Source organism: Gavia stellata, chromosome 15, assembly GCF_030936135.1.
Source record: "Gavia stellata isolate bGavSte3 chromosome 15, bGavSte3.hap2, whole genome shotgun sequence".
NCBI lineage: Eukaryota > Metazoa > Chordata > Aves > Gaviiformes > Gaviidae > Gavia > Gavia stellata.
The window spans coordinates 19,645,483-19,762,407 of NC_082608.1; the positions used below are offsets into that span (position 1 = coordinate 19,645,483).

The 116,925-nt window shown below is 42.4% G+C and overlaps 3 protein-coding genes across 3 annotated transcripts; 2 read left to right on the forward strand and 1 right to left on the reverse strand.

The window, feature by feature from the left end:
• Positions 1-2,039: 2,039 nt before the first annotated feature.
• Positions 2,040-17,547, forward strand: WFDC1 (WAP four-disulfide core domain 1). The gene is made up of 7 exons (XM_009812543.2): positions 2,040-2,598; positions 8,989-9,184; positions 9,778-9,861; positions 11,564-11,704; positions 12,918-12,959; positions 13,813-13,887; positions 14,831-17,547. The coding sequence occupies exons 1-6, from the start codon at positions 2,452-2,454 to the stop codon at positions 13,869-13,871; spliced, it is 669 nt and encodes a 222-aa protein (XP_009810845.2). The 5' UTR covers positions 2,040-2,451; the 3' UTR covers positions 13,872-13,887; positions 14,831-17,547.
• A 5,287-nt stretch (positions 17,548-22,834) lies between these two features.
• On the forward strand, positions 22,835-49,684 carry ATP2C2 (ATPase secretory pathway Ca2+ transporting 2). Its single transcript, XM_059824707.1, has 27 exons — positions 22,835-22,933; positions 28,703-28,813; positions 30,201-30,317; positions 32,136-32,225; positions 32,308-32,343; positions 32,436-32,497; positions 33,681-33,789; positions 33,870-34,019; positions 34,115-34,183; positions 35,025-35,100; positions 35,346-35,412; positions 36,667-36,791; positions 38,782-38,879; positions 39,610-39,711; positions 40,544-40,633; positions 42,087-42,188; positions 42,768-42,924; positions 44,322-44,492; positions 45,098-45,195; positions 45,275-45,325; positions 45,807-45,973; positions 46,629-46,697; positions 46,780-46,896; positions 47,581-47,728; positions 48,331-48,426; positions 48,750-48,891; positions 49,572-49,684. The coding sequence occupies exons 1-27, from the start codon at positions 22,835-22,837 to the stop codon at positions 49,682-49,684; spliced, it is 2,832 nt and encodes a 943-aa protein (XP_059680690.1).
• Positions 49,685-51,395: 1,711 nt separating this feature from the next.
• On the reverse strand, positions 51,396-64,029 carry MEAK7 (MTOR associated protein, eak-7 homolog). The gene is made up of 9 exons (XM_059824849.1): positions 64,014-64,029; positions 63,509-63,606; positions 62,122-62,298; positions 59,176-59,406; positions 58,277-58,421; positions 57,178-57,618; positions 55,753-55,871; positions 54,375-54,554; positions 51,396-53,326 (listed from the first exon to the last, which is right to left on the reverse strand). Exons 3-9 carry the CDS (start codon positions 62,287-62,289, stop codon positions 53,198-53,200), a joined length of 1,413 nt encoding a protein of 470 aa, XP_059680832.1. The 5' UTR covers positions 62,290-62,298; positions 63,509-63,606; positions 64,014-64,029; the 3' UTR covers positions 51,396-53,197.
• Positions 64,030-116,925: the final 52,896 nt, after the last annotated feature.

Genomic DNA, 116,925 nt, shown 5'->3' on the forward strand with positions numbered 1-116,925 from the left:
TCAAAGCTGTATATCTGCCAAAAGAAAAGCCAGTAAATGGTGTCTGAAGTAGCTATTAATCTTTAGAATTAGTTGTTCCAAGTCCAGATTGCAAGTGTATGAAACAAAAAACAAAAATAAAATTAAATTAGGGAGATTTATCGTGAACAGTTGTTGTTTCATGCTGGTTTGGGTTTCAGCAAGAGCACAGGCAAGTGAAATATCAGCACAAAGACATAAATTAAGTAGGAATACTCTAAGAAAGAATCTTGTTTATTCTGTGCAACCAGCCATGTCATTTGTTGCCTTACAACACAGGAGTCAGGACATTGGTGGGAGCTCCTCGTTGTGCCTGAAAGGTGCTTTATCAAGGTGCAGATATTAATATTGCAACAAACGGGAGATTTGTTTTTAAAAGGAATTGGAGGCATCCTGTTGTGTCAGACAAAGTTCTCTGAGCAATAAAAAATAAAGCCACAAGTTGAAGTCTTATGGTAGTGATATATTCCTCTCTGGCTGTACTGAAGAAGTCTGAGTGTGCCTTTCACTAACTCCAGCACAGCTGCTGATTTCAGATGACATCTGGGTGAGATTTGGGTGGAGATGACAGCAACCTGTAGGTGCTGAGCTCTGCCTTCATCTGACTTCAGCCATCAGGGAGTCACTTCGCGTAGCCGTAGACTGAGCTGTGGACGTGAGTTATCCACAGTTGTCCTTATTAAGTGCAGACGAGAAAAGACAGCCTGAGGGAGATGACCCGTTTAGAGGAAAACTGGGATAAATACTGTTTTAAATGGGTGACTACAGCTCTGGGAGAGAGGAGAACCGGCGGGATGGTGCAAGGCAGGTGACAGGGGCCTGGAGCCATGCTTTCTGCGGAGGCAGTCTTCTCAGCAGCCTGCTGGAGGGTAATGAAGCCTCTGTGCCATGAAAGGCTCTCTAGCCCAAATGTGCGTTCCCTGTCCCTATCCGTGCCTGAAACAACTGTGCCGTGGGGTCCCTCCAAATCCTGTCAGCCCCCCAAAATCCTGCTCACGCCTTAGGGAGCGACTGTCATGTTATTGCAGGAGCAACCTATGGATCAAGCAGTAATGAAGACTATACAAACAGAGAGCAATATATGTTCATCGCAACTCCGTAGAGATCCCCTCTAAGACACTTGCCATCAGAGCTCCTTTGGGAGTCCACAGACTCCATGCAGAGGCATGGTACCTTGCTCTGCCCATCCCAGGAGGACCTCCTTATATTGCTGCAGCTGTGTGGGAGGTGACCCTCCCCAGTATAACTCTTCATTCTCTTTCCCCACCCTTATTTCTCTACTTTCCTTCCATAACAGTAGTTCCTTCATTCCAGGTGGAGGCTGGACAAGCTGCTGGAGGAGAAATTAACGGAGGGTTATAAAATAAACAGCCCCCACATTTGGCTTAGGAAGCCCTGAACGTTACTGAAGGCTGTGAAAGTATATGCATGCATATATATACGTATGTATATATGTATCTATAGGCATGTATATGTAACAGTTGCCCTGTTCTCATACTTTTTCTTTGGCACCTGCCTCTGCCTCTGTCCCAGGCAGGATGCTGGGATGCTTTCAGCCTGATTTCGTAAGTCCATTCTTGTCCTTCAGGCACTTGGGTGCCTGAATGTCCATGCAGGTGGCTAATACCCCATGTCCAGTCTCTCCATCTCTCCCATTGTCAGGCACAGCCTGACTCACATCCCCTTCCTTGCTTTCCATTTGGTCATGTCATTTCTAAACCACCTTCCTTCCCTATTCCCCACCCACGCATAAGGATTTATTTTTCCCCAATGGCCACATCTTCCTCTTCTTCGAAATCATTTGCGGAAAGCTAACGTCAGCTTGGTTTAATTAAAGCCCCTGCATGTTTATCATGTCTTTAAATCTTTTCCTTCAAGCAATCTTCATATGAACTTATCACTTTGTCAAAACACGATCCAAAACCACAGCTCAGGGCACAGTAGGAAGCACACAAAGGGAGAGCCGAGTAGCTTGGAAAGTTTGGGTGAGCTGTTCGCTAGAAGCTGCCGAGCCCACCCCTCCAAGACCTTTATTTCCCCCTGCGGCAGCTGTCATCTGATCCCGCGCTTTGGCTTTGAATGGGGCTCTCTGAGGATGCCAGATGTTGGGAACAAAGGTCTAAAAATAATCTTTCCAAATAATCTTCCCATCTATCATTCAAGGAGAGCATGTGCTTTGTGTGAACATGTGAGCCGAGAACCTGATCTAACTTCGAGTAAAGAAGTTCAACAGCAGCTCCTGGCTTCTGCTTGTGGGCTCCTTTTTTTTTTTTTTTCCCCTTTCCCTTCCCAGAAGCTGCGCAGCGAAAAGCGGCTCTCACCAGCGATCAGCCCTCGCTCTCCCTCCCTCCCCGTCTCCCTCCCTTCTCGCCAAGACTCTGAATCGTCTGGATCCCGAAAGCCAGTCTGCTTATTTGATCTCTCCTTGGGAAAATGGATTCCAGGGTGCTGTCAGAGATGCATTTCTGTAAAAAGATCTTGACTACAGCCTTGTGTGTCTTAGTTTTGCTGCCAGATTTGGGCTGTGCAAGGAATCTCTGGAAGCGTGCTCTACATCTGAAAATGACGGAGAAATATGATGTGAGTAAACTGCGGTGGGGTGATTTTGGGGGAGCTGGGTATGCTCACCGTGAAAGGGGAGTTTTCTTTACGTGCGTGCATCACTTTAGAATAAAAAGTATTTGAATCCGCAGGCTGTCTCTTTATAAAAGGGTTACATTAAGTTTCCCGGGCTGTACTAAACTTTTGCCACCTAGCTGTCGCAATGGGAAACTTGTAAAGCACGCTTGGAACAGTGAGAAGACATTGGTACGGCAGCCGTCGCTGCTTTTCCTAGAAACTTCAGAGGGCAGCGAGGGAAGGGTGAACGGGGAGAAGGGGAATGCAAAACCTACGTGTCTGGGGATAGATGTCGTGGAAAGAAGATAATGTGATTTATTGCTTAGAGCAGGGAGGAGGGTTCCCTGCCCAGTTCCTCCACTGCCTTTTGGGGTAACTTTGGGTAAATGTCTCCAACTCCTAGCGATAACATGTACTAGAGGGATGGTGGCATTGCCTAGGGTTTTGTAAATCATTGGGCACAGAGACCTTCAGATCCACAGTGTCCGAGTAACGTGCCGATCACCTTAACGGGCGTAAGGAGCTGATCAGAGAAATCCATTCTCATGGCTGTGCCTTGCCTGGCGTGTTGACTGGGAGCAGAGCTCCCCTCTGCTACCCACACCTTGGCAGCCGCTCAGCGGCACCGTCTGTCCCTGCCCGCTTTTGGCAGACTTGCATGGGGTACTGAGCACAACCCCCGTTCCCAAATCTGCAGTGGTACTTAGAACGGTAGTGCTGGAATTGAAACTGAAGTAGCAACACGTTACTTACTGTGAGTGGAGAAAACGATGGTGCTGGGTCTTGTTCTGGTGCGTCTGGGCCAAAAGACTGTTAGAAATGGCCGTGGAAGAAATTGAAAAAAAAAAAAGGAAAATCATTTGATAGCTTGACCTTCAGGACCTGCTGTTTAGAAAGAAAAAAAAATTGAATTTGAAATTTTGACTTCCTCCATTAAAGTCCCCTTAGAAGCCAGCACTGACCCAAGCAGTCTGTTTGCTCATGCTCAGGTTTCATTGCGTCTTCCAGCTGTTGCATGTCCACAAACAGCTCCTTGGTGTCGCATGGGGATTCCTCCACCCATTTTCTGCAGCCACAGATAAAAGCTTTTAATTTAAAAAGGATACATTTTTGCCCATGACATCTAGAGTGATGTTTGGGGACACCTACATTTGGTTTGTGCGATTGCTGACTCAGAAGTGTGACAGACATCTTTTGCCCATGCTCAATGAACTGAAATACGGTGCTCTTGTCTCCTTGAAATCTTGCAGGAAACATTGCGCTAATATTTGAAAGGCACCCCAGTATTTTACAACAAGAAATTTTCTTCATTGTAGCCTCCCTTGGGACAGGGTATCATCTGGTTTGTGCTTTATTTGGAAAATGGTGACGTGAAGAGCTGTGTTTCCTGCAAAATCACTCACTGGAAAGTGTATTTATGGGTATGTTCTTCTGTCATATTTCAATGGGAAGCTCAAATTCAGTAGGAGCTGTGAAGTAAATGGCCCAGAGAGATAGGACAGAAGTAGAACAGGAATTTAACTGTTGATCTTCAGTTAATGTGCTCTGTGGAGTCACAGAGCCTGCTCCCTGAGGATATATCCTCTTCTTTCAATCTGCAGTTCTTCAAAGGACTGTTTTTTCTGGCAGCCATGAATCCAGGTGCTACTGATCTGGCAAGCTCAGCTAGAATTGCTCGTATTGACAGAAACATCTCATCTAGGGAAAACAGAAAATGCTTTTCTTTTTCCTTCTCCTCAAAGCCTTGTAAGGAGGAAGGCGTCCGCTCTCCATCCTCTTATCCACCAAATGTCTGTTTTGGCAGCCCCTCTTGTTTCTCAGAGAGATGCTTTCTTTTCTGCCAAATGCTGTATGTTCCCTACAGTTTGACAATCAGAGGCTGCGGGTGGAAGAGCTGATTTGTGAGTCACTTGGATAGAGGGGTAACAGATGGAGGTGCTCGTGGCAACATGCAGCCGCACAGGAGATGGGCCATAGACTGTGGGACCCCCAGAAGGACACAGGCAAGGGCTGTAGGAGGAGAAGGCGGTGAGGGTTAGGGAGTTGACTGAGAGGTACGTTGTCTGAGTCCAAAAAGTCCGAGTCTACAGTAAGAGGAATGAACCCACCAAACTGCTGGCGCAGAATGACGCAGTGAGGAGCTGGCTTTGGGTCTGGCCAGGGGTTTTCCATTAAGGTGTCTGAGGAAGGGTGTTGGTTGGCAAGGAGGGGTCAAGTGGGATCGGAGAAGGGAGAAAGAGGACAGGGAATGCAGTGAGAATTAAAAACGGACCGTCACAGTGGGATGGAGGAGCTGGGCTTCCAGCTTTTAGCAAATCCATGTATTTTACAGCCGGAGGGACACTTGTCAGGGGTAGTGATCTGCAGCTGGTGGTCTGCAGCCCCCGCACAGTCTGTGGAGTGTTCCCAAGGGGCAGAGAGCGGGAGCTACCTGGGAGTGGGCTTCAATTCATTATCAAGACACCCACATTGGAGAAACCTGGGGCAGTCTTGATTTTATTCCAGTGTGAACTGCATCAAGCATTTTAGAAAAAAAATCTTGCCGCCTTTTAAAGATTTCCAGAAATGAAGAATTTCTCGCAGCTGCTGTAATGTTCTTCCAACAAATTATTTACCCTCCAGCTAGCTGTCAGAAATCAACACTGAGATACCCTCTTTGTCTACCAGATTAGCACACCTCCCATGAGACTTCTGTCCCGCATATGCCTCAGAGTAACATATGAGCAGAACAGCCCTCAGCTTCCCCTCTGAAACCTGCGTGCACACATCTAAGTCTTGCATTGTATTGCCCGCTTTCCAGTCCTCTAATCGCTATCGTGCATCTTCTCTGAGCCCACCCTCATTTTGCAACAGTCTTCCAGTGCTGCAGACACCAGAACCAAAACCAGAGTCAATAGCAGGAGGATATTATTCCTATTGTTTTGGTGAGATTATTTAACCCTCCTTCAGCCTGTTATTTGTAACTTTGATCACCGATGTTCTGTGTTTTTCCAGGTCTTCGATAGAAATATCGGAGGGCTCTAAATTCCTCCTGACTCTATGTAGTTTCAGAGAAAAGGTGGTTTATGGGCAGTGTTTGGAAATACCTGCCAGGGGCAGAACTGGTGACTGGAGGCTGGGAATAAACCTCACACATGATCTCGGGGGTGGCCATGCAGAATATGAATTAGCAGAGACGTGTGCTTTGACACAAGCCCAGGGTCCAGTTTCAGGCACAAATAATGGAACAGGTCTGGGATTTTTTGGAGGCAGACTGCATCCCACAGTTACTATGGAAAATATGGGTTGAGAGTGAGTGATTGCATTCAGGTTTTTCCTAGTTATCTTTACTGACCTCCAGGGTTCCTCAGCTGAACTCTGAACTTTTCCCCTTACTTTGGTTCTGGAGATCTCTAAGGCAGATATTGTCATTAAAATGATTTTATAAGTCTCCATGGGAAACAGCAATTTGCCTCCTGCATTGAAAAATATTCTTAAAGGAAGAAAATTTGACTGTTGTCACAATCTGTAAAAATAATAAATCTGAGCTACGCTCAGAGCCAAACTGTGAATCCTGGGAGAGCTTTTAAAAAAACCCTGTAACCCATACCTGGAGACATCGTTAACCAAGCTATTTTGGGAATGAGGGAATCCTGTTTTCCCACTGGGATGGTTTATGCATACATAAACCAATGGCAATGTGTTTTATTAGATAAAATGCACAAAAAGTATTTTTTGACTATGAGGATTTGAAAGAAAGGGGTTCAGAGCAATAGGTGAACCAAGAAAATGTGCAGGGAGGCCATGAGGTACAAAGTTATTTGGCTAAAATGTTATATTGTTCCCAAATGGAAATCTCGTTCATTGAGCCAACTGTTCATTGCAATTTTGACTTCTTGGTTTCTGAATCATCTGTTAAGCAACTGCAGTAATTGTTGGGGGTTTTTTGTTTTTTTTTTCCATGTGTCCATTATTTGCCAGTATTATTTTAGTCACATTTCAGTCTGCAGCTGACATTTCAAATAATAGAATAGTAAACAGTGACTTTCCAGGATGAATGCTCCCTCCAACAAGGAGACCTGTTAAATGTTTGGAACTGCATAGATTTGCTCTCTTATATCCCAAAATTATACATGGTGCAAGCATTTTCTCTATTTAAAATCCAACGACAGCAAAAAAAGTTGAACTTGCAATATCTTCAGTTCAAAAGCACCTTATTTCAAAGCTGGAGTGTTTCCAGCTTTTGAGGAATGGGATGATGTGATAGCTTACACCTTGTTTTACACTTCAACATTGAAAACATCATGAAAATTAGGAAATATTTTTATTCAAACCCATTTTGTAGTTCAAACAGCCTATCAATTCATGGGAAAAGAACCTCCCGGAAGGCTTTTTGAGCAGTTTCTTGTTCACTGAATGGAAACAACTAAGGAAAAAGCAGAAGAAAATTGTTTATTGATACTGGGAACTGGGCAGGAGGCTGTCATTTGTGGAAATATTAGGAATTCTCTGTCTCTTGCACACAGACACATACACACACATATTATTTAAGCAGTTACAGATATAACCAGGATATGGATTTTCTTTAATGTACACCTTGTAACAGAAATTTAAACTTTTAATCATCCTGACTTTTCTCTATACTTCTACATCAGCTGGCACTCAATCGCTGTGCAACCAGGCGGCAGAGAAACTTCGCTGCGCTCCATTTCCCCCTAGCTATGGCTCAAAGAACGGAGTCAGCTTTGGTGTAAGAACCACCACCTTATCAATACGAGTCTACACTATGTACAATACGCACATAAAATTTCTCACATCAGTACCACAATGTGCATCATTATTTCTTTCGGTGTCCCTTGGGATTGCCTTCAGTCTCTACATTACAAATTACCCCAAGGGAGTGAAGATGATATTGTTTTCACCGTTACTGATAATCGATTGCTGCTCAGTCACACGTAGCAGCAGAGGCCGTGCGGGCCAGTGGTCAGTCCCCAGGGCAATGGCTCTCCTGGGGCCTCTCCTGGGACATTCTTTTGGGCAGTACGTGTGGGGACATGCTGTTTCGCAAAGGCACACGTGCCCCACAGAAGCCATTGGGAGGTTTCAATAATGAGGATGTAGCAGCGTGTAGATAAAGAGGGATATTACTCTCACCTCAAATTTCTCCATAGCCTGATGGTGAAATTTTCTAGAGACCCCCTCGGGGACAGTTGCACCATGTTGTTTCTTGGAATAACAAGCCCAGTTGTTTGTCACTGATTTCATAACACAACAGTGATTGGGCCAAGTATATATGGGACTCTTAAAGTCAACAGCCCGCTAGCAAGTGCATGGCAGCGCTCACTTCATACCTCTGGCTAGATGCTGAGGTCTTTTAAAACTGCAAATTCAGAATCCATCTTTTGATTTGATTAGAGCTTATTAATGTTTGTTAATAAATCTGAGAACTGATTGCCCTTTCTGAGTACTTTATGGTGCTCTGGGGAGCTGAGCTCAAGCTCAGAGATGAGTAGTTTAGCCACAGGTGAGAAAGGAGTGGGCTTGGGTGATTCACCTCTTTGTCAGAGGGAGCTTGCTTCCTGCTAAAACACCGCCAGCATGAATAATATCTGAATGCTGCCTCTTATAAATGTTTCTGGTAAAACCCTGTGCCTGTTAATCCACTTTAAATCTCCCTTGTCCTTTTGGTGTGCAATGAGCAGCTGGGCTCCTTTCTGCTATCGTCAAACACAGCCTCATTTTCTTTGGGATTAAACTGACATCACCCACACAGATCTCACCCCGATCAGCTCATGTTTTAGAAATGGTCTCTAATTTAACAACTCAGGACCCCACAGTGGGTAAGCTTGAAAGTCTCCCCTGTAAGTTCTGGTCCAGAAGAAGGTGATGAAGGTAGAAGGAGCCTATTGAGGAGACAGGTGCTACCTGGGACATTAGTTCCAGGTCCCATTTGGGGATGTAACCTCAAAACAGTACAGTGTCATCATTTCCACTGCTTTACTATCCAAGTGTTTTGGTGTGCCCATCATGAGGATGCCTGGAGTCTTTCTCTCTGTTTCCCAGACATGTATAAAAGACTTCAAAGGATTTGGTTTTTTTTTACCTCCTCATTGTCATTATAATAACTTTAATTATAAAATGAGTTCCACACAATAATGTGGTGGCTTGGTATTTCCAAAGCAGTGTGCTAAGGTGATGATATAGCTCTCTCTTCAGTGTGCTGAAGACAGGGCTGGGGGAGCTGAACAGTTAGTTCTCCCCTCCAATGAATACTTGAAAACCACTTTGAAAATCCCTCTTCTGTTTCAGTTGATGGGATGTTTGGTATTCACCTTATGCCAAACCTTTATTTCCTTTTCTTTTCTTTGCAAGGATTATGAGTACCCTCTTCATTCTCACAGTTCCCACTACCAGAAGAATGACCGCTGCCCACCACCGCCCCAGACTTTGCCTGACCAAGCCTGCGAGGTGCCCAGCTGCCGGTCGGATTCAGAGTGTGAAAGACACAAGCGCTGCTGCTACAACGGGTGCATCTATGCCTGCCTGGAGTCCGTGCAGCCACCGCCAGGTAGGGTGGACCCTGGGACCAAACTGGTAGAGAGAAGCATGCAGAAACGATGGTAGTCATCCCCGTGTGCATCAGGTCTCGGATGAGAGGCATGGTTTGAGTGTGAGTTGAGGATAAAGCTTCAGTTCCACACTTCTGATTTCTGGGATGATTGCTGAATCGAAAAATTATCTAAGACCAGCTGGTGTTGCAAAATTTCCACCAGCACAAATGGTAGAAATCACGTGAGACCAGTTCTTTTCCTGGGATTATATATTCAGGAACAGAAGTAATCCCAATCTGAATTAGTGCTCACAGAAGCCAGGCAGCCATCTCACCTGATCCGTGCCATGGGAATGGAGGAGGGGAAACAACAGCTGCTTTGGCCTTTGTGACACCAGGTTCTTGTGGCCCTGGGTAACATCCATGGCTCCCTTGCAACTGGGACAACAAAAGCATGAATATAAGTAGCTTGCTGAAAACTCAAATCTGTCCTACAGGAGCCTGGCAGTCTCGTCACTGGCTGTTAGAGGAAATCTGTGACTTTTCCATAACTGTGTGCCCTATGGCTACTCCACCTTGACTCTGCTGTTTCTTGTTTCTGTCTTTTACAGTTTTAGACTGGTTGGTCCAGCCCAAACCCCGCTGGCTGGGAGGGAATGGGTGGCTTTTGGATGGCCCAGAGGAAGTCTTACAAGGTACAGTACGTTTCACTGTCTTCTCTGCAGTATCGGTAATTATACAAAGACACTAGAAAATGTATTCATCATACACAGGGCTTGCCAGGGATGTTGAGATGCTGGGGCTGCAGGTATTTTTCCGGAGTTTCCGTAGGAATAATGCTGTGTGGCGCTGGGGGCTAGTTTCTGGTGCAGTAAATCAGTTGCTTTTTATGGATATGGCTTATCCAGCAGGGCACTAGGAATACTGCAGGGAACTGGATTTGTATCCATTCTTGAAATAAGTAGAAATATATCTTTTTTTTTTAGAAAAAGGCTTTGTCAGCATACACATATTTTCTGCCAGCTTCCTGATAGATTGTGGGCGGCCTTGGATTATGAGATCCTTTAATGCAGAGTGGCCTCATCACACGGATGCCTTGGGCTGGGGCTGTGGCTCTCAGGTCTGAAGGCTGCTTTCAACAAGAGCCCTGGCAAACTGCTGAAGAGTTGTGTCAGGCTGACATGGAGCTGGGAGCATCTAAGCTTGGGGGCTGCTAATAAGGTTGGGCTTCGCAGGTTAATTCCATAGGGAAAGGTCTTTTAATTAATTTTTTCCAATATCTCAAATTGAAACAAGGAGGGAGTGGGGAAGTGGGAAGAGAAGTTTTCTTCTACAAGACATTCCCAGATGTATATATGCCTGAAGTTCTTAATTTCTTCATGGACATGCTATTCCAGCTATAGTCAGACACAGGTAGTGCAAATAAACTGCCCTCTTTGGTCTTACACAGATGGCATCAGACTCGCCGAACCTTGACTGTCATCTATTATGGAAACTCCTAGTTCTTCAAGAGAAAATTCTGCCTCCAGCTCATTGGAGTTGCACTGCTAGAAATAAGATAAAATAGGTTCCTCCTCATCCATCCTTGTCATGCTTATATTATTTGTTCTTATCTTAACACCTTCATCTCAGCTTGAGGGAGTAATTAGTGAAATAAGAACCATCAGTCATGGCATGGGAATTATAGCAGAGGTCCTCGAAATTAAAATCTTGGCAAATGAACGGGTGGAGTGTTCCTGCATAGTCTGTACATTTAATGGACACAAACACTGCCTGTGAGCCCTGCTGTACTTTCTTATTCTGCTCTGCACTTGCTGGATATCCAGCATCAAGGCAGCTAAAGCCTCTGTTTGTAACAGGGGGTGGTACTGCCTTACTCCATAGTGAGTCACAGCTGAGGTTTAAATTCACCAGTAAGTTATGGGTGTGGAGCAAAGAACAAAGCAGCAAACTGCCAGCTTCCTGGTCATGTTTCCCCGGTTCCTCCCCCAGCCCGAAACACTGGCTGGAACAGACTTACGGCTGCTTGGAGGGGATAGCGGCGTGGAGGGACCACCCATCAGTGTGAGCATGGTGGGCAGTGGTGCTGTCTTCACCGCCCTCCAGCCCTGGCACAGGCCCTGCACAAGCGGCTGCGGGGAGGGTGTCGTTACAGGTAATCGGGCTGACCCGCACTCCCATATCGGGCCAGACACGTCAGTTTTCGTGTAAGGTGTGAACTGGATCACCTGCTCTGTCAGGCTTCTTTGGAGGTGTCAGCTCCTTGGTACCCTTGCATGGGAAGTGGTCTGAGATCCTGTCTTGCAGGAGATACAGAAGAAGGTGGCCACGTTGTCATATTTTGGTTATTTGTGGGTATTAAAGCCTTGATTTATGACCTGCAGGCTTCTTTTACAGCTGAGGCTTGCAGTACCACTGAGGATGGAGACGAGCCTCTGCACTGCCCCACAGGCTATGAATGCCATATCATCAACCCGGGTAATACGGCGGAAGGAATCCCTAACAGGGGCCAGTGCATCAAGCTCCGTGGAAATCCAGGTCAGTAGACTGGAAATCTCCCTTCCTTTCTTGTTCTGTTATGCAAACACCAGTAAGGGACGGTGCGCTCTCACTGGCTTTGAAAGAGATCCGGTGGTATATCTGCTCTCGTGGGCTTCCTGGGTTTTCTGGGCAGCCCAAGGCCCCAAGGCAGCGTGTGACTGCTGGGCTGGGAGAGAGTCCCCACTCCGCAGCAGCCTCAGGTCTCTAATGCCCTTGATGCTGGCTGAGCTGTGTGAGATGATACCCAAAGCAGGGGACACACTTGTTTGCTCTGTATGCCAGTGTCCTCTGGGATTGTGTAAGCAGAGCATGTAGTGACCTGCATGTGCCATTATTACACAGCACAAACAATAGAAATATTTATATATTACTACACACTTAAGTAAGAAATGAGTTTCAAATTCCAGTTTTGACTTCTGACTTTGCTTTCTGCATCCAAAACATTGTTCCCTTTATTCTGTTGACACATTTGCCCAATAAAGGAACTTCCACAGGCCAAGCTATTTTGCAGGAAAGCTCATAACATGTCTAGGTATGTGTAATTACATTGACTAGTAGGATATGTATGTCTACACTGGGCTACAAATCATCTCAGTGTAGAGACATGAGACACCGGTTTTGCCATTTGGTCACTGTAAAAGCCAGGAGAAGCATCAAACCAGACCTCTGAACTGCTTCCGTGACTAAGATTTTTTTCCAGGGCTTTTTGATCATCTCGTTTAGTCTTTTATAACTTTTTCTTTGATAACATCCATAGTAACTAATGTACAGCTGTATGGCTCTTAGACACGAGGTATTTCTAAAAACTTAAGTAATTATATAAATGGTAAACAGAAAAACCTAGCTGGAACTTGAATTATGTAAAACACTAATAGATGGTCTGAAATTTTACCCAAATTTTCTTTCATTCGAGAAAGTCTGTGATTCCTTAACTCATAGCTACTGAAAAGACCATAACATGCTAGTGGCCAGCAGTTAACCACTCGCAGGAAAAGTGAGTTCTGTCCACATAGCTCAATAATCTAAACAGGTTTAGAAGAGGTTTATACCAGCCTGCACTACTTCAGCTACAGAGATCTTTTATTTTACTGTTTGTGAGGTTATTATTTCCATACCTATAATTTCTCTGTGCTGTACACAGAAGGCTGGAGTTTAACACAAAGATTGAAGGCTGACTGGATATGTTCTCATTACGTATCTTCTTTTTCAGATGGACGCAACCTGAGGCATAAGTATTACAAGGAATATTTTGGTAAGCCACTGGCATGAAGTCTTTGCTATTATTAAGCTTTAGAGTTATGGCATTGCTTACAAGGAATTTGCTGCTTATGAAATGAAGGTTTGTACCTAGCAAAAAGAGATTCTTTAACGTCAACTCTCCGTGCCTTGGTAAAAAGATCTTATTTTAAGATCTGCAGTGCCCTGACTGTGGGCTCTTGAGAATCAGTATTTCCAGCAGTGACACAATGTGTTAAATGGTGCAACCTTCTGCCAGTGGTTCCCACCCAAGGGGCGAGAAACACCCAATCCAATAACCTTTTGTTATTTTTATGTATATTTTTGGAGCTTTGCTCATGGCCCAGGACTCGTTGCAGATGAACACAGAGCTCTGTCAAAAGCAGGGTCTTTTGCCAACAGCTTGTATTGTGGTATGTGATAAGAGATAACTGGAGCCCAGTGAATCAGTCCTTTGTTGTTATCTGCAACCACAGGAGGTAACAGGACCCATGCACAAATTGATAGATATGTGTCTCAAAGAAAGCAGGAGGATCTTCCAGAAGATCTCTTTTCTCATGGCTTCAAAGCTTCTGGTTTCTGCTAACTCTTGGATCTAGAGGGGGACAGTCAGATCAGATTGGAAGTAATATTCAGATATAACTAGACAACATCTTTGATATGATAAGATTTACGAACAGCCAAATTCGGCCAGTTTAGCTGATAAGACTATGAAAGGATTTCCTCTCCTCTGTCCAGCGAGCTATCACAGCTCTCCCAGAGAACTGCTAAATAATGAGACCAGTAAAACTGTACTGCTTAGAGAATCTTGAGAAAACATTTGCCACAGACTAACTTAAAATCTATCTTTGCCAATATTTGCTTTACAGGGAGCAATTCCAACAACGTGGTCGGCTATGTGAAAAACCAGCAGAAGCATTTAGGCTAATCAAAAGTGTGCCTGGGTAAGTGTCCTGTGAATAAAGGGAAAGCTGGGTGAAAATAGTTGGTGCTTGGTATGCAATTATTTAAAGAAATGGTTGTTTGAAAGTGAAATTGCCTCTCTTACACCAGCATAAGGACAGCACCTTCAAACTATGTACAGGCGCGTACTTCAGGCTCCGTGAATTGAGCCGAAACATCTGTGCCGACAAACAGATGGTGCTGTAAAAGTGTCCCGAGAACCTGTGGCATTGGAGATTGAGGTCTGCAAACTGTCCATGGAGAAGTCAATGTTTTCCCCAACTTTCACTCTACCCCCTCCTACTTTTTATTCTAATTTCACAAGATGTACCTGATTTCTTTGAAGAGCCTTTGCCTTGTGGGTGTTTAGAGGATGAAGTGATTCGCAGGATGAAAAATAAATGCTGCAAAACTTTGTGATCCTTAAGACTTTAAACTTTCTGTTTAGGGGCTTCTTCTAATGCAGGTATAACTGCTCCTGCAAGACAAATTAAAAAGCTCTTTATTCTGGACTGATTGCAGTAAGGGTCAGTCTTACAAATACTTAGGCATATGGGTGATTTTGTGGGGTAACTTTATGGGTGTGAACAGTTGCACCGAACAGTGTGACCCACTCATGTGAGTAAATGTATTTGTATCTGACCAGGGCGAAGCCAACCGAAAAAGCTCCAGTCGTTTTATCAGGCTTTGAATTAGGCAAGAATGAAAATATTTATTATACCAAAGGTTCTGTCCCAAGATGGTTTTCTCAACACTTTCAGCTTCACTTTAAAACTAAGTTGAGCTTAACTGGCAGTTAGGAAAACAAAGCAGTTCAGTGTCTTTTATGTACCTACGTCAGGCTGACTGTTAAGATTACGCAGCTACATAGGACAAGTTCTGTGCAAACATCCCAGGAAGGATAAGTATTTTAATTCCTTTTTTTTCTGTTTGATTTTCACCCAGCTGGACCACTCTGTTAAGCAGCTGTCAAGGAATGCTTTACCCAACAGTTTTCTGCTTTGAAAGAATTCTGGTCCCAAATTTCCATGAGCACGTCTCCAGCTTTACCCTGATCCCTGCCCACCAGTGATGAAAAGACTTCGCTATTCGAGGAACAGGATGAGTCTAGATTTAAAATCTATCAGCAGGGGGAGAAATGTGATCCCCTGAAAGAAACCACACCGTCTATCAGCTGCCCTTCTACAATGAAATGTAAATACCTCTGAGCAGATCCCTATAAGCCACAGTGCCATTATCAGGCTGCTGGAACAGACCCTGCCCTTTACGTGCGTGTTGTGTGACCAGTTCAGATTGCACGACCATGAACGTAACTCGGTATTATAAAAATCAAGTGACGACAGAATTGTACCTAAATATCATATCTAAGTTGCATTAAAATAGGCAAGAATGTAAGACTAAAGGGGCTCTCTGGATCAAATCCAGTGCCTGCCTATCTCAAACAACTACTTTAAATAAGCCTTTTCATAAGTTTAAAGTTCAAAGAAACCTGCAAGTTTCTTCTCTCCCTATTTATACCGAGGGTTCACCAGGTTTGACACCCAGTCTACAAGCCTAAACCTGAAATCTTAAGAATTTGAGGAACTCTGAGCTAGGAGCAAAACAGGTTTTATAATTTTTTTTTTAAGTTACTTTCCTTTAGCTTCTCAGTCTGGTGAGCTGCAGATTGAGAGCTAATGATGGCATAGATTTCTTTCTACAATATTTAAGCAGACACACGTGCGTGCCAGGCTTTTTAAGCTGTTGTTTTCAGCCGGCACGGTTAATACTTACAAAACGTACATCTGTGTTTTCGTACCTGCAAAACCTCAGCAATAGGGCTGAAGTCTGGATTATTTGTTGCACACAGTAGAAAAGGAAAAGCAGGATAAATTTGTGTGATTAAAAGCATGTCTGGCAGATGGGCAACTGCTTTTTGGAAGTCTTGTACCTTTATGTTGAATTTCATAAATCCTTAAGGTCAAGTTATTTGTATTTGGGCCCTACAGCTTCTTTTGGCTGTTTGGCATTATAAAATGGAACACACATTTTCTGTGACTGTTTTCCTTTTCAGTGACAGTCCTGGAGGGACAGTTGCATTTCATTTTGACAAATCTACCAGAACTGCTAGGCAAAAGAAGCCATGTTTGCTCCCTTGTTTAGTACATGTCCCCATCTGTATGCATAAAATTAGCATTTTAATGCGCAGTGTAGTAGCAGTGTATATAAATACCCGATTCACAAATACAAGTGCCTGCTTCCACCCACAAACTATGGGATTTTTTTTCCACTCACCAAATGTTTTAAGCCAAACCTAAGACACCTATAAAACACTTGATACTTTGCATATGACATTTGCAGCTGGAGAGATAAAAGATGCCAAACTGCTCTTCTGTTTCCTATCGTAAGCAGGAACACTCCTCGATGCTTTACAGAGCAAAGGAACAGATTAAGGGCCCCACATTTTTCTAAATAGCTTCATTTGTTGGAGTCCATTCACTTCTTTGTGTCCAAGGTCTAGGTATTAAATGCAACACCATATTCGGACAGATCTATTTCTAGAATTTTGTCATATACAACTTCATACAAAGATATCCTAACTCCTGCTGAGGGACAGGAGTCCATCCGTATTTTATAGTTCCATTCTCAGTTTAGGCCAGAAACTTGCCGCTTTGCCACTGACTCTACTTGACAACTTAAAGCAACGCAGCTCATAGTGAGTCTTAATGCAGCCTTGCTCCTAGGTGCTGCTCAGTGAAATGGGTTGATTTTATTCAGCATTACTTTTTGCAGAAAAATCGAATTCTGATTAAAAGAGCAAAGCCCTTCAATGGCTACTGCTAAGTCCCAAAGAGTAAATGCCAAATTGTTCTATTTTAAAACAAAAAATTCAGTGCCTAAAAACATCAGAGGATCCATTTGAAAAACGTATCTTGAGTATTAACAAATTTGCAAGATTAAAACTTCAGATCTCAACCTAATCTTGCAAAGCATCCAAAAATATGCTTCATTTGAGTGGACACATTCACTTCAGTGGCTGCTTTTTTGTAGCTGCAAAAGCACATCCTGACCACCTTGCTGAATGGGATGGTAAAGTTATTTCTACTTGCAAAAGGAATTTTTAAAAAAGAAAATTGACAAATTAATAATTTGTTGATGAATTTCTGTTTACTGGGTGTTATCAAAGACATCACCCTTCCTTGTGGTGCTATAATGCTCGGGGTTTTTTCAAGTTATTAATTGTCAAACTCAGAAACAAAAGCCACAGAAGAGACTTGTCTGAATGCTGTGTTTTCAACACTGACATCCATCACACGCTGAAGAGAAAACACAGACCAAACGAGTTGTCCTCAGCTTATCTTCTCTCCAAAGACAAATGGCTTAACAACAGTCTGGTGAAGCACAGTAGGAAGTCACTAATGTAGGTTGGTTTTAATGTTCCTATGTACACTTTAAAGCATGTTTGGTGCTATAATAAACTCTACGTGTATCACCGTGTGCTAGCAATGCTCGTGGCCTTCCGCATCCTCAAGCGCTGCCAGCAGTGCCAGCAGAGCGGCTCTGCCTTGCAGCAGCGAGGATCTGCGGCAGTCCCAGGCAGCCCCTTCCCGGTTTGTGCCCGTGGTGCTTAGACATGTACCGGCTCTGCCACTTTGGTGCTCAATAAAAAAGTGACCAGTATATTTTTCAACTCTGTCTAGTTTCAGCTGTGTGTTCTTGACATACGCTCGGCTTCAGCTAATGAAAAAAAGGACAAATCTTTTGAGTCATTGGGAAAGCTCAGAAGACATAGGCACAGGGAGGCAAAAGTCATTTTGTCCACTGGAAGGGAGGTGACGGACCCCCAAAACACATCGACCACCAGTGTCCCCCTTCAGAGGGGCCACCTTTGTGGGTCAGAAGCTCACTCAGTTCTTGGCACCTTCATTTCTATTGCCCAAACGGGAGCTGATGGACAATACTGTAAAGAGGGTAGTGATGGTGACCAAGTAGAAGGTGACCCTTTTATTTGACCAGCCATCTTCCATGTTGATTCAGAGCTATTGTTCGCTGCTGGATGGGTTTGAGCTGCCAGCTCCGGAAGTTTGCGCTGCACAAGCAGCTGCTCAGAAAGCTTTGCAGGAGGCCGAGGCTTGCTCGAAGGGTGGAAAAGCAAACCAAGTTGGAGGCCAACGTTGGGCTGGTGCCCACTGCAGGATGCTGGAGCTGAAAGAGGAGCCTGGCGCTGAGAGGCTGGGCTGCTGAGCACTGCATTTTCAGGAGGAGGAAAAACTTCACCATCTCACCAGTTCCACCCACACCGGTCTTGCTCTACCAGCTCGGCCAGAGTAGGCAGGAGTCCTTCTGCATTGCTTCCCTTCTGCCCTGAAACTCTAACAGAGAAGTCACAGAGAGAGAAGCTGCCTGTAATTTAGCCAAGGAGGGAAGAGCAGTGGGTTTCATTGCACTGGAAAGGTTTTCGGTGGGTTTTGAGAAGACACCAGCTAGCACTAGGTGCCAGAGTAGCTCTTCAGCCTGGCAGTGAAGTTATCCTTGGGATCGCTTGAACTTCTCACGGCAATGCTCATCTGGCCTGCTTGGATGGGGAGATTACAGCATGGCTGTACACGACTCGTGCCTCCTGCTGTGAGGTGTGAGGTGGACCAAGTACCTCGGCTTTCAAGAGAAGGATCTATTTGGTGAACATCACACAATTATGTTTTAATTTCAACATGTTAATGCAAGCAAACATTAACATGTTTTCTGGGTTAATGCAAGCAAATACCGTTTCTGTTGATGTAGCTGGCTGACGGGCTCTGTGGAGAAAACACTGTGTGATCTAAGGCATCATCTGCAGATGACACTGAAGTGCTATTGGTGCCTCCGTGAACTCAGCTGCTGGAACAAACAGAAAGACAAATATTGTAATAGAACTTCAAGAAGTCAGGGGTCTGCATTAAAAGCACGGCATCTGTCTCTAGGTTGGGAATCCGCAGAAGTTCTAAATACAAGAATAAAAAAAAAAAAGCTGTAATTTTGGCGTGCCTAGTTCAGAGCTCCATTAAACTGTGTGGTGCAGAAGTGTTTTGGTTACCTTCAGGAAGCTGTTCCATAGTTTCATGAGCAGTGGAAGAAGCCTGCGATGCTGAGACAATCCATGGAAGAGCCTTGGGAGACTGACAGTTTCTCTTTGCACACTATGAACAGGGATTTGTTCATAGAGGGGGTTGTTTACTTCTCCCACCTCACACTGTGTACGCAGGCTAGATTTTTCTCTGGAGGTGGTGTCAGGGGAGCATTGATTGTCTGTCTATGGCAAAAGGATTTATAGCATCATTTAGCATCCTTTAAAGAGAAATAAATAAAGACACCTTTTGCTGGTGAGTCTACAGAGGTAAGTCCTATTTCTTCCCATTATTTTCTCCTTCTTGTTAGCTTTCTGTGTAGACAAAGTATCAAGAACCACAGGAGAAGCTGTGCAAAACAAAAAAGACCTTTTGACAGTTTCCATGACGGAGATGTGGATGGTGGGGCTCATTTCACCCAGCCTGAGTTGCTCCACCAGTTGAGTCTCCCAATTTCAGCAGTGGAGGCTGTGCAAACAGAAACCGAGAGATTTCATTAGATTTCCCCTTCCTTCCTGGTGACACACCTAAGGACAGACCTAGAGTAATAACAAACCAAGGATTTTAGCTAGCCGTTAGCAGTAGCATTGAGAAGACAGAAAGGAACCCTGGCCCACAACTGACTTTCCTTTTACAACCAGGAGCAGTGGATGTTCTGCCCAGGGGCATCGGAAAAACCTGACCGGAAAGCGGAGTATTTGGATTTCTGGGTAGCAGAAAATTCAGTAAATTCTACCCATGCACCAGAGATTTTTTCCCTCAAGGTGGCACAAGAGGAACAAAAGTATGACGAGCCCTTGTTATGGTGAGGGAGGGAGGTGAAGGAGCTGTGAGTTTTGAACTGAAAGCAGCGCCATGCCCTCACAGCGGCAACCTTTTGGGCTCATGTCATCTCAGATTCCAGCTGCTTTGCTGTATGCATCTTCATAACAGAGCTTTTCTAGTCAAAAAAAAAAAAAGTTTTCCCAAGTAACCTACTTAGAACTGGAGTCTGTCCCTCAGCTTTATTATCCAATTAAATAGGAAATACTATAAAGGTACTGTAATTGGGCTGTGTGTTATATTTTTATAGTGTGAAAATCATGTCTTATACCAGAACGAAGAAATACAACTTGGATTAGTGGTTTTTTCTTTACATTATAGACTTGATTCAGTTTATGGCCAGCATTTTCTGAGCCATGAGATAGCAAAATATATTAATTTTCCATTAGATTTCCTAACAGGCAGAAATCAAAAGCAGCAAGAAAATGAAACTTCAGTCCGTTCAGCAATTTTGCAGAATGTGTGGCGAATAGTCAGCAACAGCTACATTTTCTTTCTGCATTTATTCAATTTCATTGGTGCTAAAATGCAATTTCACGTTACAGAACTGAATGAACATAAAGATGACAGAGAGGGCCATGGTCCTGAACCCAAACGGTACTGTGTCTCCCGAGCTGCAGGTCTGCTGGATAATAAACCAAATCACACCAATTATTATGGTGCATTATTATGCTCAACAACTCATTTCTCCTTTTCTATGTCCTGTTTGTCTCAGTACTTTTGTCATAGCCCTCGCTGTATCATTCCCCTCCCCTAACCAAGGCTGGGAGAAGAGGAAGGTGCAACGCCGCACCTTCTGCAACGCCGGAGCACGACGGGTGCCTCCATGCCAACCCGGGATGTGGCGTCTTGGCCCGTGTCCACATTGCATAGATTCTGGATTTTGTTCTTCTCCGGATTGTGTACACAGCACTGAGCTACATGTGTTTCCACAAGAGGCAGCTTTTTGCCAAGAGGAGGAAGTTAAATAAGGAAACCGTCAGCGAGAGCCTGTTGCTCAATTAGCCGTATTGTCAGCAGCGCTTCGCTAATGAGAGCCACGCTCGGGACTGCACAGTCCACGTACACACAGCGCACAGCAGAGCCCCAGAAGGACGCCCGGGCTCCTCGCGGGCGGCAGCTCCCTTTGCCGTATGCCGGCTTCGTATATGATGGGTGAGGTTTCGGGATGAGAAAAGCAAGAACAAATCCAAGCAAATCTTTTGTCCTACCTACCTAGAAAGGGGGAAGATGTTTTTCACCACTTTTCTATCAGAGACACGAGGAACGATTCAGTATGATCCCAAGGCTGTGACTACTGCAAACACACTCAGATGAACAGAAGAATGTATTTCCTCGCTGGGCAGTGCCTGCTTTGCCTTATCAGGACCACGGCAGAGCCAGCTGGCCATGCTCCAGATCCTTGCAAAAGCTCCAGAAGGACGGGACCAGCTCGAAAGCATATGTGAGCTCCGAAATATTTTGCCACCTAATTCCCATACATTTCCATAAGGCCTAAATCTCTCTATTCCTCTGGGAGCCTGGGCTGCCCTAGAGCCCTGGCTAAGCACCTTCCCTAAACCCAGGGCAGGGCCTGGATGTGAGCTGCCTGAAAATCAGGGCCCAGCATTATCCCTGGATATTTTCCCATGGGAAGGAGGGCTGTTGCAGCAATGCAGGAACTTCCTTCATCTGCCTGACGCATCCAGTTCGGGTCATTAAGAAAGCATTTCTCAATCAGGATCCAAGGGAGTTAGGAAGCCCCAGCTGTGTTTTACAAGAGCCCAGCTATTTGCAAGGTGTTTCCCAATCGCTTCGCTTTTCCCTTGGTCTTTGGAAAGAAGCCCTCCCTCCAGACCACTTCAGCGGGACACAGCTTGGGACAACGTGTGCCACCTGTAGCTGCTAGCAGCATCATGCTGGTGGGGTGTCCCACGGGGCTCATCAGCTTTTGCTAGGGCTGGTGGGACCTGGGAGATGCAGATAGGCAATGCTGAAATGCTCCGTGGGAAAACACCAGTTTGATGGAAGTTCACCAGGTTTTGGGTACCGTGGGCTGTCACACAGGTGAGAGTCTGGGGTCCTGGCCCCATCATGGTCCGGGTGTCACCACCTCCATTGCCCCAGCGGTAGGAAGGTGGCACCTGCATGTCCTAGGAGAAAACTATTCTCCTGCAAAAAATGGCACGTATGTTTTTTCTCTGATTGGGAATGACATTTATTCCCTCAATGCAGTTTTTACTATCAAAGGAGGATCTTAATCTCATAGTTTACACCTTAGAGACAATTTAAGCCCAAGTGAACCCTGTCATGATGCCTGGGGGAGTATGTAGGTGTCCTGGTGCAAACCAGAACAGGATGCTCCCTAACAGGCAGCTATAAATCTTCAGAAAGGACGTAACTGGTGAAGTTCAGCCATATATTGAGATCCACCATGAAAGCACTCCCCCCCACTGAAGGAAAGACTGTGGGTTTTTAATAAATGACCATCACAAATTCACACATCATGCATTTATGCCCTCTCCCTGATGTAAATACTTCTAAATACTGGCGTTATGCTGACTGGAGCATTTCTCAAGGAGGATTTCCCCAGCTTGGAAGTTTGCAAACAGGCTCGGCAGTGTGTGTAACCTGTCTTGCCTCTGCACGCAGCGGCCTCGGCAAAACAACCTCCCTATCTGCCTGCCCGAGATGTGGCACCCGCCAACGCTCCTCCTGCAACAATTTTTCAGAGGGCGGAGGAAAACATAGAGCTGCAAGACCTCAACCTGCTCTTCAGGTGCCGGCCGTGCACTCACTCCTGTACCAGCCACAGTCTTAAACACAGGCAGGCTTCCCCTGGCAGGGTTTTATGGGCGAAGCACCCTGCGTCGCTGCTGGAAGGGTGCGCAGCCTCCCTCCGGCACCTGCGGCCGAAGGCGTGACTTGGCGGCAGGTGAACGCTGCCTCTCCCTGCCTGTAACCATAGCCCCGCGCTTGCAGGGGAATTCGAGCCAGCGCTGCCGGCAGCGGGTGACACCGTCCCGGTGGCCCCCGGGGCGCTTCCCACCGCTGCGCAGCGAAGATGGTAGAAGGAGGTTTCGCCAAACTCTTCCAGAAAAGGTCTTTTTTCCTCTTCGCGCAGAAGTATCAGCCCCTTGGAAGCGGCGAGCCGGAAGAGGAGGTGAGGATTTCCTATGCCTCTTGCCTGGACCTGCTGAAATAGTTTATGTAATTGTGTTAAATTTGTCTACTTTGTCTGCTTTGTCCCACCGGTAACTTGATATTGCTATTGCTGTGCTCTCCTCTCTCTGTGCCCAGTCATTCCCTCTACAATAGGGGACGAGATTAATGATGTTTACCAGGCAGTGGGGTGAGATGGGGATACTTGTTTCTATGCGATACTCCCAGGACATATAGCTCAGGCCAAAGACCTGGCCAGCAACATTGTTCTCCGCACTGAGGAGGTTCAAAATTAACAAAACCCATAGTGGAGCGACTGCCGTGAGCTCCATGGGCGCTGTGTGAGGCTTTCTGGAGTGCTTGCACAAAATGCAAATGCTGTCTCAGCAGAAGGGTAAATGAAGAGCGAGGCTAGCCCTGTCCCCGGGGGTACTCCCTGCCACCGGTGCCAGTTGTGGGTGGCTGGGCTGTGACCCCTCGTCTGTCTGTTCTGTTGCTGCAGTCATTACTGGCCAAGAAGAGTTTTAGCTCAAACCTGTGAAGTCCGCTTTGAAATAAGGCTTTCTTTTCTTGAAAAATGCTGATGTGTGAGCATTGATTTTTCTCCCTCCTCCCTTCACTACCCCTCCTTGGTGCAGATGGACCACAGAGTGGCCAGCGGTGGTTTAGGTGTCACATTTGCTGTTCTCCTTGAGTTTCACCACAAAACCTTCAGGTCTGGGATTATCTTATTATCACGTTTACTCAGCACAAGGATTTCCATTGCTCAAGACCCATTTCTTTCTCCCACATGACAGTTTGGTTGGGTGCCCTCCCACGTAAACCTGATTTGTCAAATTCCTTCAGCATGTGGGTTAGCCCTTAGTCCCGCCCCAGCAAGCACCATCCACACACACTTCGAGATATTCATGTTTTTCTCCATGACCATCTGACTGAGGTCTTTTCTCAGATGCCATTTCAGCTAATCCTCTGCTCTCTTCTGAGTCTCATCTTTCCAGTATGGGGGTTGGTCAGTGCTACAGGGAGAAGAAAATAAGACATTGAGCAGTGCATTGTGCGATGCTGTTCTACGCTACTCAAACACAGATCAAAATCCCAGGAAAGGAAGATCTTGTTGAGGTTACAGAAAGTGTCTGTAATCTCACTTTGATGGGAAGCTGAGATTTATGATAGTACATAGGCAGGAGGTCTGGCTTGATCTTTGGCACTACCATTTCTGTTGTGCAAAAATAAATAATGATACATATTTACTTCCAAATATAAACTCTTCTTGAATTTTAGCTCTAGTCTGTGCAGAGTGTGATGCATTTATAACAGGACAGGCAAACGACCAGCGTTTTGGCTGCAGGCGTAGGAAGTGCAATGTGGAATGACAACAAGAACTTGATAAATCAAGAACGTATTCCCAGGTTATGATTTAGGCTGGTAAATTTCTCATATGTCCTCTAAGGATGGTATTTTGCTTCTTTATTTAAAAATAGTTGCAGAGCACTTTCAATCTTATAGACGTTAAGTATTTTGGTCAAAGAGTTGTCCTGGGCCTTAAAGATGTGAGTCCAGGTGATCCGACGGGACTCAAGCTAGGATAAATACACAAACTGCGTGTTGTGAAGGAAAAGCCCCAGCACTGGTAGCTGCAAGATGTGGCCAGCTCACAGGCTCCGGCGGTGGTGTTGTCTGGAGAGGGCAGAACAGTTAACTTTCACATCAAAGCACAAGCACAGCCTGTGTCTAGACTCTGCTGTATATGGTTTCAACTCTGTTTCTACAGTGGCCCATTCAGAATCACAGGGAATTTTTGTGGTGCCGATTTAGTTTATGAGAACTATGTGTTTCCTGCAGAAATCTGAAGAATATCCACAGATCTTTCTTCTGAGCATCCAAGTGTGTGTGCATGTGTGCGCACATGTACGAGCAGACGTACCTGTGTGTGTATGTGTGTTTGAAAGTGCGAGAAAAACCTGTGTACTGCATGGGTCACATCTCCTTTTCCCTTTGACCGTGTACCAGGGTCACCTCAGCAGCACCCAGTGCACCCAATGGATACAGTCAAGGGCAGATTTCCCAAGGGGCTGCAGCCCTCCGCTCCCAAGAGTTTTGAACTTCATGAGATGGGTTGGATTTGTAACACCATCCAAGACAATCTGTCCGTCTTTGTGCCGTGGGGTGGCCTTCATTTCCACGCACCGTGCTGCTGGGAGAAGACTTCATCATGGAGATCTACTGCCAACCCACTGGGGACTTGCTGTGATTTGGTGGCTTTTTTCTCTGGTTAGCTTTAGAAAGAGCTGCCTCCTACCCCAGGCATGTCTGGGTAGTAGATTTTAGTGCATTAAGAACTTTTTCAGAGTTTCTTCAGAACTGCTAGGACTTTTGCTTTGCAATTGTTCCATTTCTCCTCACCGAAAACCCTTTTGATCCTTTTCCCCACACCTGATCCATTCAAGAATCAGTAGCCATGAGATGGAGTACGGGTATTTCCCAGCCCTGCCCTACATTCAGGGCTAAATCACTATTCCAGTTTGGGTCGAGGCTTTTTTCCATTTCAGGTTTCACCCCAATGAACATTTATCTCCTGGAGACTTTCACAGGCTCCGTATCCTCCCGGATATGGAAATCATCCTTATCAGAATAGTTTTATTATCATGCAGGTACCTATTTTTTTTATATGCCCTCAAAATAAAACTCAGTTGTGCAGCTTTCTTTCCATGGGAAAAAATGGAGACCATGGGATTGCCTCTGCACAGCAGTGATGCAGACTTCACTTAGACACACCTGTGTTTTCAGTCCCTTAGAGGTGTCAAGCCCAACTTCTCGCTTCTGAAAAGCTTCCAGCAGGCAAGGAGTTAACTCCCTCCTTCCAGCTCCCACAGGTTTTTGGGCTGAGGGCTGCAGCACCTCCCTCCCAGGAAACTTTATATATGAAGATGCCTTAAACTCTTGGGTTTTGGTGGTTTTTGGGGTTTGGGTGGGCGAGGAGGCTCCTCAACTGGGGTTGCTGTGGAGCTGCAGTGACAGGGTTTCTTGCAGGGGTGGCAGTGCCATCTTTCAGCTCAAGGGAATTTGATTTAGATTAAAGGGAGCTGAAAGATTTTTTTTTTATATATATTAAGAAAAAAGCAAAAAAAAGCCAGGTTTGAGCAGAAGCGAGAGAGCAGTGGGCTTGAGGGGAGTGGGAAGTGGAGCTGAGGGCAATGAGCCCAAGGTTTGGGCACTGCCCACCCAGCCTGAGTCAGCCCTCCAATACCCCTGGAGGCAACTTAAAATCCAGGGAATAGTTTTAAACCAGCTTTTCTGGAAAACCCTTGGCTTTGTGAACAATCAAAGTGTCTATTTTGAGGCTTGTATCTGCAAGCAGGGAGACCAGAGGCTTTATTTCAGGTAGAAAGTCGGCAATTCTGTGATTGACGTGTGGTGGGGGAGCGAGAAACTGTGAGTGAGAGGAGCTGAAACCCCAGGGGTGGGGGAAAGGGCTGGGGGCTCCGGTAACGAAGCCCAGCAAGGCAGCCCCTCGCTCGCAGGGCTGTGGTTTGCTCTGGGGTGGTTTCTGCATGCTGCCTGCACCCCTGCAACGCAGGTCCATCCCACGTGCACCAAAAAAAGCAATGCAGAGGGCTTCGGAGGGAAGGGTTTGATTTATTTCTTTTGGTAAGGATGAAGAATATACAGGAAGAGGATTTCAGTTTAATGTTTTAAAGGGCTTCTTGTTAGATTAAATAACCCAGCGCACTTTGGTCCAGATTACAATATATTAGCTGGTCCAAAGTAATCTAAGTCAGGGGAAAGAAATATGCAGAACCTCAGTAAAGGCAGAGGTGGGGGGGGAAATCCCGAGAACTGATCTTTTGGGCTGTTTGCCAGAGCATACAGAAAAGGCTATGTACTCTGCAGAAAGCCCCACGCTTTCTTCCTCCCCGCATGGGCCGCTCGGCGGGACAATTGATGGATTGTTTCAGGGCGAGGGGTGCGGAGGCAGCGGCGCAGGTACCGGCGTGCTCCGAGGTGCGCTGGGGCAGGCTGCTGCATGGCTCCCAGCCACGACCAGCTGCTCTTTACAGCCTCCAGTATCTCCTGATCTTGCAAAGCAATAGATAAACTATTAATTTTTTTTTTTAACTTCCTCCTGCCTTGCTGTGTGGAGTCGTGCACTCTTGTGCTTGAGTTATGCCTAAAGGATAAAGGTTAAAAATGTAAATGGATAATGTTGATAGCCCACATCTGTTTTACAATGTAAATAGAAAAGAAAGTAATGCACAACGAGAGGTTAGTTTATGAAGAGGTTTGCTCAGGACACTGCCTGGTGCCTGACAGAAGTGGGGTGGGATGTGTTTAGGCGCGAAGGGGCTCTGCACCAGCAGTGCTTTGCAGAGGAGGAGGGAGATGCGACTCCACTGATGCATTTCCAACTTGAGCATCGCTGGTGCTGTTCCTCTGGTAGGAAAAGCTGTGCCATGCTCATCCAGGGGAAATCACTTACAGGTGTAAGCTAATCAATGCAAATTAACTCATCCCAATAAAGCTGCTCATTTCAGAGCAGCCCCTGGCTGCAGGGAGCTGCCAGCCTGTCTAGTGATCTGCAGCCAGTGCTGGCTGTGTATTGCTCAGGTGCATCCGTGCACTTTTGTCATCCATTTCCTCTGCACCTTTTCAAAGGTAAATATTAGCGATGGAGCCGGGCCCTGGCTTCTCCCGCTGGCTCTGGGGGACTGTAGGCATGTTACCCTCGTGCCCGGGTCTCTTCCCACCCTCCAGCTCCTTTAATTAGAATTTAAACTCCTTCAAGGCGAGGCTGCGCCTTGATACCTGCACATGCCATCGGCAGCGCAGAGGAGCCTATAGAAACCGCGTTGATCAAATCGGCACAGTAATGAATGCAAGGTATGTTTCTATGCGTGCCAGCCCTCTGTTTTCTTCCCAGCGAGTCCTTCCATCCCCTTAAATGCATGGGTGGCTTTTGGTCTTGCGGGGTCTGGGAGTCAACAAAGTTACATGGAGCTGATGAATTTACACAAGTAGGAATAAATCATCAGTTTTACACATGGAAGGATGTTTTTGTCCCTTCTAGGGATGTCTGTTAAGGAAATGTTGAAATAAGGGTGCTGCCCGGTGCTAGTATGCCTCAAAACAGTGGAGAAATACTGCAGCTTCTTTGGGCAAAATGTGGTCACTAGCATGAGGGATTCATGGAAGTGGGAAAATCCTTGGAAATCTTGGGCAAATTGCTGGGGTTTTGGAAAGGCAGGTAGTTCCTGGGGCAAAACTGCTTCTGAACGAGCACTGCACAAACCAAGGAGACTTTTGCTTTCTCCCCCTGGCTAAGAGATATCTCTAGCTCATGTTTGCTGTTCATTTATTATGCCTTTAACAAGGGAAAATAGGTTTTCCTTGCTCTGACCATTGAGCGTGCAGTGGGCTGTGAGACATTGGCATGGAGAAACACTCATCTCGGGCAGAGTACCTGCAAACAGCAGAGCCTGGCATGCTTTTCTGACCACAGCGGCGGCATGTGCTTGTTGTTTTGGTGCTCCAGCTGCTAATAGCCTTTCTTTCCACTACAAGAATGTGCACCTGGCTTTGAGGCTGTAATTAAGATTAATTAGTGAATGTTATAAAGTGCTGTGATTTAGGAAGCATATTAGCTAACTGTGGAGTCACACGGCTGGCAAGGTGTGAGGGAAGGGAATGGTATTAAGCGAAGAAGCAAAGAGATGCTGAAATGCTTTTATGAACTATGCTGTTGCCTAACGATCGCTTTATCTCGTTTACTCAGACCCATGAGGAGTGTGAGCTGAAAATAATTGAGCAGGAGAAGGAGGTGACAGTTCTGCCCCTGAAAGACGCGTGTAAATGCCATAAAGAAGACTTGGCAAAAGCTTTAAACGTAAGGGTTTGTAGAGGTCTTTGTGAACACAGCAACGCAGTCTGGGTAACCTGGCTCTGGGAAGAGACTGAGCAGCAAAACTGGTCTTTGGTTTCACGTGCTAAGAGGCCCGATGCCTCTGCCTTTACGTGGGACGAATCCTCACCTTGGCCGTGTTCGAGGCTCAGCGTCGGGCATTTGTACTTCACTTTGTCCTGGGGGAGGATTTCACTGAAGTGAGCGGCTCTGTGAGCTGCAGGTGAAAGAGTTCAATTGTCCAGGCTGGAAAAGAAGCGCTGGCAGTGCTCTGCCAAGGCTGGCAGAGGAGCCCCGGGCGCGGGCTGCACAGCTCCGGTTATCGGCAGCTCCTTGGAAAACGTTGTGCAAATGCACGCAACACTTTTTCCCCTGCTTTTCACAGCAGGTTTCATTTCAGAGGCAAAGCTTATCGCATTCATTGTCCTAGATGACTTCTCAAAGGCTTGCTCGCAGCTGGAATTGTTAGATATAAATTCACCTCGCCATCCCTACCCCAAGCAGACAGTGAAACTGTAGCCGTCACCTGGTTCAGGCCGTGCCGAGAGCCGTTTGCCCGCCCGGAGCGGGGAGCCCAGCCCTGGCAGGGGTGTTTGCGGTGGCAGGACCGGCCGCTCTGCCCTGGCCCCGCTCGGGCTGCCCCACAGCCGCAGCGTGGACGTGGCCGGAGGGATGGAGGGACACTGGGGCTCAGGAAGGAAACTCCGGTTACTCGGTCTGCACTGGAATTTGCCTTTGGGAAAAGAAACAATCTGATGTTACAACTCACGCTTAACCCCATGTATGAAAAATAGATGGAAATTTAGAAAGGCTGAATCCCCATGACCAGGGAAAGCCTTAATGCTTAGCGATATTTTGGTGTCTGACCTTGCTACTTTTTTTAAATCCAGGGAAAACAAATCGTGTTCATTCTCTATTTGTTCTCTTTGAATTTTGCCAGGGTGTTTGCATTTTTATTTTTTCTTTAAATGTACAGTGAAACCAGAAATCAATTCTTTCCTTTACTATTTTAGATTTCTAATTTATCACCTATGATATGGTTTCTCACTTGTGGAAATATTTTTTTTAATTAACTTGTGCTTACTTTATGGGTTTCTGTGATGGTTAATGGTAAAGTTTTATCACAGAATCACTACGGTTGGAAAAGACCTGTAAGATCATCAAGTCCAACCATCAGATAGTTTAACAAAATTAAATACCTGAACAGAAAAACTGTGGATAGATATATTTTTTGTGGGGGACTGAACCATGAACATCTTGCCCAGTCTACTTGCAGGTTTTTAACATAACTTTGCCTTAAAAAGTTTTCTATAACTCTTCTACAATATGTAATGTTTGGGTTTGTTGTTTGTTTTTTTTAATTTTTCTTTAGGTTGACTTACAAACTGGGCTCTCTGAGTTTTCTGTGCTCCAGCGCAGGTTAAAACATGGCTGGAATGAATTTTCAGTAGAGAATACAGAGCCGATATGGAAGAAATATCTAGACCAGGTAAGGATTTTCTGTGCAAATTCTCATTTCCTGGCAACAACCCCTGGCTGGGTTGGCCTGAGCGTGTCTCTACATTGAAATTTCAGGATTTCTGTTTCCACAGATTCAGCTTTGGAACAGGCTGTGCCCCGGATACAGAAACTGTCTGTCCCCCCGGGAATGCCGTTGTGAGGTTTAGATGCAAGGTCATTTAATGTGAAGATAACATCTTAAAATAAAAATAAACCTTTTTATCTCCAAGCAGCCCACAAATCAAAAGCTGTAGATCAGTGACCTGATTTCTGGAGCATATTTATTCCCTTTAAGGCCACTGATAAAATCATGAAAGGTTTGAGGAAAACCAGGAGCAGCTGAAAGCCACTCTGATTTCCGTTACCCCAGGGAAGAAAAGCCCTAAACCTCCAGCAAAAGCAGAGGCAGTTGTAGAGCTCAGGTGAAGGTGTCTCTATTAGCAATACATCAGTAAGGGATACATTCATAGGTGGTGCCAGGCCCTGTGAAGATCCACGATTTCAAGCCAGCTGCTCCCAAAAAGCCAGGCAGAAGGTGGTATTTGCTGTCTTGTTTTTCCCCAGCTGAGTTACCCCAAGTCTTGCTTTTGTTAACTGGTTCTCATCAGTATTTAATGCATCTTTCACCTCTCTTTTAGAGCTTTTAACCAAACAAGAAGGGTCTTTTTTGCTTGTTTTGTTTATTTTCAACCAGCAATTTGACTGATTTTCTTCTTGCTTAGCTGGATCGTGAAGATGTTAGTTGCTTTGAAAGACTTTATTTTTATTTCATGGATTATCCCTTTTTTTCCTATGTGATCAATATTCTTTATACACTTTGTAACCATGACTAAGTCTCTTTGAGATTTCTTTTATTCTTAATAAAAAGTGAGATGGTGCTTCTTTTCCTGCTCATCCTTAACAAGCTATTTCTCCTACGGGGACACCAAACAGACTCTTCAGTGCATCTCTGATCCTTCTGCAACCTGTCAGTCACCCTGGAAGAGCTGCTTGTGGTCCCACACCATTCATGCCTCTGCACTTGAGTATCGTCCCTCAGCAGAGACTTGACGTGGCTTCTTCCAGCTGCTATTTTTATCAAACACCCCCTTCGGCCCAGTCTTTCTAAAGAGAAACAAAGGGACTTTCACTTTGGTTTCAGCAAGGAATAAATTTAAACCTCGGCTTTTCTACCACGCATCGCCACACATCTGTTACCCAAAACAGGCGGTCTTGGCTTTGCCTGACTTAATTCCCTTCCATCAATTCCAACATCAGCTAAATGGAGCTGGAACTTTCTCAGGTAGGAGAAAGGTCCTTAAAGTCTGTGTTTAAAAGTGAAAAAAGTGAGGATCTGACTCCTGCAGCCCTGGGTCCAGTGCAGAGTTCAGCAGATTAATTAAAGAAAAAAAAGAACAAAAGAAAGAGGATTTCTGGTTTCAAATTCTAAAGACAATAAAGTTTTTGTTTGTACCTATCATGCCTCCAAGGAGCTTTTAGAGTCAGTCCTGAGCTGTATGTCTGCAAAGGCGAGCCTTGCCTGTGCAAGCAGGGGGAAAGAGAGGAAACCTGTGTCTTTTAGAGTGAGCCTCTGCCTTGTCCTGCTGTCCCTGACGCCGTCTGTCCCCTGTGTGGGTGCAAGATCCGGCTTCAGCCCAACCACAGGTGCTGCACCCTCTCTGTCTGGGCAGAGCGATGCTGCTGTCATGAGCAAGGAGGGTCTCTGCAGCAAAACCACACATCTAATGCTTTCTGGAGAGGTCTGGGGCCAGCTCGGCTTCAGCAGTGCCATATTTAACTTTATATTGCAATTTGTTTATTTTTTCAGTTTAAAAATCCCCTCATTCTCTTGTTGCTGGCTTCTGCTTTAGTAAGCGTCATCACAAAAGAATATGAGGATGCCGCGAGCATCGCCATGGTAGGTGGTACCCCTCCTGCAAGCCAACCCTTCACGCTCTGAAGCTGGTGTGCCCGCAGCTGTAATGCCTCTTTGTTCGCAGGCGGTGCTCATCGTGGTCACCGTGGCCTTCATCCAGGTACGTCAGCCAGAGCTCGGCTCCGCAGCTGGGGCTGTCATGAGAGAGCCCACTCATGTAACTTGGCTTTCTTCTCCTTTCTCGTTTAAAAGGAATATCGCTCTGAAAAATCTCTGGAAGAACTTAATAAGCTGGTGCCCCCCGAGTGCAACTGGTGAGGCATGCCTGGTTCGGTGGGTTTAGCAGGGTTTGGGTTATGGGGGCGGTACCGTTGGGTGAAGAAAATAACTTCAGGTTGTCATGCACATAATGAGGACCCGGTGTCTGGAGGGGTGGCACCACGTGTGGGTGCAGCTGTAAGGCACAGTGAAAGGGGATGAAATAACTCTGAATTTTAAAGTAGGCACCCAGAGGAATTGAATAAATACTGAGAGACGGGAAGGTCCCAAAAATGTCCTGCTCTGCACCCTGCATAATGGTCCCTGCAGCCTCTTTTATGTCGATGACTCCCTGTGAAAAAAAAACCCTCATTTTGGGGGGGCTTTAGGGTAGTTCTGCCCCTGGGAGACTGGCACAAAATGGCTTATGAGTGGAGGTGCACATGAGCCGGGTTTCCGCGCCCATGCCTGCCCGTCGCTGTACGTACGTGCCGGGCACGGGCACGCCGGGCGTTTCGGTGCAGATTAGCCACACGCGAGCGCAGTCATGCCATTGTCCCTGGAGCAGTTGTAGGGTGCATCAGATAGCACTTCCCTGACTGCTTTGATGTTTGGTATCAGTGCTTTAAATTACAGGAAACACTTTCTCTATTTATGTCCTTGCAAATCAGTTTTGTCACAGCCAACAAATAAGCTGTGAGGCGCAGAGAAACCTCGCGCTGCAAAAGCAGTGTGGGGTTTTCTTCTGGTCCAAAGTTCACCCAGGTTTGGATCTTACAAATGCCACTGTTTGTTCTTTATTTATTTCTGATATGACACCGTAAGAATCTAACCACTTGAAAGGCTGTACTTTTAATACAATATTGAAATGCCAGCAGTAATTCTAGCTTTAAAAAGCTTCTTTTTAAGTTGAAGAATCTGTGTTTCATAATTTAAAAGGTGAGCCATGGGAAAGCACATCTTCTTGTCACTCTTATCCGCTGTGTAACTACTTTTTCAGTCACTTACTGCTGAAATGCAAGTCTTCCATAACCTGCCCATCCGTTTACAAATTAAAACTGAGCCCAAACTGAACACAATTATCTCCCCTCATCATTACGAAGATTTTATGCTCTTATGTACATTGGAAGCTCTTTGGGGCAGGGCTCTTGCTTTCTTACCAGTCATGTTCCCAAGCCTGCAGAAGGAATAAAAACCTCACAGCCTGGTTTCCTTTCTTTTCCCATTTGTCTAATGTAGCCTAAGGGAAGGAAAACTGCAGCATCTTCTAGCGCGAGAGCTTGTGCCTGGAGATATCATATATCTGTCTGTTGGTGACAGGGTTCCTGCAGACCTCAGGCTCATAGAGGTAAATACAGCTATATGTACAAGAGCTGGTTTCAGAAATTTCTTGCCTTAACAGTGCCAGAAACGTGCCTTTTTAATTAGGTTACAGATCTGCTGGTGGATGAATCCAGTTTTACTGGAGAAGCTGAGCCTTGCAACAAAACTGACAGTGTCTTACTGGAAGCCGGAGACATAACCACGTTGAGCAATGTTGTTTTCATGGGGACCCTGGTGCGATACGGGAAGGGAAAAGTGAGTCCTGTCAGCCTCGATCTTTTCCTCAACATTAGTTTCAGAATCTCTAGATTTTTTTCACCTCCCCCTCTCTTTTTTTCCCTTCTTTTCAGGGCGTAGTTATTGGGACGGGTGAAAATTCACAGTTTGGAGAGGTGTTCAAAATGATGCAAGCTGAAGAGGTAAAGAAGTCTCTGTGTCTCTCTGGAAACGGTGGATGTTCTGGATGAAAGTTTGTGAGGAAGAGCAGTTTCAAGAGTTAATGCACTGGGTTAATTTCTGTTTCTGCTACAAAACCCCTGTGTGACTGTGGGACACCAAAGTGCTGTATCCGAAAGAGATTATAAGGGTTTAGGCTTCTAAATCCAGACTTGTGATGCTCAGCTTGTGTCTAACTTAGTAGTCACCCAAACATCATGGTTTCTTCTTCCACCCCCCAGCCCCCCCCCACTTTCCACTACGTCTATATAATTTTACTTCTATACATGCTAAAATTTCATGGGCTACAGCTCTGAGCTAACACAGATGAGGGTCTAGAAACTAGTTAATTCTTGACCCATTAATGCAAGAAATCGCAGCAAAGCACAAATAGAAACTTCTGGGTAATGTGTGTGCAAAGCCTCTGGGACAGGGATGGGGGTCCAGACTTTTTATGCCTGTCCCAGAGGCTTTGCACACACATTATCCAGTCCCGGACTCAATCACTAAGGTCCTTTTCCGATTTAGCCCTTAGTCTGTCTCTACCTTCGCTCCCCAGCTATAATTGAATATAATTCTTCTTTTTCTCCCCCTTTTTGCCTGTTTTGAGTGTGTTGAGGCAGAGACTGTCTCCCTGTGGGGCGGTCTGTGCCTGGTAGACCCCGTTGGGGGTTTGGGGTGGGTAAGCCCTAGGGTGTATGGGGCAGCTGTAGGGACCTCAGTAATGATAACCAGGACTGTGTGGGTCAGTCGTTCTGGGCTGAGTGTCATCTCCCTATCTTATGTAACAAGCAAAGAAAACCAGCTATACTCTAATGTTTCCAGACTCCTAAAACCCCTCTCCAGAAAAGCATGGACAGACTGGGGAAGCAACTCACTCTTTTCTCCTTTGGCATAATCGGTGAGTCGGATGCATTGCTCATACTTGCATGGTCAGCTGCGAAACCCCTCTGTGCTCCAGGGCCACTTTTTTCAAAAGTGCTTGTTGATGTGGGTTACCTGGACTTTGGGGGTTCAAGCAGAGACACCTTGGAAGGAGAGCTATGGGGGCCTCACTGCACACTCAGTTCCCCAACAACAGCTAAAGCAGGTTAGAGCTGTATGAATTGCTTGATGTTTTTTAATTGGATGGGTTTCCCCCACCAGGTTTAATAATGCTTATTGGCTGGTTGCAAGGGAAGCATCTCCTCAGCATGTTCACCATTGGAGTCAGGTGAGGACTGGAGAGCACCGTTCTTTTTGATTTCTAATGAAACATGTCCCAGGGAATTCCCTGTTCAAAACAATGGACATTTCACAAAAGAGTGCTTGAGTAAGACTCTTCATCAATACGTATTGAACTTGCACTGGGGAAATTAATGTGAGATTTACAACAGAGGTTAGTAGAAAAAAAACAAGTTTGAGGGTTTATTTAATTCTGGAAATCAGTATTTTGAAAATCTTCACTGGCTTTTCTACTTCATCCTGCTGTGAATGTCCTTCCCTACCTGTACTATGAATTTAGTGGGAGTGTAGCAACAGCAAATATTAGTCTTTGCTGTTCTTACTGGATTTACGTCTAAAGATAGGAATGCACATCTTATGCGGCATAGAAAGCATGCACAACCTCTTAATCAAGCATAATAAACCACGTGGGTTTAGTAGTACCCATAAAACCTGTTGTTTGGTGTTGTCATGGCTCTAAAATCAATCCTTTTTTTTTAAAAAAAAAAAAAGTATTCTATGGGAATAAAAACAAAACCACGGCTGAGGAGACAACAGAGAAGCCAAACTGGCTCAGTGCCCACCTTCCTGTCCCCTGGGGGGCTGTGGTGGCAAAGAAAAGGGGTTAAGCCTGAGTTTTGGAGAGCAGCCTATGGTTTTGAAAGTCCTGGATTACTTTTTGCACATACCTAGAAGTGTTCAGAGTTACCCGAGGAATAAGGGACAGATACAGATTGTGTCTGGATTTTTCTAGCATGTCAGGTGTTGCAGGTTTTGATGTTGCTCCGATTCAGTGTGTGCAGCAATGGGACATCTGGGGAGCTGATTCTGTCCTGCCATAGCCTGTGCCCACATGTAAGAGAGGAGATGAGGGGGTGCATGTGGCCAGGAGCCAGTAGCTAATGTATGAGCCGTGACACCAAGGAATATTCAACTTTCATCCTCAGAAAGTTAAATAACTGAAATTAAATCCAACCCCTAAATCCCTACTTAGTGAGAAATTAATGCTCTTTGGCAATGTAAAGAAGAAAAGTAATTGCTCTGTCAAAATCATCCAGAAAAAAGGTTGAAGGGTTGGATAAATATCCTGCTTTTGTGTTTACAGTGTGCCAGGAGTCCCAGTGGTTAGCACTGCACCCTCCCCTTCAGATAAGCACGTATAAGCAGGAAAACTCGCCCCATGGAAATGTCCCTTTGGTACGTTTTGGTGGGTACTCGTAGTATGACCCCTGTGTTGAAGCTGTTGTGTCTCTGCTGTCCCCAGCCTGGCGGTGGCTGCCATCCCCGAGGGCCTTCCCATCGTGGTCACCGTAACACTGGTGCTGGGCGTTCTCCGGATGGCCAAGAAAAGGGTTATTGTGAAGAAGCTGCCCATAGTAGAAACCTTGGGTAAGGCTGCAAAGAAGCCACACAGCTTCGTCATCTGCCAGGCTTCAAAATCTGAACTGAATAGCAACGGGCTGGCCAAGTGAGCCTTGGTCTGATGAAAAAAAAATTGAGTTTGGCATATGCTTACTGGGCCAGAGCAACCCACTCAGCCTTAAATACATTTTCTACCCTGTGTTTCTCACCCTTTTCCCTTATTTTAGTGACACAAACACAGGCAGGTGCTAGGAATGGTGCAACCCAACCCATGGCACTGGCCCGCGGGGAGCAGAGCCCCTCTGCAGGCATGCGTGCCCTGCTCAGGTTGAAAGGCTTGGTTTCTCCTTCCCCCCCTTCTGTGGGATCATCCTGCGGGTTCATCCTGTCCACTTCTTCAGTATCTGGCTAAAAAGTCTTGCAGCCCCTCAGTTTGAGCCTGGTGACATAAACAAACCATTTGTCCTTCTGCGGCCTGTGTGGCCATCTCCCTGATACCCAAAGAGTCATGGAAAACAGGGACAGAGAGGACCTTGAGAAGGCATCCAGCCCATCCTCCCAACTGCAGGGCAGAATGAACTGTCATGAAATTGTTCTTCCACCTCCCCTTATCTTCAAATTGGCCCTTATTCCCAGGTCACTGTATTCCAGGCTTGGCTGCTCTGACCTTGGTCAGTATGGCAGTACTATGAAGGAGAAGACGTGTTGTGTATTTAGTACCGCTCATTAAAAAGTACACTAAATGCCAAGCCTGGCCCGTGCAGTCACAAATATCTGCTGCACAGCCAGATCCTTCAGCTGAAATCTGTCTTCCTTGGAAATGCTGCTATTGTTTGAACCGCCCTTGTTTGTTCTGCAGTTAAGGAATCTTATCACCCTTATTTTATTGTATCTGCCCTGACCCAGAACATCTGAAACGGCCTTATCTGATGAAGAATTTTGTTCTGGTAGGGCTGCACCCAAATAGGTGTAACTGCCAGATGCCCGGCTACTCTGCAAGACAGTCTAAGCATGGCAAAAACTGTACGCATTAAACATGCCACGTCTATTAAACTTCTGAAAAAGAGAAAAATAATCCTTCTTCTTTATCTGATTCTTTAATTGTCAATAACTAAAAATTAAATGTTGGAGGTGATAGCTTTGCTCTGTGCTAATCCTTCAAAACTGCAATTAATTTAACTGCAGCCCCATCTCCTTTAATCTCCCCAGGCTTTTTCCTGGTGGTCATCACACTCGTGGGGTCTGTGCCTCAGCAGTGTGGGCATCTCCAGGGCTAGGGAAGATATTCAGACTTGTAAGGGAGCTGGAGTCTGATTCTTTTTTTGCATTAAAGTCATTTTCCCCCTTCTTGGGAGTGGAAACTAGCCTGAATGCAGTGACTCTGTTAATTCAGACCTTTCCTGTATTGTGGTGTAAATGGGCCCTGGAAGAAATGTGCTTTACTGAAGCAGGATTGTCACAGAGCAGAGCACGAGTGGGGCAGATCCTGCTCTTGGCTGCGGTTTTTAAAGTGTTTTTTGTAACAGTCTTTAACACGTCTACCCTTGCAATCCCTTGGTGAGGCAGGGAAGGGCTGTTATACCTGATTTGGAGAAGCAAGGGTTAAACGGCCCGGCTGAGGAAGCATGTGGCAGAGTGGGGATTTGATACGTCTTTTCGGAATACAACAGCAGTTCTGTTGTGTGCTATTGCAGCTCAGAAACATTGATCATCTCCCTGGAGATCAGTGCCTTCTCTGACCGCCCACCATATGATGTTCAAGGCGATGTGGCCCTTTCTGATGTCTCCTACCACATCTCGCATCCAAATTATGTGCACAATACCCTAACGTGCACTCAAATCCTTTCCTTATAACGCCCGGTTAGGAAACTCATCCATTTCTTGGTATTTTCTCCCTTTTCTCACTGGTGCAGTTTGAGTAACATTAGGGAAACACGTCCTCCCTCTTCTGGGGCCCTGAATCTCATTGTTCGGTTGCATTATTTATTAGTTCTGATTAAAAACTTTCCTGCGTCAGGTTGCTGCAATGTCATCTGCTCAGATAAGACAGGCACTCTGACAGCCAACGAGATGACGGTGACTCGGCTCGTGACCTCAGATGGGTTCCAGGCAGAGGTATGGCCGAGGCGGTAATACAGACCTTTCCCTGTTCACGCTCAGCGGGGCCAATTTGCTTTTAGTTCAATTTGGCCCAAATCGGGGATGCTGAGTCAGCCCCAAAACAAGCAGTTTCTTTCACGTGGCTGGTTCCTTTAAGAGAAGGGACTTTTGCGGTGCTGGAGACAGGCAGAGGTGGGGCTGGGTGTATAAAAGCTGCTCGGATGCCATAAACAAAGGCGTTCATTGACATCATCTGCTGTTCTCTGCCGTTATTGTAAATATTGAAACCTGCCACTGCCCACCTTGTGGGCCCATCTCCCATAGGAATATTTATTATACGAGTGACCTGATCCTTCCGCTTGGCTCATTTACCTGCCTGCAGAGTGGGCGAAAAATGCAGGCGTGCAAAATGTAAGGCAGCGGAGACACAGGCCAGTCATCGGTAGGGTAAAACCAGTGAACCCACTGCTGCTAAAGGGCTGGATCTCTCAACTGAGCTGCAAGAGACGTCTGAACTCATGGAGAACAAGTTCTGTACGGGACAAGCTGATTCTTTTTGTTCCTATACAGCTATTGTAATATTATACTTTCATTATCTGCAGCCTTTCCTATAAGCATTGCTTTGAGCTAGAAAGAATAATCCCAGCACGCCTTCAAAATGAGAAATTTGTTCCAGTGTACACAGATGTAGTATAGTCCTGCCTGGCACTGGGAAATTTGCTCGTTCTGTCTCTCCCTTCCTCAGGTCAGTGGGGTGGGCTACAATGGAGAAGGAAACGTTTATCTTCTGCCATCAAAGGAGATTCTTAAAGAATTTTCCAACATCTCAGTTGGGAAACTAGTGGAGGTAAGTATAAATTATGAACCAGCTTGTCCTATTTACATTCGATTTTCATTTGCACAGATCACTTTGGGTTATGAACCTGAAAAAAAGCCACTTTTGTAACTCTAAAATGAACCGTCTTGCTCGAGCTTTCTCATGGAAAGGCTCTGAGTAATTGCGATATACTACCTGAAGGTTATGGGTGAAAGGTAGCAATCATAAGACATGTAAGAGAGCAGAGTCATCAGCTAAAAGTGTCAATGACATTTGGGATAAAAATACAATTCTGGCAGAGAAGAAACTGATTAATTTTACCATGTTCAGGCTTTTAATGTGGACTTTCTAGATTTTCTGGATTCTAGACTTTAACTAGCTACATAGTCAATATATAAATGTACTGCGATGGTCTCTGGGTTTTGTGTTAACATTAAATAAAATCTGGCACATTCAACTGTAGGCTAAAGCGGAGCGTTTGAGTAGTGAAATGGACTGAACTGGAATCTCAGATGGAGGTTAGGTCTTATTCTATCCATACTGCACGTTAGAAGCAATAGTAGGAGAGGCTAAGTTTTCATTTTCATGATTTATCAAGCTGGTTAGATATAGATCATGTTTTGCTTGATGTTAATTTATCCAAAATGTAACATTTTACCAAAATATCGGTGTATCCTATGGACTAAGTGGGTTTAGACAGCACAAGAACTGATCTCAAGAAATGCTGCTATGGGGAATAGCATATCTTTTGGGATGTGGCTACTTTCATTCTCCAATCTCTCATTATTTCATTTGAAGGGATGAAAAAGCTATGAATTTAGTTATGAAAAAATAAACCATGTAAATATGTCCCTTTCTTTAGGCTGGCTGTGTAGTCAATAATGCCATTATCAGGAAAAATAGTGTGATGGGACAGCCCACAGAAGGAGCTCTCATTGCCCTTGCAATGAAGGTAAGATTGTTAAGATTTAAAATTTTCCAGACATTTTAGAAAAAAATAAAAGAGCTGGAATTGTTAGGTCTGAGAGCAGACTTCTTTAAAGTCCCCAGTCTGGTTTTAGTCTTCCCTTGTCTCTTCTCCCCAAGGTCACAGATGTACACATCTCCCATGCAAACCTCTTGTCATGGACAAACACCTTTCCTGAACTTCTGTGCTAACAGCAATAATTGTTTTGCTTGGTTAATCCGTGCAATTATGCTGCTTAATGGATTTCTTTCGGGCTCAGACTGAAGTGCCTTTTTTATATTTTCTGCACGCACCAATTAAGAGTTCAGAAGGAAGACAAGAGAGTGAAAAATGAGCAAGAATAGGCCATATGAGAAAGCATGGCAGAAGGTCATCATCGATTTGGGTCATCTGCTAGCTTTTTACTTTTTTCTAGTCACAGTTATGTATAACAAGAATTTTTGATGAATATTGCATTCATGTTCATAGACAGTGGGCCGTAAAACACCTCAAGGTATCATCTAATCGGCATTACACAGCCTGTGTTCCACAGACCTCAGGTGGGCTGTAAAGAACAGAAGGTGCCTGATGAAATGATGGACCTGCAAACATCTGTTCTTACCTCCTGTTTGTAAAGCTTGTAACTCTAACAGTGAACCAACAATTATTATTTTTTTGTAAAACCATGACATTTTATTTCCCTAAATGTTAAATTAGAATCTTCCTTCTGCTCCACCATTCAGTAGCCAAGCACTAGTAGAATACGAGGGGGCTTGTCTTTTCTATTTTATTTATTTATTTATTTATTTTATTTTACTTTATTTTTGTTTTTTATTTTGGTGGGAGCCAGGGGGGAGAGAGACTGGAAGCTACTTCTGATCGCTACGCCTAGAGCACCACGCGTGCTGCTAAAGCAGGCGTGTACTGGTTTGGACTGTCGTACTTCATAGCTGAAGGGTGGTCTTGTGGTGAATTCCTTTTTGAGTTTAACCCACCAGGAAATAATTTGAAACCACATCCATGACTGACCAGTCAGTTATTTGCAGTTCCCCTTTTTGTTCCAAGTAGGATGGCTGGGAAATAACTGAAGTGGGGGAGGCTGAGCTTGGGCTGGAAGAAACCTGCTCTGCCCATCCCTTAGCCGCAGGTTTAGGGAAAGGACTTGAGCCTCCTTTGACCCAAAGCCCCACCGAGAGAGCAGTGCAGCTCCCTAGTTCTTGCACAAGTCAACAAGCATCAAGCTTCAAACTCCGGTCTAATTTATCCCGTATCAGGCACCAAAAGGAAAAGATGTGTTTGAAAAGTGAGTTTTACTCTCCCCGTGCTTTCTCTTGAGCTCTGTGGTACATGACTGCCTGGAAGCACATGGTCAACAGTCAATGCCTGTAATATGGAAAATATATACCAGGTTTGGCATTGTTCAGCATTACAGTGCTCTTTTTGTTTTACCTCGCTTTAGATGGAATTAGCTGACATAAAAGATATTTATGTAAGAAAGAAGGAAATTCCATTTAGCTCTCAACAGAAGTGGATGGCTGTGAAATGCGCGCTGAAAAATCAGGTAAAGCAAACGGTGGTGTTGGCTGGTTTCATGTTTCTAATTGTGCACTTCAACAATGGGCATGAAATGGTATCTCTTCAGCAAATAATGTTTTCAGAAGTTAACTATGTCAGGAGAAAAACTGAACAAACCTCAAAATTCCCAACTTGGGTGTAATTTTAGCTTGTAAAGCTGTGTTTGAATGGGAGAAGATAATACCTTTCATATAGTGGTTTGAGCAGGAAAACAAAAGCTTTTCAGAGATAACAGACAGGGGAAGAAAGATGTTTGGAAGAAAACGTTGGCCATTTTTCCCTTACTGGGTAAATGAGCCCATTTTGGCTGATCTTGTACTCAGGTTTAAAAACTCACCAACCTTTTCGTTACCATTCTGACTGTGATGGCTGAACATGAAAAATGGCTAGAGGAAAAATATCACATCCTATAAATAATACATGCACCTGGGCATTTTACAAAACAGGTAAAAGAGCAAACAAAAGGACTTTTTTACCTAGGATGTAAAGCCTTATGCATTATCAATGTTTTTAAAGTTTGCTCTTTTTTTCTTTTGGTAAAATATATTATCTCCTTACTTTAAAGGATGAGGAAGATGTTTACTTTATGAAAGGAGCTTTTGAAGAAGTTATTCGATATTGCACTCTGTATAACAGCAGTGGCATCTCATTATCGCTTACACCCCAGCAGAAAGCCTCCTACCAGCAGGAAGAAAAACGGATGGGCTCCTCAGGTCTACGGGGTCGGTCATTACTGTCTGTGTCACTTAAGCTTACAGGTTATCATGCCGTAATACTTTCCTGCTCTCTCTTGGTCGGGATGGACAGAGGCTCAATCCTTAGCATCACTTGCATGATCTCTTCATAATACTTGTGAGAGTTTGCCAAGTGGCCTCTCTTAGGTCTGCTGGATGCTTGCTTTCCACTGTTCTTTTTTTTTTTCTTTTGCTGGGTTTAAATTAGTGAGATTGAAAGGAGCTGAAAACAAGCAGAGGAAACAGTGAATGGTTTTCCTCCACGGAGCGTTGTGATTGCCTGGGATACAGTCTGAATGTTGCATTGAAAAGCTTTGCGCTGAACCTGAGCTAAGCGCTGCTCTGCCAAGTTTTGCTTTTAGAGAAGCTGTTTCAAGAGCAACAAAAAGTAACTTTGAAAGGGGTTCAAAACACAGATTTGGGCACTGAGATTTTTATTTGAAGTTTGTTTCAATTCTTTATTAGGACCAAATCTAATAATCTTCTTTTGATCCTGACTGCATGTCAGTGCACAGCCCACAGACGTTTTTATACGTGTGTCATTTCCTTCACCACTAGAAACATCCCTTCAGAAACGTCTTAGACTTTCACACAATAACAAAGACACCGTCTCCTGTGTGTGTTCCCAGGATGTAAGTAACTGAGAACGAGTCTTGGCAGCAGGTCTGGAGGATGGTATAGTTAATGTACATATTCTCCAGCCCTGTGTCTTGCGGTTAGTAACTCATGTACAGAGCTTGCTTTACAATATCTGGATCATCTGCCATTGTGAATGGCAAATTACCGCTCTGAAGAAGAGCGATTAGCTCAGGCAGCTGCTGCAAGCTTGTGATTCAATCATCAAAGCAACACTGACATGAACCCCTGGCAAAATATCCTTGAGTGATTTAAGAATGATTGAATGATTTGGTTAGGCAACAAGAACAGAAACAAAATGTTCAGAGCCTCGATGTTTACACGATGGAATGTTCACTGGTTTAACTTAATTTACATTTCATATATTTAGATTAAAAAAACCGATTAAGTTTTTACAGGAGCACTATTGTTTAACAGTGTAGTTTAGTAGTGGCTGGTCTAATATTGCACTGTCCCAATTTAATCCATCTGTGTTTAGGCAAGACTTTGTAGACAGATTTAAATTAGACAGAAATAAACCCTAAGAGAAGCATGTGAAACAGAAATGCTCTCATTCAGATAAACTGGTATTTGAGTGGACCAAATTTTTGTGTCTATACAAGATCTGAATATGATGACTAAAGATCTGGTTTTAATGACTTCTTCTGCTGGAATGCTGGCAATTTAATATCTCCTCTAAACGTGCATTTTAATGTATGGAAACACATTATTAATAATCTAATCTTTTCTTTTTTCCCCTCTGTTTCTAGTACTTGCTTTGGCTTCAGGTCCAGAACTCGGCAAACTAACGTTTTTAGGTCTGGTTGGAATAATTGATCCCCCGAGGGCTGGAGTGAGAGAAGCTGTTCAAGTCCTTTTTGAGTCCGGTGTATCAGTAAAGATGATAACTGGAGACGCCTTGGAAACTGCTGTGGCTATAGGTAGCAAACTTAGCTTCTTTCCTGGGGGGTCTATATTATGTCTGTCAGAACAGTCAAATGTTACATCACTTTATCATTTTTTTTGTGTGTGCAATAGAGGTTTTAAATGCCATTGCGTTCTTGCTTTTCCATTGAAACAAATCATATTCAATGCAGTAGCTATGAACTATGGGCCAAATTCCAGTAACTTAACTCCACTATTTTAGCACCAGAAACGGCAAAATCTCAGTGTAAGACCCTTAAATGAGACAGATGGCATTGCTGGGATTATCGACTCCACTAATGTTCGGAGTGTGAGTATCTCTGCGTTTCCCATTTTTGCATTTTGCCATTAGAAATACACAGAGCGAGCAGCAGCAGAGGAGAGAGACAGGTTTAGCGTCAGCTCCAGTTCTGGGTATTGTATCGCTTCCGTAACTCCAGCTGCGTAAGGACAGGGTCACCAGCCCAGCCCAGAGCCAGAGCTGTGTGCCCTGTCAGATTCCCCACGTTCAGAAGTATTTCCCACTAAATTCCTTAATTGCTGCCTCTATTATTTGAGTCAGAAAATAGTTGACTTTTTCCAGAGCTGATGGGCAGATCTCATCTTGGGCTTTTCTTTGCAGGACAGAATATTGGTCTCTGCAATGGGAAGCTGAAAGCCATGTCTGGGGAAGAGCTGGACCAACTGGCAGAGGCAGAGCTAACATCCACTGTCAAAAATGTAAAGGTTTTGATTACAAAAACAAGGCCTATTTCCAATAGCATCCATCTAATACAAGACTGTATTTTTTGTTTTTCAGGTTTCCATTTTCTTCAGAACAAGTCCAAAGCACAAACTAAAAATCATAAAGGTACTAAGAGCCTCTCAAATCCATTGTATGCCTCACAAAAACAAGATGTAAGTGGCGGGGGCTCAGTTCTCTAGACCACCTGGTCTTCCAAGGCAGGATCAGCTCAAACTAAAGGACCGTAAAACCCAAGCTAGAGCATTGGCACTACTTACACTGAAGGCATTATAGCATTTCCTTGCAGATTTGGCCTGTGTCATCTGAAAGACTCTAGTGAGATATTAGCAAGCATAATATCAGGAGATGATTTCTGAGGACTTTACTCCCCTCTTCTAACTCCTGCTGAACTTGTGAGATACTCCATACTCCTGAAAATCCAGTCTCTTAATTCTCGATCTGAGTTTTGTCCTCAGTGAGCTGCTGAGTCTGCTTTACCCTCAAAGTCACGTAGCACTTCTGCTCTTTCGTGCAAATCCTGTGATTGTCAACTGGACTTACTTATCTTCTCCTGGCTTCAGAGCCTCTCATCTCTCCGCTCCCACAGGCTTTGCAGGGGGCTGGTGCTGTGGTGTCAATGACAGGAGATGGTGTTAACGACGCTGTGGCCCTTAAATCTGCCGATATCGGGATTGCAATGGGACAAGCTGGTACAGACGTCAGCAAAGAGGCTGCCAACATGATTCTCGTGGACGATGACTTCTCGACAGTAATGTAGGTTTAGCGACTTTCTTACTATCAGACACTTTCTTACTTCAGATACTTTCTGGCTATCCATTGCAACAAGTCTGTTGTGTGACTAGCCCTGGAAATGACGCAAGACGCAGGACGTGTAAGTCAACAGGCGGTAAGCGGAGGTACGTAGTGTGGGTCTGGCTCATTTGCCATTGCATATATGGCAATGACTTTTTCGTTTCAAGTGGTGGTGACAAAGCTACCTTTCATCCAAAAGCCCTGCTTTCTCATTTCTGCAGCTAACCAGGGATTTGAAAGCGCGTAGAAGTCTGGGTAGATCATAACTTGTGCGCTCTGCCTCATCCAGGAAGCTCAGAGAAAAGACATAATTTGCAATGCTCTGTTGGCTCATAACAACAGAGACAGTAGGCAGGGTAGAGTGAGGACATAAATAGGTCACAGGCCTGCTTTGTGAACCAAGACCTGGCCATATGAACCAGGTTTTCAGATCTACTAGTTCTGATAAAGTAATTTTAACTGAGAAACTGAATTGATGTCCTCCTCCTGAGCTAGGGTCTGAATTTCAACTGAAATAAACACTAGAGAAGACAACTTCTATTTTGAGTTTCGCAGGGAGCTCAATGTAAAATAGCGTGAGTACTAGTTATTTAGTAAACTCTCCTCTCCCTTCCAGGAATGCAATAGAAGAGGGAAAAGGAATATTTTACAACATAAAAAATTTTGTCAGGTTCCAGTTGAGCACGTAAGTTCCTGTTTGCTTCAGTTCCAGTGAAAGCACCTTTTGGGTGAGGCCATGCAGAATAATGCTCTTCTGTGCTTTGCAGGAGTATTTCAGCTTTGAGCCTAATCACTTTGTCAACAGTGCTCAACCTACCAAATCCACTCAATGCTATGCAGATCTTATGGATCAACATCATCATGGATGGGCCGCCAGCACAGAGGTATGGAAGAGTCAAACGAGCAAAATATTTTTGGTTTTATTATGTCTGAATTTGGCTTAGGAACACAAGCTGTTATTATTTCCTATCAATGTGCCAATCATTTGGTGGTTAGATAAGACAAGTTGTATTTTTCTTCCCTTGTGGTCCATCCAAAAGCCTTTAATTCAGGTTTACTCGAGGTTTTACGTATTTCTGTTTTGTGGTGGAACCACTTAACTCTTCTGCTTTTTGAAGGTCTGTTGTCCTGAGCGCATCACCTGCTAGTAGCCCTGCAAATCTGACTGGCAAGGGAATACTGGGTACATATAGGGGTATATGCCCCAAAATCACAAGACTTAGGAACCTCATCCACCTACTAATTACAACTACTGCTAATTACAATTACTACTTCCACAACATGGAAGAGATGTTGGCCACAATCTCACAGCTAGCTCTCCCTCTGGGATGGGATACCGGTATGATGCACCATCGTAGTCTAATGTATCATTTTAGCAGCTCATTATGCAAAAAAGACCTTTGGCATAGGTGTCTTAGACAAATTTGGGGCCTTATTTAACCCTGTCAGAATGCTCATGCTATATTTCAAAGAATTTCATCCTCCAGATCCATCCTGTTTTATCAGCAGTATCGTTTCAGGACAATCCACAGTAACTAAACACATCCCTCTGCTTCTCTTTGAGGCAGCTTGGGAGTTGAACCTGTTGATAGGGATACTATCAAACAGCCACCCCGATGTATCACAGATACTATACTCAGCAAATCATTGATCCTGAAAATCTTCATGTCAGCTATAATTATCATCAGTGGAACCCTCTTTGTCTTCTGGAAGGAGGTGAGGAAAATCTGCAATCGTATCTTGTTTTCATGAGGGTGGGGAACAAAGTGAAGGGCAATTTCTGAAGCACATGCAAAGGACTTTCTGAAGTACATCCAGTGGGGAAGGATCAGTACAGGCAGAGGGCTAAGAAACCAGGGTCAGCCCCTAGCTCTGCTTCAGCCTTCCTGTGTTGCCCCGAATTTGCAGCTTCCTCTCTAGAATGGGAAAATATTACTTGATATGGTTTCAATGCTTTAAGGTACTTTTCACCTCTAGCTTTCCCTGTAAGCAGAAAACGCCAAGTACATAAGTACTATGAATTGCTGTTAGTGAACTGTGACTGTTACTATAGCAGTTGAAGTAATTTAATTTAGAATATTCTTTACTCAAATTCCACAACAGTTTAAGAATTTAAAACATGGTTGATAAGATCATAAACTCAACAATTAGCAGAGAGAAATTAATGCTACCTATAATAGTTAGAACTAGATTTATTCCTTTGTTTTACTACCCTTCGAACTGACTGTGGTCATTAAAGGGAATATTTAATTCATCTATTGAATTGACACATTTTTGTAAGGCTTAACTAACCCCTGAATTTTTACATGTGCTTTCAGAATCCAAAAAGTGGCATAACTCCTCGAACAACAACAATGACTTTTACCTGTTTTGTGTTTTTTGACCTCTTCAATGCCCTGACATGCCGCTCTCAGGTGAGATTGCTCTGTCAGCAATAATTTCTTGTCTCAAAACACTAACATAAACATTAGAATACTAGTATTTTGCATAGGAAGGGGTTTTTTAATGTCATTTAAAGAAGCATGATTTTTATCATCTTTATTTATAAAGTTATCCACTGTAGCTCAACTGCAACTACACTTTCAACTATGTAGCTCTGCCTGAGTTAGCATTCATGTAACTTCAAAAAGTAATGCAGTTTACATGCAGAGAAACAGTGTGACATTCGAGTACCAAGGGGAGATTGGGAAATGTTACATTCCTCTTTTTTTTTTTTTTTTTTCCCCCCCTTCTCTAGACAAAGTTGATATTTGAAATAGGCTTTTTTCGAAACCGCATGTTCTTGTATTCTGTGCTGGGGTCATTTTTTGGACAGCTGGCTGTTATATATGTCCCTCCATTACAAAAGATCTTCCAGACAGAGAACTTAAGAGTGCTAGGTAAGTTGCAAAATAAATAACTTTTTTTTCTTTAAAGGGACTTTAAAAAGCAGACAAGATTGCCAAATTGTTACATGATAGCTCCCAACAGATTGCTGGTAGGGGAAATCAATCAACAGCTCCTATACCTACATACATAGACACAGCTAGGCACAAATAGTAGTATTTAATGATATTATCCCAGCCTAGGTTTTGAATTTTGATTTACTGTACATAAACGCATGTAAATGGAGACGTGCCAAGATTTTCCACGAGCTCCGTATAATGATATTTCTCTACATAAATCTATCTAGGATCATTATGCAGTCACTCCATTTTGAAAAAGCAGGGTGAATATTTCCTAGCTGAAATGCAATGCATATTTTACCATTTAAATCAGTCTAAGCAAACACTACCATACTGCATTGTATTGCCTCTACATTAGGCATGCTGTTAGAAGCAGGGTTCAGTGTTCCCAAATGATTAACATAGAGGTGTTCACCCATCAAGTGGACTATACCAGCTACAGGTATTCCTTGTCTACCACAGTCATTTCTCTAATTCTACAGCTAAGCAAAAGCATAGCTAGGCCATACATCTATGGAGCACAAGTATCTGCTGCAGGAAGGCCCTTAACTGGGGATTCCTGCCCAGCACAAATTCCAGCTGTCCTTCACCTCCACTCTCTTTTCTCTCATCAGACCTGTTGTTTCTCACCGGACTGGCTTCCTCAGTTTTCATTGTGTCTGAGTTCGTCAAACTCTGTGAAAAACGCTGCTGCCAACTGAAGCACACAAAGGGATGTCATAACTGATGCAAACGTCCCCTAAAGACATACTTGGAACAGAGCTGTGCTGCCGGATAATTCAAATACACCGTTCTCCGACACCGCACATCCTTTCTGAAGATACTCGCATGAACCTGTACCAACAGTCCTTCTTACTCCAGAGTCTGTTCCTTCTACACGCTCTACCTGTGCTGTTCGAGCTGTCTACAGAAACCTCCGGAGTGGCTCCTGTTTTAAACCAAGATCAGGTATATTTTTACAACATTGATCTATATGTCAAGAATGCTGTGATAGTCCCAGACAATATAATGCAGTTTCACACCTGTACAGAAAAATCTATTGTGCATAAACTGAATTTTTATTTATTTAAATCAAAATGATCTTTATTAATAAAATCTACATTTTGAAATGTTACTGACAAGTATCTGAATGAGACTCTTGATTTAGACCCATCCTTTTATATTAAATTAGAAGAACGGAAAAGACATGCCTTCACTAGGCCTTCTTTTCCTATAGCAAATCTATAGTGTTTCTAGATTCCCAGATATCTAGCCTTGATTCAGCAAGACTCTCAAGGAAACTGTGGGGAGATGTCAAACAAAGAGTAGAGAGCTGAAGTACCAACCCTCAGCCGTCAGCTTTTGCCGAACACTGCGGTGATTTTTTTGTACCTACGTGACTAACAGGAGCAAAGTGGAAGGCTGATCTGCTCTGATGCACGGTAGTGGATGGATTTAGTGGGGAAGGAACTCACTTTCACAAGCGCATGAGAATAAAGATGACTCGTGTACATAGCAGGGTATGTGACTCGCTTTAAGCTTTACAGCTGGATCAACAGCTGCATAAAAGTGATTGAGAGATGTTTAGATCATAACTAAGCCTACTGACGACAAGCGCCTTCTGGACATTTTTAGATGCATGAACATGAAGCGCAGACTGCTTAATCGTTAGGTTCAGGAAAAAAAAAAGAGTTGAGTCTCTTCCAAGCCTATCTTTTACATTTAAAGAACAATTCTGAATAATCCCATCTGCTGACTGGATCAGTAGTGTCCTAGTAAATAATGCTTCACTGATACATTTGCTAAAAGTGCCATAGTGTCAGTTTTCTTCTTGCCCCAGCTTAACACCTTCACTTCAAAGTGAAGATTAAGAGTGTCAAATACAAACTTGTCAAAAAACACAATTTCAGAGGTCAAAATGCTATGCTGATCTTTACAAGATGATGTTTAAACAGGATTACATTTTGGATTCATAGCCTAGAAAGAGCCAGCTATACTGATGATACTTACTTTAAATCAAAGAAAACCTGGCCACTGAAATATTTTTGGTGAAGAGCAGCTTTGTGCAATTCACACTCCCCAGATATAGTCTGCAAAGGTGTCTGCTCACTTTTATTTTTTTAAAATCCTTGCAAATGGTTTCAGTCCTCAAAGAAAAGTCTCTGCCTTGTAATGAAAGGAAAAAGAAGTCTAGTTGGTTATTTTATGTGTAACTGCAGAAATTCAACCATGTTTCATGTCTGTATGCCATCCACTTCAAGTATTTAGTATGCTTAGTCAGCACCTATGTGAATACCTCTGAGACTTATGGTGGGAGTTTGCAAATGTTAAAACAAAAGCATCACCACACTTACAGAGAGCACCATGTACTTACTTGCTGTACCATTTAAAATTCTTATTAAAATATACAGAGAAGAAAATTATACAAAAGTCTTAGTGTAATTGTTTTAATGCTTACATTTTTTTTTCTGTGTGTTACAAACTTGGGAGACTATCTGGTTTATTTAAGAAAATACAAGGTAAAAGGACATTAGCTCAGGCCTTTCACAGTATACTCTGTACTGGAACAGATAGCATATATGTCCCAATCATTAGTTCAGGTAGCATACAAAATGCACAGTTGAGTTCTAGGATGTCTGGCTGGAGTGATTTCTTCATGCTCTCTTTTCAAAGCTAAATTCATATTGTTTAATAAAATTTTTAAAAATGGGATCTACATTAAGGCACAAGTGCAGATTATTCAAAATATTCAAATCTGGCTCCCTACGAAAAATACGGGGTGGAAAAAAGAAAGACCACATACAAGAAAACACTAAGGGAAAGAGTTTGAAGGAAAGCCACATGATCAGGAATCACGATCATAATAATTTTATAGACTGTTACAGCACATTTTTTGCTCTAAGCTGCACAGAAGACAAACTCATGCTAGGACAAAGGGCACTTGATACAGTCCTTCTCCTTAGGAGAAGAAAGACTGACAATCATACATACTAATAACCAAACACAATTTGCCAAGTTAGAAATGACAGTCCCTGGTAGAAATTAGGGTTATTTTTGACAAGTTAAGTACCCATAGAATTAGCAAGGTCAGACTAATAATTACTGATAGATGTGAAGAGATTCAAGTAGAAAAAGCCCTGAGTATGAGACCGGACAAAACTGGCGTTGACCAGTGAACAGCCAAAAAACCAGAGCAAAACCCCCAGCCCGCTAGTTACATTTCACATTGCGGGCATTTTTTTCCTAATACAGTAATGATTAATTGCGTGGAAATAAAGTGTACAGCAGTCTTCTTTAAACATGTTACAGACATAACCCTGATTTTATTTTTTTTTTTTTACAAGGTATCTGCAGATACTATTGCCGATTAACTGTGGATGCTTCTTACTTAATCCTTTTTACAGCCTGATCTACTACTCCAGTCTCAAGTGAGGCTACTAAAGAAGGTATCTTCCCTATAGAATTTCTGCTGGAGGTATGGCCCATTCTTATAATATGGCTGAATGACTCCCAATGGCTCTGTTCTACTAAGTTTAAAAAGCAATAGGCAAATTTCTGCAGAAACCTCCTAAGTGAAATGCATTAAGGTGTAGTGTAGTATTATAAAACTGGATACTGTCTACTTAGCATTCTGTACATCTTACAGCCCATATAGAGTCACTTGCTGAAAATCTGACTTGGAAAACATGAAATTTAATGCTTTAACTGGAGCAATGCAAATTAATAGCATCCTTCACATGGAATCACGTGGACTATTCTATGTTTACCAATATAAGACATCATTACAATTTGCAAGCTTCACTGACTAATTTCATTGCATGCGAATAAATATGTACAGTTGAGGTATAAGAGCCTTAATCAGTGTCTTGAACAGTCTTTCTATAAACACATATCAATTCTCCAAGTCAGTAAGCCGTCTGTCTACAACTTCGTCTTTTGTTTTTAATTCTGTATGCAGACAGGATCTATGAGGAATGCTAGCAAAGACATATTCAGCTAGAACTTAGAGATTAAGTACCTAGTTAATTTTTCTGTCCTCCCCAAACAAAACCCTTCAGGCAGGATATTGTATTATTGTACTGGACCTAAATATTACGTAAGTATGAAGCTTAAGCTTTGTCCCAGATTCCCAGATAATTAGGTAAATGTAAGGAAAAAAATGAGGAAAAAATATCCTGTCCAAGGAACATTAACACTTAGGAGCAGCAAAAAAAAAAAAAAAAAAGGTTTTAAGGTTTTTCATGTGATTACTGTGATTCTTTTAGTTATCATCATCCTCCTCCTCTTCAATGGGTTCTCGTAGACCTTCACTCTGACGACTTTTTCCAGCCATTTCTAATAAGGCCTGAGCCTCAGGATCTACATCCAGGATACTCTTCTTACCTTTGGTCTTCAAAACAAAATAAAATATAGTCAATTTAAAATGTCATTATGAATGAATCAGTGTCAGGCTATAAGAAAGAGACATACTCAAAAGTCCACAAGTAATCTGGTTAGCAAGCTTGTCACAATGAAGCAAATATACTTTCCAAGTAAGGCATTTAAGATTCACTGGGATACATCAAGCTATTTTTATTGCTGCAGTTACACAGATAGTCATAAACTTTTCCTAAGATGACAGTGAACTATTTCAAGTTTATTCAGGTTACAAGCCAGCCAGAACATCCTGGTTAACCTGACCTCAGTTTGAAGTGCAGATGTGAACTTTTTTATGAAGAAGAGATTCTATTACATTTCAATGCTTTTCGTAAACAATTTGTTCTGTTTCTATTTAGAGATATGTGTTCACTGAACAGACAGGGCACATGAATTTAGCGTAAAAAGAAATAAAAATTAAAAAAACCAATCGCCAAGCTGTGCAGAGCAGACAGTTTAATAAGAGAATAAATTACAGGGACAGAGGAGACCGGAAAGAAGTCTCCTACTCATTCCCAGAAATAAACCAAGTGCAGAAAAACTAGCATAAATCTATTTACATAAATTTACTGTAAAACAATAGTAAATTTAAAGTTACTGATAAAGACATCTTTTGGGTTCTCTTCCTGAACTACAGATTAGGCTTTACTTGTGAGCTTCCAGTGCTTGCTTTCTGTTTTACAAACACTGGGTTTTACTGAACCCCTCCAAGGAGGTTCCTCCTGGACACCATTCCTCAATATCAGAAAGGCCTTTTGAAATTCAGAATAAAGTACAGCTCTTCTGACTCTCATTTCATGGATCCTGATGTTATTTCTTGTTGGCACCCTCAATAATTCCGCTACTGTTTTGCCATTTACTTGCTACAAAATATATGGCATCACAGGGCCCATTAAAGAAAACATTATCCATTACAATGAAGAGACAGTGTTTAATCAGAAAACTGCGACTGCAAGTTTTGGATTTGCATCTCCCGTTCCAATCAGGACACAATTTCACAGGTTTCAATTTTGTTCACCTACCCCTGCGCTTTCAGGGAGGTCTCCCACTGCCCAAACTTCCATGGCATCCAGTGTGAAATCCTCTTTAGCTGACAGCTGGGGACTGTTGTAGGTGGTACATCGAGGTTTTGCTTTACTGTGTCCCTTCCCATAGTCACTGTCTACCCAGAGTCCGAAGTAACCATGTTGTCCACCCATACCCTGTGAACCAAAGCAGCACACTAAACACTTGCTGCACGTGTAAAACAGACTGGGCAAGTTATGAAACCTGGAGTATAAACTGCTATTTTCAGTATTTATGCCACACTTCTACAGATAGGTGAAAAAGGGTATTCTGAGTGAACCCGGGCTTCTGTACCCAAATCCAGTATTCCTGAAGACAAACAAGAATTTACTTGACTGATACTGCCCTCCCTCTATGCTTTACAGAACACCAGTATCTGCAAGCACTTCAGCTGCATCTTGTGCCAGAAATTTAGCTCGCTGGCTTTTGTTTATTAACAGTTCCATTTTAAACAGGGTGAAGGTGCTCAGTTTTGCTGCCTCTTTTCCTTTTAGAAAAGTATCTACAGGAACAAATAATGTAATTTGATGTTGTTTGCTTTCTTTGAAGCAAATTTACTCCAGACTGCTGCAATTCCCAAAGTTACGGGCACATAATGCCACAAAACTGTAAGGCACTTTTCAAAATAGGCAATGTGTTGTAGCTCTGTAGAAACTCCTCTGCATCTGGAGGGCTCATTCATGGACCTGAGTAAAAGGACCTTCTGCCACTCTAATTACACAACAGCAGCAGTCTACATGCAACTCTTGTACTCTAATTCTGTTGGGCTTTCTCAGCCTTCCATAATTTAAAAAGCAGTTAGTGTGGCAGTGAGAACAGCCTGTGGAAGGATCCTCAATTACATAGATCAGCTAGCTTGTGCTGCTTCAGTGATGTGGATACATGCAGTCAATTCTTCCAGACAGCAGGGAGTACTGCTAGAAGGGTTTCCGTGATAACCAAACTTGGCAAAAAGATTTCTTCCCAGACCTCCATAAATCTAGCCTCCATAAAGCCCACCTCCTTGGGTCAGACACAAATAAATTCCACCTTAGTTGATTGAGTACTTCAATATACATATCAACTGTAAAGAAAAGCATAGGCTCTAGCAGTACTGTAAGCGGTTCTCCATCATTATCCATAGTTCACACTTTACATTGACGCTTTACCGCAAAAAAAGAAAAAAAATCCTCCTACTAGAAGTGTGGCACAAATAGCACAGAGAAGGGATGAAAACTTCCTCAGAGAGTAACAAGTGAAATACATCTGCTCACAGTAACAGAAGCAAAAAACACGAAACACTTCCAAACACCAGCCACGAATCCAATTTCCAAATTGTCATTTCTTAATACTTACAAGTCCATTTGGCATTGTTTGTTGGCCGTGGTTCAAATACATGTAGTGGTCATTATACCCTGTGTATGTGTATACAGCAAGAGAGGGGAAAACAGAAAACAGAAAGCATCTGTTGTCACCTGTAAACAGAAAAGCACCTGAGGTCAGACAACTGGCCAAGCAATAACTTGCCTACAAATAGGATAGGAAAAAAATATTGAAGAAGTGCAGCTGAATAAATCAAAGACAGCAGCTGCAATCTCAGAAAGACAATACCTATCTCTAATCAAGATCTAGACCTATTGTTCATTCTCAGTTAACCCTGTGCAGGGTCACAGAAATCAATGTGATTATATGGCTGTGACCAAGGGCAGAGTCAGGTGCATGACTAGTACATTACATTACTGTGTAAGGGTACAGCTATCACAGGGTTGCATTCTATCTATCATCTAAAGCTGGCCAACAGCTAGACCCGTACAAACTGATACGAGTACAGACACCCTTAGTTCTGACTATACTGATATATAGATCAGTTTAGGGTCAATGATTTAGAGTACAATTTTCATTATGCTCAGTTTGGTATTCAGAGGGACCTGTGGTGTGATTGTCTAGTACGCTACACGTTTTATTCTATCAGGAAAAAATACAAGGAAAGTGTTGTGTAATTGATGTGACATAACATTATATTAACTAACTGACTGAAGTGGTAATTATCAAATACTAATTAAGTATAGGAATTGAGTTTTTAATGTAGCAAGAGCGAAGATTCCCAGCAGGACAGATTATCCAGAGTCCATAATTTTTCTTTTTGGAAAGCCATCACAAAAGTTCTTTCCAAAGAGTTACAAAAAAACCCTTTCTTCTCCCCGGAAATTTTACGGGAACAAAAAGTTTAGCCTGTCCAAAGGACCCTTTTGCTGCTGGATTTTAAAAGGGAAACAAAGACAGACATTTAGTGCACAAATGGCAACAGGAGGCTTAACCTGGTGTTTGGCTCGGCTGTTCTGAGATGGAAGATTGCCATCTGCTGGGCATGTTATTTAAACTCTTAATTCATCGTCTATGCTGTTTCCTTCATTTTCATGTCATTTTCAACCTATGCAGCTACAGGCGTTGATAGATTTCACTGGAAAAAAAATACTTGTTCCATGATCAATAAGTCTTGTAATTTTAAAAGTCTTATCAAATAACAGACAAACTGTAAACATTAATGAGTAATATGGCTGACTGGGTACAAAGCAGGAATAACTTAGCATGTATTTTATATTTTTCAAAAATGAGTGTTATTTTTGCCACAGGAAAATACACTTGGAAGTATAAGAAATACTGTGTGTCATGAAAGTAAAATGACAGTAGCCATTAAGTGGACAGGATTCTTGTACCTGTACAGAATAGGCAATGTTCACCAGAGCCATGAGATACTAGAAAAAGAAAAGTGAGTTTTACCTTGAAACTGTGGCTTCACCTCCCAGGAGTGAGATGCAAACCCACCAAAGATATAACCATCCAAGTCCTTTAAGATCACTATGCAAGGACCTTTGTTCACTATATGCCCACATAACTGTGAAAAGCTTTCTCCATGAAGCCTAGAAGAAAATAAAAGCCGCCACTTGTGCTGTAGCTCTGCAGGCAGATGGGAGTTGATGTATATGATGGATGGGATGTCAAAGAGACTGACAAGTCCTCTTCCTTTGATGCCTTTGCAGCCTGGAACCAGGTTGAGTATGTCTTTGGTTTGGTCTGGGAGAGAATGGAGAACATGGAGGCCTTGCCTGATAACAACACTGAGGAAAACTGAGACCTGTGGAACTCGGTACACCCAATCCTCAATGACACTTTCATCAAAATTTGTCTCCATCAGCTGAGGACCCACAGGTTTTGTTCCATCTAAATAATAAGACACACAGGAACAGTAGTAAACCTCCCAGTCCGTAACTTCCCTCCAGAAAATAATCAGTTGATTTTTAAGTGTAAACACAATATTCCATTATTTTAATGGACATGAAACCACATACAAAAGGAGGCAGAGACAGTCAAGCGTCAACTACATTGAACAGATGCATCCACAGAACTGAGAAATATTTGCCTGTAACATCCATTGGTTGGGCTGCCATAATTAAGAAACATAGACTCCTGGTTACAACATACGAGATGTTCTTTGCAAGACAGCAAAATCTACTATTACAACAATGCAAAGGTAATCCTATGCTTTGCAAAAGGACATACAGTCATAAATACACGTACATGCATCTAAATGCCTGTCACCTGCAAGTCAGGTATTTGTAAAACAGACATGTTCCATAACAAATAGTTTTGCATGTCCACTTAAACCAGGACTTCAACCCAAAGTTCTCCTGAATTTAGGGGAGAAAGATGGTAAGGTAAAATAAATAAAATCCCCAAATCATTCGCAAAGCACTAGCTTTGAAATACTGGTCTCACCATTTAAATTCAAAGATAGGACCCAAAAAGAAAAATTCTTGTGAGATCAGTGATTACGTGAGCTCTGTGCCATTCTGGGATATACTACATTAGTGCTACTTACCTGCAAGCTTCAATTCTGATAGTAGCTGAGAAGCCAGAGCCTTTATTCCACTTGCAGAATCCCTAGTATTCTCCAAATTCCAACCTTTCAGTTCCTTCCTGTAGCTCAGTACATGGACTACAGACATGATCAGGTCCTCTGTGAACTTAGAAGGTTAAAACATCACCATTTTGGCATGTCTTAAATTGCCAAGAGCTTCAAAGGACTTTCTGAAAATAAAGTCAAGTAGTACTGATGCTGTAATCCCAATGGCAGAAACATCTCTTCTCATGATGAGTCAGAAATAACAGAAATGCTGTTTCAGTGTCATAGGTCTTGAAAAGTATCCTTTTTCAAGACATTTTGTAAATGTTACTTCACAAAGCAGCTCTATAAAATATGGCATGAAAGAGGGAGGGGAGGTCCAAATTTTGCAGTGGTAGGAGCTGCTAATGAATTACTGTTTTGTGAGGTCCCACTCTTCCACCTTGCTAGCTACGTATTTAATTCACACATCTACCCTGCAACGAAAGCTCTAGAAAGCATTTTGCTCAGTTCCCCGAAGCACCAGCCACACCACAACCCTTGCTGGCTCTTAATACAGCCAGTCTCTGCACCCTTTAGAGTGAGCCTGTGAACTATCAGACAAATCAGTCAGCATGCTCCCCAAAATCCAGATCCTGGTTCTCAAAGTAGCCAAGTCAGCATGGAAAAGCCCACAGCTGAAATGGTCGTCTCATATAACCTGGTTTGCCTACACTGTTCGTCTCAGATCAGCAAGTCAGTGGTAAAGACATTAAAAAACCACAAAAATCAGAAATCCCTGTTCTGAATCTTGTGCTCTAAAGATTACCTTCAAATTACCCACCCATCTCTGTTCTCTTACCGTCCCCCCAACACACATTTAACTGCCTGTTTACCTCGTGGATTTGTTTGCCCTTCACAGGCCCTTCTGTCTTGGAGATCATTCTCATTATTATGGTAATCTTCTCATCTGCATTCCCTTTTAAGAGATTTGACATAAAAATTACAAACTGCTCCTTAGCAATCTGTTCACTCAGTCCAGACGATTTCCCAGGCAGGTCAATACTTTTCATTCCGTTGTATAACCGAACAGTCATTTGCTCTGGTAATGGCTCCCGCATATACGCCTACAATGAGAAAAAGAGCAAAGAACATGTTTTAACAATTAAGAATAACTAATATATTCCAGATAATCTGTGCTGAGATATACCGCTATGAATGAAGGATTTCAATACCAAGTATCTACTATCAGCAACAAACTTTTGTCAAAGGACTGCTTTTCCAACAGAAAAAAAATCTATTTTTAGAGTATCTCCTTTCCAATACAATTTAGTGATTTAAGTTGATACTGTTTTTCTACAAATGCCATGGACTTAAAAAATCCCAGTGCTGTAAAGTGCTCACAGGATATTAGCAAAGGCTTTCTGTATGATAACTCTGTTGTAAAAGTTTACAACTCTGCCAGTTCAACATTTAAAATTGTGTTTTAACCCTGCTTTTGACAGTGGAGCTCACAGAGACTTACAAAGAGAAAGTAAAGTTTTTTCCATAGCTCAGTTTTGACCTCAAGTCAGTGCAGGCAATGTGTTTAACCCTAGTGCACACGTAGAAACAATTCTGAGAAGTTTCCCTCTGCATAGCAACATCTAATTCAAGCACAGAACAAAACTGAGATCACTTGATTTTTATAAGGCATCCCTGATGTTAAGACAGTCGAAATCAAAACTTATGCATCTAAATTGCACGACTGGCCCTTTGAATTGAAATCTAAGTGGTATACATCATCACACACCACAACACTGTGGGAAAGATCTGACTCTGGATTCAAGAAACTTTCACAGTGTTCAAGATAATCACACGATTTAAAAATAAATAATCTAAAATACATCCATACACTAGGACATGATTACACTGTCTTCACTGCGCAAAGCTCTGTGCATAACATGCTGAACACCTGACTTGACTCTTCTATACAGGAGTGTAGCCCAGTGGGGGCCATGCTGAAATCAATGGAGCTCCACCTGCGTAAAAGCACTCCAGCTCCATTCAGTGGAGCTGCTATTATTACCAGCCTACTGCTGGCTCAATACCACTCCTATTGAAGCCACCAGGGCCGTTCCTATTTCGTGTTAATGGCTGTTGCTGTGCATATAGGGTGAGATCCAATATGCCAAGCTCTACCCTGCTTTTGTTGACGTCAGTGGTAAAACTCCCATTGATTTCAGCAGAAGCAGAATTAGCAGCCACAGTCTTGCACGTTAGAGTGCTTCATATTGAGGGAGGGACAGTCACAGGGGGTACAGCTGCCTTTAAGAGGCTTTCTAAAAGTGCTAAATGAGCCTGAAGTGAGACAAACAGCAGGGAACATAATTAAAAACACTATACTCAAGAGCTTTTTACTTCACACTGCAGTATTACCTACCTACTTCCTACCTGTTCCCACCCACCACTAACTTTTTTGTACTGTTTTGTTATGCTTATAGCTATTTCAATGAGTAGATCTGGGGCGTGAAAGAGGAGGACTGTAAAAAGGGAGGCTTTAATAAACAACTAACAAACTCGCACCTCTGACAGTTTAGAATCCTTGTCTTAAATGGCTTCAAGAAAGTGTCTAGAGATACCTGCTCTACCTGCTTTCCAAGCTATGCAGTGCAGTCTGCTCTGGTCCAGAAGCTATGTAGTTTCCTTTTAGTAAAGCACTGAGCCTAAGCAGAGTACATGAGGTTATGTTTGGGGCCTCGTCAATGTTACCAGACTCTTGCTAGATCAAATCAGCCACGTATCAATCTAGCTCAGGCATGAGCATAGACACCTACGAGGCAGGCATGCCATTGCAATAGTCCCTGCCCTAAGGAATTAGGCACCCACAGACAGTCTTTCAAAAGATTTTAATTTAAGTTGGCAAACAAAAAGGCAGGAAGGGAAAAGACAAATGTTCAAACGTCACATTCATCTAGGGGCAAAGCTAGAAGGAGAACTTCTTCCAGGTCCCAATCAAATAACAGACACCAAGGACCAGGTTCTTGGACGTATTAGGGCTGAAAAGCTGGGCAGCAGCAACACTTTTTCCAAGCTGGTGATAACTCGAACAGCCAGGCTGGAGCAAGGCTAATGCTGGTCTGTACGCAGATGCATCGCTCAATACCTTAAAATAACCTGCTTCTTCCGTGGAGTTTTAATTTGATGCCATTAACTTCGTAACTTACATAAAAAAGCAGTTTTAGTACTACATTCATTTGGCCACTTGGTTCCTGCCTAACTGAAGTTATCAAGTATTGCAACGAATCATTTTCCTCTTCTTTCTTGATTGGAAAATGAATGCACAGTTAATCAGAAAGCGTAACGTATGTTAATTAACTAAAACAGGGAGCCACAGCTTAATCAAGCAAAATTGAATTATCTCCTTTTAATGCAAGTGAAAAGATCAGAGATGGTGATGCAATTGAGGGAGAAAGATATAACCAAATACAAACTGACTTTGTGACAATTTCTCAAGAAAATCTGTAAATAATCACACACTATAGACTCCAGGGGGAAGAATATTCTTCCCATTTTTCAGGTTTCTGTAAAAATATTTTCATATGTCCCAACTTACTTCAGAATCAGGAAAGCTGCGAATTGACCCAACAGTGCAATTTAAGAGAGAAATACAAACCTGAAAGTCACTACCCATGTTAAACTGTAAGGAAAAGGTTAAATATCCATCCTGCCCCAAAACATTAAGTATTAAATTGAGACGAGCAATCCCTAAAAAGTAACTATTGCCCCATCTTTAGTTTCTTTCTGTAATTATGTCCAATGCACTTCATTCCACATATATCAGGAATAATAGATTGTCTTGCCTGTAGTGCTGCCAGAGTCACAGTTTTCTTTGTAGCTTTGCCATTTTTTGCTCCAGCTGAGCCACTTGATCCTGATAAGGTATCAAATACTCCATCAATGTCAGACTGCTCCTCAGGAAGAAATCTGGAAAGGTGATTCTGATAGGCATTGCTTTCTGCATTTCCCATCTTTTCAACCTGAAGCAAAGGAAAAGGAATAAACAAAACCCCAGTAAACACAGAAAGGTATCACAAAGGCCATGAAAGACATCTCAAGCAGACTAACATACCAGTGCAAGTTTTATAAGAAGAGCAAATCACTAGCCTTCTAGGAAACTATTAAAGCTACTGGTTAGTCTCTGTATTCACTGAGACTTAATGAACTTGAAGAACATCCGTGAACAGTAACTGTACTTTAAAAAATGACAATCTGCCAGCTCTTTGCTAAAGATACCCTGTCTGCTAATTCAAACCCCATTCAAGTCTCATCAGATGGAAAAACCAATGTGATTTAATGATTAAATGAGCTTGTACGAAGTGACTGTGAGTCTGTCAGCTGGAATACATCAATAACATGAAGGGAATAGCCTGGTGATGGATTATTTATGACAGATTATGCTACATCTTTCTGATGCATTAATGGACTGAAGCAAAGTCTGCCAATAATATGTGGTACTAAAACAGCATCACTGTAAAGTCTCTGAAGATGACATGAGAATGTTTTTTCTAAGGAGGCAATATAAAAATCATTCAAAAAGCTGCCAAGAAACACAGTAACAAAAACATCTAGGAAGATGACTCAAGACCCATCAAAACCACACAGCTTCATATGAAGTCAGTAAATTGTTGAGAGCTGGTACCCACAGAATTAAGGGGGAGGGCTGGTTTGGGGTTGGTTTGTTTATTTTATACATTTAATGGTACAACTATGATTTCTCTCACTGTCCCAGGATTCACCTGCGTTATGGAGACTAATTTTTCAGTGTTGTCTGGGCCACATGCTCTGGCTTTCTCCCTGGAGCAGCACAGCACGGACCGAACAGTGCCACAGTAGGGCCTGAAATCCCAAATTCCACCATGACCACAATGACAGTCACCGCCGTAAACGGCCTTCCCATCTATCTAGGGTAGACATGCTCCTGGGGTGACAACAGAAAAATGGTAAGACGCAGAGTAAAACATCCTTTCGTGGGTTTTTTTCCACAAATTCCACGTCCTTTCTAGCACCTCACTTTTGGTTCGGGATTCCCAGTTCCACAGAAATCTGTTTTTGCAGACAAGCCCATCACACAGCCCTTCGGCAGCCTCAGAAGGACTCTTTGTTTAGCCTAATCCAATCTTTCTGTCCTTAACTGATGCTGACTTTGATAAACAACTGTACATAAGAGGCTGGGTTGGGCTTCTTTACCTTCACTGACCAGTACAGGCCCAAAAGCCTTGTTTGCCTGTGAGGAAGATGTCGATCGTGGGGGTGAACACCAAAGGGTTAATGGAAACGACTGTGGCCTGGAAGACAAACCGTGAAGGCATTATTAATTCAAGCAGCTAGCCGCTGGAGAAGGGGGGTCCTTGACGCCTCTCCCTCCGCCCGGGGAAGCAGAAGCCGGGGGGGTCCCGCCGTGGCAGGGCCGCCTGGCGGGGCTGTCCGCGGCAGCAGCCCGGCTGCGGGGCCGAGGCCCGGCGCTGACACACCGCTCTCCCCGCACCGGCGCGAGGGCGGGATCGGTGCAGGGCCGGGCAAAAGGCTTCGCGGTTTGCCATTTTTTCCGGTTTATTTCCCGGTGTGTTTACCCCATCCCTCCCCCCCCGGCCGGCAACAGCCCTGGCGCCCCCCCTCCCCGCGCCCATCGGCGTGAGGCGAGAGACCCCTGCTCCGGGGCGAGGCGGCACAGCGGGCCCACCTCTCTGCTTACCGGCAGGGCACCCCCGGCCCGTCTCCGCCCCCCCGGACCGGCCCCTGGACTTTTACGCACGCCCCGGCGAACGGGGCCGGCGCCTGCCGGCGCCCGCAGACCGCCCAGCTGGGGCGGAGCGCGGCCGGGGCGGGCACGGGGCCGCGGCGGGGGATGGCGCCGCGTGGTGCCGCCCCTCAGGCGGCGGCGGGGAGGGAGCGGCGCTGTCGGCCCCGCGACGCGAAGGGGAGAGGCGGGCGGAGCCAGAGGCCGCTGTGAAAAGCGGTGAGGCGGAGGCCTGCGAGCTCCGGAGCCGAGCGAGGCCGCGGTGGCCTTCCTCCCTGAGGGGGCCTTCCTCCCTTGAGGGGGCCTTCCTCCCTTGAGGGGGCCTTCCTCCCTTGAGGGTGCCTTCCTCCCTTGAGGGGACCCTCCTCTCTGAGGGAGCCCTCCTCCCTTGAGGGTGCCTTCCTCCCTTGAGGGTGCCTTCCTCCCTTGAGGGTGCCTTCCTCCCTTGAGGGGACCCTCCTCCCTGAGGGTGCCTTCCTCCCTTGAGGGAGCCCTCCTCCCTTGAGGGAGCCCTCCTCCCTTGAGGGTGCCTTCCTCCCTTGAGGGTGCCTTCCTCCCTTGAGGGGACCCTCCTCCCTGAGGGTGCCTTCCTCCCTTGAGGGGACCCTCCTCCCTTGAGGGTGCCCTCCTCCCTTGAGGGTGCCCTCCTCCCTTGAGGGGACCCTCCTCCCTGAGGGTGCCTTCCTCCCTTGAGGGTGCCTTCCTCCCTTGAGGGTGCCTTCCTCCCTGAGGGTGCCTTCCTCCCTTGAGGGTGCCTTCCTCCCTGAGGGGGCCTTCCTCCCTTGAGGGGACCCTCCTCTCTGAGGGAGCCCTCCTCCCTTGAGAAAACCCTCCTCCCTTGAGGGTGCCTTCCTCCCTTGAGGGGACCCTCCTCCCTTGAGGGTGCCTTCCTCCCTTGAGGGTGCCTTCCTCCCTTGAGGGGACCCTCCTCCCTGAGGGTGCCTTCCTCCCTTGAGGGGACCCTCCTCCCTTGAGGGGACCCTCCTCCCTTGAGGGAGCCCTCCTCCCTTGAGGGGACCCTCCTCCCTTGAGGGTGCCTTCCTCCCTTGAGGGGACCCTCCTCCCTGAGGCCCCCTTGCCCTAAAACGTGGTTCAAAAAGAAGGTGAAAATTCAGAATTGTAGCTGGGGCACACCGACCGCCCCCGGCGGCCCCTGTCAGAGAGCGCTGAAGTGCCTGGGTGCCCGGTGCTGAAGGGGTTTTAAAAAGTGCCGGGGCAGGTCCCAGAAGGGTCTGTGAGAGAAGGCATTGCCAGCCCTGACCCATGCTGGAAACAGCGCTTGCCTTTTGGGAAGGAAAAAGTTGTGTATGCCATACACACAGATATATGTCATTTTCAAGGCATACAGTCAGGCTCTGGTGAATTTCCATGGCAATAGGGAGTGGAGAGAAAACACAGAACCTTCTCAATGAATAGGTTAAACTTCTATCTTGTGGCTGGCAAAATCATGCCAGTCTGCAGGCTGAGAAGTAAAAAGGCTGTACAAAGCCTGAGGGACAAACACAAGGTTACAGGGACAGTCCTTAGGGATCAGCCATGCCATCAGTCCATCAGTCAGAGATGTGAATACTTACGAGAAAAAATATAGCCTCAGTGGTTGCAAAACTGGTCTCAGAACTCACTTTTTTCAGATCAACAACTTTCCGTCTCAGTTACGTTACTTCAGCAGCACTCCCCTTGTACTTTTAGCCACAGGGTTTGGTTCCTGTAATATATCAAGGCCTTTGCCTTCATAGTTCGTCTGCGGTTCGTCTGACTCTGGTTGGTTTGTTTGCAGCCAGAGCTTGGAATGAAGCCTCCTTCCAGTCAGGTGGAAGACGTGCAGGTTCCCACAAAGCTGGCGTTGTTTGAGTTCCTGCAACCAGATACCATGGAACAGGTTAGCAGCTTCGGCATTTAACTTTCAATTATAGGCTGATCAGTGTGTTTTCAACAGAAAGCATCTATGTTCCTTTATATGTACAGAAGAAAGAAAATTATTTGTGCTAGCCATGGCAGAGCTCCCATTTTTTTTGTTCTTTTGTACCAAGTAAAAATCCTGATAAAGTTAACTTCCAAAAATACCCTTTTAAAAAAAAAATCTTCATTGTATGCAAAACTTTGTAAAACCCTGCAGAATATTCTTGTTGCCAGCTCAGAGTTAGAAACACATTGACCAGAATTCCAAGATGGTCACATTTGAATAAATAGATACTGATTCAGGTTTGTTACGGTCATCGCTAGAGCTACGGAAGTTAACCGGCTTATATCAGCAGGATCAGGACATAGCAAGCAAAACCTGAGGAAATGAATGGGATGTTGATGTAATGTGTGCACAAATTCAGCAAAGCTCGTCTGGAAACTGCTTGAGACTTATTTGTCCACACGGTGGCATTGTATACTTAGAAAGTTAGCTGTGTAGCCTACACTGAGCGCTTCAGCGCTGTTGAAAGTGTGTTTAGACTCCCACGTCTATAGACTGCACGTGTGCAGAAGTAAAAGCTCCCATAAGGAATTATTTTCATCTCTTTCCCATTAGCTCTGCGAACATAATATGGACCGTGTGGACAAAACTCCGTTCCTGGTGAAGGTCCCTCCCTGGGCTACGTAAGCAGGTCCTGGAAAAATTCTGCTGTGATGGTTTGGTTTCTATCAGTATTAATGAATTTCCAGTTGATGCCTAAGGAGAAAAATGAAACATACAGAATAAGAAAAACAAAGCTTTTGAATTCAAGTTAGGTTTTTCTTCTTTTCTTTATTTTTAAAGACTGATGTTTCCGTGGATGTGTTGTTTCACATGCAAACGGGTGATTATTTTTAAAATTTTTTTTAAGGGTTGCGTTTCATATTGTAGCTCTGTCTGTAGGATATCTTTTCAGTCTGGAAATACAGGACTAGAGATTCTAGTCTAACTGAGTTTGCGCTAAGACTGACTGACAGACTAACTGACCAGTATCATCTTTGCAAACACATGGTGACTTCATGACCTCTCTTCTCTAACTGTTGAGCTCAGAACCAGTCAAAAGCTACTGAAGGGTACCTGGCCTTCCTTAGCTCCAAGCAGCCGCTTTTGCAAGGATGTGTGCTGCTTTGCGTTCTTTCATTCAAGTCTTGCCCATTTGTAACAGACGTGACTCTAGGAACTGTGTGTTTATTTGCCCTGCTTGTCAATCTAAACGGAGCTTCCTGCTGATGCTGGATGGCATTTTGTCACTTGCCTGTAACACTAGGCTGTAATCTGCAGGGTAGACATACTCTTAAAGCCACAAGTTGCTTACACATAGTAGCATAGTAATGCATAGATTATGCTCCTACTGTGGGGGAATTTCCAGATGACAGGCTAACACCCTTTCATAGCCTTTTTGCACCGAAAGCGTATAAAGTCAAGCTAGAAATCTAGCCCATAAGGTAATAGTTTGCAACACTCTTTAAATGACTAGTCACTTCCTCACACGTATTTTCAGATGCTCTAGCTGAGCTAGTTAGGTGTCTCACTTTGTTTCTGCCAGTAAGAAAGAGAGAATACACTAAGAAGCCTTTTAAGGACATTCAAGATTATACTGGTATACAAAAAAGAGGAAGAAGACACAAGAGGGTTTTGGAAACAATTATGGCTGATTTTGTGAACTAATAATAGATGTGTATTTGTTTGCGGAGCGAAAAAACAAACTCACAAAACCCCAAACTATTTTATTTAGAGCACTGTATACTTTTGACTTGCATAAAATGAAGTGGGTTTGGTTTTATTAGTTTGCCAGGACTATAGAAAATCTAAATGGTCTTAGTTCTAGGTAATTCTAATAATGCTCTCTTTCAGTTAAAGGAAATTATTGCAAGGTAACAACCTAGAATGTAAATGATGAGCTGAGCAGCTCTGTGTTTGTATCAAGCATGCTGTATGTTTGTATCAAGCACACCTGTATTACCTAGATTATCTTTTAGTTTCTTTAAAATTATTTTTTTTTTCCTATCTTGAGTTAGAACAGAGAGAAATTTTGCTGCTCCTCAGTCTTGTATACATATGTTAAGGTTGTTACCCTCTGGTGGCAGTGATGCAGAGAATTGTTCTGATTCACCTTTGATATGATACATACCTTCCACTGCGTTGTTGTTAAAGGCCAGCTGAGAATGGGACCGCGCTGTGCCAAAGACAGATAATTTCTGTTCCAAAGAGCTTATAATTAGCTGCATTCACACATGCGTTGAGAAGAAAACCAGCCCTCTCAGGTCACAGGCATCAGAGAATTTTGTGAACTCCAAAGAATGGTGATATCACATCAGTGGCACTTTTCAGCAGGGTATTTGGGTGTATGTTCTACTTTTGGGGTACATTCCCCTTTTGGGAAGGGGAGATTGGGGCTACACTTCCAAACAAGCCAGTGGGCTTCAAAACTCTCTTCCAGCCTGTAGTCTAGATTTTAAGCAGTATCTTAAGTCACATGGAGGAAACACATCTGATACTTTTAACTTCCCAATTATTACTCAGCATTTTAGTTACATTATATTGCAGAACTCTGGCCTTTGCAAAAGAGCTCAAACTTGACCTCTTCAAAACAGTGGAGTTAAATTATAAAAGTCCCTTGTTCATGTTTTAGGGTCTAGTGAACACAAAAGTCATTGTACCTCTTTTTAATGCCATTACAGAATCGCAGAATCACAGAATCATTAAGGTTGGAAAAGACTTGTAAGATCATCAAGTCCAACCATCACCCCAACACCACCATGCCCACTAAAACCATATCCCGCAATGCCACATCCACACATTTCTTGAATACTTCCAGTGATGGTGAGTCCACCACCTCCCTGGGAGGTGCTGTGTTTCCTGTTTTGATGTAGACTTGAATTTTTACAGGCCATCTACAGTCACAGTAAGTGAAATCCTGCAAAAATGTTGATATTTGATGAAAGTAGTTTTAGGCTTAGCCCACTGATCATCTTGTAGTGTGACCTCAGCACAAAATTCCTTTGACTTCAAAAGGTATATAGTCCAAACCTACACACTGATGCCCTTTTATATACGTATTGTTCAGCTCTGTGTTTAATTGGCTGCTGTGACAGCTATAACCTTGCAGTTACTTACCTGATTTGTCTTCTGGTTTTTACAGGATTGCCATATATGGCTGAAAGAAAGAGTCTGACTGTAATCAGAACTGCGTCCTTAGGTAGTCACAAAGGAAGTTCTGGGTTTTGCAAGTCTCTGTACTTCCCTTTACAAAAACCTCTGCCTGCTAGTAACCAACTCCCTCTATAAAAGGAGACAGAAAGCGTGCGGTGAAGAGGTGAATCTGATTATGGGTAAAGATGGTAATATGCAGTACCTTAGAAAAGGTACTTACAGGGGGGATAACAGCTGCCTGTCATAGCCTATTAACTGAGAGGAAACGTTGTCGCCAAGATGCAGCCTCGGTATCTACAGCAAAACTGCAATGGCTAACTTTACTAAATTAAATCATAGTATGTCTTGCATGTATATAGATCGCAAAGATTACTCTGGGCTGTGGACTAGATCCTGGCGACTGGAAGAAATGCATGACCCATAGTGAGGGGAGAATATGAATATGAAGTTCTCCTAGGCTGCCCTGGCTTTGTCTTCCTTGAAATACTGTAGCATGGGTTTTGAGTGGGATCCAGAGATCCTTTCCATCCTGTATTATTCTATGATTCAGAGCTGTTTCATGGGAAGAGCTAGGTGGAATTATACATGTCTAGATCAAATAGTTGAAAGATGGGATAATTTCTGTGTGAAAACATTCTAGAGCTTATGTGTGGAGCACTAATGAAGATATGAAATGTTGACCATGCTGACTTCTGGACTCCACAGAACTAAAAGAAACGAAAAACAAGCTTTGTGGAGTGAGGCAAAGAGATACTTTTGTTGCTTCCACTTTGGGAGAATTTGGAGGAAGACATTACTCTTTTGTTATCCAGACTTTATTTATAAAAAAACACTGCAAATTATCAGTTAGCCTAAATACATATATAGTTTAACAATCAAAAATGTTGAACTAGGATGTTCTTTGTTGTTCTTAGAAGAGATTTACATAAAGAAAAAGCTGATTCCAATGTCTTTTACAAGTCGGCTTGCTTTCAGTTTATTGAATGTAGGCAGTGCAGGGCGGACGAAATATGAGAGAATATAGTTTGGGTCAGATGTTCACAAGATATACACATAAGCAGTATAGCTGTTTATATAGCTGCTCCTGCTGTGCATACAATTGTGATTGTTCATGCAACTGAGAAATGTGATTGTGCATCAAACTGGAAGAATATACATCTACTTCAGACTGAAGGGGAATTCACTTGGCAGAGAGAATTTAGCCAGGACACACGTCTGAAGTCGTCTCCACTTCTGTAGGCTGTATGGTGGAAATTATAAGGCCTTCAGGTGGCCCAGGTGTCAGGCTTTTGCTGCTCCGAAGCTGTACCTATTGAAACCAAGAAAGAGAGTTCCTGGTTCATCCAGTGTTAAGACTAGCTGACAGGCTGTCCTGAGCTCTGGCATTTCCCAGTTTTGGGATGCTTATGTCAGCCATTTTAACACGCTTTTAATGTAGTTTGATATACAGCACTTATAACTTATTTCATAACAAGGCCTATGGCCCAGGTTGCAGTATGAGATCTTTTACTTGAAGAAACCATCTGCTATAATCTTCATATAAACTAGAGTAAATCTAACAAGGCAAATAATCCTTAATAAGGGAACCTTCTGCATGAAATATGCAATCTGTGATGCTTAGAAACTGTACACATCCACTTCTGTTTATTTTCTGCTTAGCCCAAGCCCAGTTTGAATTAAGTAAGCCAGATTACTTACTGCATTACCTAATGCTTTTGTATTGTTTGTGAAGGTTTGTAATCTGTGTTTAGTAAAAACTGTAGAGGAGTAGAGCAAGTCTGTAACTGAATAAAGGAGTCAATGGGAGAATTCTGTCTCTCACTGAACGTCAACAGTCCTTGGGTTTGTTTCTCTTTTGGTTTTGTTTTGGTTTGTTTTTTAAAAAGGCTGCTTTTTATGAAGGAATTCTAGAATTTGTTCAGGGTATTTGTTCCAATAAGGAAGTTTTCCATAGAGTCCAACAATTCATAACTTTAGCTGTTTCCATATATAGTACTTCAGGATGAAAAGCAGAGAATCCTTTTGCTCCAGATGGAAACAGAAGGTCTCATTTCCTCAGGGCACAGCCTGCATTTCATCTGTTTCAATTGTAATGTGGGCAACACTACACATAGTAGCACTGTGGCCACGATTTTTTGGGCTGGATATGAACATAGGTAGTCTCACAGTGTGCTATCACAGTTGTCTTCTTGTGGTCAGACTGATCTACCAATCCAAAACCCTGGAAGCGTTAACACCAGCAAAGACAATAAGGTGGTAATACCGTGAAAAAATCAAACAATTTTAGAACATTGTATCTGGCAAACAAAAAAGTGTTTGAGTAGGAGATGGGAACATTCAGTAACATTCCTGAACTCATTTTCACCCTTGTTCACCTCTTTAATGCACACAGACTCTCTCTCCTTCTCCAAACAGTGGGAGAAAACCCCTTACAAATATCTTAGATTTGTAGTTACTAGTAAAGGAAGTCTTTTTCAGCAGGACAGCTGTGTTTCTTGGCACTGCACAGTATTTACACCCACCATGTAACAAGAAACCAGTGTTTTGTCATCTGCTGTATGGTGAACTCTTAAGTTTTGAAAAGAAGTGATGGAAACATGATCAGGGCTTGTGTGATTTTAAGAGCCATTAAGTAAACTAATAAATTTCTTGCAATTTTAGGGTGTTTGTGCAACTAGCATTGCACTGCTTTAATTGTTACTTGCAGCTTCGTTTCCCATATCACTAGCTTCTTCCCTACCACCTGGGCTGGATTTTATCTATTAATTTTCTTTTTGTGCAGTGCAGTTTATTTTTCATCATAGCTCATCTTTTTGACTGCTTCCCATATTTCTGTCCAGGTTAAGTGGAGTGTGTTTGTCAGAGCCCGACGTCCTTGGCTTACCTTTCACTAAGTAAACAAGTGCCCATGATGGGATGGTTATTGCCCAAAGCAATACTTGCCAAACCAGTGCAGATTATGGGAGCACCCAGTTGTTGCTGACTGCTCAGTGCTGGGATCTCTGCTCCAAGAGTATCTGGTAAAAGGTGAGACACCAGATTAAAGTGCGAGAGATGAAGCTGTTGCCCTCTCATGCCTTTCCCAGAGGTTGCTGCCTTCATGGCTGCAGCAATAGTATGCAGCCACGTCCCTGTACATTTCAGCATCGCTGGATTACTCCCATCAGTTACAGGTTTTTTCCAAAACTTTGGGCTATAAAAGCCTGGTTATGGAGCAGCTTCCTGTGTGGTCCAGCTCTCCTGCCTACTGGAGCCATAAGCTCTGGGAGGAAGGTAGGGCAGTAAATTGCTTCCATCTCTGTGTTTATCCCATGTGTGGGTAGCCCACTAACTTCACAAACCAGTGTGGCAGATCTGTCTCTCACAGATGCTCTCCAGAGCAGAATATAGCAGCTTTCTCTTTATTTTCTGTTTTCAAGTTGTACTTTATTATGTTAGAGTGAAACCATCATTAACAACAAATGGTCTTAAACTCTAAATCCAACTATTCTCTACAGTACAATGAGCTGTCTTGAAGGTCAGCCTGGCTTTTTACAGCTTGGGCCCTATTATGCATTACAGAAGCAAGAGGATAACATGTGCTTTTATACTGAGTAAGGTACCAGTGAGATCAAGATCATAACAGAGAGCTGTGATAGCTTTGAAGGGCTGCCATGTAAGTCATCTGTTGCTAGAGCTGACTCAGAGCGTGTGTGTCCCCAGACAGTGCTCAAGTTGCAGTTTAAAGCGGTGATTTTCAACATTAAACAGGAGGTATGTCACAGATCAGAGTCCAAACCAACAAGCCCTGCCAGGCCTTTAGGTTGGGCTCTCTGCTGGCAGCTGATGTGGGGAAGAGGAGATTCAAGGTGGAAGGGGGGAAAGAAGGTGAGGCAGTGAAACACTCTGTGTGAATGGTTGGGAGTCATTGGGGAAGAAAAATAAGCTCCTGAACTAAGGGGTGGGAAAACTCTGAGTGAAAAATGCAAAAACTTTTTTTTTCAGGGTCTATCCTTGTCTTGCTCTACGGCCTCAGGCGTGTTAGCTGGTCTCTTGTATGTCTCTCTAGCTCATGGAGTCATGCTGCAAGCATGCTGTGGCAGAGATTGTCTGTGCGGGTATTGAAAGAGTGCAGAGCATAATGGCCCTGACTTTACTCAAGTGCTGTAGCAATACGCTTTCTAACAACGCAGGGAAAAAATAGCATTGTTGTTACAAGTACCCCTGGAACCACCTTTTATTTTCCTCTTCCAGAAGGAATCCCCCTCCATTAGATTCCTTCTTTCAGAGCCAGCACACCTGCCAAGTGCTGGAGTTGCACAGAATAAAAGGTTCTGGTTCCAGTGGCTTGAGGTACACCATAAACTCCCTCATGCACAAAGCAGTCACACAGCTGGCAGGAGCGTGAGGCCACCACCAAAACTGTGTGTTACACGATACCTTATGCCACTCAGGAAGAGCAGGCTGTTTCTATGGCTACTACTGCCTTTCTCTCAAACACATGTACCATTGGTTCTGATGAGATCATGTTGTATTATAGAAAATAATTACTCATGTACTGCTTTACATGGCAGCGTTTGTTGAGCTAGTAAATATCTGACTTCCTATAACAAAGACATTTTCCACTTAATGTACTGTTATAAATGGGTAGGATTTTCCTCATCTCTAATTTATAAATGCATCCAGTTTGGCCTCGAAAATCCTTGTTCTGGTTTCCATGACAACAGGTCTAATTTTTGAGGCTATTTCTTCCCCTTACTTCATCTTGGGTGGGAGAGAGTTGCTGTCCCCTTCCAGTAACAGTGCAATGGGCAAGCAAAATGATTGCCTTGAAAGAAAATCTGCAGACCTGAAACCAGAAACTTCAGCCAGTTTTTTCAAACACAAGTGAGAAATGCATGAGAAGAATGACACCGCAAACCTAGCACGGGCTTGAGTCAGATTTTTTGTACGCAGAAAGTCAAGTGCATATGTAACCCCAGGAAATGTAGTCATATACCACACTGTCATGGACTTAACAAACTGATCCAGTAGCCCTGAATAACACTGTGTTGGCACATAGGACAATAATCAAAGAAAGAGGATCTAGCCAGTCTGTTCATATTGTAACTTTATAGATGAATTAGTACTGAATGCACTTTATTGTTTGAAACAGACTCTCTCTATCTATATTTTTTCCCTCAATAGATCTCATTTTCAGTAATGGACTGCTAGGACTGTCTCTTTCATAGATCATTCACGGGTCAACCATATTCCTTCAATGTGAAACAGTGCATTTGAGACTATGGGTAGTAAAGGCATCATAAATAATCCACAGCTGCTTTGCAAGGATCTTTCTAGTGGTTTTTTGCACTTTTAACATTTCCAGGGAAAATGAAGATAGACAGCTGCTGGTACTCCATGGTTGAGGTGGTTTAGTAACTGCCGTTCTAAAATGCTAAAAAGGTGGTTTTTGCAAACTCCTCAGAAAATCCCTGGAGAGGGTCTTCGTTCCCTTCTCATGCAGAGAAGAATCACGATGAACCTACATCTTTGTGGGTAATAAGTACCTTCCAATGTGCAGTCCACCAAGGTTGCAGATGAAATGTTTGTCTTTCGCTTACCATAGAGGAGTTCTTAATTTATGTGAGTAAAAGACGTTATGGAACCATGTCTAAGGTATCATTATATTATGGCATTATAATCTCATTTGCATTTGAGCTGGGAGCAGCATGATAAATCATCTAGCTGTTCCTTAAAACTAGTACAGGGTTGCTCCAAGTGTTTAATCTGAATGCTGGAGTTTCCAGCCCATCTTTTGGAGCAGAAGATCCAAGTGTAGGTTAGGTATTCTCCATTAAGACAGAACGCAGGAATATCTCATTTAGGCATGTTTTATCCATGCTATTGTAATCTGTGCAAAGAGAGATCATACCTGTAATTTATGTTAGAAGCTAAGCTTTGAATCCTCAACAAAGAACACGTAGTCCATAACTATGCAATACCTAATGCATCTCATGGTAGGATGAAATTGCTGACCATACGTAACTGTCACTGAAAGCCAAGCACAGTTACGAGTGAATCAATGTCAGACACAACACAAAAGTGATTTAGTGATTGCCTTAAATAACCATGCACAGGTTTTCCCTTTAGTCATGACTAAAACATGATCATCAGCCTGCCGTAACAGCAAGTCCCTTGGTGAGAATGAAGTCATAGCAGTAGAATTTTTAGCTGCACAGCCAACTAGAAACAATATAAACACCCTTGTTTTCTCTGCCCTACTGTTACATGTAGGGGATTAAAAAAGTGAGTCATCTGCTGGAAAACTGATCCTGTGGCAGTAGGATGACTCTTAACAAAGCTCTTGCATTCTGTACAGGCTAATTGTAAGAGTGGTGAGTGATAAATTTTTGCTTTGACTAAAGCAAGGACATAGAAAGTAGACACAGTTGAAAACAGTGAAACCTACAGAATTGCATATTGCACTGTTAACTTTTCTGTTATCAACTTTCCCTTCTCTAAATTGCTATCACACTTAGAACATTTTTGTGATTTTATAACCCAGGGCATTGGAAAAGACATTATTTTTACATGTTTGGGTTTGTCTTTATTTCTTGTGGTACAACTTCATGCGATATTGCACCCCACAGAAGTATTGTGTTGAATTTCTAAATTTTATTTGTGGCACTGTCTGAAAGTTCCTCCAAATAGTTAACTGATTGCTGCTTTTCATGTAGCCCAGGGCAAGTTTAAAGGAAATAAATGTAGCATGAGTTAGTCATCCTTAAATAATCTTAAAGCAGGGAGCCCTACATTAACAGCAGGCTGATAATAAGCTCTGCAGTGCTATCTCCAGAATAGCTTTTCTCATGACTTGGAATAAATTTATAAGCTGTCATTTATTTGTTTGTTTGCTTTTCTCAGCTGGAGAATTTACTGTCTGGTTGCTGAAGTATCAATTATTCTTGTAAAATTGAATAGTACTGTCTTAGCATCACGCACATAGAAGCTAACATAATTTGAGACATGATAAAAATTAATAAGATACCAACTCCATTAAGACATCTGTGATAGGTACTTTTTTTGTGCTAGAGGATAACTCTTATGTTAGAAGAACAGCAAAGAATGAGGTTAAAAAGAACCAGCAGACTTGATCTAACCCTGTAATTTTTTATTTTTGCAGGCTTCTGCTGTCAGACCATCTGCAGCTGTTCTCGGTCAACCATTGATCTGACCTCTGGGAGGTAGAAACCCATTCTGTTCCCTAGCTGGTCGTTCAAGTCTTTTTATTCTAGCATTTAAATTGGATTTTATTCAATTTTATTTAAATCCATTATATCAACACTTAATGAACAGAAGCCCTCCCACTCTGCTCTGTGGCATCCCATTGTATACCAGCATTTTATTCTTTTTTGTGTCCTATACATATTCATTTCCCTTAATCTTTCATGCTAATGTATGTTTCCCTTTCCCATTCTTTTTCTCTTCTTGATTATTATTAAATACCCGGATGATACTTAAATGTCAGAAAAGCTCTGAGAAATGTCACATACTGGAGGAGAACACAATAGTTTATGTTTAAAAAGCCCTGAGCATGGTAATACCTGCTTTTCAGGCTGTGGGGCTGTTCTGGCGACCTCTCAGAAAAAATAGATCTCTTGAGAGAAAAAGATTTATGTTGCTGATGGTGTTTTGATTTTGAACTTTGATACTGAAATTGGAGGTTCAGAAATGAATCCTATCTTCTCTCTGGTTCATCTCTGTCCTGACATGATAATGGGTCACTTGGAACAATCAGATGGTTTCATTAATTATTAATGCTAACACATGGCAAAAGCAATTTGGCGATTCACTGGATGTGTGTGGGTCTGTTGATGGAAATGTAAGGGGAGCAATTATCAATCTGAAAATAAATGAGAGTGGCAAGCGCCAAAGGGGAGGGGGAATGAGCAGAAGGCTTAGGTATAGCTAGAAGAATAAAAAGATATTTTATTTTACAGTCAGATGCATATCTTAAGTTACATTAAAGTGAAAATTCCTAAAGCAGGGCATGTAGTTCACATGAGTATTAGGTTACTTGGCTGAACTGTGGTCTATGCAAATATGCTTTTATAAACCTTTACAAGAATTTTGATACTTGCTGAGTGTATAGAAAAAGCAGTAAGCTATTCACTATTAGGGAACTGTATACCTAGCAAACAAGAATATAACTCTCATCCATGCATTTTAGTGGCTTTCTTGTGTATTTATGCTGAGGGGAGAAAACAAGTCTTGAGACTATGCAATAAGAGCTGCTATATAACATGAGTGCTGTTTGAAGGTGACTTTTTATTATCTACACCAGCCTAGGTCATCTAATGAACAATGATACTGCCACTGTAGAAAAGGAACTGTATGAATGTGCCCCAAAGGGGAGGGGGTCGGTCCTATGGTCTCTCCGTCTGTTTGCTGCACAGACACCGTGTATCATAACAGGAATACATGTTCTGGTAATTTCAAAAATGATTGAAAAAAGCAAGAGCAGAAGGAGCTCTCCATACATTTTCTTTCTATCTCCCTAAAGAAAAAAACTACATTGACAAGCTTTGTGCACAACAATAACATCTTATCTGAATATCTTAAAGAACAATTCCTGAGAGAGTGGTGCGTTCAAAACCCCTACCCTAGTCTGTGAAGTATTGCCTCCTTTAGATGTTGCCTGGATTCAGCTTCCAGGAGAGCTTTTCCTCCTGACGGCCACAGGCCCCAGTGACAGCAGAGCCATCTGTGACACAGCTCCAGATATGTCTGCCCAGTTTTATTCTGCGTTACCTAACCACAGTGGCACTGGAAGGCAAGGCTAGAAAGGTTAACAACTCCCCCCCTGCCCCCAAATTGCTAAGGAGGGTTGGCACAGGGGAGAGTAAAATATGAAGTGGCTTTCTTCTGCTTATGCTGCCACAGCTCATGCAATGCCATGGATTAATGAAACTCCAGGCTGTCTGATGGAGTTTTTCCCACAGAGCAAAATATTAACTAAGTCAATTGATTGCATTTTCATTTCTTGAGGGAGCGTTCAGCCCACACATCCTATTGAGTGTCTGATCAGAAAGACGTGTCTGCTGTAGCAATATTGTGTTATCTCACAGGTGCTTTGTGCTACATCTTGAGCTGTTGCCTCCAATGTGAAAGGAAATGGAAATTCTTGCTCAGAAGACCTACCTGAAAAAGGAATCAATTCTTGTAAATTCAGTGTCCCAAACTTAGGAAATTACAGTAGCTGCTGCTGAAAAATTCTGTGATAAATCCCCATCCATCTGGAATGTTTCCATAATCCACTACAGATTGCCAATTAATTGCACACTTAGTTCCATGTAATAAGGACAGATAACAGGCTGTATTAGTGTAAGTCCCGCAGAGGCAGTGGAAATACATCACAATATTCTTAAATAGCATATTTTTATTAAAGCAACGCCTGCAAGCTTCTGTCTGGTACTAGAAACCTATTGTGCTAGGAGCTGTACATGTAATGAAAGGCCAGATTTACAGCACATAGTCCTATTTAGTGAAGCACTTAATTGCTTACTTCAAGTACCAGTTTAAATAAACTGATCTCATCTATTTTCTAATTAAATGTGGGAAATTATAGTGTGGCTGGTTGGGACACAAGGTTTTTAAATCCTCTTGTAGAGAAGGAGAAATTGTAAATACTCTGTTTTATGCTGTTAAGATTAAAATGAGACTTGTATTACAGAAAGGTACCTTTAAACAATGGTGTGTGAAATATTTAGGATTTTACGCACATAAATAAATCACAGATTTATTGCTAATTTATGGAGAACCTTTTGTGGCCAGTTAGGATTTAAACTAAAATTCATATTCATTAAACCAGCTCCATAATGGGAAGATGTCATTTTTAAAAACATATATATTTAATTTTATTTGGATTAATCAAGTTTTTCCATGCTCTACTGAATGAAATGTAATTGATGACCTTTTCCTGATTACAGTAGTTTTAATATTTTACTGCAGTGTTTCTGGGAGGCAACTCAGTAAACAGTAATTGTCCAGACGATAAAAAAGGGAAAAATCTGTATGTTTTGAAATCAAGTCAGATTGTCACAGGATTGTTAGAGTCACAGAAAAAAATACATCTTCACATTTTATTTTCATTTATTGCTACAGTTAGTTGTTCCTGCATATTTGTGACAACCATGAGAGTCATGTAATTTTTTCAGTTTAAAATTTTTCTGAACATTTTGTGTTTGTCTTGTATAACTGGTGACATTTTAGTACATGAAGTCATAATACTAGGTATAACTCTGTACATCCGTGTGAAAATCAGTAGTGTAGTACCAGACATGGCTGCACTGGTGCAGAGTTCATTTTAACTTTAATTGCTCTCAGAAAAGTTTTGGATTAATCTAGAATGCCTTGGAGGGCTCCCACTGAAATGCCTCCGCCTGTAAGTATAACCTGTCCCGAAAACTAGCTGATTTTTTACTTTCCGAACATGTTGCTCCTGTGTGTGAGTTTTTGCGAAAGGAGAAAGCTGACCACGTAGAACAGTTTGCTGCTATCAAGAAGAACCAATTTTCTTTGCTGTTTCCTTCCTTCTCTTCAGGTCACCACGTGACTGATGAGGCAAAAATTCTGTCATGAACCACTACGTGCAAGAAAAGCCAGATTGAGCCTGGACCTCCCTTCCTCCTCATGTATTATACATCTGAAACTCATGATAATTTCATAGGATTTCACTCTCTAAAAATAGTGTCTTCATGACCTAGGGCCTCTGGGTCTTCCAAGTAGCAGGCACCACATAAATTAAGCGTTCAGCTCCACCTTCACTTTTGTGCTGTAGACTCAGCTTAGCTTAATTCCCAGGAGTGCCAAGCATGTATTTGCCAGTTACAACAAGGGATAGTTTATTTATTACCCCTGGAAGCATGAAGCACTTGTGTCCATTGGGAGAATCATCTTGCATTTAGCCTCCCACAAGCCCATGTGCAAGAGACATTATTATTTTAGAACAATTTAGCTTTTCTATGTTTATAGGGAGAAGTCACTTCAATAGATTACAACTAGATGGGTGGGTTTTCCTCTCTCTTAAAATGCAAGGGGGTTTTTTTGCTGTTCTCAAATGGTTTTTATACCATCAAACTAGAGAATCTGATTCCTGTAATCCAATCAAAGATGTTAGTAATGAGAACAGCGGTTACTAGCCAAATAGAAAACTGCCACTGTCTCTTTTCAGTCCCGATGAGACACCTTCCTTTTAGCTGTCTCTGAAACCTGCCAGCCTGGGAAATGTCTGCATCACTTGTAGGCACATGCCTGCCTTGATAGTAGGTTGTGGAAGTGCTGATTAGAGCCATTTGATCTGGATTGGTATTAAAGTGCCTAGAGGAACTCACTCCCACAGTGCAAGATAAAACTATTGGTTTCTCACATGTGACAGACATCAGGAGGTTCCTTAACACCTTCAAATACAAGGGGAAGGTTTCCTGAATCTAAAATCTTCTGACTCTTACAATCAAATTCCATCAAAGTTTCTCTGTGATAGAGATAACTTGCTCCTAGCTAGTCTTTTTTTTTTTTCTTTTTAATTAACAAAAGAAGCCACTTCTGAATATAAGACTGGATTTTCCTCTAACTTTAAGACATCTTCTCACTAAGTATGGCAAATTACCAGCACCTTTCTCATGTCCAGCTGCAAAGTATTTTAACATCTGATCATCATGTTATAAGAACACCTAATAAATAACAAATGAATGCTTACCGGCAGAAAAGAAAAAAAAGCATGCTATTGAGTTAGCACATGTATATGAATGTGTCTGTAAAATAAATATACATGTTATAAGCACATATCTACACACTTGTGCACACCATTATATCTGTGTATATCTATACATGAGATAGATATAATCTTCTTTTTTCTTTGCTGTGTTGATGGATTAAGTTCGGAACAGACACACCAAGTCCTCAGCCATATGAATGATTTGAGTCATATTGAAATCCTGGTCATTTATACCACCCATATAGTTATGGGCCTGTGTTCTCCCAACTATATAACAGCTGTTTGTGTTTCTCATGTACATTTGCTGAAATGTGTTGTTCTGAAGTAACTTTCCTGTTTTGATGCCACAACTGAGTGATAACAAGAACTAACAAATCTTTTTGTGTGTGTGTGTGTAGATCTGCTATATATTTAACAAACAGCTTGCTTTCTCCCCCCACCTCCACAAACACACTCTTGTAAATCTAAATCAAAGCCCATTCAGGACATTTAATTTTAAGTGGTTTCATCTTACTGTAATTACCAAATCATGTGATGAGTAGCTAAACAATTGTCTGCACAACAATGGAGATGAAATAAAGATAGCATCTAATTAATTCCATCTAGGTTATAATTAATTTTGACTGAGTTGCTCAGGACAATATCCTTAAGTCTTATAGACTTCTATAAAGAGAACTGATCGCCAGCTGCTGCTCTTTGATTTTTAAAGCAGATGGGGCTATTTCCAGCTATTGCTTAAAAGGAAATGATGAGGGTAAGAGTAGAGAGTGATTGGCTTTGAATAGGCTCTGGGGTAAGACTGCTAGAAGGAATGCTCTGTTGGCAGACTAACCTGTGACAATGTCTTTTAAAGATTTTAGAGATGTTTTGTTGTAATTTGTCTTTAAATTTGTAAGAACCCCTTTGTGCTTTATTAGAAAACAGTAGAAGTCTGTGATGCAATGCTGTGTTAGTAAATATTTCATCATATACTGTGTGTTAAATCTGCTTTGGGTCATAGTGGTGCTAAAGATGGCAATGAAGGATACAAATATGAATTTTTCTAGTCTTTGTCATTTGGTAGAAACTAAAGATGAAAAATATCTCTTAGATTGTTATCCTAGTTCTGTCTGTCAATGTAGACTTGTTCTTTATTTCATTATACAGGCAGCTTTAGTGAATAATTCATTAAAAATAATTTATCTGAAAAATTCTGCTGCTTCCTTTGTTTGCTGACAAATTGCAAGATTCTCAGATGGATTTGTTGTTAGAAATTATTCACAAATTTCTGGAATAAATAAATCCCAGCTTGCTGGTAGGCTGTGCTCTTTGGGAGTAATGGATGTATAAACTGACAGTGTGGCAGTTTCTCAAATACCACAGTATTTAGATTTCTTGATTGGATAGCTCCTAGAACTAGCTAATATCTGGCATTGTTCTTAGTTATGCATTTAAATGCAAAAGGTGAAAATCAAGGTTGGAAATGAGCTTTCTCTGACTATCTCTAGTAAAACACTTGCTTAAAAAGAGAGCAGATATGTGACAACTTTAGGGCTAAAACTTTCAAAGCTGAGAACCACCACCTGCAATTGTTAGTGGGGAGGGAAAAGTCGAAATGTTTTCCCTATTATGATATGCATTAGGAATAAATAGAAAGGCTGGTGATTTAAATGTTAAATGATGGTGTATCAAATACTTTTTCTAGGAACTGTTTGTTCAGCCTGTGTTTTCCTGTGCTAAATCTTCTGCTTCCTATCATTTTGTTTGGCTGCCTTTTCATTGCTGTAGCGTACACGCCATCCTGCTAGTTGTTAAAGACCCAGTGCCATGTCTTCTGAAGGTGAAATTCCTACTGAAAGCAATGTTTGAAAGCTTATAAGAAATATCTGTTAACATATGAGAAAAGAAACTGCCAAAGAAATTAGATGAGCAATCTATGTCTTATGATGGGGTTTTGAAATTGGTATAAAATGCATGCACCAGTATAACCCTTCTACTGTTCATGATATGCAGGTCAAGTCCAAGTTAGTTCTTGTGCCCTGTTTAGTCTGAGGGAAAGAACTTACAGTTCTGTTTTTAGGAAAGTATCAGTGTAGTGTGTGGAAACACTGCCTGCATCATCTGTTTGTGTTACCTTGAATGTGATAGCTGTTGAATCTGTTTAGTGCTTTTTTGTGTTTTCATTCAGAAGTCTATTTCCTCGTTTGCCCTACAGTGCATTAATTTTTTGCAGCCAATAAGATCATTATAATGCTTTAACCTGCCTTTTGCATGATGGAGGACACAAAGTTTCACCTAGTAATTCTTGCACTGAGCCCAAGAATCATGCCCTGATTGTAAATTCTGTCTTTTTCCCCTTAACACAAGTGTCCTTACACTATCTGCTTGGGAAAACCAAAGAGTTTATGTTAGTAATTGTAGGCATGTCTGTGTTGTACAGAGCTGGTACATTATTCAATCAGTTCTAGGCAGGCTGGCATCCCTAAAGCAACATGCAGCACCCTGAGCAGCTTTACCTCAAGTAAAGGTACAGCTTGTCATCAGCTATGTGATGGTGTACCAAATGCTTTAACAATCTTCAGCTGGCTTCACTTGCTCAGTACCATTGCTGATTTTTGTAGGGAAAAGGCATGTCCTATCTATTTTATAAAGCTGTTATAACCCTGCTGAATATATGACTATGTTTTGAAATAAATGGAGACTGGAAGCAGGTTTTTTCCCCTTCAGTTCTCCCTCTTTAGCAATGTTGTACTTCCCTTGCTTCCAATTTTAGGTCCTGTAGAGCATTGCATGGGCAGCTTCCCTGCTCTCTAGCAATTTCCAGCCTGCCTGGACAACAGGAGTAAATTGTCTTCCAAGACGCTAACATACTGAAGCAGTAGAGTTATGGTTTTCAGCCTAATACCTGTCCCCACTAGAGTGGGTGAGTAATTCAGTTTTTCGTTTAAAAGGAGAGATTTTTAAGTGACTCACACATTTGTTCCTTTTCTTCAAAGGATTCTTCAATGCTGGCCAAATCTCCCATGGAAAATTCTAGAGAAAATTCGAGGAATATCAACAGTTTTGCATTGCTTACTTCTGGCTTATTCAGGTATGTTGTTAAATTAGCCATAATTCCTCATTATCTACTCTCAAACTACATGACAGGACCAGAAATCCCTCTCCATATACTAATAAACTGGCAAGACTTGGCCCACGACTCAGTACTGAATAGGCACGGGAGGCCTGTCCTTTTCCAGGATTTCTAAGGTATTTCCTCATTAAACTCTTTAGGAGAAAGAGGAGGAATTTAAAAAAATCATGGAACTCTCAGGGAAATCCCCACCTGAGAGTTTTCAGAGCTAAAACACATCTTGTGCATCAGGCTAGGATGTAAAAAATCTTAGTGAAGGGGCTTTATGTATATATGATGTTCTAAACATTTTCACATTGAGAAAGAACAGCTGCATGTGCTCATTCTGGTTCAAGGCATTCAGTAGCTCTTTCAAGCAAGTGGGGCTTTCTCAAGCTGAAATCTTCTGAGGCTGAGGGCACAAGCAGCTCTCTACAACTACCTATCATCAGTATTAATACCTAATTCTGCCTAAGGCACGGTAATGTGGTTTTATGACTTGAATTACTTTATTCAGTGGTAATGCTGGATTACTGTATTCCTGCACTTCTAGTTTCTTCTTCCATTTTCACTTGTTCCTGCTTTTGTCCTGCCCTTGGTTTTGTCAAAGGAATTTGTTATACAGCAAAGTGGATCAGGGAACTGATCCAGCTTAAAAACTACCTGATTTTAAAGCCAGATCAGTCTCCTGACAGGTTCACATTGTGGCCTCTTGGGCACCTATAAGGAAGAAAAGGGTGATATTACCATGAGCTGGTGACATGATGTGAGGTCTTTAGTCACGTAAATCCAGTCTGAGGGACGTGTTCATGATGTTGGCTTGCTCTCTGTACTAAACAGGGAAAAAATACTGCAGCTCTTCTGAAAGCTGTGTTAACATCTGACCAAAAGTCACCCACAAAAAGGAAGCACAACCCTGAGGTCAGTCTAAGAAGGGTTGTTTGGTAGGAAGGTGCAGCTCTATCTAGAGAAGCAATTTTTGTTTTGTGAAGAGAGTACATGTAAACTCTGTCCGCCCGCCTTATTTTCATCTAGCCTCCTGCTCTTTTGGTCTGTGACCCTATTTGTAACAATGCCAAGTGCATGTGATGCTGGGAGCAGGGTCTGTGAGTATCTCTTCTCAGAAATAGACTGTGAGTTTATTGTGGGTTGACCTTTGCTTTAAGTTTGGTAAGGGACTCTCAGTTTGGACTGTTGCACTGGGATACTCGCTGAGTCCTGGACTCGGTGGGTTATGGATTCGACTTGGGATTTCTTTGGTACTGCTAACACAGACTTGCTCCTTCAAAGGAAGCAGTATCTTGAAAGGTCACAAACCCCTGTCTCACAAAACCCTGGTCTTGGGGCAGTGATTCCCTTCTGCAGTCCTTTGAGATCAGGTTCTACGCTAAGTTCTTTTTTTGTCCAGTAAGAATTCCTCTGCCTCATTCTCATGTCTCTATACAGTATCTGCTTTTTGTTTCCTGTACATCTATATTTTTAAGATCTTATCTGCTAATGTGAAATACTTTTGCTTGTTCCATACATTAGAAACTGGAAAAAAAAAATTTAGATGTAATTCTGGCTACTATTTCTAACTTTTCTCCTTTCTTGACTTTGATCTATTCATGGCCAGTGGTGGAGCATGTAAGTACCTAGAATTAAGTGGGTGTGGTGAGGGATCCAACAGACTTCTCCACTTTTAAGCTGGACTCCATCACAAAAGGCACTGATTCAGATGTGGGATTGGCTTGCTCTAAGATGATTGAGTCCCCTCCATCAGCTAGCTACCTGTCCTGCTTTTACCTCAAATTTCCACAGAAACTCTGTTTTTGGTCAAAAGGGTTCTTAGGGGAATAGCAATAATAAAGAATAGTAATAATGATAAAGAATAAGAATGCTTTAATTTCTAGTCCTGCAAAGATCAATTTTCAGGACTCGGGCCATAATCATCCAAGGTGATCTTAGTGTGGATAATTGCAAGAGATGATTAGCCTTCTGACTTTTTCTTTTGGGTCATTTGGCGGAGGGGTGTGCGTTTGAGGAGAGAGAAATTGAGGCATACTGAAGTGAACAAGCTTGCCTGAAATGTAGCCAGCTAGGAGCAGACTAGTGGAACTGGGCAATAGAACCAGGTCTCTGAATATCTTGCTTAGCTTTTTTTCTCCCCCACCCCTTTTGGTTTGTGGACCCTTGATTAATAAATTTAGCAGGACAACGGGCTTGCTTTTCTTAGTTCCCTTCTCAGTCCCTTCAGAGTAATCTACAGACCTCTAGTGCTTCATGCACTACAGTTTAAAAAAATGGACCAAGCAATCTCATATCCTGTTCTCTAATTTCCTCAACTTTCCTTGTAATTATTTCAGAGTTATAATTCAAACAGAAATAAGCAAGGTGCATGTGTCTAGAAATACTCTAGTATTTGTGAGAGTTTCAAAATCATAAGCTATGGAAATGGCCTGATCGCAGGTAATTCTTCTGTAGCCAAGATCTTGACCAGCTTTTAAGTTCACTACCTTTTCCTGATGTATTGCTGAGATATGCAGAATAGATTTTTTTGTCTCTTCCCTGTGAGTAATTTTTTACATGGCTTCCAGTTAGCCTTGAAAAGGAACTTAGTCTGATCTTGAGAGAGAAATGTAGAAAGGAGAACTAGACAGCCACACCCTGTTTCCACACATCTCTGTATTTCTGCTTATTCTGCTCTTTACAATCAGTGTCTCAATGTTAGTTAGTTCCCTCTTGCACACATAAAATGATACCAGGATGGCATTTCAAGTTGCAGACACTGAAACTAAAGGCCTTTTTATGATGTCTCAGTTGTGCCTCCTTTGTCCACTTGAAACAGGTTTTTCAAATATAAGAAGCTTACTTAACCCAGGGTTTAAAGCTATTTTTATCCAACATGAAATGTTCATGGAGAGAAGGCATTCAGAGATAGAGGACAGCACTATTTGTTTTTCCTCAAGGTCTCCTTTATATGCTTGGGGAGGGGTGAAGTTTTTTCTGGAAAAGCTAGATAATACTCAGATTTCCTGCACACCCACACTGTTTGGGTCAACTCTTTGAGGGACAAAGAGGCAGGTTCATTTGCAAAAGCCCACTGGTGTAGTCAATTCAAATCAACTGTAATTCCACTGCTTTGGATGGCACTAATTTTTACTGAGATTCTGGATCCTTATCTCTGAGATCTTATTGAGTCTTATCAAATACATGTGGTAATCTCTCATTCCCAGACTACCGCTCCTGCACTGTTTGTAGTAATACATAAGAGCCCTCCTGTGTCCACCTCACTGATTAGGTACCAAAATTTCCACTATTGTATTAATATATCAAAGCGTAGGATCTCTTTAAAACACAAATCCATAGTACAGCTTGGAGGTTAGCAGACCCCTTTATGCTTCAGTTCCCCAATATTTATTGGAAGTGTTTATGTAGGTGCCAATTTGTGGGGGTGAGCTTTGCAGAATTAAAAATACTGGCACAAAGATGACTGATACAATTTTGCAGGCTTTACAAGAGCAGCCATGTCACTATTATAAGACAGTTTCACTCCACCTTAAATGGAGAAGCATGTCTGTTGCCATTGTGAGCTTTTAATCACTTCAATTACAGTGCTTTTCCCATCCTGACAGCTGGCACTCACAGGAGTCCCTTGTTAAGGCTTGCATGAGAGGTAGATTTTTTTTCAGTCAACTAAATGACCACAGTACCAAGCACAGTCCCAACAACACCCAGCAATTTGCTCAGCTGGAGAGTTTGCGATTTAACACAGCAGATGTTTAATGCAATACCCACTATAATGTGCACAATAACTGCCCTTCCAGAGTATGCAGCAACACAAAGCATGCTGAATCCAGGGGGTTATTAAAAAGCCACTATACCAGAGTTAACATTAAACAAGAACTCAGTTAAAAAAGCTGTGCTTATTGTAGCTGGAGGTTTAGCAACTCAAAAGCCAGATAGCCTGTGTCAAAAGTGGGTAAACTCTATCATAACAGAATAAAAACGCATGTGAGCTTATAGAGGAAAACATATTCTGCAAGCCACATAAAGGATCAACTTTTGTCTCAAGTGTTAGGAGAAGTTCTAGTAGTCAGCCTCACTCTCTTACAGCTTTTCGTGAATGGCCGCACTGTCCTGACTTCTCAAGCAAGATTATTGTGGAGTTTTTGGCTAGTGGAGGTGAACTTTCTCCTTCCTATCACCATGAAAAGTTCTGGCATTTTTCACTGAGAATATTTCTTCCCAAGTACTTGATGAACAAAGAGACAAAATCCAGCCCCAGTTGCAGTGAGAGTTTTCACAGCAATCATAATTTGCATCTTTAACACCACTCATCTCCCAGAAGTAGATCCTGTTGCTCTTATACAAATTGAGTACTGAAGCCTGAAGAAGAGCTGTGGATTTCACCCTCCACAAGGCCTGTCATGACTTGTGATGGGCCAAAGACTTAGTAACTAGCCAAAGGCCAGAAAGCAAGTTTGGTATGTGTTTTTGTCTTGGCAGCAATGCCAATTTATGCAACTTTCTGGTTGACCACCCAGTGTCCTGAACTGGTTAGGCTGAAAATTTACTTTTTAAAAAAAATTTGGTTGTGGTTTTTGGGTGGTTATTTTCTGCCCAGTATAGCCTGTTCTTTTCCTTCATTTGGCTTATCCAAACAGTCAGGCAGATGCTTCTTCTGGCACAGTGGAAAAGATGGTTCTACATCATGCTTAGTTAGTTCTTACAGCTGTGATACCCAATATCTTACTATTATTGCAATGTCACTAAACTCCCAGGAGTTCCTCAGAATGTCTTCAGAAATGTGTTCTCTGGAAAATCTTTCCAAATAGCACTGAGTTGAGAACCCCCACTTAAAACAGACTGTCTAAATGGGTTGCAAATTTGAGAAGAAACAAATCAATGTGTTTGCCACCCTGGCCCATTAACACTAACTTATGCACCAAAACCAGCTGCATTGTAAAGTTCTCCGAAGGCACTAGGATAACCTGGCTACTTTCTGCATCCCCATCTCAGCTTTTCTTAGAGTGGGTAACCCCTGGGACATACAAGGCTGTGTTTACTAGTCTGAGACCTGGCATTTGTTAAGTACCTGCTTGAAAAGAATGGATCTATACTAGCTCCCTTGCAAATCTTTCCTCTTAATCCCAGTGGGCCTCACAGCTCTTCGACCTTTTTTATTTTTGGTTTAATATACAGTTGCTTCTCTTCTGTGCTGAGCTGGAACTGTAGCTGCTAGTGCCTTCTCTAGTGATCAGAAAGACTTGCAGAAATGTTGGCTTCAGCTCCCATACAAATAACAATGAAACCAGGAGCCAAGAAATGTGAGCAAAACACAAATACCCTGGAGAGAGATGTTATGGCTGTGGTTTTACACCTTCCTCCTGTGCTCACCTTCTCCCTGCTGTAAGAGTTTGTTTGAAAGTTGTAGAATAAAACTTGCTATGGGGTCTCTCTCTCATTTGTAACAGTGCAGAGCTACAGGCTTTCTTTTGTACATGACCCCAGAGAAACTGCCTGCAGGATTATGTGCTCACCCTCCATGTATCCTGGGAGCCAAAGGTTCCCCTTAGGGATTCCAAGTGTCCTCTAGCAAGCAAATGGGTGCTGGCTGTTCTCAGCACCTTGCAGAAAAAACGTTGTGTGTTGCGGGGCAGGTTAGTGTTTCTGCCCGCCTCCCCCAAGATTCAGTCCTGCTGTCCGAAGGTAACAGCAAACTTCCATTGATTTCACTATGTGAGGGTCTAGATCCCAGGTTTACTGTGCCCTCAATCTCCCCACCAGGCCACTCCATGAGACCCTGAAAACCTGCCCTAAAGGCCCAGCTTTGCTGACTGCCTGTGCCCAGCAATCTCTATTCCCTGTCCCTCTCCAAAGTAAGAAGGTGGCTTAGCATGCTTTGGAAACAGGCTTTGAAATAAGAATTTGTGTTTGAAAGGCACTTTTTAGTTGTGCTAATTAATTGTCCTGATCCTTGCCCAAAGTTTGTGGTGCAGGCATCTGTGTGGTGATATTGCAGGTGGTTGCAGGTGCTCAGGCAGCTGCAGGAGGGCTGCTCTGAATGTGTGCAGACACCAGAGAGGGCACAAACACTGCTTGCCCGCTTGTATGTTGCTTCGGATCTACCTTTATTCAGAAAGGCCCAGGATTGCTATGGCAACCCCAATCACAAACTGTAAAGGATTCATGCTAAAACCCACAAGGGCTCACACTTTAAGGGCTTTTCTCTCTTCGTCTCCCTCTTCCTTATTTTCTCCATCACAGAAATCACTTCTGAGCAGATGGGCCTATAGCTTTATCATGGACCCTTTGTGTACTGGGAGCCCTTTGTTCCCTGGCTTCGTGAGGCTGAGTAAATGCAGCTGCTCTCGGAGTCAGGGGGAATATCAGGTGTTTGTTTACTCAGATCAGCAGGATCCTTGCAATGAAATCGCCCAGTCCGGCAGCTCTCTTCAGTTCCAGAATATCTTGGTGGGGTGAGGTCTATAACTTCTGGTCTCGCATTGCTCTGTTTGGAAAGACTCTCCCTTAACACAGCCAGAAAAGCTTTGGTGCATTTTCTGTGTGCCAAAATTTTAGGGCCCTGGGAGATGAGCTCTGTTAAATCTTGTAGGAGTGGTGTAAAAGATTATTGCCTCATCTATTTCTTGCACCCTGCTCCAAAAGGTTACTAACTTGGTCACAGAAGCAGCTATTCACTAGCTACGTGCAAACCTCTAGCCTCAGCTTAGAGTGCTGTGAGCTTCCATGGATGGGAATTTATTTGGCTACTTCTTGGACTGTGGTGGTTTTGTCTCTAGCTGCTTGCTTGGTCCTATCTTGGATATCTGTTTACAGTGGCATAATCACACCTTTAATTTTTCTATCCTTATCCTACTTATGCAAATAACATGTTTACACAAAGCTCTCTCCATCAGATGAGCTTTGTGATGAAGAGGAGATTTGGGGAATTCCTTTGCTTGCCCACAATGTAGCAGAACAGCTCAGGGGATCGCTCATCATATTTTATTCTCTATATGCTGAATGCGCTTCACAATCATTTTCCTCTCCCAAACTGAAAGGTGAAAAGCAATTCTGTCCAACCCACTGACCTGCATGTCCTTGTCCCTGTTGGACAGGAGGAATTCCTACACAGCTAATATTTTCTCTGCCTCTGAGAAAAACTACTTCTTTATTTGCTCTGAGTCACTTTGGATGTTATCAGCGGCTTCATGGTTACACAATTCACCCTTCTGCTACCTGCCTAGAATTTACCACAAGATTATCAACTGACAGAAACTGGAGGGCCTTTATAGGTATGAATCTGGATTTCCCTGATTTACCTCAGCTGATTCTGACCATTTGCTGAAACAACTCCCTCAAAGTCCAGCCAAGATTTTACACAAATGGATGTGGTGTGCACAGCCTCTAGAACCACACATTTGCACTTGCATCCGTTGGCTGAAAGGGGAACCAGCTGTATGGGTGGGGGGTTTTCCTGGATCATAGCAGTTGAAACAGGAAATAAGGAAAACTCAGCCAAAAAGACTTTTTCAGTTCTCTAAAGAACATGCCTCAGTGGGCTTCCAGACAAATCTGGCTTTGATTGTGTCTTACTTGATATAATGAAAAGAGAGATCTCAATTTCTATATTTTATTTTTAAATAGAAGTAGCAGAACAGCATGGCCAAAAGCGAATAGGAACAAATTGAGAAATTGCTAAATACTAAAACAAAGTAAAGGTGATGTGAGGGGTTATATTGTTATTGTCTGATTGAGCTTTAAAGAACAGAATGTACAGATTCTGTATATAGTGAGGTTGGTTCAGGAGAGCCCTTGGTGCCTCTTGTGGGAAGATCTCCCTTCTTTTTGTTTTGATAGCGGGTCTGAGCAGCTGTAGTATCTCAGATGATATTTCTGACAATGAATAAATTGCAGTGCATATGAAATGACTGGTGCAGCATGAAGACTCTCCCACAGAAATAGTTCATGAGTGATTATCCCCCTCCCTATCTCAAGCATACAACACAGCAAATGTTTGCAGGGCATAGCAATCTAGCAATAATTACAGTATCAATCCTATTACTTCTGAATGAAAATGCGCAAGAGAAGTCTATGTGCAAAACCCCCAAATGTTTTCTGGCCATAAAGTCAAAGCAGAATAATTTAATCACATCAAAGTATTTCATGTTTTGGGGACTTTTTTACATGCTCACACATGAAAATCAACTTGCTCTCAAAGAAAACAGAGGTTTTGCAGAAACAGTCCTTTGTAGCAGCAGAGTATTTTGTCATTAAATTTTGACCCATTTTCCCAAGGAGATCTCTAGAGGCATAATGTTCAAAACTCAGGTGCCTGTGCAAATTGGGGGCAAAAGTCTAATTTGCACATGTGTTTGCCATGACTATAAGAATGGAATTAAACTGAATTGGTGTTAGGGGATTAATAATACTCTGAGCCTGAACAGAAGTGAAGCGTGAGGGGGTGGGAGGTGGTTTTAACTTCATGATTCCTGCCAGTGTCAACCCTGGCATATATATAATTAGCCTACTTGATTAGCATCACAGAATAAAAATATGAATGGGGGAGCTATTCTACTCTGCCAGCCTCTAGGCTGAGGAGCTGGAAGGAGCAGAGAAAGGCTGAGGGGTGGGCTGCGAAGCCTTGCGGATATAACAGTTGGTAATGAACTTTTGCTAGGTAGAGACTTAGCATGACTTCCTTTTCCCCTGTTTATGGCAAAGCTCCAGTCACAGCTTCGTCCTGAACTGAAGTCGTGGTCTGTCTCCAGGACACAAGGTAGCTTGTACAGTCCTGTTCTCATTGCCCATGTTAAAAGGCACGGAGAAATGACTAGTCTGCTTCTTGACAAGCTGTGGAGTCAGATATTTGTTTCCTGGGCTCTTTGTTAAGTACAACAGCCCTCCAGAATAAAAAACTGCAACAGTTCTTGCTGAATAACACAATTCACACAGACAAAGGAGGGAGCATTAGCTGCTTTTTTTTTCCGTCCGCAAGCAAAATAACCAAGGCAATCCATCCCTTCCCCAGAAAGTGGAAGTCGGAATAAGTAGCTGTAGAATCCTATAGGACAGATGTCTGATAACAAATCCATTCAGTTTAGCTCTCCCTCATGGAAAATAAAGGAATATAAGAACTCATTATTACCAGCGCCCCAAGCAGGAGCTTAGCAGCTAGCAATAGCGATAGCTCAGATTATTAGTGTATTTATAATAAAGTCTTTTAAGTCTGCCACATGGAGGGATTTGTGAGTCAGCAAATATAGCAAATAGGTCTGCAAGGGACAGGCCAGCACAGAAAGGAAAATTGTCAGGAATTACTCAACCCTGAACATGCCTAATTCTGCCTCTGTTTCCTTTAGCAATAATTATTGTTCTGGCAATATGAGCTTCATTATTTTTAATTTCTTTGAAAGCTAAGTGCACAGAAGGCAAGGAGAAGTGTTGGTTTGTGACAAATTATAATAAAGCAGGTCAGCCTGCCTGAGTTGGCATGAGCACAGAGACGAACTGTGCACAAGGATGTTCTACCAAATCACCCGTCGTGCAAAGACTGCTACCCAGTTTACCCTCTTAACCTACATTTGGAAATACATCATGCTTTACAGATGCATATTGCAGTAGGTTTGGGGGAACTGATTGACTTTCTAATAGGTTTAGAGCTGGAGATACCAATTTAGGGCTCATAGCAAGGAGAGTCCTTAATCCTGTTCAATCTGGAGGTTTCTTGCACAACTGAGGCCCCATAGAGCCCAAAAACTAAATGCTAAATAACTGACACCTAGACATCTTTCTGCATTTTACGCCTTTTTTAATTTATATAATGCAAAAGACCTCAATGATATGTAACTTTTTGCATTTAAACTTTAGAGAAAAATAAATTACATTTATTGCTGTGACTAGCCAGAAAGCAGCAGCTGAATGCCACAGCATAAAGGGGAGGTTTTAAGAAAATGGATGCACAACTCATAGCAAAAGTTGGTTGGAACGGGATGCTTAATTTACATTAGTATCTTTAAAAGCTTTTGCTAAACACAGAACCTAATCACGTGTGCTCACTGATGGTACCATTCTGCTTTTTTTAGCAGTAGTAATCCAGGTAACCTGGACGAACTCCAACTTGGGTAATTATGTTCTCCTGACCTAAATTATTCTTGGTGTTTCAAATGGATACTATTCTTGGTCTGATATCCTAAATGAGCAGTTGCTGTTATGTGCACTCTTAAAGGCTTTCTGTGTTTCATCTGAGTTAGCTATGTATCGCTGGATATACAGCCTGTCTTGGGTACGTTATGGTATGTTTATAAACTTAGATACATTTGTAGGGATAAAGTAGGAGAGGAATTAGTAAATTTCATTTATATTTTACAACATCTACTTAAAAATTTTTTTGTTGATATATATCAGATGTATTAGATAAAATCAGCTATTTTAGCATTCATACATGCTCTGTGATGTGGTCATTGATGGCACCTTAATAGGCAGTCCTAGAACCTTACATATTCTTGGCATTTATTAGTGACTTTGGAGAATAAATACTTGTAATTCTGCCAAACACTCGGTAATGAGAATTTCAGCTGAACATTTCCAGCTTGCTCTTCCCAGTTCCAGCTGGTCAGCCATTACCTGAAACACACCAGTGATTCCAGGGACTACATGTCCTCCAGGAAGGCTCAGCACAAACCAATACACAGAGCACAGACTAAAACATACATACAGATGAACCCTGTTCGGTATTTTTGGGGGGGTTATGTTTGTTTGTTGGGTTTTCTGTTTTTTTTATGAAGACTCCAAGATGAGGCAGTGGCCTAAGGAAGCTGAAAAAGGATAAAGCACATCTAGTGGATCACCCTGGGGACATCAGCTGAATCAACATTAACTAAATTTACTAGACTTTCTTCCACATCTTGATTTCAGTCTGCTCTGTGTGTAATATGCACCTACTTTCACTGTTGTGCTATCCGTTTTGTGTTTTTATCAGAAACATTTTACTAAACCTCATCCTTCAGGCGGTGCTTGGACCTTAGCTGCCCTTTTTCACATGCTGTGATTTGTTAGATCTTTCCTATGACCTGAGCACCTGGCACATAGCCGGACAGGCTTCCTTCACCAGTCAGGCAAGGACAGGAAAACAGCAAGGTGGGACCAACATTTCAGGGATAAGTACAGGAAAGAAAGAAATGTGTGTAGGAAGGGATCAGAAGGGAAATCAGTGTCAAAACCCTAGATTTGAAGATGGATGGGACGGGAAGTCAGAGGGTGGCTGGAGAGGAAGAGAAAAGCTGCTGCAAAAAGATGTAGAGTATGAAAAAGCTCTGTAGCAGAAAGTGGAAAGGTGGAATGTCAGCGAGTAAATGAAAAGAGAGTAGAGGATGGAGCCATGAGTAGAAAGGATGAGGCCCACAACTGGAAACAGGAAAGAGCACCAAGCCACTGCCAAGAGGAAACCGGCAAAAATCCGGTCTCATCAGCGTCCCAGCCATGCTGACATTCCCACTCTCACTCCTTTCAGTGTAACACCTAAAGTGAGCTGCAGCCATTCACAGTAAAAACTCATTGTTTTATGTCAGATCACAGCCACAAAGCCATTGCATTTTCATTAGTGCAGTAAAATCTGTGAATTATATATGTTTGACTATGTAAGTCTTGTTCTTTGCTCGGATACAGGCACAGTTGCTGTTTTAAACAGTCAAACAAATTGAGATGCACAAAATGGGCCAGATCATTCCCTGATGCATTAAACATGGGTGAACTTGACCCAAAACCTTTTAAAATCACATTTACTTCTTTCTGTCACTAGTAAAAGTGTGAGTTATAACTACTGGAGCCAGCTGAGGCCACTGATTCCTTGAAAGAAGGACATTATATACTTAAAACCACTTGCAATAAGCACAAGAATGATTGTAGTCTGTAGTCTATAGCTTTGTATCTTGAATAAAGAATTCCTGGGATTTTGGAGAGGACTTGGTAGTTACTGTGCTGTGTTCCTGCAGCCACTCTGTGGGTGTCTGAACCCAGAGCAGAGCCCACTGTGATGTTTTCCAGAGATGTTACAAGAATTAGGAAGAGGTTATACAGTCACTTTCAACTGGCTTCCAAAATGGTTTTGTTACTGATTTCAGGATGTGAGTAAATTAGGCAGGTTAATTGCTTTTTTATTTCCTCATACTTCAATGAAAAGAAAAGTAGGAAACCCCCTTGCAAATTAATCTGACTTGAACTCAGTCTGTTTCTTAGTATTATCATTTTTTGCTCCTTTTTACTTTTGTTTTTGGGCTACATTCATGCTTCGGTCTTCGGAAGCCTTAGAGATAGAAGACCTTTGCTCTCCCAGGATACATGTCACGTAAAGCCGCTTTCTCTATGTAAGCACAGCCTTGAAATGACACAAGCAGCTTGAGATAGGCAACAGTTTCTGAGAGGAACTGAGAAAGAAGAGAGACTTTCTTTAATGGGAAGTGTATACTGAAACACAAAATAAAAGCATGGTCAAAAGCCCACAGCGTTACTGCCACTGTTGAGTGTGGTATAGAAGAAAACTTTCACAGTACCATTTTCAGAACCATGTCATCATTAAATGATTAATGATAATAACCATTGCCACAATGATACTGTCTTTCTCCAGCCTTTTATTTTTGATGAGCCGAAAGCATGTCACACACATGTTCACTATTAAGCTTCCTAGCCTACTCTGACGTAGATAACTGCATAGGGAGAGTAGTTAATGGAATTGGAGTTACTCAGTGCTTACCTCAATTTACCTCACAGTAAAAATCGTTTTTTTTATATGGTGAGGCTTTGTTTATGCTGGAATGTGCTTTAGCGACAGCAAATTGTCTGACATTTACAGAACAAGAAAATGTCAAGATTTTAGACTGAAGAGTTCTTCCTGGTCACTCTGGAGATATCCCAGGTTATATACTTTGTCACCAAAAGTTAGACACAGCCAAAGAGGTTCTCATCATCCTGCGCCATTTCCTTCCTTACATGTGCATCTGTGTCACTGCTTTTATCTATGATTTTGTTCTCACTCTCTCCTTCCATCTCTGTCACTCTGAAATGATGTGAAATACCACACTCAGGTCAGGAAAAAGAGCTGAAGTGCTGAGGAGCCGATATATCTGCAGATTCAAAGTTTTCCAGATCTAGACACCATGGAAGTCCAGATGAGTCCCATGAATTTCAAAAAGATCCAGTGAAAACTCAGGTATGAATGCCTGCTTCATGTTTTGTGCCTCCAGAGAAGGAGATGGCTTTAAAGGAAGGCTGTCCCATCCACTCCCTCAAAGCTTATCATGTGGTCCTATCACGCCATGCACTCAACCCTACTGATAAGCTGCAGATAGATCTGGCAAAAGGCACTCTGCCTTTGTATATTGCCAGGAAGAAATCATTGTTCAGAGAAACAAAATCTACACCTTCTTCATAGAATCATTTAGGTTGGAAAAGACCTTTAAGATCATCAGGTCCAACCGTAAATCTCACCCTGCCAAGTCCACCACTAAACCATGTCCCTAAGCGCCTCATCCACACGTCTTTTAAATACCTCCAGGGATGGTGACTCCACCACCTCCCTGGGCAGCCTGTTCCAATGTCTGACAGCCCTTTCAGTGAAGAAAGCTTTCCTGATATCCAATCTAAACTTCCCCTGGCGCAACTTGAGGCCATTTCCTCTTGTCCTATCACTTGTCTTTTTATAGCCATGCTTGAGAGACAGTGAGCATAGGAAAGAGAAACTAGACACAGCTCTGGCAAAAAAACGCTACTTCTTCTGGCCACAAAGGTCAAGACTTTTTCACTGGTAAAAAACTGGTTAGTTAAAATACGGGTTTTTTGGGCTGCCTAGCTCCAAAACTGACATCTGAAATTAGATAATTTAATTGCATTTCTTGCACATGTGATTAGTCAATAAAATCAACATATGTTGGCATTCATATAGAAGATATATGTGTTTTTCCTGTGCAATGCAAAGAGCAGTGAGCAAACACATGTAGTGAGTGCCCTGTTACACAGTTACCATAGAGACAGCGTATTAAAAGAACTGTTTTCCTTATTCCTTATCACTGGTCTAGAATTAAAACCAACACCTTTTCTATTCTTGTTGAATTCTTTTTGCTTCTGTTGCACATAGCCAAGGTGCTGTATTGCTGGTCATATTCTTGTGTTTAAGATCAATGAACAACCTGTTTCATGCATACTCCTCTGAGCTGCTGAAAACCAAGCATGCAGACTCTGCTCATGGGGTTGAGCAGAGTTCAGATCTCAGAGCTCTCCACTTTGTTCCTTAAACCATGCTCACACAATTTCCTGTTTAGATGCAAAAAAAGAGCGAAAGAGATCTTGGTGCTTCCTGTTCTAGGCTCAGTACAGTTGTTTCTTCTGCAGCAGCAGCTGGCTGTCAGAGTATTTCTCTGAAAGGCAATTGAGTTAATTTTTCACATTCTTATCAGTTCAGATGGCTCATTTGTAAGAGCAGTTTCAAAACCTAATTTCAAGTGGCCAAAAAATAATCAGATAAAATAGGTTCTTTGGATTGTAAAAGCATTATCTGAGCAGACTTGGGTTTGTGTCAGAGAAGCACAAAGCACTCTGGAGACAGTTAATACCCGAGAAAAGTCCTGTAAGCTTTGTAAAGGAGGTATAGGATATCTGAATCAAAGTTCTGCAGACATTGCTGTTTCTTTGCTATATTCTCTGCACTTCTCTGTGGTTTAGAACAGGGTCCTGATACTTGTTAGCTCCTACAACTTAAACGTATGTTGTTTTACTGAGTTTGGAGGTGAAGTGATGCATTCTGGATGCTGTTGCAATGTGGTTTGGGGGATGAACGTTGCACTCCAGTAGCTCACAGATACACAATCTAGCTGCAACCTCATTGCACAGTGCTGCTAATTTCTTTGGTTGTTAATTTCTTCTTGCTGTTTGGGGAAATTAAAGTGTCACAGTGACCAGGGTTAATAGATTCACTGAAAGATCAGTAAGACGCGTCACATGTGAGCAAAGAAATACAATTCTAATTGAGGCTTCTTTCTTTTTCTGGTTGGTTTGACTGAAATCTTTCCAAGATGACAAGTCCAAAGAGAAGCTCTGGCAAAGCCAACAGAGAGACCTCCAAGAAGAAAACAAGTTTTTAAAATGTACAGGGAGGTCAATACAGTTCAGGTGACTGAGGATTCATATTACAGGAGCCCTCAAAGGCCTGGCTGCAAAAACTGCTGAGCAGGGTAAGGCCCCTGTTTCAGAGTATATTCCTTCCCTCAAGATGGATTATGTCCAGGAGATAAAAGGACACAAACCAAGTGATATCATGGTACACCTTTTCCCTGCCTTCAATATCCCCTCCCCAATTTTAACATCTACCCTGAATCTATTTTCTGCTCTCTATTATTTTGTCACTAATTGCACAATAATTCTTCAATTACTGTGGACTGAAGAATGAGGAAATCCATCTGTGAGATGCTCTGTGTCCTTATGACTCTTCCTGACCTAAATTTGGAAAGGCTCTGCCTTGTACCTCCTTTCCATTCCCTCAGGGTGTTGACTTCCAGGCACTAACAGATTAAATTGAAGTACCCAGTGCCAGCAGTCTGCCCTGTCTAGCTCACAGCAATTAATAGTCTCTCAGAAGGGACAGATGAACTGCATATGAACCAGCATCCTCAATCATTTGTAATTTGTAAGCCATGATATTCAAGTCTTGAAGTCAGAGCTGTTTACTTACATGCAAGGCCAGAAACTGGTGATGTAAAACTCCCTTTCTGCTTCAGGGAAAAGAAAGCATTGGATCCCAGAGAATGTCTTTAGGAATAAACTGAGATCCCGAATTAGATGCTGCCTCTTTTTGTCCTCATCTGGACAATCGGTGCTATTTGTGCAGTGTGATAAACAGCAGCACATAATACAGGGTCAGAAGGACCCAGCATCCAGCAGTGTTGGTGAGGCAGGACGTGGTGTCTGGGGGTTTTTTTGAGTATTTGTACCCTGTAACTTTATGATTCTGTTGACTTTCCAAATACAGTAATAAGCACTTTCATATCTTCAAAGTGCTTACAGATACTATCTCACTTAATCTACTAAGGAAGGAAAATAAGAAAATGATCAGTAACAGATAAGTAAATGATTTAATTTTGTGAAAGAACTCAAAGCTTAAGGGGAATTAAAGACCTGATGTCGAGCTAAATCAAAGCAATGGAAATGAGCTGGAACTTGGATGTATCCAAGGTTTCTAGTAGGTAAAAGTGAATTTCACAACTCTGCGAATATGATCTAGGTGTGGAGGCCCTTGTCCGGTGAAAGGGCAGAAGAGAGAAAGGACAGAATTATATGAACAGCTGAGATCCCTGGGGAACAGGGCTCATGCTTTCATTGCCAGCAGGACAGTGGGACTGGCAATAGCTGGTGCAGAGGAAACCGCTCTCCCTCCAGCTCCTTGCAGTGGCCACTGGAGTCCTTCCACCAGGGCAGCGAGCTCATGGCTCTCCTTGGCAACTGCCTACCTTGCCCTAGCCAGAGCCCGCCCTGCTGCAGCCCTTCTGTGACTTGCCAATGTCACTATACTGGGAATAAATGTCACATGAAGGAATAAATTAGAGCTCAGAGCACCCGAATCCCAGAGAAATGCCCAGTTTACGAATTAACACAGTACCTCTCACAAAGACCCTGGCGTGTTTTTTTACAGGGGATGCCAGTTGGATGAAAATATTTCTTTTTGGATGGTAGTTATAGAAGAATAGGAGGACTGGGGTCATAGAAAGCTAAAATCTTTGCAAGAGCCAAGTGCTGGTTTGAATGTGCTCCTTTCTTTCAAGATCTTCAGTTATTCCCTGCATGCTTAGAAACACTTTCTGAAGAACCATTTTTGAAGTGGTACAGCACAAGAAAGGCATTCCTCCTTCAGAGCATTGAATACTAATTTACTGTTGGCAAGTTGTAGAAAAAAAAAAAAAGACTCATCATGGTCCCCTTTCAGGAGGATGTTTTTTTCCTGTCCTTTTTGGATTTAATAATGTGTCAAATTAGGGTTAAAGTGCTCTGTTTCCTCAGCTCTACTCTGGCTTTGATGCTACAGAAGATCTACCCAACACTGCTTTTCTATGGCACTGCTCAGATATAAGAATGTCCCAACAGCATTCTGTAAAGCTGCTAATTAAACAATGTAAAAGCAGTGACAAATGAACTGAGTATGTAAACATGGCAGGCATTATATCCACCCCAATGTCCTACATACTGATGTGAACACTGGCATCAGTTAAGACATGGTTGGTTTTCTGTCTGGCTGGCGAGCACATCCCAGCTAGACACCAGACTGGCTTTGAAAACCCTATTCAGTCATGAGCTCTTGGATAAATTTTTAGTAGGTCAACTCTCAGATGTTAAACATCTGAGCACTGGGTGAGGAACCGCACTGCTTTAGGTTAGAGTCCATATATACTGGGTATTTTGCTCTTGTTCAAAATTCCTTTAGAATAAGTTGGATCTTGGAAAAAAAAATAATTCCCTGCCCAGGTCCTCAAGCTTTATCCATCTAAAAGCTTCGCTATCCTTGTGGGACATGTCAGGGTTCTTTTAGAAAGAGCATGATGTCCCACACTACCATTGCAACTGAGGCAAATAAAAGCCCCCTTGGACATGCATTAGTGCAGAGCATAGGCCTGCCTTTCTCCACCACCAAAATCTCGCCAAATTGTCTCAAGCCTTTACCTACGTATTGCCTTGCTCATATAGACACAAGGGAAGTCTAGACTCAGGTGCAAACTGGCAATCATGTCTGAGCCAAGCTAGGTTTTATGTTGTAATGATGGTTCATTGAACTAAATTATGGCTTTAATGACATCTTTGAATAATTTTATTGTTTTCAGAGAATTAATTATGAAGACATTCCTGGGTTGTGAAGCTTAAATAGGCAAATGCATCTACAGATATTGTCCATCACTTGGATTATAGGATTGTATATTAATCTTTTATAGCCATGGAAACATGTGGAAATTAGTGTTCAATGGTTCTCCTAGAGCTTGTCATTACAAAACACAGGACAATCCAAATGTGTAAAATGCATGCACCTTGGAAAAATTTTAAAAGTGTTGTGTCTCTGTGGTGATTAGACCATAATTTATGGTACTGATTCACTATGAAAGAAAAAAATAAATAAAGTCCACTGCACTCCTAGACCTCCATAAATCTCCAGATATTTACAGGAATGGTCTCATTTTTTACTTATGATCAAATAGTGGTTTAGAGCAGGGCTGGCTGATAGGCAGAAAATTCAGGCATGTCCAGACCTGCCATGCAGAAAATAAAAGTGATGTACTGTGAGAAGCAGGGACTTAAATCCCTTTTTATGTGAGATGCTAAAATTACTCTAAAAAGCTGTCATTACCACACTTTGTCTGACCTAGAGGTGAAGGTATATTGAAAAATGAATCAAACTATACTGAGCTTTGGAGGAATATCAAATGTGAAGTGGTGTTTGATTTATATGCTATTCATTTCCCAGATATTGGATAAATGAAAGGTTGAATAAGGAAAGAACAATAAGAGAGTGAAGTGTAGGTATCCAACTAGCTCACAATATCCAATGCTTTAGATAACATAATTATAACTGTAATGTTATAATTTTCTATCCAGTGTGAGCAATGTCAGGTAACACAGATGACAACCTGGTATTCATTATATTGATCTGAATTCATGCAAAATTTTTTCAAATCCTGTAGCTTTTTTTGAGGTGGATTGTACACTGAAATTAAACAGAATGACCCTGAAAACGATTGGACTCTGTAAGCGTGCACTGCAACACATGGCTATGGAAAAGTTATCTTGTAATTTTTATCTTTTCTTCTCTGGGTGAATTCCTTTAGTGATACCATGTTTTCAGACCTGAGAGGTCAAGCATGGGAATATTTTCCAGTTCTGAATGGTCCCATACTGGAACAAGAAGCTCTAATTTGCAGAAAGACTTATCCAGAGATCTTATCAAAGAGGCTGTTGTCATATTAAAATGGGACCATAGGGTCTTGTTCTGAATTTCAGCTGCATCTCTCCCTGGCCTTTGGCATAACACACGTTTATATACATGACCATGTGTAATTCATGTAATTAATTGCATCCATGAGAAATTTATTTACATAATTAACATCCACATATATAATCTGGAAGGAATCAACACAGAGCAGAATTATATCAGCCTAGTGTTTAAAGCTCGTTCTTGAAATTATATGTTCTGCATGAAGATATTCTGAGTTGAAAGCAAGGCTCAGCCTAGTCTGTTCAGGCTGTGCCCTTGGTTTTGCCTTGCTCCCAAGCGCAATTACAAGGGAGTCTGTGGTAGCTGCATAGAAATTGTTTTGGTTAAGAATCTCCTTTTCTTGGTATAAATCAGAGCCCAGCTCTGACTTAGTTGCTGTAACTGTAGCAGAAATTCCCTTAAACCAGCAGAGTATAGAGCATGATTCAGTTCTATCCTCTTCCTTCTTGAGTCTTTCATTGTTACCATAGTCCCCCCGGACCCTTTTGAAGAATACGGTAAAAAATACCCATTGTCTCCTTTAGCCTTTTAAATTTGTTTAGTGTGTTTTTTCTTCTTTTTCTCCCAGTGTCTTTTCAGTCTTGTTTTCTCTTTTCCTTCCTCATTTCACCTAAGCTCCGTTTCATGTTGAATAAAGTACCGTCCCCTGTAACAGGCAATTTAATTTAAAAAGACATAACACCTGTTCTTTTTTCTTCTTTTTGTAGCAGTCTCCTTCAAGTAGGCAAAGGTTTTCTGCATTGTATTCCATCATTAACTTGTCTTTGAGTCAACCAGTACACTCTACTAATGCAAATCGTTTTCTAGCTAAGATCATTTATTGGTTGAAAGAAAGTTCGTGTTTTAATCAAAGTAACATTAAAAAGTAGCTCATGTGGTTTAGTGGTTCTGAAACTTTGGCAATGGAAAATTTGCTAAGCTTGTCAATATTCATGAAAGCTTTGTTCCTCTTCCAAAATATTTCCATTCTGCAGTAGAATGGATCTTGGGCCTTTCAAAATGTCTAGGAAAAGAATCTGAGGGAGAGACAGGAGAAATGGCTTTTATCCATCTCAGACTACTTAGTCACTGGCTGGAAGGGCAGCTATGAGACATACAGGAGGCTTGACACCTTCTCCAAAACAAAGATCATTTTAGTGTTTCCTAGCTAATGCCTGAACCAGGGTAAACGTGGGAGCCATAAGTTGCAGTAGTGGGGCAGAAATACTGCTGAGTGGCTTTGTCAGTGAAGAAGGTGTGTGGGAAAGTGTTCAGGATGCTCAGGATCCCGGTGTGTGTCTGCTCCAGCCCCCTTCCCAGATGAAGCTGGATGGGCTCTCCATCATTCTGAGAGAATGAATATTTCTCTTCTTGGAGACTCAGGCCAGAAATTCAAGACACACTGAACCTGGTCCATATGTTCCTACAGAAAGTTCATGTTTCAGCAATCAAGTGGTTTTGTCCCAAAAAAGAATACAGAGTTTTCCTGTTGACTTCAGTATGGCCAAGATTCCACTTGTAAATTACCTTAAAATCTTCGGCACTTGGCTGCAGCTCATTTCTCTTACAAATCCCCGAGGTCATGATTCAACAATACAATAAATCCAGCTTAAGGGCTCCTTGTGTCGGATCAGAAAAGTCATGACACAGAGTCACACCACACAGAGCGCTGATCCAGAGTAAGCAAACTTGCCTATTCAAATGTATTAAAAAATAATGACAACTTTACATTGGATCAGAAGTCTCATTCCTAGATAAGGCATCTTCTGCAGCTACTGCTCCAACATTTTCACTCTGTTAGAAATTGATTGTCCTCTTCTTAGGCAGGGGAAAATTAGCGTAAACACTGTGTTCTGCACTCCAGCTACTTCACCAGAAATGCAATCACATGCCGATGTCTGATCCACATCAAATGTATCGTCCTGGCAGATCAGCAGCGAAGAGGTCTGGTATTAATGATCACAGAACGAGGGCCGCGGTCCAGAACCATGGGAAAACACTTGAAAAAAAGGGAAAAAGTGCTTTTTTGGAGGCACTCAGAGAAGATCAGGGTAGCCATTTCTCCTGGTGCTTTCATCAGGGAAGTGAGCAAAGCTGCCCAGTCAAATCACTGCAAAGAATTCTTCTTTAAGCACTGGAAAGACTTGAGTCCAATGAGATATCACAAATGAGAAAGCAGCTGTGAAACATTCCAGCTGTGGCTGGAATGGAGAGCTATTCCGCCCCAGTCCATCACGTGAAGATCTCCTAAGCTGGCCCCTGCCAAACATTCGCTGGTAGTAAATGACTGAAGCGGTCAGGCCTGAAATAGTTTAAATACTTTGTCACAGCAAGAAAAACCTTAGCAAATCAAGGTGATTCATTTAATAAATTCCTTTGGCTAATAGTATCTGATTTTAAGGAAATAAATTATACTTTCATGTAAAGCAAGTAGCAGTTGCAAACTGAGTTCCTATTGAGAAAAAGAATTGATCCCTGATTGTGAATTTGCTTGAGCTTTTCTGGATTTTTTTTGCGGCCTGAAGCTATCCATGCATTTGTTTTCAGTATTTCAACAATTTTCTCTGTGAGACACCTTATTCTCTAATGAAGTTTTATTACCCATTTCCATTTGGACGCTTTGCCTCAAGGAGTAACTTCATTGTGCGACACAGGTGCCAGGTGAACATTTCACACTAACTGGGGACTTTGTGGTCCCTTGACCATGCTGCTAAATCCTCCCGGTGATAGAAATAATAACTAAGACATCTGAGGTCACATTCATAATAGCCAGAACAATCCTGCAGTCTCTTCCAGAAAACAAGGAATTGCAGTAAACAAGGGAGAGGCTTCCCAGAAAGAGTCATTTCACAGTGAGCTCAGTCCATCATGAGCCATAGAGAATTGAAGCAGTTTATTGTAGTAGTCCTGCAGGTCGTCCCCGATGGAGAGAGAACATGGGTGTTTACAGTGTTTACAGATCTGAAGGCTTTGACTGATGTATTTAGGGACAGACTCCTTTCTGAACTATGGCTTTATTTGTCCTTCAGTACAGCTGTTTTGCCTTTCTAGCTGTTAAATATAATCTGTGCTGAAAGGGAAAAATGGTAATTAATTCATTAGTGATAATGCTCATTGTTATCTTGTACGGTTTGTGTACAGAGCACACAACATAGTGCAGCCCCAAGGCCTTACCTACTGCAACAACCCATGGAGGAGAGCTCCAGAGACAGGACTTTCCCATGTCATAACACTGATGCTCTGAACCGCGCAGGGTATTTTGTTCTGCTGCGAGGCAAAGTCTCCAGTCAGATAGTTATTATTGCTGACGTTTTTTTTAATAATAATAAAAAAACCTCTCCAAAAGCAAACAGAATGAAAGTAAGGAAAGACGCTAGTTCAATTTCTTGGCATACATAAAAATCGCAGAATTCCTGGAATGGTTGGGTTCCTGGCACTAAAGCAAAATCAGAGAGGCAGGAAAAAAAAAAAGAGAATGACACCTGGGTTTGTAAAATAATCACAATCAAGATTTGTTTCTTTTTTAAGCAAGACAAATGGATAGGATTATTATGATAGGAAAGATTGCAGAAACGTTCGAGTGGTTAAGATTCTAGTCAGGAGTGAGGCTCTGTTGTGTTCAGTCTTATATAAATATATAATAGGATGCAGCCTTTAGCCTGGAGAAATTATATTCTGAAAGGCAAGACTTAGAGAAGCTGGGGAGGAACAGAGGCACAGAAAAGGGAAGCAACATGCCGTAAGTCAGACAATAGCTTAGTGGCAGCAGCAAAAATAGAATCAGAGCTGGCTTCTTCCCACACTGGTGTGACAGGATCTCACTCGCTCCTTGACTGATTGTTGTGAAATAAATCATCGTTCGCAGAAATGAGACATATACTACTCACATACTTAGCTGCAAATCTATTCCATGCAGAGGTTTTCAGCTATTTGTTGAGCTGGAGGTTTTCTATTAGATGTGTGGTCCCTGAATAGTGAATTTAAACCTACTAACAATAAGATTGCTTTTCTTAGTAGTGTTTCATGGATCCCTTAGAAGTAGTCCTTGGAATCCCAGGTTTCTGCAAATTACAATTTGAAAGCCTGTGTTTTATAAGACTTTTTATGCATTCCTGGTGTTCAGAATTTTTTGAATATTTACACTAAATACTAACAGCTGCAGAAATTCTGAGCCACCCCATTTCTTGTCATCTTCTTTTGACTAAAGTAAATGGATTAATTGAAATTTTCATGCTGAATGAAAACTGTGGAAGTGAATTAAAGTGAACTTTGAACAGTTCCTACAACATTTCAGGAATGTAGAATCAAAATTGCATCCAAGCTAATTCTACTTCCTTTGAAACCCAGGGCCCCTAAGATACACATATTACCAACAAATTTGGGGGTCTCCAGGTGAGTCTCTGATCAATAGTGGAAACATTTACCCTTGTACCCAGGTATCAATATTTTAGAAATCTCCATGGAGATAATTGCCATGGTAATTCAACAATGCCTAGTATGTACATGAAACACATTCATATTAATACCTCTAATTTGTCCAAAATGCCCTTTTTCCATTTTTGCAATGTGCTAGAAAAAGAAAAAGATATTGAATGTTGGATTAGATTTCCAATTACTAGCAGAATACTCAGTTGTTGACAGATATGTCTTCCTGTTGGAAACAAATGTAAACCAGAATAGGAAAGCTGAATTGATCAAACTGAGGTCTTTTCGAAGTGAAAAATAGAACAATTACCGGATGCGAGTAGATAAAAATTTTCCTATGGGACAAAAATTCCTTGGAACATGCTGGTTTTGCAAAACTGAAACCTTCCCCAGGAATGAGTCAATTCAATTTAGTATTGAAGAAAAAAAAAGATAAGTTGAATTGTTTACATTTTTTATTTGTTATTTATTATTTGTTGAAGAAATAACAATAATAGAAATGTCACTGTTAAGACACAATTTCTACAGCTCTTTATACCTATACAAATGTTGTATCAAAATCAACTCAAAACGGTTTGGTTGTGTCAAAAAAAATTTTGCTTGGCTAGAAGCATCACAAATTTTGTGTTGTTTTTTTCAGTTTGGAACAAAGCAAATTTGGAATTACAGCCTTATAGAAAAACTGAGGTTGGAAGGGGCCTCTGGAGGCCATGTGGTTCAAGCTCCTGTTCAAAGCAGAGCTAATTTCTGAGTTAGATCAGGTTGCAGAGGACCTAGTTGTCACAAATTTTGAAATTCTGCAAGAACTCAGATTCCACAGCCTCTATGGATTCCTGTTCCAGTGCTTCACTGCTCTCTTTGTGAACATTTTTTTTTCCCTTAGATTCGATCAGAATTTCCTTTTTTGTAACTTGTGACCGTCTCCTCTCAAACCACAGCATAGCATCATGCCAGGACGTTGAGCTGGGAAAGGATAAGCACGGAGGATTCTCCTCTCCAGCCATCCTGGAATTCAAATTCATGTTTGTGCCTATGAGGTCAGTCAGCCATAACGGCAGAGCTGGGGAATGCAGGATGTGGTGACGAGGAAGCCATTTGTGTTGATTTGCTTTTTGACTGTTTCTGTGAAGTATCATCTCAAAAAGAAACTGGCTAATACTTATCACACTGAAAAGGCAAAAAGGCAAGGTGATGGAGAGTCCAACGCTGGCAGTGTCTCGCTTGCCAAATCCATGTTTTTCAGTTGCTCTCTTGTATTCTCCCTGCCCAGTGCTCCTTCACCATCTCTATCCCCCCTCATCCTTGACATCTTTCAGGGAGTCAACCTTTATCTCAGCAGCAGTTCATCAGCGTAGATCACTTTAGAGACACAGAAAATGTCTCTTGGCCTCCTTGTAATGTGCAGAAGACTGTAAGCCAAAATGGCTTTCTTACCTTTCGCCAAGGCTCTGGGTCATTTTTAAGTAAGTGGACGATGCAAAATGTTAGGGGTTTTATTTCCTGCAGACCTGTAGCATTCTTTGCCCTGATTTTTTTAGCCCTGGGTGGAACTGGAAAACACTAGCAGCCAGGGAAGTGCCTACTGTCTGGAGCTAAAGGCACGACTAAGATGGTTTCCTGAGCGTGTGAGGAAAGGTGACTGCCTAACACAACAAAAGCTGGGGAAGGACAGGGTTGATTATTTTTCAACTGGTTGAAATGGGACACCACAGCACATCATAAAAGGCAAACAACAGCTTGCAGGATTCCTTTGGGGTTTGATGCAAAATGCAGTTGCTGCAATTGCACTTGCAAGGAGAATAAAAGACCAAAATAGGTTGTTTGGCGTGTCCTGTGACGTAACACAACTTTCATTAAACTCGGTACATGTATCGGCTGCAGGGTTGGGAAATGCAGCAGTCAGAAGTGGCTCACTTTACACTGTGCAAACGTAAGGCAGTACCTCTGAGGAAGTATCTTGTAAACATTGGTGCATTTACACTAAGCACCCTGCCTAATAGAAGGTTTCACCTTGCTGCGCCCTTTGAGACAGTAGTGATAATTTCATTAAACGACGAGTGTTTTCTGAAGCCGTGGCTGTGTTTGAAAACTTTCATTGTTTGAAATACAATGAAATACAGTCAATACAGTTTTCTGGCAATTTTGGCTGTCAGACACTACATGAGACCTTGCGCATTTTTCACTTTGTTGATTTTCGTGCTTGTGAAGTGATATGCAAAGCCTGAAGATTTCCTGTCCAAGACACAGATTGCTCACCTGACAGGGGAGCGATGTTTCTCCTTGATGTAAGTCACAGCTGAAGAAAGAAGGACAGCAGAACCAAGTACTTGCCTTTCCACAGGCACGTACACACATAAGTGGGCTCCTATAATCACTCAAGGGCCAGAAATACCTCGCCAGAAACACCTGCTGAGGGAAGGTGTCAAAATGGTTCTTCTTGACTTTTCAGAAAAGAAATTCTGAAGGCTGGAGAGAATGTGATCAGCAATTATAAGATGAAGATAGCAAATAAATAAACCACTCAACTACCAAAGTGCCTTACAGGAACAAGGACAATTCTCCATAGTACAGAATAAAATGCAAACCTATAGACACTGCAAACTGTCTGACACACGCACGGTTCCATTGCTGGTTCAGTTCAAAACAAGATACAGAGGCAGAAAATGCTAACTTCATCGTCTGGAGAAGTCGAGCACAACTACCATTGCCCCTGTCTGAGCAAAATGAAACCACCCGATTCTGCCAGAGCAAGTCACAGCCCTCAACCTGGGGACTTTTCAGGAGCCAGAAATAAACCGAACTCTTGTGTCAAACTGGCAAATTATATTACAGTCGGGCCCATTCAAGAGATAAGTATATTTGGACACACGAGGATACACCAGTAGAGAAGATTTTCTGTTAAACTGGAGCAGACAAAGCAGCTTCCTCTGTTACTTACCATCAAGAGATGCAGGAAGGCAAACATAATAGCTGTAGCACAGGCCCCAGCTCTTGTTGTGGCCTTTTAGCAATCAAAATAAGTTGAAACCACCCTCAGGCACATCTGAGTAGGCGCAAGGCCATTACAGGGTCAGCGGCAATGATATGGAACAGAATAATGAAATTCAGGGGTCTCCAGATGAGTCTCAGTGATTGCCATAATCATATATCACACACCACAGCTGCACCTCTGTCACCTGTGTTTTGGGCAGATAGTCTGCAGTCCTGTATCCAGCAGTAATGAGAAAGGGAGTAGGATGATCAAAAAGAGTTTTTCCACATCTAACTTCTCTAATGCTGTTTCTTTTGAAAAGGACTGTAGGGTATTGTATTATTTCCACCTTTGTAGAAAAATTTTATCTTAAAAAGATTCTTATTAAATAGTGTCCTGCTGGGATTGAGTTACAGAGTTGGGTTATCTGAGCACTCCAGAGTACTTTGAAAATAGAAGAGGGAAAATGCTTCAATGAGGGAGAAAATGCATGCCTGTTCGTAAATGTTAATGTGAAATTTCCTAGACTGTTAGACACACAGAGAAATATGGCTATTGAATTAATTTTCTCACTAAAAATATTCTAGTCAACTCCAAATAGTCTCCTCTACTCATCTGTGTTTCCAAAAGCCTTCTGAAGATTTTCTCTTCGAAACCAACCTTCCTGTCATCTTCTGCTTGATCATCTTTGGTGATGCTTTTGGGGTCAGTTATTTTTTCTGAACACATTTCATTCCTTTCAGGCTGGCTCGCATGTAACCATTGCTGTGTCTTCCACTGAAAACATGCATACGTTGTGGAAGCATCTCCAAGTCACTCATTAACAACACTTATGTGGTTTAAAGCATCCTACAGCCATAGAAAAGCAGTCCCTCCATCAAGGAATTTGTGATCTAACCTCCAACCAGCAGTCCAACCCTAGACCAGCTCCACCCAGCCTAATCCTAACAATCTGATTTACAATATAGGATGTCAGATACAAACACCTAGAGATAAATTTCTGATTATGTAGCTACAGCCTTCCTTCAGCGCGGCATGGAAGTTTCCCTTTTAAATCCGGGCTGCTGTAGATTTATGGCATACTAATGATTGAATCCTTGCCTTGGCGCTTAGAAGAGATTCAAGGTGAGCTGGTAGCAGTGTCTGCATATGCTGGGCAGCTGCACTCCCAAGGCAACACTTGTCAACTGTGGTGATGTTGAAGAGGGTGTGCCTCTAGGAGTTCAGGTTGCTTTTACGATCTGGGGGTGTATGTATGCCAGCGCTCTGATCTGTATCGTTTTCTCACTTGTTTGGTGTTATGAAGGGACAGAATGATTGAGTAAATGGCCACCAAGGACATCCCTGCTAATTGCTCAAAGCTAATCTGGAACTTGGGACAGGACATAATTTAGACCTCTGATAAAACTGCATATTGCTCATTGCTCCCAAAGGGAATGAGTGCTTCCTTTTGATAAACTGTGTTGAGAGATTTGTTTTTCATATGTGCCTTCAATGGTTTGGGGGAATTAACTGATCCCTAACCATATCGATGTCCAAAGAGATTATCCCAAGCATTGAAGCCAGAGAAAAGTTAACCGCTAGTTTTCTGATTGTGTCCTTTGAATTCAGCTACCTCTCTCCACTGATCCATGGGTGAGCTGAAGGAAATAAAACTAGACAGGAAGGTCATCCAGCCTGTGCCATCGTTTGTCCTCCGATGCACTGTGATGTCCAGGTGGGAAGGAAATACAGGAACTCTGTATGTCCTCTCCTTTATCACCAGGTAGCAAGCAAATACAGAAAATATTGCTCTTCTTTAAAACCTTTCTCATAGGCCTTGCAAAGATTGATGACTGAAGAACACAAAAAACATCTTATCATTTGTTTGTTCTTAAGTTATCCTGAAAAACTACTTCATTGTGTAGGATACTTTTCAAGGAACTACATCAAAGAGGACATTACAGCTACTAGAGAAATCACACCAGTGGAGATGACCCATTGTCAATATTAAGCTGCTCCTTAAGCCAATATGAAGCCATCACACTGAAAGGCAGGCATAAAAATGCAACCACGCTGCAACAATGAAGCTGTCAAAGTCAGAGCACTATAATACATTCTTTTTAGTGATTGTTTCTTCCTGAGATCATCAAGTAGAACATCTTGGCTCAGTGATCTTGCTGAGAAACACCATTTAAATTTAATAGATACCCAGCATGATGCCCAACCTCCAGCCATCTTTTCTGTAACATTCACTGCTTGAAAACTAGTTCAGGACACCTGGCCCTGTGCTCTAGATTAATCTGATCTTGTTTTTAACCAGCATAGTGGGGAAGCTCTGCAGCATTGCAGATGTATGCTTGATGCACTGTGCTATTGATTTATTATGGTGAAACCAAATGTACCTTCTGGTGTGAGAGGAGGTAGAGGAAAGATAATGTTACTTCTGAATCAAATTATCCTTCTTTTTTTATACTTAATTAAGAACATGATCTTGCTCGAGGCTGAAAAGTTTTGGCTTCAGTTTACACAGACAATGTTTTATCTGTCTGCCTGTCCAAATTTTTTACCCTTGCACGTTACAGCAAAATCTCTGTGCCTGGTCCTATAAAAATTGATGACAAAAAGCCTATTGATTTCAGCTGAGCAGGAGCCAGTAGATGCTGGTTTTACCTGGACAGTGTTCTTTAACAGATGTAGCTCAGTAATAATTCATGTAGTTGAATCCAACATAAACCTATGAATGCACAATAACAAAATCACAGTTCTGAGTCTGTTTTTTTCCTTTCCACTTGATCAACAGGAACAGAGAGAAGGACTAGATGAACTCTAACAAAAGGTCTTTATCATTTCTTCTGTACTTCATTGCTGAAATGAACATCATCTTTCTTTTTGAAAGAGTGAGAGGGTAACACAGTACTCTATTACTATTTAGAAGACATTTTCTTTGGTGATGCTTTTACCACACTGCATTTGTAACTGTTGAAACATGATCTGGATCAGAAAGCCTGGTAAAGTGAAAAAAGTCGTCATTCTGTAGAAGAGGATAGTGTGGTACCATTTCAATTGTGGGGTAACAAACAGCTTGTATCAGATGACACAAGGATAAGAGATGTTGCTGTAACTTACTTGCACGGAGGAGTTGTGGAATTACATTAGTTACTCACTGCAGCAACCTGTGGGGTATCCAGCCACAGGGAGTCTGTAAGTGCATGATGAGACAGATAAGAGTTCACCAGTTCTGTCCTGGAAAATACTGGAGGTCCCTGGAAGATTCTGAGTCCTCTCAGGTCTTTTCAGGGCTCCATGGAGGCTTATCCTGAATCCACCTCACGCACCAATCGATCCCATACACCAGGCTGCTGAAGCAGGAGCTCTCCAGTCCTTTCTGAATGTTCCGTGATTTCTGAACTGGGTCTGAACATAAACTGTGAATGTGTCTTTTCCTCTTCCCTTGAAATAGAGTGGAAGGTCAAATGTGGCTGTGGATTCAAATACTGAATTTCAGGCCTATCTGTGATTTATATTGGTCTGTCATGCTTGTAACATGAAAAGTACTCTGTTTAATGAGAAAGTGGACTCTGTTCCTTTCCAGCTCCCATATCCCTGATTCAATCTAAACCACATTTCCCTCACAAAGAACCTTTCAAAAGCAAAGAATTTCAAAAATCACTGCTATGAACGGTCCAAGAACCTACATTGTAAAGAAGTTCCCAAACGATCTACCGCCATTGCATATTTGTTTGTTAGCTTGGATTTTGTGGTCCAGCAATGGGTCAATTTTCACACATACAAAAAGATCTTTTGTTTTCCCAAGTATGTGTGAATCTTATGGAATCCTTTTAGAAAAAAGCATATCTTTAGTTTCAAAGTGTAACATGCCAGAACCAGTTGCTTTGAAAACATCCTTGCCTCTAACGTGTTTTTTATTAGGAAAATGTATTCCCAAACTGAAATTAGTACCAGTTTTCAGGAAGAACTCAAGTGTGTTCTTGCTTTGACATCTGTTGGTATAAATAATGTAGTAAAATGTGAATTCAGAAGAATTATTTGTGTATATTTGAGAAGATAACTTGTAACTGGGTAGTAATTCTGACAACCTGCTTGTAAATGCAGAGCTGTACTCAGTTCAAATACTAAACCCCGTGTAAAGGAACAATATAATTATTTCTGGATCACACTTGCAGATCGGTTTTACAAGTTGCAACCAAATAAAAGAGAGAAATTGCAGACTGGCACGGAAGTGTCACCAGGGAGCAACCCTGGGAACAGTTAAGCTTGGAAAGGAAGTTTACAGTGAAAGCTGTTTTGTTGTTGTGATTTACATTTCCAATAAAGCTAAACCCCAGGAGAATTTTGGCCTGTGTGGGGTGTTTGCAAGCTGGTGAACGCAGAACGTGGACTTCCTCCACTAACCAGATTTTAAAACTTGCCAAAAAAAGATCCTCGCAGAATGAAAAGCTGTAAGCTGTGCATTAATATTAGGGATAGTTGCATTAATAGGACAATAATTAATTGGCAGTTGCCCTAGCAGGACTCTTCTGACCTTACTTTAAGATCTAATCTTTATCATTTTGCACAGGATTTGCTATGCAAAATAATCAGTAAGCCACCTCCTCCCCTTTCCTCGTATGCTGCATAAGGGATTGGTAAGTAACACTCATTTTTTCTGCGAACAGCGAGATTGACTTGCTGGGAGCAGTTTAAAGGCTTGAACGGAAAAGACAGAAACTTGAGCATACATTTCACTGCTTTTACTTCAATTTTTGAGCATTGTGCCCTCCTGCCTGGAGTGAAGGCTCCTACTTTGTGGTGTCCCTAGCAAGAGTATAACCAGAACCTCTCTACCTGGCTCTGCAGGCATTATTTGGGGCTCCTGTTCCGTTTTATGCTTCTGGGTTAAGTGATGGCTTTGTATGTTCTTGCTGTTTATCCTGTTTGGAGACTTTCGGTTTCTATTAATCTGCTGAGAGGAAAACTCAGTGATCTGCAAGCAGATTCAGAGGCGGTTGTCTGGGGTGGCAGCATTTGCCAGGAGGGCAGAGCAGGCGGCTGGGGGCCAGTGACCAGTTGCATACCTTGTTTTAATATGCCCTTTTCTATCATATCTATCAAACATTTCTATCTTTCCCAGCACATCACTCAGACTCTTTTTATAATTTTGGTCCCACATGCACTAAACCCAAACTTTCTTGGTTTCTTGCCTGGTTTGGATTTAAGTGGATGAACTTGTGCTGGTTTAATTTAATTCCACATTGATTCTTAAATTCTTTTCCCACTGGAAGGCTTCAGCTTTTCTGCCTGTGCCGAAAGTAGCATTTGGCATGTCATAAACCCTACTTCAGACAACTTAATCTATTCAAAATGGTGCTGAAAGGAAAAAAGAGCACTATTACAAAGGCTTGTGTATCCTTATCTAAGCCCGAGAATCTTATGGCAATGAGACGCAAGTTTTGCCTCTGGATCCAGCTGTAACACTTTAAGACATTACTATTTCAGCTGTTTGCTCTGTCCCTCTGCTCGGTCTAGAGTAGAGCTGGCTCATTTATGCCTTGTGACTGCAAATGTATCTGAGTTCAGTGAAGATGTAGTTTGAATCAGTTCTTGTATTATTGTACCTGAGACAGCGAAGATGCTTGGAGTTCCGAAGAGAGATGAGATCAAATCTAATCATGTGTGCACAGCAGACAATTGTATTTCCCCCATTTGTTGAGCCCAATAATTGATGTTTCATTCAAGCATCTATTCCAGAAAGAGAGCGTTCTTGCTTTGTGTAGTAGAAGAAATGGTGAATCAGTCAATTGCCTTGACTGTTTCTTCCAGAGGTTAATCACCTTCCCTTATAAAAATGCGTGGCTAGTTTGTTGTTTCAATTTGTCTGTCTTCAGCCTTTAGCCACTGATTCTTGCCATGTCGTGCTGTGCTCAGCTACGAGATGCCAGTTCATCCCCCTGCAAAACATCGTCTTCTCTCTTCACTCCCCAGCACCATGTAGTGTGGTTCACGTTTATATATTTTGATGCCACATCATAGTGGGTTTTGTTAATCAGATAAAATTGTTAGTTGAATCTCCTCTATGTCCCAGGTCCATGATTCTTCTTGGAATACACCATCCCATTCACTGCAATTAAATCACCAGCTAGGGCAAAAATGTGCTGAATTTATGACTGACTCCTCCGTGCACTCGTGTAATAATCCTCGGATAAACTGATCATGAGATTGTACTGCTTAAAGCCAGTGTTTATCTTTCCAAGCACTTAAGGCATTAAGTATCAGTATGAGAGGAAAATGAAATGTTGGCAGGGAGTTTTCAGAAACAAACATGAACTGGAATGCTAAGAGGCTTCATGCAAGGAGGGCCATCTAGCAGATTTATGGTTCCATCTGACAGGTTCTAGCTTTTAAATAAGGAAGATGAAGACAATAAATTTTGTAGTGTTTCTGCTTTACAGCCCTGATGTAAGATATACTGCTCTGTACAGATTATGGTTGAGATTCTCTATCAAACTACTCCATAATTGCATCCATATTAACCCAGTGGCAGTGTGATTCTGAAAGCTTAAGGATTCTCCAGAAAGCTTGCC

Coding starts and splice junctions, on each gene's coding strand:
- WFDC1 (XM_009812543.2), top strand. CDS start 2,452: ATGGATTCCAGGGTGCTGTCAGAGATGCATTTCTGTAAAAAGATCTTG. Junction 9,862..11,563: donor CCCAGAGGAAGTCTTACAAG/GTACAGTACGTT, acceptor CTTCTTTTACAG/CTGAGGCTTGCAGTACCACT. Junction 11,705..12,917: donor CAAGCTCCGTGGAAATCCAG/GTCAGTAGACTG, acceptor CTTCTTTTTCAG/ATGGACGCAACCTGAGGCAT.
- ATP2C2 (XM_059824707.1), top strand. CDS start 22,835: ATGGTAGAAGGAGGTTTCGCCAAACTCTTCCAGAAAAGGTCTTTTTTC. Junction 32,498..33,680: donor GTGCCCCCCGAGTGCAACTG/GTGAGGCATGCC, acceptor TGTCTAATGTAG/CCTAAGGGAAGGAAAACTGC. Junction 35,101..35,345: donor TTTCTCCTTTGGCATAATCG/GTGAGTCGGATG, acceptor TTCCCCCACCAG/GTTTAATAATGCTTATTGGC.
- MEAK7 (XM_059824849.1), bottom strand. CDS start 62,289: ATGGGAAATGCAGAAAGCAATGCCTATCAGAATCACCTTTCCAGATTT. Junction 59,407..62,121: donor TGACTCTGGCAGCACTACAG/GCAAGACAATCT, acceptor TTCTCATTGTAG/GCGTATATGCGGGAGCCATT. Junction 57,619..58,276: donor ATCAGAATTGAAGCTTGCAG/GTAAGTAGCACT, acceptor CTTATTATTTAG/ATGGAACAAAACCTGTGGGT.